The sequence below is a fragment of the Peromyscus leucopus genome, chromosome 7, assembly GCF_004664715.2.
Source record: "Peromyscus leucopus breed LL Stock chromosome 7, UCI_PerLeu_2.1, whole genome shotgun sequence".
Classification (NCBI taxonomy): Eukaryota; Metazoa; Chordata; class Mammalia; order Rodentia; family Cricetidae; genus Peromyscus; species Peromyscus leucopus.
This window is the reverse complement of record NC_051069.1, coordinates 109,100,546-109,243,589: the sequence shown is the minus strand read 5'-3', so window position 1 is coordinate 109,243,589 and position 143,044 is coordinate 109,100,546. Positions and strand designations below refer to the sequence as shown.

General features: G+C 48.2%; 3 protein-coding genes and 1 long non-coding RNA gene across 9 annotated transcripts; 1 reads left to right on the top strand and 3 right to left on the bottom strand.

Moving 5' to 3' along the window:
- Nucleotides 1–73,498: 73,498 nt before the first annotated feature.
- On the bottom strand, nucleotides 73,499–84,253 carry LOC114681284 (zinc finger protein 621-like). Of its 4 annotated transcripts, none has more exons than XM_037208048.1 (6): nucleotides 83,971–83,981; nucleotides 83,569–83,646; nucleotides 81,753–81,902; nucleotides 78,687–78,813; nucleotides 78,034–78,141; nucleotides 73,499–76,858 (listed from the first exon to the last, which is right to left on the bottom strand). In XM_037208048.1, the coding sequence occupies exons 3-6, from the start codon at nucleotides 81,771–81,773 to the stop codon at nucleotides 75,858–75,860; spliced, it is 1,257 nt and encodes a 418-aa protein (XP_037063943.1). In that variant the 5' UTR covers nucleotides 81,774–81,902; nucleotides 83,569–83,646; nucleotides 83,971–83,981; the 3' UTR covers nucleotides 73,499–75,857. The 4 variants fall into 4 exon arrangements, with proteins under 4 accessions (XP_037063943.1, XP_037063942.1, XP_037063941.1 ...); XM_037208047.1 differs by lacking the exon at nucleotides 83,971–83,981 and adding an exon at nucleotides 83,845–83,854; XM_037208046.1 differs by lacking the exon at nucleotides 81,753–81,902 and having other exon boundaries at nucleotides 83,971–84,253.
- Nucleotides 84,254–87,009: 2,756 nt separating this feature from the next.
- Nucleotides 87,010–92,913, bottom strand: Rpl14 (ribosomal protein L14). The gene is made up of 6 exons (XM_028854714.2): nucleotides 92,836–92,913; nucleotides 89,657–89,758; nucleotides 88,981–89,075; nucleotides 87,885–87,984; nucleotides 87,739–87,792; nucleotides 87,010–87,350 (listed from the first exon to the last, which is right to left on the bottom strand). The coding sequence occupies exons 1-6, from the start codon at nucleotides 92,836–92,838 to the stop codon at nucleotides 87,051–87,053; spliced, it is 654 nt and encodes a 217-aa protein (XP_028710547.1). The 5' UTR covers nucleotides 92,839–92,913; the 3' UTR covers nucleotides 87,010–87,050.
- On the top strand, nucleotides 92,850–97,038 carry LOC114681274. 2 transcript variants are annotated; one of them, XR_003732882.2, is made up of 3 exons: nucleotides 92,850–92,968; nucleotides 95,176–95,272; nucleotides 96,304–97,038. It is a non-coding gene; the product is annotated as an uncharacterized LOC114681274 (long non-coding RNA). The 2 variants fall into 2 exon arrangements; XR_005092051.1 differs by lacking the exon at nucleotides 92,850–92,968 and adding an exon at nucleotides 92,973–93,032.
- A 4,783-nt stretch (nucleotides 97,039–101,821) lies between these two features.
- Nucleotides 101,822–130,770, bottom strand: Entpd3 (ectonucleoside triphosphate diphosphohydrolase 3). Of its 2 annotated transcripts, none has more exons than XM_028854712.2 (11): nucleotides 130,592–130,770; nucleotides 129,801–129,852; nucleotides 126,116–126,243; nucleotides 116,610–116,727; nucleotides 115,094–115,244; nucleotides 112,954–113,113; nucleotides 111,953–112,186; nucleotides 110,280–110,552; nucleotides 110,034–110,144; nucleotides 108,022–108,159; nucleotides 101,822–103,315 (listed from the first exon to the last, which is right to left on the bottom strand). In XM_028854712.2, the coding sequence occupies exons 2-11, from the start codon at nucleotides 129,838–129,840 to the stop codon at nucleotides 103,079–103,081; spliced, it is 1,590 nt and encodes a 529-aa protein (XP_028710545.1). In that variant the 5' UTR covers nucleotides 129,841–129,852; nucleotides 130,592–130,770; the 3' UTR covers nucleotides 101,822–103,078. The 2 variants fall into 2 exon arrangements, with proteins under 2 accessions (XP_028710545.1, XP_028710546.1); XM_028854713.2 differs by having other exon boundaries at nucleotides 101,822–103,137.
- Nucleotides 130,771–143,044: the final 12,274 nt, after the last annotated feature.

Genomic DNA, 143,044 nt, shown 5'->3' with positions numbered 1-143,044 from the left:
TGGATGCACAGAGGACCTGCTATGGGCCTGTGCTCCTGGTTGTGGGTCCACATGGCCCCCACTGTGGAGGAGACTGAGCTTCCTGGTGACTCACACACGAGCCTCCAATGGGAGGAAGTGGGTGCAGGCCAGGCTAACTGTGGGTAGAAGATGAGTTACTTCCTAACTTATAGAACAGCCTTAGGATGTCTTAGGATGAAGCTGATGAGGGCGAATCTAGAGACACTGGTAGGCAGTAATAACTGTCCAGATAGCCTTCAGCCTGGGAGTGGGGCGCAGCTCCTCTACCCACAACCACCATGTTCTAGAAGACCAGGCAAGTTTAGATAAGAACATTCTAGATTCCCTCCAGTAAATGTATTCTTCATGAGACATTCATGAAAAAGAACATTTCAAAGTGCTGGAATATTCTGTTTCTACAATTTGAGGCCAGAGGGAAGAGCATGCTTGCATTTTGCCAAGAATCCTTCTGCTCCCTCAGGACCTTCTCTGGCCCTACTCAAGAGCAAAAAAGAAAGGCACCCAAAATACGGTTCCTCCCACTCAGGTCAGTGTCAGACTTCTCTTCAAAGGAGGCCACAGCTCCACCTCAATCACATGATTTAGGCAGTAACAGCATAGCAGAAGAAAGAAAAAGAGAGGCCAGGAGAGACTGGAGGTGGAACGGACCACCCAAAATATATGTGGAAATCAAAACAAACCTTCAGGGGAAAGTGGGCCACCCAGAACCAGGCCAGGATGCAGCTACTAAGAAGGGGTGATGATGGATAACCAAAGTCCTGAACCCCAAACACAGGCAATAATGAACCACCCCAGAAGACAGGAGAGAACTTTCATTTCTGAATATAACCAGGATGCAGGGAGTGACAGTGGACCCTGAACACACGTGGCCCCGTGACGGTGTGTGTGCTCATGCGGAGGATGCTGGCAAAGGCGACCAGAAGACACCTGGGTACGTGTGGATTCCTCTAGCTTCCCTCTGACCTCCAGACAAGCTCTGTGGCGTATGCAGCCTCCCACTACACCCTGCCCCACCACATACACATGCAAAAAATAAATAAATAGTAAAAAAAAAATGAAATTTAATTCATGTTTAAGTCTACAATGTTGTGTTGGGACAAACTCATAGCTGTCCAGGAGTGCACGGGGCTCTCGGAGAGCCAACTGAACACACCCACAGGGTCATGAAAATGTGCAACCGTATCCATTTGTTGGGACTCTATTTTATACCAGGCCCTGAGAAAACACACCCCAAATAGACCCCAGAACTGGGGTCTTTTCTGTCCCAGATGTAGGGCTGCCGACACCATCGTGCTCCTTAGCAGCCCCTCCCAAACATCAGAGTAAAGGTAATTGCGTCCACAGCACTGCTCTCTTGTCCCGTTAGGACCATCATGAGCTGAAACCACTATGAGTGCAGAAGCCGTGACACCTGAGGGCCGATGCTTAAGCCATCAGCCAAATAAGTGCTTTTCCACATGTCCATACCCCGCCCCCAGCCTTCACAACCTTTATGTGACAGTCCCCTTCTACCATCTGTGCTGGGCCGGCGGCAGCAGGGGAGGCTAAATCAACTGTCCTCACACAGCCAGTGGGCAGCGGGGCTGACAGCCACGTGCAAACCCTAATGGAGTCATTTACACTGGTGATCCCAGGGGACTTCACTCTCTGGCAACAGTTTTCGAGAGAGAAACTGAGGTTGAAGATTCCTCCACCTCTCTGATCTACGATTCTCTGGTCCTTGGGAGGCAAACTCTCTGGTTTTAGATTCTATGTCTACTGGGAGGAAGAGATGGGAAACTGAAGAATGCCCTCTGTCTTTCCAGATCTTTCTTGAAGGAGGGTTAATTCTATTCTCGAGCAAGTTCCACACACTTGGGTGTGCACCTTACGACACTGGCCTGGCCAACAGCCTCTCCTTTTCCAAATCAGCAGTTGGCTGTGCTGAGGATGCTTGGGATCCCCCCTCCTTTCCCTGGCTGTGAAGCTCCTGGCTCCCACAACCCGCCTGTACCCAACCTCCTCCGGTTACCTCCTGACCTGGTGCTGGCCAGCAGGAGGCCTGGTAGGATGGTAAAGAAGGAAGCGATTCACTTGGAGCAGTCCTGGGCAGCTGTGCACATGGCCCAGCCCAGCATGGATGCCGGCCCTGCCCTCTCTTCTAAAAGGTAGTAGTTTGCCTTGGAATGAGTAGGCCTCACACCTGCCAAGTTCAACACGAAGCGGACACAAACACCACTCTATTCTCAAGAGGCCCTTCCCGAAGCAAGACATAGACGGAGCGGTTCATCTGGCGAACACCACAGTGGAGGCCAGCTCCAGGGCACCCAGTGGTGGGGGTGGGGCATGAAGGGCTGCAAACTGAGGCTCTTGGGAGGGCGTTTGAATTTCCACTCACCTCTTTTCTCATCCAAGTTATTTCCCTTTTGCCTTAAAATAGCCTCATAAGGCTTGGTTGATCCCTTGTTTTAACTGGTCCTCCTTGGGGAGGCTTTCCAGAGGCTGCCAGGGCCTCCGAGTGAAGCTAGCTCTCCCACACCACTCCCTCTCCCCAAAGCCCAGACAGCAGAGCCAAGAACGTCCTTTCCCTACCCTGGCTTCCTTCGCCTCTCTCCAGAGGGAAAGGCACCAAGCTTAAAAGAGGTCAGCCAGGCCGGGGAGACGGCTCAGTGGGTAAGCTGTGCGAATGGAAGAGGCTGTGTCTCACGCATGCTGGTACTCACACACACAAACAGACACATGAACCTCGTACGCACATATGTGAAGATTTTAAATTCTGGCTTTATGCAGATGGGTCTTGGCCTGCATGAATGTCTGTGTGCCTCTTCTGAGCTTGGTGCCCACAGAGGCCAGAAGAGGGTGTCGGATTCCCAGGAACTGGAGTTACACATGGGTGTGATCCACCACTTAGGAACTGGGTCCTTTGGAAGAGTAGCTCTTAACCACTGAACCATCTCTCCAGCCCCCATACAAAGATTTAAAAAGAGAGACCCACCACCATCTCTGGAACCCAGGAGAAGTCCTCTTAGGTTTCCTAACCTCCAAGCAGGGAGACCTTAGGAGAGGGGAGGCTCAGCTGAGACCCTTCCCAAAGTATCCTCACGACCCTACTTGTGTTTCCACTGCTGCCCTCCGAGGGCAGTGAGCAGAGGACCCCGTGATCCCCTGCCTGCTTCACAGCCACCTGGTAACAGAAGGATGCTGCGGGGCCAATTCTGGATCAGACTGGAACACTGGGTGGCTTCGTATTTGCAGCTAATCTTCATTAATTATCAGAACTCATGAGATAGATGAGTCCTGACACTTCTATTAGCAAGTTAATGGTTGTTTATTAAATTTTCTCCATTGCTTAGCATTTCAGAGGCTGGGATGCCCTACAGATGACCTTGGAGAGGGAGACAGGAGTTGGTGTTCCAGGTGACTTTGCTCAGCTGAACAAAGATCTCATCTTGGGAAGAGCAAAAACTCAAATGGAGGGGGCCATGGTTCAAGAAAAGACTCCACAGACAAAAAAGAAAATGCCACATATACCAGAGAATGGGGACAGTTCAACCCCCCCTTCATGTATGTGTGCATGTACATATGTGTCCCTGAATATGTCCATGTGTGTGTGCAGGTGCACATGCACACTCGTGTAGAAACGAGGACAGCCTTGACTGTCAGTCCTTAGTTGCTGGTTTCTTTGAGTCAGGGTCTCTCACTGACATGGAGCTTGCAGATTGGACTGGGCTCCAGCCAGGGACCCCAGGGACCCACCTGCCTCCTCCTCCCCACCGCAGGGATTACGAACATGCACCACTGCGCCTGGCTTTTCACACGGGTTAGGGGGCTTGAACTCAGGTCCTCAAGCCCTTACACTAGCAGGCTTTCTTTCTGGCCACCAGCCAGCTCCCAAATCATGATGCAGAGACTTATTTTCAGTGTGAATGCTCTGCCTTATCTCATGCTCGTTTCTTGCTAGCTCTTAGAACTTAGCCTGTTTCCCTTCATCTGTGTTTTCCTCGGGGCGTCTTACCTTTCTTTCCTTCTGTCCTACTTTCACTGCCCGGCTTCTGGCCCTGAGCATCTCCCTCTTTTTCTCCCTCATTCTTCTCTTCTCTCAAGCCTAGGTTTCTCCTCCTACTTATTCTGTCTGCCTGCCAGCCCTGCCTGTCCCCCTCTCTCTGCCTAGCTTGGTCATTCAGCTTTTTATTAGACCAATCAGGTGCCTTAGGCAGGCAAGCGGAAACAGCAACACATCTTTACATAATTAAACAAATGCAGCACAAACAAATGTAACCCACCTTTGCACAGTTAAACTAATTTCCACAACACTTTATTGACTGTGACATCTCACCAGTTCAACTCCCTCCCTTTGGAGCAATTTAAAATACTATAATAAATAATATGTTTCGCATCTAACCTCAGTGTCATATAATTGCAGTGGTGAGTAAGCCCTCAGAGTCACACATCACTTACAAGGGCTATGAACCTAGAACTCTGTCTGCCATGCTTTCTGGATGAGGCATTTCAACCTCCACATTCAGAAAGTTTAATTTTCATGCTACAGTTCAAATGGAGAGGAAAGAGCTATATTAGTTTTGTTGTTCTGAGTTCAACCATCAATAATGGCCTCCTCTAATGTATCAGACACTAAAATGGGAATTAAAAGTCAACTAGGAACCAGTCTTGTACTCAGGATACACTCCGAAATTAATGAGGCAACTGAGTAAAACCAATAATGCAGGTCAATGAGTGCCCAGGGAGGCTTTGAAGGTCCCCAGGAAGCCAAGGAAGGACACATGCTACAAGGCAAGTGTCTAGATGAGGAATGTCAGAGAGGTTTGGACTCTGCTTTGAAAGCCACAGAGCCACATTTCAACCATAGTTACAAGCCATAAATTGGCAGGGAGCTCACCAGTGCTCACATGTTAGCCTAAAGCATGACAAAGTTCTAAAGTAAAGTTATAACCATGTGGATTCATACTCACTGGCTGTCAGTATGATGTGCACACACGCCTTTCCCCCATGACAGTGTTGAGCTGTAGAACACTGACTGCTTAGGAGAGGGGGATAAAGGAAAAATTCTAGAAGCTGACACACAAGGTCCTCCTTTATCTTAAGTAAAGCCAACTGTCAACAAACCCCATCCCTGCACCAGGATATTTAACCAACCCGTAAGCTTGTCTTCTCCTGGTTCCTAACGTTAGTCCACCCCCAAGGACACCAAACTTTCTAAAGAAGCCTCACCACATGAAAAAGAACAAAAGCAGAAAACAGGTGCACAGAGGAAGCAGTCTGTGGGAGTGGATAAAACATTAAAACACAGATGTAAACTAAAAGCAGGGTATGGTGGGGCATGCCTGCAATCTCAGTGCTTGGGATGGGGAAGCAGGAAGATCGGGGCTTCCAGGTCAGCCTTGTTAATGTAGCAAATTTGAATCCATCCTTGGCTATATCAGACACTGTCTTAAAAAAAAAAAAAAAAGGAAGAGGATGAGGGGGGAGAGAGAGAGAAAATTGAACAAAAAAATGCAATATTTGATAATAGGAGTCATAGCAAGAAAAAAAAAACAGCCAGGTATTAAAAAACTCACACCTTTAGTCCCAGCACTAGAAGGCAGAGGCAAGTGGATCTCTGTGAGTTCAAGGCCAGCCTGGTCTATATAGCAAATTCAAGGACAGTTTGGACAGCACAGAGATTCTGTCTCAAAAACACAAAAACAGAAAGGAGAGATGCCAGGAGCCGTGGGAGTGGACAGCAGGTGAGAACCAATATTTAACAGGTCGACCCACCAGGCGGGAAGCACCACTTGGCAAAGTCCTTGGGTCACTGATTGTAAATGACCAGTTGCTTCTGTCTGTAATTTCTCTCATGTGCCACTGCATTTCTTTCCTGAAAACAGCTATGAGTATTCTCCCCGGAGCTTGTGTTTATCTTGTGAAAATATTCCCTCTGTTGGGCACACTTATAGCTGTGGATGGTCAGGAAGATGATTTCTGTTTAAGCTATATAATAATACTAGAATGTTTTTCATTACTGACAGAGGAAAGTAACAGTACTCTTAGTCACAAAGACAGCTAATTTTAGATTTCAGAACAAATTCAAAACAGACTAGCTGCCCCTGCAGAGAATACACAAACATAAGTTCCAGGTGTTTATTGCTGAATCAAGGTCAGAACTGAAGCAACTTTGGTAGACATAACCCCCTGCAGTAATTCTCTTTCTGCGCATACCCCAACCACTCAAGGTTCAGCTAACTACTGTTATTGTTAGGTCCTGAATTTCAATGTCATTCTCTGTCTGGGAATGCTAACCACTCAGGCTATGTGCTTGGCCAAGCATTATTCATTGGCTGCTCAATGTGACCTTCCTAGTCAGAGAAGAACCCTGTGATTCCTTACGTGTATCAGTTTGGCTCTGTCTCTGACTGTTTACTCAAGAAATGCTTTGTGACCCTGAAAATGTAACTCCTGTGTGCAGAGTTTGGCTGTGTAGAAACTGTATAAAGAGTTGTGCAGTGTGTGTGTGTGTGTGTGTGTGTGTGTGTGTGTGTGCGCGCGCGCGCGCGTGCTGAAGAAAAGAGATGTAACTGAGTGGGTAGAGAGATATAGAAGATGTTGTATAGAAGAGAAATGTGTATGTAGGAGAAATATAAGTGCAGGAAGAGATGTGGCTGTGTGGTGAGAGAGCTATGTAATGAAACAGCTGTGGCTGTGTGGAGAACTGTAACTGTGGAGACGAGAAAAATGAAGCTGCATAGAAAAGAGATGTAACTGCAAAAGAGGTGTGTGGCTGTGTGGAGAATGTAACAGTGTGGAATGTAACTTGGCTGTGTGGAGAATGTAACAATGTGGAATGTAACTCTGTGGAGACAGATTTTTTTCAGAGAGAGGACTTTTTTTAAGATAAAGTAAAAGAGAAAGTTACCATCAGAAAGTGTGTTTCCTTATTTACCTGTCAGACAGATAGAGTCTTATTTCTGAAGACCCTCAGATAAAAAATGTTCCTAAAGTCCCACTACTCTGAGGTCTTCTATTCATAACCCTGGAGCAGTTCTGGAAGCTGGCTTCTCAGGCTGCATTAGTGGGGGAACCAGGAAAACTTTTCAGAGAAGTAAGTTCTAAAACGTAAGCCACCAGAAACCTAGCACAGTGATGAAGGTCCCATACAAGGGCATTACAGAAGAGCTGGCAGCAGCAGCCAGGACCCCACAGCTTCCAGGGACTCAGTAGACAACTGCACAGAAAGTCGCATAGACGCAGAGCATGCTGCCAACACCTGGGGAGGAATTTCTCCCCACCTGGGATTCTGGCACAAGCAAACTGCCAGTCACACGGGATACAGAGTAGAGGTGTTCCCCAAATACAAGGAACCTAGTTCCTTAGATCCCTGCCTTCTCTAAGAAAGCTGCTGCAGGTGGGCTCAGGGAAATGAGACAGAAAAGCAAAAGGAGAGGGCTGGCAAGATGAAGGCTGCCACAAGCCTGACGACGACCGGAGTTTGATCATCAGAACCCCGTGGAAGGAGAGAGCCGACTCTCACAACGTGTCCTCTGCCTCCACAGAGCCACCGTAGCACACACTGTGCATGCCCACACACAGTACTAACAAACACATTTTAAAAAGAAATAAATAATGCCGGGTAGTGGTGGTGCACGCCTTTAATCCCTCGCGAGGCAGAGTCAGGTGGATCTCTCTGAGTTCAAGGCTAACCTGGTCTACAGAGCATATTCCGGGACAGCCAGAGTTACACAGAGAAACTCTGTCTCAAAGAAAGAAAGATAATAGATAGATAGATAGATAGATAGATAGATAGATAGATAGATAGATAGATAGATAAATGACTAGAAGGGGCTGGAGAGATGGCTCAGTGGTTAAGAGCTCAAAATGCTCCCGCAGAGGACCCAAGTTCAGTTCCCAGCACTTACTTTAGAAGCCTGAGTGGGGTGGTGTGTGCTTGTGATCTCATCACTGTGGAGAAAGGGACAGGGATCCCTAGGACTCACTGTCAGCCAGTATAGCCTAATCATTGACCTCAGGTCCCAGTGAAAGACCTTGTCTCAAAAGCCAGTGTGGACAATGCCTGAGGAATGGCTTCCACACAGATACACACACATGTGCACCTACACAAATACCTGTGTGCATGCACACACAGGCATCAACTGGGAACCTCGTCAAAATACATTCACTGCTTCAGCCCATCTGGAGCAGAACCTGGGACTCTGTATTTCTAACACGCTCCTGGGAGCTCCTAGGGTTGGTCTGCAAATGTGGACACAGAGTAAGGCAAATAAACCCCAAGCCAAGCACACAGCAAAGAAGCCAGAGTGGGGAAGGAGACGTCCCATGGCAGCTGTCCATCATCTCGAAACCAACACTGACATGAGGATGTTGGTCTCTGAGGTCCCACATTCTTCAGGACTCTCTTTTGTCCCCTGGATCTATCCGGAGGCTGCATTATTCTAGAGAAAAGCTCGGAGTCCACAGCACCCCGGAGGAGCTCATATTTTCTCATTTAAAGAAAGGGTTGTGGCAGCCGGCTCATTTTGTTCCTGCCATCCATTAAGCGCCCCACTGCAGCTGCCAGTCCAGTCCTCTGCAGATTAATGCCTCCTAAATTAATTTTGTGTTCAATAAGGCTCCATAAATATGTTTGTTCAGCAGGCCAAATTGGAGCCTTCGATTTTACTCTGGGTGGATGTGGATCAGCACCATCCCCGCTTACATCCACACGAGGTCCGCCAGGCTCCTTCATTAGTCACTGTCACTAGTGGTGGGGACTGGGTCCCTGCAAAGTGGCTCCAGTAAGTCAACTGCTGCTCCTGCTGGGATATAATCTTCCCTGGAGTGTGTGTGTTGCCTTCCAAATTGGCTGCAGAGAAATCCAAGCACTGGAGGAGAAAATCAGGGCCAGTCAGCCTTTGTTTTCCCACGGAATGTTCTAGGTGCATCCCTTGTCCCTCTCCACTCCTATATACAACTCCAGCTCTGCTGTATCCTAACAATACAGAACTCACATCACAGACAAAGATCAAAGCCCACAGAGGCTGAACAGTGATCCCCGACTTCTCCAGGCTGTGTTCGGGACACCAGGAGCCCCCATACCTGAGAGAGCACACTTGGTAGTGTGTGCATCAAGAGTCTTCCTGCATTGTCGGACTCCGTCTAACCGCTGGGAAATGGAGCAGAGTGGCACAGCACTTGACACACTCGCACAAGGTCCTAGGTTCAATTCCCAGTATCAGGGAAAGAAAAAAGAACCAAGTGTAAACTGTTCTTCCATCATTAATAGCAAAGTTGGCAGTTTTATTTTGTCATTCCTGAAAATTTCAAACAAACCAAAAAGAGCTGAGAATAAACTCACTTGCCACGAAGTCTCAGCAGCGTCCACCAGAGCTCTCTTACCTACCACCCCATCTCACCATTATCTGTCTTCTTCAGCGTTCCACCTTGCCAGCCTTCTGGAGCTGCTGGAGTTCACAGTGCTGGGCCTTTCTTGTATTCTGCATGACATAGATGAGGCCAGAAAAATCTGCGCACACACACACACACACACACACACACACACACACACACACATGCACATACACATATAATAAACACACATAGACACATGCATGTATATACATAAACACACACATGCACACACACAAACATACATAAACACACATACACCTTACCACCCCCTTGGTTTCAAGCTTCATTTTCTCAGCAGAGCCCCAAACCCCTTCTACCCGCTCCATCCATCTTGTTTCAGAGCTCCAGATACTTCCTAATTTCTTTTGTCTTGGTCTCACTGTTAACTTGGAGTCATTTTTTGAAAGGAAAAATATCTTTATTATGTCACTTTCCAGAGTGTTCTACAGACCAACATTAGATCCATCTCTGCCAGTTTTAATCATGGCATTTGGGGATAGCAGCTCAATGTTTCTAAATCTGTTACTAACTTCCTTAGCAGCCCTGACTCCCTAGGGTATGTGACTGATTCAGAACCAGACCGGGGTGGGTGGGGGGTGTCTCAGTTGTTGGCAGAGTGCTGCCTGGCTTGCACAAAGTCCCAGGTTTTAGCCCCAGGGACGCATAATAAAACTGGCCATGGTGATCCCAGTACTCAGAAGTGCAGGCAGGAAGATTAGGAACCCAAGGCCAACCTCAGCTACACAGTAAGTCTCAGGCCAGTCAGGGATACATGAGACTGTTGAGAGATAGGGGGGGGAGAAGGAGAGGGAGAGGGAGAGGGAGAGGGAGAGGGAGAGGGAGAGGGAGAGGGAGAGAGAGAGAGAGAGAGAGAGAGAGAGAGAGAGAGAGAGAGAGAGAGAGAGAGAGAGAGACAGAGAAGGGGAGAATATTGGGAGTCTCCAGAAATACTGGAGAGACGAGAAGGCCCCAGAGGTGATGTGGTGTCTTGCTTGTCAGTGAGACATACATTCCCCTGCATTTCTCTTTCAGCTTGTTGCCCAGAGAACATCCTGCATCCAGCAAGGTCAACAGAAGTCTCAGCTTCCAAATCTCCATGGCAACCTTCCTTGTAGTCCTCACCACAGGGGGACTCCACTGCCCTGAACCAAAGGGTTTAATTCATGACCAGCTTCTCATCAAGTTCTACAAAACTTCTCATCAAGTATCTAAAAACCTGTTGTCTGACCCACTTTGAGGACTCTATCCTAAAAGTATGCTTGTAAAAAGATGTATGTAAATAGCTATTTACTGCTGGTGTTGCATCAGTAGAAACAGAGATTGGAGAGATGGATTGGGGTGAGGTTAAGAGCACTGGCTGATCTTTGGTAGGATTTGGGTTTGGTTCCCAGCACCCACATGGTGGCTCATGATTCTGTAATTCCAGAACCAAAGTGACTCTATGTGGTGGTATTGTGTTTCCTAAAATATTGTGTACCTTAATAAACTTATCTGGGGTCAGAGAACAGAAAAGCCACTAGTGATAGCACACGCCTTTAATCCTACATTCCAGAGGCAGAAATCCATCTGGGATCTCTGTGAGTTCAAGGCCACATTGGAAACAGCCAGGCATGGTGACTCATGACTTTAATCCCAGAAAGCAAGCCTTTAATCCTAGGGAGTGATGGTAGAAAGCAGAAAGGTATATAGGGCATGAGGACCAGAAACTAGAAGCATTTGGTTGGTTAAGCATTTGGCTGGTTAAGCATGTGGCTGGTTAAACATTTGGCTGGTTAAGCTTTCAGGCTTTGAAGCAGCACAGTTCAGCTGGGATTCATTCTGGATGAGGACTCAGAGGCTTCCAGTCTGAGGAAACAGGACCAGCTGAGGAACTGGTGAGGTGAGATAGCTGTGGCTTGTTCTGTCTCTCTGACCTTTTAGTATTCACCCCAAAACTGGCCTCGGGTTTGATTTTATTAATAAGAACTTTTAAGATTCCTGCTACAACTCTACATTACTCTCAAGCCAGATACTCCCTAAAGACAGAGAGAACTGTGAAATTGTTCTACAGTTGTTTTTCACGAATCATATTACTGATGGCAGTATTGATATTATTGATTACTGATGGCAGTATTGATATTATTGCTCTGAGTCTGTTGGATGGAGAGAGAGGAAGAAGAGGAGGTGGTGGAGGAGGGCAGGGGAGAAGAGAAGAGAAGACTTATGATGAGGTCACTGAAAATCTCTTCTCAGTGTTCAGTGGAGGGGATGTAGATGGGCATAAGCTCAGTGAAATTTCATCTGTAATCCTAAATTTAAATTGACGGTATCATTGTAAACTTACAAAAAAGTATTTTACCTTTTTTCTTTTTTTTATTCTAAAATATCCACCCAAACCCACCCAGATCATACAGAGAGCCCCCATAAAGGTTTCCCACGTTTTCAGCCAATGTTTATTCTCTGTGTCTTTTTAGTAACATTGAAGTCAGGACTCTGGCCACACTGTGTGTACAATTCTGTGTCATTTAGTCACAAGTGTGAACTTTTGCAGCCACCATCTAAATCAGAGCACAGAATCATCCCTTCTCCACAGAGGCCCTCCCTCCTGATAACCCTCATGATCCACAGCACTCGACAGCCCGCCATGCCTAAGCCCTGGCCAGCACTAACCTCGTCTCCACCTCCGTAATTCGGTCAAGCACGTCATATAAACGGACTTGCTACGTGGCCTTTGAGACTGGCCTTTTTGTCCACTCAATCTAGTGCCCTTGAAATCCAACCCAACTGTGTGTGTGGAGGGGTTGCTTGAGAAACAGGGTTTCATGTATGAGCCCTGACCAGTCTCACATGAGCCCTGACCAGTCTCACATGAGCCCTGACTAGTCTCACACTTGCTTCCTAGCTGAGGATGTCCTTGAACCGTTGGCCCTCCTGCCTCCACCTCCGAGTGCTGAGATGGCAGGTGCCGCCGCCTCCCCTGGTGCTCCTTTGTTCCTGGTGTTCTTATTGATGGGTAATATTCTGTGGTTTAGACACAATCCAATTTTGTCAGCCACTTATTGGAAACTATTCTGGTTATTTATTTTCATTCAAGTATGTATTTATTTTGTTTTATGTATATGAATGTTTTGCCTGCATTATTTTACAGTTGCATTCTTAAAGTTTTTTTACAAAAGTCTTTTGTCATATATGTAGCCTGAAAACATTTTCTCCAAGTGTAGAGCTGCCTTTCATCCTTTTGACACAATCTTTCTCAGAACAGAAGTTTACATTTTGATGATGCCCAATTTATTGGTTTTTTTTTTCTTTTATGAGCATGCTTTATATCTCATCAATAAGAACATTTGATGAGATCATAGGTCCCAAGTAACAGGCAGGGACTATCTTTTAAATTTTTATTACATTTTACTTATTGCTACCTGTGTGTGTGCATGTGTGTATTTGTGTGTGTGTGTGTGTCTGTATGTGTGTGTGTGTCTGCATGTGTGTGTGTGTGTGCATATGTGTGTGTGCATGTGTGTATTTGTGTGTGTGTGTCTGTATGTGTGTGTGTCTGCATGTGTGTCTGTATGTACACATGTGCATGCATGCCATGGCACTCAAGTGAAAGACGCAGAGCAAACTTCAAGACTTGGTTCTCTCCTCCCACCATGCAGGTCCTGGGTCTAACTCAGATGATCAGGTGTGGTGGCAAGTGCCCTAAGCCATCCCAAGGGCCCAGGCCATCTATGCTGTCCTCCATCTGTAAGCAAGGTAAAGGTTGAGGTTTCTGCTTTGGTTTGGTACTGTCATTGATTACCTGTGGCTATCTAATTTTTCTAAAACTGTTTGCTGAAAGGATGATCTGATCCTTTCCTCAATTACCTTTGACCCTTATCCTGAATAAGGATAAGTTCAGGGCTAGAGGGATGACTCAGTTAAGAACATGTACTGCTCTTATAGAGGACCTGAGTTCAATTCCCACCAACCCTGATGGGCAGCTCACAACCACCTATAATTCCAGCACTAGAGCATCACAATTCTGGTCTGGCCTCCGAGGGCAGGCACTGCTCTAGTGTGCATATACACACAATCAGACAGAGGTGCACAGGTACACACAGAATTGAAAAGAAAAGAACATTTCTTAAAATAAAATAAGCCCAGCCCTCCCTGGAGCACAAAGTGATACTATGTATAATTCTTTTAAATATGAAGGTATCTTCTGAGTTTAAATGAAAGATGAAAAGTGTAGCACCAAGTTGCTAAAACCTTGGGCTGCCAGACACTGGGGTCATAGGCAGGGAGAGGCGACTGAGGCCAACTTCAAGAAGTGATCATCTTCTTGCGGCGTCCGCAGCCTTAGAGACTGGTGGCCATGCCTGCCATTGCCATGCTGCATGTCCTTGTGCTGAGCTGGCTTACAGGGCGTGCTTTTCCTCCAGAGCCACTCTGGTCGTTCCTTCTCATTTTCTGTCCCCACACGCCAGCTGTCTGTCGCTCAGGACTCTGGCCTGGAACCTCTCACGACATGTTCTCCTGGGATAGTTGACAGAACCCACAGCTCAAGGACCTTGCTTGTACTGTGGCCCCTCAGTCTTGTGTGGGCACCATCTCCTCTTGCCCACATTTCGCCAGGCTAACTAACATCCCCGCTTCCTTCCAACCCGCGTTCTCAGCCAGCCACCTCCTACTCAAACGTAAAACATCAGATCATTCTCTACATTCCAGCATGTCTCCATTGCCCCTCATGATGAAGTTCAAATTTCTTACCACAGTGTTAGATCAGTTACTTACCGTGGGGCTCAACTCCCAGCAGGCAGCTCCACCCCAGCACTCCAGGCCTGCTCCGGCCAATTCCCACCCCACCTTTTACAATGCAGCCAGAGTGACCTTTTCATTCCCCTATTCTGTCTTCCCTCATCCATCTACTCCATCACCAGACCTTGGCTCACATATCCTGTCCTCCAGGCAGCCTTTCCAGACAGCTAGCCAAGACTCGGAACTCCTACCAAGCGTATACCAGGACCCTTCCTATTCTAATATTTGTTATGCATTCTTGTGAGTGCCAGACCTTTGAACAAGGTCACAGCGCAGGCGCCACCCAGCTGTCCTCTGTGTCCTTGAGCCAGTCGGTCATTGAAGAGGTGAGTCAGCTACGACCTTCTGGAAGTGCCGAGTGCCTCAGTGTCCTAGAACTGCTCCTTGCCAGCTCTATTCTGAGAGATGCTGAAACTACTCATGCCCCTTGGGACCAGAGACATGGTCAGTAAAACTCAAGCAGACTGGGAAGCTTTTCCGTGAATGAAATATGATTTTAATTTGCACAATATGTACATTTATAATAATAATTTCTCCATAGGACATGCAATAATAAGTTCCTAATGTTAACCTGGGGCAAAATATCTAAAACAAATTAAATTGGCTCTGTTCCTTGGAATTTTAGTATATTGCATTCTGAATTTTTAGCCAAAATTGTGCAGCATGTAGCTGATTAATATTCTAATTAAAATCTGAATGAGATCACATCAAGTTGTCAGTTGTCTCCAACATGTAATAAATAAATGCCTTCCCAACAAAAGGCATCAACACATATTGCATGGCCAGGCTGTCTCCTGTGGGACCCACATGACAGACCTATCAGGGGTCACGGGGATGAACGCTGATGCCTCCCATCTCTACCCCCCAACACTCTTTAACCACGGAATGGATGTGCCCTTGGCTTTGAAGAAGTCCTCCACACATATTATTGTTTTTACTCCAACCTGCAGGAACTGATGAACTCATGTTCTCAGAAGACATAATTTTTACCTTTACTCACAGGGGATTGGAGCAGACACAGCTACTCAGGCCAATCTGAAGGGTCCGTGATCATGGAGACCTGAGCCGACAAGCCACAGGTCTGATATCCAAGAGAACCCCACCAAAGGTGGCCATGATGGCTGACTGTGAGCCTCTCTGAGTGAGCAGATGTTCAAGGTCACACAGGAAGGCACAAACCACAGGTTCCAAATGTGCACACATGTGTGTCTATGTGTGTCTGTGTGTCTATGTGCATTCATGTGTGTCTGTATGCAGCTATGTGCATGCATGTCTCTGTGTGTGTGCATTGATGTGTATGTGTATGCAGCTATGTGCATGCATGTCTCTGTGTGTGTGTGCATTCATGTGTGTGTATGCAGCTATGTGCATGTGTGTCTGTGTGTGTGTGCATTCATGTGTGTGTGTGTGTGCAGCTATGTGCATGCATGTCTCTGTGTGTGCGCATTCATGTGTGTGTATGCAGCTATGTGCATGCGTGTCTCTATGTGTGTGTGCATTCATGTGTGTGTGTGTGCAGCTATGTGCATGCATGTCTCTGTGTGTGTGTATGCAGCTATGTGCATGCATGTCTCTGTGTGTGTGTGCATTCATGTGTGTGTGTATGCAGCTATGTGCGCATGTGCAGTGTCCATGGTGGCCAGAAGAGTGTTCATCCCTAGAGATGGAGTTACAGATGATTATTAGCTGCCTGAGTAAGTGTTGGGAACCAGGCTCAGGTCCTCTGCAAGGGAAGTCTATGCTCTTAGCTACTGAACCGTCTCTCCAACTCCATTCCCAGATTTCTCAAAATAAACTTGACCTGGGCAGTTTTCTGTTCTCTCACTTTCCAGCAACACCTAAGATAAAAGGGAGTCCTGGCCTAGGTCATGTGACTTCTCCTGACTGTTTAGGATTCCGTCTGTGTCCTGGGTCAGGGCAGAAAGTGTTGTGTGGGGAAGTGAGTCTGAAGAGAGAAGGGAAAGTGAGGTGGCAGACCAAGGTCCTCAGGAAGTGGGGCGAGAAGAAGGTCCCTTGGAGTGGGCAGGCGAGCGCTCAGGATGGCTGAGAGTGGAGGACTGGCATGGGCCTCCTGTTGGGGTGACTGGGGAAACTTGGGTGAGAAGGGGGCCAGATGTGGGGCTTGCACCCCCAAATTCAACATGTGCAACGTACACCTGCTGTGAACTTTACTAAGGACCATATCTTCAGGGCTAGGAAGCTGGTTCAGGGGTAATGCTTGTCACACAAGTGGGTTTGGATCCCCAGAGCCCGTGGGAACGCCGGACACAGCGGCCTGCATCTATAACCCCACTGTCTTACGTCGATGGAGGCAGAGCCAGGAGACTGAATCCAGAGAAGCTGGCATGTGGTTATTGGTCTACGGCAACACAATCCAAAGACGAGCTCAGCTGTTGAAAGTCTTGCTTTTGCAGGTAAGCCATGGGGTCTTTATAAAGGCAGGAGTACAGTGCTGCACATGTGCATATATGTACACGTGATATACACAGTGAAGTCCGAGGTCTGAGCAGAGGCGTTTGAGTCAGTGTTCCTTCATGCCGGGTGATATGATGGCACACCCACTGAAGAATGTGGGTGCCGTATGCTCACAACCAAGGCTGCAGTGAAGTTGTACGAGGCCATGTAGGCGAGGGATCCAAGAACCACCTCAGTCTCACTACACACTTGATTTTTAATTTTAAGATATTGCACCTTCAAAATTCTTTTACTGTTGCCCAAATATTTTACGACTCCCCTTTGCTATAAAAGACCCTGTCTGGAATCACAGCCCATGGCTGAAGAGCTTTGGTTAAATCTAGTTAACGGATAGAGAGGCTTTCAGGGACCAGGCTTGGGCTTGGTTCCGGACTCACCAACTCCGTCTTCAGTACCCATTTCATCTTCCTAAGCCTGTCTGCTCTGCGTTTACATAGGCTTGCACCCATGTACATTAACACACGTGCATGCATGCCTGTGTGCACACGCATGCATAAACGAGGCTGAGATGTGACTTTCACTGTGTCCAGGGCTCCAGAAGGAACAAGCAGATTATACAAAAGGCAAACATGCTCACAGCTGTGTAGGAAGGAAGAAACACACCATAGGGACCAGAGGGTGACAGGTATGGGTGTGTGTGTGAGGGGAGGGGGGAGAAGAGGTCAGAGGTCAAAAGTCAACCTCAGCTATATTCCTCAGACATCATTCACATTTATTTATTTATTTATTTATTTATTTATTTATTTATTTATTTATATTGTTTTTATTTTTTTGAGAGTCACTCACCAGGAGCTGGGACTTGCCAATTAGACTAGACTGGCTGCCCATCAAACCTCTGGGATCTTCCTGTCTCCAGGAATTACAAATATGCACCAGTTTGGGGTCATTGTTGTTGTTTTAATTTTATCAGAATTTTGTTTATTGTATGCGTGTGCACGTGTGCCCCTGTGTGCACATGTGTCACCTGGTGGAGGTCAGAGGTCAACTTAGGGTGGCTGCTTCTCTTCTGTCATCATTTAGGTCCCAGGAATCAAACTCAGGTCTCCAGGCTTGTCAGCAGGCGCCTTTCACACGCAGCCATCTCACAGGCCCTGGTTTTGTTGGTTTTCACACAGGCCCTAGGGATCCAACTCTGTTCCGTGCTCTCAGGGCAGACACTTTGCCGGCTGGCCCGTCTTCCTGCCGGCGTAGACCAAATGCTGCCAAGACCCTGAGCAGCACAGGCGTGACAGTCTGTGGGGTCTGTGGGTGGAAGCAGCAGGTGCAACCACAGCGAGTTGGCTGCGGAAGCTTCACATTTCGGCACTGAGGCCTGTTCAATTATTGATAAGCATCGCATGGGCTTCTGCTTGCAAAGAACTCTTTCCTCCCAGGAAAATTAAATTTATTGGACAGCAATAGCTTCCTTTTCCCTGTGTCTTATTAAACAAGGATGGTGCTACTACCAAGCAATGTCTCTGCTCACTCACTTGTTCATTCAACAAACATTTAGTGAACCCTTATTGTGCGGCAGACACGGGGATACCACAGGAACGTGGCAGGTGGGGCCTTTGCTCTCCTGTTCTTTTTGCTTCGTGTGTGTTTGTGTGTGTATACATGTTTACATGTGTGTGTGCATGTATGCAAATGTGTGTAGAGAACACAGGTTGATGCTGGTGTCTTCCGCAATTAGTCTCCACCCAATATATTGAGGCAGGGTCTCTCGGGTGAACCCAGAGTTCATCGGCTTCAATACTCTCACTAGCCAGCTCTCTCTGGGGATCCTGTCTCGTGCACACTGAGATTGCAGGTGTGCTTTCCAGTGCCCCTTCGGCACTCGCGCTGGTCCTGGGGATGCAAACGCCAACGTTTTCCCGGCTGAGCCGTCTCCTCAGAGCCGAGTCTCCTCTTCTCACTACAGAGATTGACGCTGACCAAATGACACAGAGAACAGTTGAGAGAGGAAGAGACAACAGCTGCATGGGGTGGAGCTTCAGGGATGACATCCTCATTCAGGGATGAGGAGGCACCTGAGACAGGACCAGATCCCCAAAAATGTAGGACACCCCAGACTCGGAAATTCCCTATAGGAGACCAGAAAGTGATGGCTGCGTGCCTGCTCTGTGTGGACCGCAAGGCTGGAACAGCCCTACCCACCCTCAGCAGCTCCCCTGGTTCACTTCCAGGGAGCGGTGGCATGTCGCTGGGTTCTTTCTCCTTGTTTTGTATATGTGTGTGTTCATATGTATGGGGTTCACATGGGGCAAGATACACATGCATGTGATGGCAGCTGATTGTCACATGTGCACGCACATGTGACAATCAAAAGTCAGCCTCAAGGATCATTACTCAGACACTGTCCACCTTGATTATTATTTGAGACAGGATCTCTCGCTGGCCTGGAGCTAACACATTTGCTAGCCTGACTGGCCAGCAAGCACCATGGAACTGGCTCCACCCGCTCAGTGCTGGGTTTACAAGCATGTGTCACTATGCCTGGCTTTTTATGAGGGTTCTGGGTCTTGAACCCAGGACCTCACGCCCTAGTTCTTGCTCCCCAGGTTTTATAGATTAGAAACCAAGGCCCCAAGACTTTCAGGAGTATGTTCACATCTTGTGGTTAGTAAGCAGTAAATCGGGGCGTCAAACCTGGGCCCAGAGTCCTGAGGAGCTTGTAGCTGCAATGTAATTCAGTGGGAGAGTGCTTGCCTAGCAATTGTGAAGACCTGGGTTCAATTCCCAGCACAGAAAAAGAAAACCCAGACAGAAGGGATGCTTGGGAGATGCCTCTCCAGCAATGGGAGAAGCCTCTCTGAACCCCCCTCACCCCCACATACACACCTGCCCGAACCCCCAGGGCCAGTGGGCAGAGGCCATCCTGACATCCCAAGCCCCAGATGGCAGGAGAATCAACTTCCACAAGATGCCCTCTGACCTCTGCACATTCTCTGTGGCATGAGAACGCACACGTGTAATAAATGAAAATGTAACGCAGTCTTTTAAAAAGAAACCACACCCCAAAGGCTCCTCCAGCAGAGCTCAGCCCACCCCGTGTGTTCCCAGCTCTGCCAGGCACAGCCAGGGAGAGGGCAGTGTCCCTTTACTGGTGGCTGTCTGTGAAGTCTCCAACTTGGCTCTGTCTGACCTCCCTTGCTGAGGCCTGTGCACGCTCCGTCACCGCTGGTAGGACTCTCAATCTCCCATAAAAAGAAAAAGTGACCTATTTTAAAATTCCTCCAGGGAAAGAGTCAGTGTGTTGCCTTGGCAACCGATTTGGGCTCTTACAGGGGTCCTGCTTAGTTCTTCCTTCAGTCTAACCTACTTCCGCCCTGATGTCATTAAGGGCTCTTGTGCCAGGCTGTGGGGAGGCAGCCGGAAAGCCTCCTCACAGCCACACCCTCCGGTCAGGGCTTCCCACCTGGAGACAGAGCTAGGGAAACAGCAGGGTGGGAAGATGGGTGCCGGAGATGGAAGTCCTCTCTCTCCCAGAAATGGGGGTGCTGGGTGGCTGAGCAATCCCTGGGCTTGCTAATTTGTACTGTTCCTGACAGCTGCATCTCTGCAGACGCCATTCCCTTTCATCCCTCAGACTGACCACCCCGAGTCTCTAACCACCAGCTTGACAGGTCTGCCCCCCCTTCAGAAGTCCCCCTCAGCACTCACCTCAGCTTCCCTACACCTTATACCAAAGGCCTCTAATGGAGGCTCCGGGTCAGCTGCGGATAGTGGAATTCAAGCCTCTGGGGTGTTCCCAGACTCTTCTCCTTCTCCAGGAGATTGAACACATGTCCACCCACAGTGTCCCGTCTGCCCCATGGAGATACCATGCCTGATACCAGTGGGTACTGAGATGTTAAGGGGCCCACCACAAAGTGAGGTTCTTCTAGCCTGGCACTATCTCACGGCACCATCTCATAATCACGCAGATCTTCCGTAGACATGACTTCAGTGGAAACAACTTCCCAGGGCTATTTCCCTGGTGAAGGCAGAAGCACCGGCGACTGGCTTAGACACAGTAAAGAGGAGAAAGGAAATGCATGGGTTATTGAACTGGAAAGGCTCCCCCTTGAAATGTCACTTTTCTGTTAGCGCCACTACCTGCAGCCCTTCCTACACGGGCCAGAGACAGCACCAAGGTCTGTTCTGCCGGGCAGCTGTAAACTCCAACAGGAAGAGGGCATCACCCTCCCGGGCCAGGTCTCCTGGAATCAGCCTAGGAGCATGCTCAGATCCCCGGCCAAGCTCGCGCCTTGTGACGGCTCCCTTAAGCCAAGTGGTAGAGCAATCCCTCGGGACACTGTGACCCGCACTGCAGGAGAGGTGCCACCCTCAGTCTGCCACTAAGAGACATGCCTGTGGGTGGGTCTGTGAGGGGAAGGCCCTCCTCCAGGGTGAGTGACATCTTCCTGTGGTGACCCGGATTTAGACCGGTGTGGGGAAAAGCAGTGGTGTTTTGCCTGCTTGCTTCCCGCCTTGCTGGGCAGTGCATCCACCTTGGAACTTCAGACACTTCACGACATCAGACTACAGTTTCTTCTGCCTTCTGGCAGGGACTGAAGACCAGCAGCTCCCAGGAAAAGCTCAGCAAGCCCTCAGCACCAGGCTGGGGCTTCTGAGGTATCTCATCTCACCAGCAAAGCAAGCTACCAGGCCCCCAGCCTCTCCGGTGCACAGCCAGCCATTGATAGTGGACTGAGCTGATGAGAAATGGTGTCCACACGCACATCCTTTCTAGTCGTCTATTCCTTCAATCCAAAGAGCAGGACACAGACCAAAGGACTCCCCTTGAAATGCGTCTCCGAAGGACTAGGCAGGGCCAGCGGAGAACACACACTCAACACAAAAGTAAGTCAACTCAAACAGGCACTGATCCTAAACCTACACAAAGGAGTGAGTGGTGATCTGCTTTCTCCAGAGACCCTTGTCTGTCTTCTTCCCCGAGACGTTTCTCATCAGTGCTCACTGCCAGATGGACTTTGCGGCTGTCAAAACACACTCTTTAATGACAGGTCTGTATTTTAAATAACAAGTAAGGGCTGGTGCCTCTCACTCCACCTTCACGAGGGGACCTGGATGAGCCAGCGGATGGGGAGGGGTTTCCAAGCTGCTTGTGGGCTCTGGGACCTGACAGCTGCAAGTTTGGGGAGAGAATAAAACAAAGCTTACTTGGCTCATGGAGGCTGCACAGGGTCTCTTAGAAGGTTAACTCCACCCTAGGCTGACAGACAGGAGTTTGTATGCTTGATAAGTGGGCTTCTGGAAGGTTCTAATAAGCACTCTGTCCCAGCAGACCTGGCACTGATAACTGGCAGTGGCAGAGATGGTAATGTTCAGACCCAAGAGCAGCTGGGCAAAGCCCTGTCACCTCCTGGTAGAGTTCCCGCCTCCCTGGACCAGGCCTGTCCCTTCCTCACACCCCTCCCCCAATGAAACAAGGTGACCAAAACTTACCTTCTGGTCTTAACTTCTAAGAAGCAGCCAGGCTTGGAGCTACAGGCCTGTAGGTCCGCTACTCAGGGGCTGGGGCAAGAGGATCACAAGTTCAAGACCAGCCCAGGCCACAGACTGAGTCAACGCCAACAAGGCAACTAATGAGACACTGCTTCAAGATAAGATATAAAAACATGGAGGTGTGGCTCAGCGGTGAAAACGTGGAGGTGTGGCTCAGCGGTGAAAACGTGGAGGTGTGGCTCAGTGGTGAAAACGTGGAGGTGTGGCTCAGTGGTGAAAACGTGGAGGTGTGGCTCAGTGGTGAAAACGTGGAGGTGTGGCTCAGTGGTGAAAACGTGGAGGTGTGGCTCAGTGGTGAAAACGTGGAGGTGTGGCTCAGCGGTGAAGTGTTCACCTAGCAAGCATGGGGACCTAAAATCAATCCTGATGATATGAAGGAAAGGAGAGAAAGAGGAAGGAGGAGGAAGAGGAGGGGAAAGGAGGGAAGAGCAGAAAATGAATCCCCTCCTCACACACCTTCCGGGTCTTCAGACGCGGCACTGTATGAAGGACGGTGAAGGGCAGAGGAGAAAGCCTCAGAGGCACGGATTGTTTGCAGAACGCTTGTGTGAGCGGAGCGCTTCTCACTGCAGTGCTGGGGATAGAACTGGGGCCTTGGGCACGTGAGGCCGCCGACCACTGAGCTACAGCTCCAGGAACACCTGTGCTTTCCCATCCATAAACTAGAGTTAAATCGGTTCAGAGCCACAAGCAGGAACAACAGATAGATGGGTTTGAGTTGGGCAGCCAGCCACTGTGGCCTTTCCCCTGGGCCCTCCTGGAACAGGACAGAGGGATGGAGAGCAGTATCACCAGGTGCTCTGCTGGGGGGGTCCGGGTGCCCCGGGGGGGTCGGTGCCAGGAAAGGAAGGGTCCGGGCAGCTGCCAAGGACAGAAACTGCTGGCTCCGCCCTTTGCAGATGGAAGGGCTTTTGTTTGCTGTTTTGTTTTTTCCGACATGGGTCCAGAAAAGGCCAAGCAGGATTTGTAACATCTCCTTTTCTCGATTACTGCCAACGCCCTTCTGTGGCCCATAAAGGGCATTTCACTCCTTTTGTGCAGACGGGGACTTTGGACATAACCTTAGCAAATGGGACCGCTGAGGGGACCTCAGTGGGCTGCCCACACCTCCCCTCAGCTTCCAGACAGTCCCCTCCTCTTGGGCACATCAGCTGTCAGGCAGTGATCTGAGGAGAAAAGGCTTGGGGAGGAAGGGAGGGAGAGACAGACACAGGGAGATTTGTATGTGTGATGGAAAGTAGGCAGGAGGGAGACCAAACCCTGAGAGCCCATCTCCCCCAGCCTGGAGCATCCATCCCTGTGTGCACACACAACCAAAGCTCCCTTTGATCGGGGCCCCCATGCTGGGCCTTGTTCGTGAGATTTTTAAATTCTCTTTCATTTTATCAAGCAGCTTCCCCTTCCTACCTCCATCCCTGAATCAGGTCTGAGAACTCCTAGGTCCTTCTTCTCACTGATTTGTCTTTATGACCTTTGTAGTAGATGCAGAAATACATGGACAGGACAAGAAAGGAGGAAAGGAGGGGAGGAAAGACAGAAGGAGGAAAGGAAGGAAGGAGGGGAGGGAGGGAGGGAAGGAGGGGAGGGAGGGGGGAAGGAGGGAGGGAAGGAAGGAAGGAGGGAGGGAAGGAAGGAAGGAGGGAGGGAAGGAAGGAAGGAGGAAGGAGGGAAGGAAGGAAGGAAAGAGGGAAGGAAGGAAGGAAGAAGGAAGAAGGAAGGAGGGAGGGAAGGAAGGAAGGAAGGAGGGAAGGAAGGAGGGAGGAGGAAGGAAGGAAGGAGGGAAGGAAGGAGGGAGGGAGGAAGGAAGGAAGGAAGGAAGGAAGGAAGGAAGGAAGGAAGGAAGGAAAGACAGAAGGAAGGAAGGCCAGTTGGAGTCTGAGCAGGCCTCCTGGGGAAGGGAGCGTATGTGGGAAAAGTCTTGGGTGGAGCTACATTTCACAGAAAAATGAAGAAATGAAGTGACAGCCAATTGGTGCCCAAGAAAGGAATTCCAGATAGTAAGATATAGTCCCTGGCTTGTAGGGATGATGAACAAGTAAGGCCCCCTCAAGAGCCCTGGGTGGGGGGGGGGCTCTGTTGACCCCATGCCCAGATGCATTTGCTCTCAGTTGGAAATAGTTCTATGTGAGCTCAGTCATTCATCCTTTCTGGGAACCCTTAGCACGCGCTCTAGACTCTGCCCCAGAAGCCAGGAAGGCATGAGTCCCCTCCCTTCCCTCTCCCAGACTTGGTTTCGCATTAAACACTGTGTCTTCCGGCAGCTGCCTCGGCACATCCCCAACTGTTGACATCAAGGATGTGTGTGTTTGTGCTGTAGTCCAGCCCTGTGGGAGGAGTCTATTTGCATTTTAGGGTGCTGAGTGGGTGGGACTTTTCCTGCTGCTACAAAAATGGAAACTGAGGCACCAGTGGGAAGACTGTGCTGGATGTGAGAGAAGACTTCTCCCAACAGGAGCAAATGCTCTTCCCATCTCAAAGCTGAGTGAGAAGGGCCCAAGAGTCGGTGGTTAAGATCCGAGTTTCCAAGCCAGGTGCGGTGGTGTCGCCTGTGGTTCCCGTACCTGAGCCTGAGGCCAGAGGACAGTGAGTTCAAGCCCTGCCAGAACTACATAGTGAGACACTGTGGGATTCCCATAAGACATGTAACATGGGTTCTAGACGCTTCCACCACGGGCATGTCTTGTGTCCTGAGCAGGGACTGTGCCTAGCAAGGAAGCACCTGCCCGAGGAGAGCTCAGCACAGCCTGTGTTTCCAGCGAGGAGCTGGCCACACAGCAAGGGTTTCCTCCCTGACTGGATGAGGATCCACCCAAACACCTGTCTTCACAGAGAGGTCCTTTACTAATAGGGGAAGAAAAGTTAAAGAGGCTGCTTTCTGACTCAGGCAGAAAAACAGCAGCAAATGACGTTGCAGATGTAATTTTTAAGAAGAGAGAAAGGGGAACTCTGTGTTAGAATGAGCTAGGATGCGGTGGTATATTTTGATTGGGCACATTAACTAGGTGAATCAAAGGAGGCTTTTGATTGCTGGACTTCCATACTTCAATAGCTGGACCTTGGTAGTCAGCCTCAGGAGGAGGAAGTGGCCAAATAAGGAATAGACCTTGGTGGCTAGCTTTAGGAAATGTAATCTAATGGTTTTTAGTAAGGCAGAGGGAGTCGGGGAGAAGGGCAAGGCCTGCCAGAGCCATGCTTGCCAGGCTGGGGCTGGCTAGAGTCCCTTCACCTACCAGATGGAGAAACCGGTGATGTGAGTCCTAAGAAGGTCAAGAGGACACAGCCAGAAGTTGTTACACTTGACATGTCTTTCCTGAATGTCACCCCACTAGGCTGCTCACCGGGCAAAAAGGGTTGTGGGAAAGAATTCAAAAGGCGGAATGGAGGTGGAAGATGTCAGCACCCACGGGGACCTTCAAAGGACCTAGACATGGACCCTGTAAGGAAGTTTAACCCACAAACTCACGCCACAGAGTATGAACAAGGATCCAGTTCTCACTACAGACACCCAAGAGGTCCTCTGTCTCCTCCTTCTTCCAGGGACAGCATCCTAGAGGAAGAACCCTGACGATGGGGTAGGGTGCTCCCAGATTGCCTGGGCGAGGGTGACGTGTGAGGTGTAAATGTGATTTCAACTGAGGGGCGGAGTTCTCAGTTCCTGTGGGTATCCCTCCCCTCAGCCCTCAGATGACCTTTTTGGTACACAGAGCCCCTGCATCTCTTTGTCTGAAGGCTTCCCCTGGCCATGGGAGCACTAGATACCTCCAAGGATGGGCTGGGGAATGAATACTCGGCAAACAGCCTTTCTCCACTGACATATGGGTGTTGGTGTACAGATTCCCCAGCTCCTGCATTTGGTTAGAATAAGTTCAGTCTCTTGCTTTACATCACAGTATATTGTTATTTCATAAGTTTACACCTAGAATGTTTTATCTTAATATAGCTGCTGGTGGTGTGTTTTTTGTTTGTTTGTTTGTTTGTTTGTTTTTTTCTTTGGCTCTTTTGGGGAACCCACCACCCAGCTCCCAAATAATAACACAGGGAGGCTAATTATTACAAATGCCCAGCCTTAGCTTGGCTTATTTCTAGCCATCTTTTCTTAACTTAAATTATCCTGTTTATTTTTGTCTCTGGGCTTTTATCTTTCTCTATTTCTGTACACCTTTCTTTCTTACTCCATTGCTGGTTGTGTAGCTGGGTAGCTGGCCCCTGATGTCTCCTCTCCTTCTCCTTTTCTTGCTCCCTGATCTCCTCCTAGATTTCTTCTCCCATTTGTTCTCTCTGTTTGCCAGCCCCACCTATCCTTTCTTCTGCCTTGCTACTGGCCATTCAGCTCTTTATTAGACTATCAGGTGTTTTAGACAGGCAAACTAACACAGCTTCACAGAGTTAAACAAATGCAACATAAAAGGATGCAACACATCTTTGCATCATTAAACAAATATTCTACAGCATAAGTGAATATAACACACCTTAAACTAATATTCTACAACATATATCAGCAGATTTTTAAAAAAGATTTATTTATTTATTGTGTATACAATATTCTGCCTCCGAGTATGCCTGCATGCCAAAGGAGGGCACCAGACCTCATTATAGATGGCTGTGAGCCACCATGTGGTTGTGGGAATTGAAATTGGGACCTCTGGAAGAGCAGCCAGTGCTCTTAACCTCTGAGCCATCTCTCCAGCTCCTAATAACAATAGATATTTCTAACTGTTTGAGTAAAATTCAGGAGCAACTTCACTGCAGAATTCTGGCCCAGGTCACTCAAGGTAGTGAAGGTCTCGTCAGACTATGATCAACCAAAGGCTTGACTAGGACTGAGAAGTCTGTTTTCAAGATGGAGTGCTCACTCGTTTGGTGTTTGCAAGAAGCCCCTGTTCACCCCTGCTGTGGGAAGTCGTTCTGTGTGCTGTGAATATGTGATGCTCTGATTCGTTGATAAATAAAACACTGATTGGCCAGTAGCCAGGCAGGAAGTATAGGTGGGGTAAGCAGATGAGGAGAATTCTGGGAAGAGGAAGAGCAGAGTCAGGAGTCGCCAGCCAGACACAAAGGAAGCAAGATGACAAGGCAGAACTGAGAAAAGGTACGTGGCTAGACATAGATAAGAATTATGGGTTAATTTAAGTGTAAGAGCTAGTCAGTAATAGGCCTGAGCTAATGGCTAAGCAGTTATAATTAATATAAGCTTCTGAGTGATTCTTTTATAAGTGGGCCACAGGACTGCAGGGGCTTGGTGGGACCCGAGAAACACCTGACTACACATCCCCACGTGGGCCTTTTCTAGGACTCTGTAAGTATTCTCATTAGCTGTGAGCTTTTATCTTTCTCATTTCTGTATACCTTTCTGAGCAGATAATCCAAGAGAAGGAGAGGTCAACGAGGGAAAGGGGAGCTTATTATGACCGACCTTCCGAAGTCAAATGCTCTGTCGATGATCTACTGATGCAAAACAAAGTATCCAAGACACGACAGCAAGGCCTGACGTCCTGCCCCAGACCACTCCAGCCAACTCACCACATACAGCCCAGTCTGGTGTGGACCCAATAAAGCAGCCACCACACCACACTGCCTCTCACCAGTTTTCAGCCCCAGGAGCCGTCTCCAGCTGACAGTTAGCTTGACCCAGTGCAGACCTGGCAAGGCAGCCCCTCCCACCCTGACCCACCTCCACTCCTTCCAGTTTCTCCCAAGCCACACAACCATTCACCCCAGGCTCTTGCCCAATGGCTGAGAACACATAGTGAAAGACACAATTGTCAGCCTAACTCCAGATGCTCAAAGAGACAATACGCCCCCATCCTAATCAACAATCCCACAATAATGGTCTGCTAAGGAAAACAACCTAGATGAAATTCAAGATGCAGAATTCAAAAGAACAATTATACCTAGTTAAAAGTGTTCAAAGAATTCAAAGAAGGTACAGAGAAACACTTGAATGAGCTGAAAAAGGACAGGATAGCCTGAATGGAGCTCAAGAAAACACAGACAAACTGATGAATGAAATAGGGAAGTCAGTTCATGATGTGAAAACAGCCTGAGAAGCGACAGGAGCAGTGGAGAGAACCCCATATGAAATAAGCTAGAAATGAGAAAGCTGACTGATAAACCCTTGTCAACAGAGGGCCACATGGAAGAGGTAATATCAGGGTTTGGAGATGAGGCAGAGAAACGTACCATTCACTCCAAGAAAATGGTAACTCTTTTAAATGTATGACTGGAACATGCAGAATCTTTGGGGCATTGTAGAAAAACCAATTTAAAAAAGGAAGGAAGGAAGGAAGGAAGGAAGGAAGGAAGAAAGGAAGAAAGGAAGAAAGGAAGGAAGAAAGAAAAGAACCCAGGTGGTGGTGGTGCACGCCTTTAATCCCAGCAGTGGAGAGGCAGAGGCAAGAAGATCTCTGTAAGTTTGAGACTAGCCTAGTCTATAGAGCAAGTTCCAGGACAGCCAGAGGTACACAGAGAAACCCTGTCAAAAAACAAAACAACCAAACAAACATATGAAAAAGAAAGAAAAGATAAACCTATAAATTATGGGCACAGAGGATAGAGAAGAATCCCTGCTCAAAGGCATAGGAGATATTTTCAAAAAAACCATGGAAGGGAATTTACCAAATCTTGATAAAGAGATGCTCATATAGGTACAGGGGCCCCAGAATAACAGACAAGCAAAGAAACCCCCATGACATATCATAGTCGAAATAGTAAGAACACTAAAGAAAAGATATTGAGAGCTGCAAGAGAGAAGGTCCATGTCACAGAGGAAGGTCCATGTCACAGAGGAAGGGTCATGTCACAGAGGAAGGGTCATGTCACAGAGGAAGGGTCATGTCACAGAGGAAGGGTCATATCACAGAGGAAGGTCCATGTCACAGAGGAAGGTCCATGTCACAGAGGAAGGTCATGTCACAGAGGAAGGTCCATGTCACAGAGGAAGGTCATGTCACAGAGGAAGGTCCATGTCACAGAGGAAGGCAGGCCCGTTAGAATAACAGCCAATTACTTGGTAGAAAATCCAAAGCCAGAAGAGCAGAGAAAGATGCATCTCAAGTTCTAAAGGTCAGAACTTGGCCTCAGCCAAGACTCAAACACCACCAATTTCTCACCCTATCATGGGGAGAACTGCCCTGTGAACAAACTGTACAGATGAAATTCAAAAACAAAATTAAATTCTTAAAAAATCTTCATAGCTGTAGGAAGACAAAGGACTCCTGGGAGTTAGCCAAGTCACTTGAAACAGGGAGACATCTTCCTACATTCTTCAAAAGTCACTTTCGGTAGGCGGGTACCGAATGAGTCTTGACCTCCAAGCACCCAAAAGATGGTCAGGAGAAATGAGGGCTTTCCTCCAGTGCCCACAATCTTGGGTCTACCAGGGGCTGGCAGGTGGAGCTGAAATCCAAATTAGTTACTCAGACATCTCCAACTCAAAAGCTGGGCCACAGACCCACTCATCAGCATGCAAGAGCAGCGCGATCCCCATGGTACGAGAGAAGGGCCCGGAATAATGAGGACAGTCGATAAAAGGGATGCCACAGAGGAGGATCTTAATTGCATCTTAATTGAGTCACATACTTTCTCCTTCACGCAGATTCCATCCTTAAAGTCAAAAAGACAGTGGTGTCTCTACTGGGGCACTTTCTGTGCCCATGACTGGTCTGCAAGGTCACCACTCTGTATAGTCTATGAAAACATATGTATCAGTTAACTGGTATTGCAACAATGCTCTATGACAAAACACCCCAAATCCTAATAATAAGTCATTGTTATTCATGCATCTGCAGGTCAGCTGGGAGACAGCCGACCATGCTGGGCCTGCCTTGGTACACACTGAATCTGGGCTCATATTTGCTCCAAGGTTACTTATTCCAGGGGTCATGCTAAGGAGGATGCAGCTATCAGAAAGGAGAGGTCATTAGTCACTTATCATGTTGCTGTGACAAAATTCCTTAAGGAAGGAAGGGTCTATTTTGGCTCACAGTTTGAGGGTGCAGTTGTTCATCGAGGCAGGAAAGGCATGGTGGGCAGAGCATGAGACAGATGGTCACTTTGTACCCATCGTCAATAAGCACAGAGCAATGGATGTTCTCTGCTTGCTTTCTCTTTTTATTCAGTCTTGAACCCCAGACTGTAGGATGGTGCTGCCCACACAGTGATCTTCCTCCCTCAGTTGGAACTTTCTAGAAACACTCTCACAGCCACACCCAGAAGTGTATTTTGGTATTGATTCTAAATCCAGTCAAGTTGACCAAATTAACCATCACAAGTTCACACCTCACCAAGTTCACACTCAAATACATAAAGTCACAACTTTCCACCCCTGGTCCATAAAGTCTCATTCTCACCATATAATACAGAACACAGTGTGTTGTTATTAGGTTATTGAGAATCCTAACCCTGAACAAAAATCCAAAGTCTCTCCTGAGACTCAAGGCAATTACTTTGCTGTGAGTCTATTAAATAAAAAAATTTAAAGTTACATTATTTCCAATCCAAAATGGCATATAATAAATGCTTCATTCCAAAAAGGACAAAATGGACCTTGGCTAAGAAAACCAAAGCAAAGTAAGACTGAAGCCCCATGGGGCCAGCAGAGCTCAGCAGCTCCACGTTCAGCATGCAGGGCCTGTGAGGGAATAATGTCCATCCATGTCCAACAGCCCTGGGCAGCCCTGCCTCTCCAGCTCTGCCATCAGTAACACATGAGCCTCTCTTTCACATCCATTTCTCCCTGCTTCTTCACTGTATACCCACCATGACCAGCTACCTCACACTCCTAATGCCATGCATTTCCTGCCTAGAATTTCCAATGCCTCTCCTGCCGTGAGCCAAAATGAAACCCTTTTTCCTAATTTTACCCTTGTTGGGTATTTTGCCATATCAGTAAGAAAAGTAACTAAGACAGAAAGTTGGTTCAAAGGAGCAGGGCCATTGGTGTGACATTCCGGAGGAGTGGAGTCATTGGTGTGACATTCCAGAGGAGCAGGGCCATTGGTGTGACATTCCAGAGGAGCGGAGTCATTGGTGTGACATTCCAGAGGAGCAGAGCCATTGGTGTGACATTCCAGAGGAGCGGAGTCATTGGTGTGACATTCCAGAGGAGCGGAGTCATTGGTGTGACATTCCAGAGGAGCAGGGCCATTGGTGTGACATTCCAGAGGAGCAGGGCCATTGGTGTGACATTCCAGAGGAGCAGAGTCATTGGTGTGACATTCCAGAGGAGCAGAGTCATTGGTGTGACATTCTGGAGGAGCAGAGTCATTGGTGTGACATTCTGGAGATTGGTGTGACATTCCAGAGGAGTGGAGTCATTGGTGTGACATTCCAGAGGAGTGGAGTCATTGGTGTGACATTCCAGAGGAGCAGGGTCATTGGTGTGACATTCTGGAGGAGCAGGGCCATTGGTGTGACATTCTGGAGGAGCAGGGCCATTGGTGTGACATTCCAGAGGAGCAGAGTCATTGGTGTGACATTCCAGAGGAGCAGAGCCATTGGTGTGACATTCCAGAGGAGCAGAGTCATTGGTGTGACATTCCAGAGGAGCAGAGTCATTGGTGTGACATTCCGGAGGAGTGGAGTCATTGGTGTGACATTCCGGAGGAGTGGAGTCATTGGTGTGACATTCCAGAGGAGCAGAGTCATTGGTGTGACATTCCAGAGGAGCAGAGCCATTGGTGTGACATTCCAGAGGAGCAGAGTCATTGGTGTGACATTCTGGAGGAGCAGGGCCATTGGTGTGACAATCCCAACCACGCAGTTTTTAGGCCTTTGGTTTTCAGGAGGACTGTGCAAGAGTTCGGAATTTTGGACTTTAAAAGTCCTTAAATCCTATAAGATGAGTTCAATGAGCGAATGTGGTAGGACTTTGGAAGACCAGACAATATGGACAGTGGAGGCCCAGTTGGTGAGGGTGCAAAGGGGAGCAAGGACTGTATCGGGCACCAGGCTAGAGGCCATTCACATTACATCCCCACAGCAAATTTGGCTGCATTCTGCCCTTGTCCTGAGAACTTGCTTGAGGCTGAAATTAAAAGTAACAACTTAATTGTTTCGACAGAGGGAATTTAAAGACAACATAGCATTTGAGCTGTGGCGTGCTACTGCTCACCGCTCTTATCCAGGTTTCTGTGACAGAGACAAGTGACACAGAAAGGCATGAAATGCGTGGTTTGAGGAGGTAAAAAGACATCGGGAAGGTTGAAGTTCCAGACAGGGAGGGTTTGAAGGAAGGCACCATTGTCAAATATCAGCACCATCACAGGGAAGCTTTGCCCTGTGCTTTGAGTCTTGTTCAAAAACCTACAACATGAGCTGAGGAAGTGACTCATCAGTGGGGTATAGACCTGTTCAATCATGTACTAGTTAGGGTTGTTTGCTTGGTTGGTTGGTTTAGTTTGTTTGTTTTTTTCAACTTGACACAGATGGAGTCATCTGGGAAGAAGGATCCACGGTTGAGGAATTTCCTCTATCAGACTGGTCTGAGGACAAATCTGTAGGACATTTTCCTAATTAATGATTGATGTGGGAGGGCATAGCCCACCGTGGGAAGTGTTGTCCCTGGGAAGGTGGTCCTGGGTTGTAAAAGAAAGCAAACTGATCAAGCCATGGGGAGCAAGGCAGTTATCAGCACTCCTCCATGGCCTCTGCATCAGCTCCTGCCCTGAGTTCTTCCCTTGGCTTCCTCTGACATTGGACTGAAATCTGTAAGAGAATAAACCACTTTCTCTACAAGTTGTATTGCGTCCATGCTTTATCACAGCAATAGAAAACAAATTAATATGGACTCCTAGAGCCCACATAAGGTCGGATGTGGTGACACGGGCTTGAAATCCCAGCACTGGAGAGACAGAAACAGATGTATGCGGCTCACTGACCGGCCAGCCTAGCCTGCTTGGTGAGTCCAAGGCCAGTAAGCAAGAGATGCCATCTCAGAACTGTAGATGCTGTCCTCTCACCCCTACACACATGTACACACATGTGAACACACACACACACACATGTGAACACACACACACCTAGACCACACTACGGCACGTGCTCGGCATACTGTTTGGCCATTGCATAAGATGAGGAAGCTTTCAGTGTACTGCTAGGAGAGTGTGAGCACCAGAGGGAAGGAGGCTCCTGGCATTTGCGGACTTTAAAGGAATTTATCATCATATGAGTGAGTATATGGGCAAGCGCATTTCTGGAGAGATACGCACAGACCTGAAGACCACGGCAGCTCCTGAGCCTGGAGATCCGGGACCACCTCCCGGTTCACCAGTCAACCAGCTTGACTGTGACCCGGAGCTGCTTTTGTTAAAGGAAAAGACAGGAAACAGCATTGAACAAACAGAAACACTTGTGAAGAGCCCCGTGTGCCTCATGTGTGGACGAAGAGCAGCCTATCAGGACACACCCAAATCTGCATCTCTAGGCCGGCAGTGGTCCAGTCAGCAGAGGCAAGGTGGTTCCAAGTTTAAGACCTGCCTGGGTCAATGAGAGATCAAGATCCACGTGGATAACAGAGAGAGTGTCTCTATATAAAAAGTCGGGTTGTTCTGTTTTGTTTTTAACGCTCTTGATGTCACAGGCATGGAGCAGAGGGCAGAGGACGCCTGCTGAGAGTTCCAGGTTCCTGCATCCAACAACAAAGAATTGGTAGAGATAGACATAGTCTATTGAGAGACTGGACGTGTGCCAGAGAGCTGGGGGAGGTTAGAAGGTCAAAAGCTTGCCTAGGTCGGGTTCTCTGTGCCCACCTTCCCTCCCACATTTGGAGATTGCTAGAGTTTCTCCTACGTGCTCTGTCCCGACATCCAGCCCTGGGGGTGGGGTTTCTGGCCTTCCTGCCAACTGACTTCTTTCACATGTTAATCTTCATGTCTCCCTCTTCAGGCTAACTCTCTGACCACACTGTGTGCTCTGAAATGTCTCACAACAGCCCCCAACTGTGGGAACCTCCACTAAGAAAGAGTCGGGAGCTCCCTCCAGCCCAGTGCTCCTTTTCTGTTGTTTCCTACAAGCCAGCGACCAGGAGGGTGAGGTTACTATACTACATCAGAGATGGACCCCAAGCCCACCGCAAAAAGCCAAGCAGATGCCAGCTTTGCCTCCCCCGATAATGAGCCAGCCTCATTATCAGATTAGCTTCGGGGTGAACAGTACTCTCAATAATGCACAAATCGCTATGACAACCACCCACTTTGGTACCTAAAGATAACTTCTCCATCAAGCCCCGTGTGTGTATTTGAAAAGAAACACCCTTCCCTGTGAGCCCCAACGTTCTGCATCTCTCTGATGCCTGTGGTTCTGTGCATGATAAGCTCTAGTTTACAGATAGGCCTGTGTACATGCATGTATGGCATAGGTGTGAATGGTGTGAAAGCATGTGGGTGTGTTAGATACCAGCAGCCCAGGGCCCCCATGGCATTCCTAGCCGCAGGGATATTATCCAGTTCTCAAGGTTGGTAAAATTGCTGTTGGGCCCAGGCACCCAAGCGCACAGCCATAATTACTCAGGAAGACAAGCTTGGCCGGGATTAATTCTGTGATTAATTATGGTGGGCGCTTCTACAAGCGGGCACACGCTCGGCAGAGTCAGGAGGGGACATGACAGCCTCTGGCTCGCCGGTAGGACGGTCGACTGAGGATTGTGTTGAGAGGGGAGCCGCGTGGGCCTGACTGTAATGAGAAATGAGGAAAGTGCTGAAAAATTGATGGCGCCTGCAGATTGCACAGGCTGGCGCGCAGCGGGGGGCCTGCAGCCGGCGTGCCCCGCGCGGTATGCTAATGCGGGCGCCTGGGCCCCGGGAAAGGCAGGAAGAAAAAGCCTGCACAAAGGAGGGAAATGCAAATGACAGGCCAGGGGATCAGTGCTGGGAATCCGGATTAAGTGCGGGGAGCTGCGGCTGGACCAAGTTTAACCCTTCCTGCACTGTCTGGCTGCGGTGGGGTGCTGCAAGCTCAAGTTTGGGTGGGGTGCAGGGCAACCGTGGGAGAGCCAAGAAGCTGTAGGGATGAGGCTGGTGCCAATCAGGAGGATCACTTCTTTGGAAGGGACATCAGGGGGGAAGTCTCTTGACAGGAAACGCAATGATCTATCTGGTAAATGGGGATCCAACAAAAAACAGCCAAACGTGCTTAAGTGTGGACATGTGCTACTGAGTCTGTTACACTTCAACCAAAGTGGAACAAGAAATAAGGCCACAGAGAGGGATGGAGAGACTGCTGAGGGGTGCTCACACCCTGTGGGAGAGAACCACCAAGAGGCTTGCTTGTAAGTAGCAGGAATATCAAACACAAATGGACGGCAGGCCAAATATCAGCTAAAATACAGAGGGATCTGGACAGTGTGGGGACAGTCAGCAGCCCTCACAGGAGGGGAGCCAAGGCTCACACGGAGGAAGAAGGTGGGAATATCTCAAAAACAGAAACCTGGGTAGATCACAGGGCAATGCCAATAAGGGATGGATGGGTAGATGGATGGACAGACATACGTACGTATGGACAGATGGATGGATGAATGGACAGATGGATGGATGGACAGATGGAGGACAGACAGAGATAGAGGATAGGTAGGTAGATGGAGAAGTAGAAGATAGATAGATAGATAGATAGATAGATAGATAGATAGATAGATAGATATATCAGCAGTTCTCAACATGTGGGTCATGAGTGATAGGAATTCCAACCACGCCCCCATGGTTACGCTCGCTCTGGCGGGACACTTAGTCATTTCTGCCTAGTCATTCCAGGTCATATGTCCTAAGTAACCCATGCCTGGCATGTAATCACTCAGCGTGACCACGTGATCCATGTGTATGCGTGGAGTAGCCACGTGGGCCTGTGTGCGCAGGTGCGAGCTGGCCCTTAAAAAGGCAGGCCCCATGTCCTCCCGCCCCCTCTCTCACACGAGTCCTTCCAGCAGGCCCTGATCACATCTCTCCCTTTCTCCTTGTCTGAATAAAACTCTTGCTAGAGGATTCTGTTGTGTTTCGTGACTTTTCCTCGCAGGGTAAGAGCGCCGCTAAAAACCATCAGTGCCCCTCTTGGGGGCTGTCTTAGTTAGTGTTTCTGTTGCTTTGAAGAGACACCATGAGCATGGCAAGGCTTATAAAGGAAAGCATTTAATTGGGGCTGGCTCACAGTTCAGAGGTTCAGTCCATTATCGTCCTGGTGAGAAGCATGTGGGAGTCCATGCAGGCAGACAGGGTGCTGGAGAGGGGGTGAGAGTCCCACATCTGGATCTCAGGCGGCAGGAAGAACCAGATGCTGGGCCTGGTTTGAGCATCTGAGACCTCAAAGCCTGCCCCCATTGAAACACTTCCTCCAACATGGACACACCTACCCCAATGAGGCAACACCTCTTAATAGTGGCACTCCCTGTGAACCTATGGGAGACATTTCCATTCCAACTGCCACAGGAATTGAACGCCTTTCCACAGGAATTGCATATCAGATATTTAGATTACAATTCATAAAGTAGCAAAATTACAGTTATGAAGTAGGAACAAAGCAATTTTATGGTTGGGGGTCACCTAGACCTGTCATCCTTTGCAGGCCCTGTGAGCACAGGGCTCAGGGAGCCCAGCAAGGAGTCACTACCTTCGACCTTGAGAGGATCAGAGTTCAGTCCCCAGCACCACGTCAGGCAGCTCACCCCAGCTCCAGGGGATCCAATGCCCTCTTCTGGGCTCCTCAGGCATTGCATTTACACCCAAATGTATCTATATAGAGACACATATGTACACATAATTAAAATAATAACTTTTTGAATTAAAGAGCAGGGATCAGATAACAGAGATGAATCAAGGAATAGTCATTTCATTCTATGAGCCTTTTCTTACAATGAAATGTTTAAAGATTTATTTATTTTATGTGTATGGGTGATTTCCTACATGTATGTCTGTGTACACCATCTGTGCCTGGTGCCCAAGGAGTTCAAAAGAGGGCATCAGCTCTCCTGGAAGTGGAGTTACAGCTAGTTGTGAGCTGCCGTGTGGGTGCTGGGAAACAAACCTGGCTCCTCTGTGGGAGCAGACAGTGCTCTAAACAGCTGAGCATCTCTGCTGTGGATATCACTCTATGTAAATAAAACACTGATGGCCAGTGACCAGACAGGAAGTATAGGCGGGACAAAGAGAGAGGAGAATTGGGGAAACAGGAAGAAGGAGGAGAGAGACTGCAGCCACCGCCAGGAGAAGAGCATGTAGAGACGCCGGTAAGCCACCAGCCACATGGCAAGCTATAGATTTATAAAAATGGGTTAATATAAGATAAAAGAACAGTTAGCAAGAAGCCTGCCACGGCCATACAGTTTATAAGTGATATAAGCGTCTGAGTGATTATTTTATAAGTGGATTGTGGGACTGTGGGGCTTGGGGAACCTGGAGAGAAGCCCTCCAGCAACAAATGGCGCCCAACGGCTCAAGTTTCCACCTTAAACCTGAGAATATTTAATAACCAATTCTAAACAGAGCCAAAACCAGGTTCCTGCTTCTTGTCTCATACGGGCAGCTAGATGCGGCAAAACGCAAGTTTGGACACTGGCAGGTTCCTGGCGGGTGCGTTTGACCGGCAGTATGGCGGAAATGAGGCATCTGCCAGCGGCAAATTAAGCTGTGTGGTAGATTTAGTCTTTACTAGTATTTAAAAAAAAAAAAAAAGAGGTTTCTGGGCTACACGCTGCTTTGATAAAAGCTTAGACCCACTATTTCTGAGACTTGATAACTCCCAGAGCTGGCGGAAAACGTACCACTGCCATGTTGGGAAGCTGAAGTGGGCGGAGCCAGCAGCCACAGCGCCGTTTCAGGCTTACAATGGTGCAGTTTAAAGCAATAGGCTCAAGGCTCAAGGTAATATAAAACATAAGCCACATAAAGATGGCTACCACACAGAGAATCTGGATTATGTTCTCTTTGATATTCATAACTAAAGAAAAACATTTGATTACAAAACCTGTTGAGTTATGCCAAAATGTATATTTTAAAGGTACCTTGACTTCAAAATTTGGATATAAGGATATGTTACTTTGGAAAAGAGGTTCTGCTTTTGTTTCCACAGAAAGCCAGAGGCTGTGGACTTGTTCCAGATTAAGATACATCAGGTTTCACCAGCCAAGACCCCCTGAAAGGACTCCGATGACACCATGGCCCAGATGATCCAACATCCAGATCGGTTTCAAGGCAACTGGTTCACACAATACAGCCTCACGGACTACCCCATAGGTCTAAAATTTTCTTTGCGTCCCCATAAGATACAGCGCCCCCCTCCAGCAGGAAGTAGTAAGAGATGCTACGCCCAAATTCCCAAATATACCAAGCTGGCTTTAGAGGTGGAATTGGCTCACTCCCCGTCTAAACCCAGACATATTGCTTTAAAAAAAAAAAAAAATGGTTAAGGGATTCTTGTGTCCCAAATCAGAAGAGCCCTCTGGTGTGGGACAGAGAAAAACCAATATTTTTATTTTAAAACAGGTTGATTATAAATGTGATCTCTTTCTAAAAAAGAAAAGGGGATATGATATATAGGAGGATATGGAGATGATAAGATAAAAGGGTAGATTAATGAACCTACTTTTAAAGAACAACTTGTTTAAAATGTTTTACATTGGTATAGATTTTAGTTTATGTTTAAAATGTTTTACATTGGTATGAATTTTGGTTCATTGATACAGCTTGAAGTTAATTTTGTTTATACTGTATATATATATATATTTCTATTCTTGTTTGAGGTATTATGTTTATATAACTCATTTAAAATTGTAATGGATAATTAAAAAATAGATTAATAATTAGTCATCTATGATAATCATATCTGTAGCCATGTTAGTTAAGTCTTCTAGGTATACATAGATATATTTCAGATAGATAGGTAATCTTCAAACACTTCATAGACCTGGAAAATATGGCATTTAAATAACTTAGAATTCTGTTGACGTGAGACACAATTGCTCCTGGCTGCACCAATTTGATCCCGAGAGAATGTTGGGCTTCTAAGACATTTCCATTTGGAAGTTTGTCTTTTTGGCACAAAATGGCCTAGTGGGCAAAGAACTGCCCTTGCCTTGATGGCTGACAGTACAAATGCAATGCTGTCCTTTCTGGACAAGCGGGACACAAGGAAAGCGACCACTGTACTCTGCCAAGACAGGGTAAGATGGTCTCTTAAAATTCCTGCTTCTAAAAATGGTCTGTCAGATACTCTAGGCCTGTAGCCAATTTGAATGCACCAACAATGCTGAGAAACATTAGGTGACTGTCCAGGCTGCCAGCTGTCTTGGTCTACTCTTGCAAGATTCCCAAAAGTTGCTTGCATCCATCTACCATTTCTCAGGTACCATTATGTTCCTTCTCAGGTCTTTGATGTGGTTGAAGGCTAGATAGTCGTAATTTCCTCAGTTATGATAAAAGATAAGTTAGCTATAAAACCTTAAACTCACAAATATAAGATAGATAGGACATCTTCTTTAATATTGTAACTATAATTCTTGCTCGGTAATTGTTTTGTTATATGTAATTTTACCATGTTAAAGTTAAAACCTTCCTTTTTAAAAAAAAGAAGAAAGGGAAGTGCTGTGGATATCACTCTATGTAAATAAAACACTGATGGCCAGTGACCAGACAGGAAGTATAGGCGGGACAAAGAGAGAGGAGAATTGGGGAAACAGGAAGAAGGAGGAGAGAGACTGCAGCCACCGCCAGGAGAAGAGCATGTAGAGACACCGGTAAGCCACCAGCCACGTGGCAAGCTATAGATTTATAAAAATGGGTTAATATAAGATAAAAGAACAGTTAGCAAGAAGCCTACCACGGCCATACAGTTTATAAGTGATATAAGCGTCTGAGTGATTATTTTATAAGTGGATTGTGGGACTGCGGGGCTTGGGGAACCTGGAGAGAAGCCCTCCAGCAACACATCTCTCCAGCCCGGACCTTTTTTTTAATAAAAAAAAAAAAAAAAGTGTGTTCTTCTGTTTTTAAAGTGCACATTAAACACACAGTTGAAAAGAAATGCACAAACAGTCTGGGGGTTGCTGTGATCCTGGGCATTTTTTCTGCCCTGACAAAACGATCAACAGAGTTAACAGAGAGACAACCAAGATGAGAATCATCGATACCCAGGATAAGGTTTCTTCAATCTTAAATCATTATTGATCTTAAGCCATTCATGGTTTCTTGTACACCATGCAGTAGCACCCTCGTTTGTTCACATTGTCCCTGAGGTTGCCTGTTGGCTTCTCCCCAAGGCTTGAATTTTTTTCCTTTGAATGGTGTTTAGCTTAATCTTGATTGTCAACTTGATTGGATTTTGGATAAGCTTGGAAGCACACCCTTGGCCTGTCTGTGAGGATGCTTCCAGAGGACTGACTGAGAAGGAAAGGCTCACCCTGGGCACCATCCTGTGGGCTGAAGTCCTGGACTGACTGAAAAGGGGAAAGAGAGCTGAGCACTTCCCTCTCTTCCTAATGGTGGACACCCTGTGACAACTGCCCTGTGCTCCTGTCCCAGGATGATGGGCTGTACCCGTAAACTGTAGCCCCCCCCCAAAAAAAAAATCCTTCCCTTTTCTGGTTCTGTTTTGTTTTGATTTTTATTTTTGAGACAGAGTCTCACTTTGTAGCCTCGGTTAGCCTGGAACTCACTAGGTAGACCAAGCTAGCCTCAAATTCACAAAGATCCACCTGCTTCTGTGCCTGGGCACAAGAATTAAAGGTGAGCTCACAGCAGCCTTCATTTCTTAAATCGCTTCTGTCAGCAACAGAAGAAATGTGACTTATGCAAATGAATTTTTTTGTTTTTTGAGACAGGGTTTCTCTGTGTAGCTTTGTATCTTTCCTGGAACTCACTCTGTAGCCCAGGCAGGCCTCGAACTCACAGAGATCTGCCTGGCTCTGCCTCCCGAGTGCTGGGATTAAAGGCATGCACCACCACCACCTGACTGCAAATTAGATTTTAAAAGCAAAGTTCAGAACACTGTTGATACCTGAGAGAATCTTTGGTTTTGTGGCTTTTAAAGCATACCTTTAAATTATAATTTTATATTATTGAAAACATGGTTGTATGCATGTATGAAATGCTCAAAGAAATAAGAAGAAATTTTGTATTCGAAAGCAGTTTTGAAAGTTGAATGTCTTGTTTGCTTTTGTTAATTTAGTAGATAATGTTATCTATGAGGAATGACCAGCCCAAACCTAACCCTGAATGGCCTTTCAGTGTGTGTGTGCGTGTGCGTGTGTGCGTGTGCGTATGTGTGACATGCACATGTGCGTGTGCGTGCGTGCGTGTGTGTGTGCGTGTGTGACATGCACGTGTGCGTGTGTGTGTGCGTGTGTGTGACATGCACATGTGTGTGTGTGACGTGTGCGTGTGCGTGTGTGTGTGTGTGTGTGTGACATGCACATGTGTGTGTGTGATATGCACATGTGCCTGTGCACATTTGGTGGTCAGAGGAATTTGGCAGGTGTTCTCCTGTCTCAGGGTTTCTATGGCTGTGATGGAACATGACCAAACAACTCGGGGAGGAAAGGGTTTATTTTATCTTACACTTCCAGGTAACAGTCAATTACTGAGGAAGTCAGGGCAGGAACTCAAGCAGAGCAGGAACCTAGAGGCAGGAGCTGATGCAGAGAACATGGAGGAATGCTGCTTACTGGCTTGTTCCCCATTGCTTGCTCAGCTTGATTTCTTATACCATCCAGGGCCACATGCCCAGGAGGGCACCACATACCTGTGGTGGTTTGAATAGGAATGGTCCCCATAGACTCATGTGTTTGAATGCTTGACCCATAGGGAGTGGCACTATCAGGAGATGTGGCCTTGTTGGAGTGGGTGTGGCCTTGTTGGAGTGGGTGTGGCCTTGTTGGAGTGGGTGTGGTTTTGTTGAAATGGGTATGGCTTTGTTAGAGGAAGTGTGTCATTGGAGGCAGTCTTTGAGGTCTCATATGCTCAAGCTATAGCCAGTGCTTCTGCTGCCTGTGGATCAAGATGTAGAACTCTCAGCTCCTTCTCGAGCACCATGTCTGCCTGCACGCTGCCATGAAGATAATGGACTAAATGGCTGAAAATGTAAGCCAGCCTGAAATAAATGTTTTCTTTATAAGAGTTGCTATGGTCATGGTGTCTCTTCACAACAATGGAAACACTAGCTAAGACAGGTGATGTCTCCCACATCAATCATCAGTCAAGAATATTAGTCCCACAGGTTAATCTAGTAGGGACATTTTCTCCACTGAGGTTCCCCTTTGCAAAATGACACTAGCCTATGTCACGTTGACATAAAACCAGGGGCATACCTGCTCTGTCACACCTCATTCCTTTGAGTCAGGGATTCTCACTGAACCTGGGCTGGGGGTCAGAGATCCCCAGTGATCCTCCTGTCTCCACTCCACACAGTGCTAGGTTATGGGTGTGTACAGACAGACATTTCAAAAATGTCCTTATTTCCTCCCGGATGTTGATGGAAACACAACAGCATTCCACACAAGCCAGTCCCGGGCACAGGTGTCAGGAGCTGGGGGTGCACAGTGGTTCCGGGGGGGCTTTCAGGACAGGCTGCCTCGTGATGACCACTGACTCAGCAGCATGTTCTCGGCCAATCACCTGCCTTGTCTGGAAGACGAGATAGCATCAGCCAATCATCTCCCTTGTCTGTAAGATGAGATAGCATCAGCCAATCACCTCCCTTGTCTGTAAGATGAGATAGCATCAGCCAATCACCTCCCTTGTCTGTAAGATGAGCTAGCATCAGCCAATCACCTCCCTTGTCTGTAAGATGAGGTGGCAGGGCCTGCTTCTAAGGACAGGTGTGCTCTTGAAATGAAGATACTTGGACCAACGACCTTCAGCGATGTCTGTGAGCTGGACTTGGTGGCTCATGACTATAGTTCCAGCACTTGGGAGGTTGAAGCAGGATGGCTGTGAGTTTGAGGCCAATCTGGGAGACATAGTGAGTTTCAAGACAAAATGGGCAAAAGAAAGAGAGAGAGAGAGAGAGAGAGAGAGAGAGAGAGAGAGAGAAGAAGAGAAGAGAAGAGAAGAGAAGAGAAGAGAAGAGAAGAGAAGAGAAGAGAAGAGAAGAGAAGAGAAGAGAAGAGAAGAGAAGAGAAAAGAGAGAGGGAGGGAGGGAGGCGGGAGGGAGGGAGGGAGGGCGGGCAGCTTGGAGGTGGGGGGCAGAGACCAGATCCGCCACGGGTTCACAACACCAACGAAGCAAAAGGACATGGTAGGTGGCACACACCTGCGAGTCATTTCTGTTACTGTGAGAAAACAGACGGCAGGGAAACTGAAGGGAGAACGGGTTTATTCAGCCCACAGTCCCGGGTCACAGCCCATCACTGCACTGCGGTGTACAGTGACGGACTGTGACTTGTACAGTCCGAGCCGCTGTGGCAGGAGTGGGAAGCAGCCGGTCACTGCCACAGTCGAGAGCAGAGAGAAGCCCGTGCCTGCTGTGTGTGGCTCGGCCAGCTTTCTCTCTTCTCACACAATCCAGGCCCCCAAATTAGAGGAAGGTGGCTCCCCACTCTCAGGGGGATCTCCCCTCACAGTTAACGAAATGAAGACAACCCCGTACAGATATGCACACAAGCCAACCTGCTCTAGATGATCTCTTACTGAGGCTCTTCCCAGGAGACGGACTGTATCAAGTAGACAGTTAAACTTACCGTCGCACCCAGCACTCACAGAGGCAAGAAAATCTACTAAAGGTGAGTCTAAGTTACACAGCAAGTTGAAGCCAGCCTGGGCTACATGAGACCATGTATTTAGAGAGGAGAAAAAGCTCAATTTCTGGGAAGGCCAAAGCCATCTACAAAGTTTCCACTCAAGAGCTGTGCAGTTGAGCTCCTCCCACAAAAACCACAAAAGCACCTCTTAATGATGCTTTAAGTAGGTTTATGACTGGGCTGGGCCATGTTCCTAGCTATCCTTAGCTGCCAGAGCTGACACCAAGCCATGTTATTTGGAAGGCTCTGAGAATCTGACTAAAGTGGAGCATGCACTCCTGATCTCACCTTTTATCAGCCCCTCGAGCCCACTCTGGGCCCTGACTCTGACCTCACCGTCCTGGTTTTAATTAGCCGAGCAGCGACTTGCTGGATCTGTGGTGCTGGATATAACCTGGAAAGGCTGTGTTCTTTCTCCACGAGAGCCGTAATTGCCACCCTGGTTTCCCAGCAATCTCTTCTCTTTTCTTCATTTCCTATTGAGAAAGGGACTTACACTGAGCGGTTTGGGTTGAAGTCACACGCCCAGCTCTTCTCTAAATAGAAAGCCTACCTCCCTGCAGGCTTGATTCCAGAATTAAAGGGACACATGTACAGCACTTTCTTCTGGTTCTCTCCACCTCTCCACCTGGGGGTCACTGGCCAACCAGGCTAGCGGAAATGGTGAGCTCCAGGCTAAATGAGAGATCCTGTCTCAAAAAAATAAGGTAGAGGGCTACAGGATGGCTCAGCAGTTGACGTCTCTTGTCGCCACTGCAGAGGACCCGAGTTCCGTTCAGTACCCACACTAAGAGGCTCACAGTCGCCTCTAAATCCAGCTCCAGGACCCAATGCCCTCCTTGGACTCCACAGGCACCTTCGCTCACATGCAGACAAACACATATGCCCTCTATTTTAAAAAATAATAAAAATAAGCCGGGTGTTAGTGACATACACCTTTAATCCCAGCACTTGGGAGGCAGAAGCAGGCAGATCTCTGTGAGTTCGAGGCCAGCCTGGTCTACAAAGCGAGTTCCAGGTCAGGATTCAAAGCTACACAGAGAAATCCTGTCTTGAAAAATCTAATAATAATAATAATAATAAATCTTAAAACAAAAATAATGTAGGGTGCACAATATATTGGGAGAAACAATATATCACCACAGTAGAGTAATAGATGATACTCAAAGTCAGCCTCTGACATCCACATGACTGCCATAGTGCATAACCAAGGGCATGTGCACATGAGTGCACACACATGTACTACACACACATACATTACACACACATGCACTACACACACATGCACTACACACACACCGCCCTTAGACCTTTCAAAAGGCACTCACAGCCCCCAGCCACAGGTTCCCATGACACAAGAACACACTGTCAGATCACAGAATGGCCAGAAGGACAGCCCCTCAGAGCACCTGTAGAATCACCAGTGTGACAACAGAGCCTCCTGACTCAAGTGCTGAGCACCAGCACAGAGTGCTAATGTCACAGTGGGACACCACCTCCATCACTCCCAGCCGCTGCCAGCTCTCAGGGTCCTCACTAGGAGTCAGTGCACACCAGCAGCGTCCTGTGCAGAACACTCAGACTTCCCAGAGCCCCCCCCCCCATCCCAAAGATCCAAGTATACATCCTGGTAGGTTAAATGGCAGAAAAAGGCCTATAACATCCTAAGTCATTATTATTATCCTTGCTGGGTTTGCTCTGAACCTGAGCCCAGGGATAAATAGTACTCAGGATGGTCTAAATCTTTGGGGTGCCCCAACCACAAAAATCCTCTGTTTGTGGCAAGCAAACAGACTTCTTACCCCGATCCTTCTCTCTCTCTCTCTCTCTCCTCTCTCTCTCTCTCTCTCCTCACACACACACACACACACACACACACACACACACCTCACAGATTGCTTATCTGGAACCGATACTTTTGGCTGATAGTTAACACAGGGGTCTCTGGAGACAACACAGGACATGGAGTGAATGTACAGAGAGTTTGAACAGACCAGAGACAGTGTCGGTATTCTCTTCCTGTGAGGACAAAGCTGTGGAACAAAGACGATTTTGGAGAAAGCAAGCAACAGGCCCAGGAACCCAGCATCCCCCTGTTAGTCATTTCCTCCGGGAAACAGTCTCCATGTGTCTACAGGTACAGATGGAGCCCAGCACAAATGCCTTCACAGGATTTGACCCAAGAAGGTGATGTCGTTCTACAGTGTACTCACAGGGCACAAGATGGTGTGGGGTCAGAGTTCAGATCTCTTGATTCAATCCAGAGGCAGAGTGACCACAAGATGGATGAGGCTGTTGCCCTCACAACAAGGATTATTGTTTAAAAAACAAAACAACAACAAAAAACGTTTTGAGACAGAGTCTTGTGTGGTCCAGGCTGGCTTCAAATTCTTGGTCATCCTGCCTCAGCCTCCCAGGTGTTGAGATTACAAGCCTGCAGCACCAAGCTAGTTCTCTTTCCTCCTTTTGAAGTTTATTTTACTTTTATTAATTATGTGTTTGGAGGGGGATATGTGCACTCGAGTGCAGGTGCCTACAAAGGCCACAAGATTGGATTCCCGAGAGCTGGATGTGAGCTGCCTGTTGTGGGTACCGGGAACCAAACCTGGATCCTCTGCAAGAGCAGCAAGTGCTCTTAACTGCTGAGCCGTCTCTCCAGCCCCAAATAAGCTTGTATTCATAAGTAAAATACTCTAAAACAAAAGTAACCAATACAGGACAGAAAATACAAAAACCAGTGGCATGGTCTCTTACCATTGTTATAGCATCAGGCACAGAATCACTACAGTGTCCCACATAGAATGAATACAGTGTCATACATGGAATTGATACCATGTCATGTACAGAATCAATACAGTATCAAGAATGGAATTATTAGAGTATCATGCATGGAATGGATATAGTATCATGCATGGAATTATTACAGTGAGTTGAATGGACTTGATACAGTATCACTCACAGAGTAGTTACAGTGTTGTACATGGGATCTACACATTATCATGCACAGAGCTGTTATGGTATCTCCATGGAACTGACACAGCATCACACATTGTCTATAATTGTATGTGTGGGATTTTTATCCACTGGCAGTAGGTTTGTTTAAGTCAGCATCCCCACACGCATGTGACAGGCTATGCAATAACATTAAAGTAGCTATCATGTCAGTAAGCAATGAGAACTTCCAGCTCCACTGTAGTCTGCCATTCCATGTGACATCACGGGCTGAATCACCTTCCTGTAGTGGTGGCTGTGTGTGTGTGTGTGTGTGTGTGTGTGTGTGTGTGTGTGTGTGTGTGTGCGTGCCTATAGAAAGAGATCAAGGTTGTAGAGACTTGCGAATTCAGGCAGTGTAGACCCACAGTCTGGATCCTGGGCAGTCATAATTTGGGTCCAAAGTCATCTGCAGCAGGATTCCAATTCTCCTGGGAAGTCAGTGTTCTCTGAAAGCCAAAGTTACTACTTTCACTTTAGTTCCCCATCACATTCCTCATGGAGAACCAGAGAGCATTTCTATCTTTGAGTCCACCACAGACCCCAGCAGAAGCAGAAATACTCCTGAGAAGGACCTGAGATTGGAATGCTGGGCATGTGTGAGAAGAGGGGCAAGCAGGGATGAAGGAGATGTGGGGAGAGCGATGGGATATAGAAGTCAGAATGGAATATAGGACCCAACCAAAACCCAAGTCCAGTGAAGACTCGCGAGACAAAAAGCATGCTGTTCCATGCACACTATGTTTTATGACCATGATTTCATTCTGTACACATGGCTATGTAACCAGAGCAGTCTAGATTAGTTGATAGCTAGCCGAACGCACCAGTGATGCCCAGGGAGCATCGGCAGAACCACACAGCCAGCACCCCACATGCATCCTTGGTGCTGTGATTGTTACGTAGCATGTTTTAGAGCAATAGGTAACTGATCTACCTACTGCAATCGTTAATGTTGATTGTCAGTATGGCAGGATCCAGAATGACCTTGGAGACAAGGTTTGGGGCATGTCTAAGAAGAAATTTCCAAATTGAATTAACTGGGGAGGAAAGACTCACCTTGAATATGAGCGGCACCACCCCATGGGCTGAGATCCTGGACAGTAAGAAGAAAGCGAGCTGGGCGCCTGTATCCAGCTCTCCGAGTTTCCTGACTGTGGACATATGATGTTCCTGCTGTGCCTTCTCAAACTGTGAGCCACAGAAAGCCTTCTCCCTCCCTCCGAGACAAGGACTGGGATGGCAAATTCAAACACTGACAGGGAGAGGCAGGCAGTGTAGCCCAGCAAAGAGAGGGAGTGAGGTCTGCACTCCCTGGAGAATGTACAACCATTCCAAACACTCAGTCCTTGCAGAAACACTGATTTGCTGCTGCCTGATTATTAAAGAAATACAAGTCACAGTCTTTGTAAGAGACTGTGATATCACTTTGCAGTTCTCCTTGAAAAGTTGTGCACAAACAATAGAATTGCAAACTAAATCTACACTGAGGCAAAACCCACGTGAAAAATCCAGGTGTGATGGTGCACACTTGTAATCCCAGTGCTGGGCAGGTGGAGACAGGCAGGTCCCTGGGCACTCTGGCTGCCAGCCCGGCCTCACCAGGGAGTTCAGGCCAGTGAGACGCCCTGTTTCAAAAACAATAGTTTTTAAACATGATGATGACACCTGAGGAACACCTAAGATTGACCCCTCTGGGCTTCACACGTGCATGCGCACGCACATACACACACACACACACACACACACAATCACACACACAATCACACACACTGAAACTACATGAGGAAGCAGTATGCCCAGTAATCTGGTAACTGGCTAGAACTTGTACCTCCTCAGAAAAGGCAAAAGCAACCCACCAAAGGAGCCTTGGAAATGCAGACAGCACCCACACACCCACGTACCACTGTACAGAGGCCTGAAGCCTAGAGGCCAGGCAGGCATCCACACTGCATCTTCTAGCTACTCTTCCCTCAGGAGGATGCCTGGACAAATGGGGAGACAGTTACACACATCTTCTCCTGGACGTTTGCTTGTGGTGATAAATATCTCCCATTTTTATTGCGAATGAGAGCTTTCTTTTCCATTATTTTTTTTCTAAGTGGTTACTGTTGGACATAGGAAAGGTATTGATTTTTGCACATTTATTTTGTAGCTGGCTGCCTTACTGAACTCTCATTATTTCTAATAGTTTTTCAGTTTGAATTTCCCAAAGGGAGGGGGAGGTTTACATCTACACCAGCATCTCAGCATCCTGCTTGTTCACTGCACCCACGGACATGACTGCTCACTGCACCCAAGGAGATGACTTCTCACTGCATCCCTGGGAGATGCCTCCTCACTGCACCCAAGGAGATGACTGCTCACTGCACCCAAGGAGATGACTGCTCACTGCACCCAAGGAGATGACTGCTCACTGCACCCAAGGAGATGACTGCTCACTGCATTCCTGGGAGATGACTGCTCACTGCACCCAAGGAGATGCCTTCTCACTGCACCCCTGGGAGATGACTGCTCACTGCACCCCTGGGAGATGACTGCTCACTGCACCCCAGGAGATGGCTCCTCACTGCACCCCTGGGAGATGCCTCCTCACTGCACCCCTAGGAGATGACTGCTCACTGCACCCCTGGGAGATGACTGCTCACTGCACCCCTGGGAGATGACTGCTCACTGCACCCCTGGGAGATGACTGCTCACTGAACCCCAGGAGATGACTGCTCACTGAACCCCAGGAGATGGTTCCTCACTGCACCCCTGGGAGATGACTGCTCACTGCACCCCTGGGAGATATGACTGCTTACTGCACCCGTGGGAGATGCCTCCTCACTGTACCCCAGGAGATGGCTCCTCACTGCACCCCTGGGAGATGACTGCTCACTGCACCCCTGGGAGATGACTGCTCACTGCACCCCCAGGAGATGCCTCCTCACTGCAACTCTGGGAGATGCCTCCTCACTGCACCCCTGGGAGATGACTGCTCACTGCGCCCCTGGCAGTGGCAGGGTGTCTATCTGGGAGAGGCCCAGAGCAGAGGCCAGGCACACCTGATTCTACCTATTGCTCTGGCCCCATCTGGGCATCTCGTGGCCTGCTCTCCAAGCAGCCCTCCACTCTGAGCATCTACTGTCTGCTGGTGTAGGGATGGAAGAATACACAGAAGCTACTGGCCTGCCCTCAACTGTGCTCAGAGAAGCTTCCTTTTACAGTGGGCAATGGTCACTGCAGAGGCTCACAACTGGTCAAAGGTTGAGCTAAGTGACTGTGAGTGCTCAGCCCAAATCCAAAGGTTCAGGGAACATCACAGAAGAGGAAGCAAGCCAGAGGATGGGGAGGAAAACGGAAATGCTGTCTTTGCACATCACATGACTGGCACTCAGAACTCATTGCAGCTGTGGTTACCCGCCCATGAGCAAGCCAATCAAAATCCTGGCATGGATGGGGGGAACTCACAAGGACCCACTGTTGGTGACTGATAGCACCCAGGGAGGGAGAGTCAGTCTTTGAGAGGTTGGCTACTGGAAGATTCCCCATGTTGTAGTAGATGGTCCCTCGTCCTCACACACACAGGCAGTACTGACTGCACACAGTGAGGAGGAAGAGGAGGAGGAGGAAATAAAACTGAGAGGTAGATGTGGGAGGGGATTTGGAGGGAGTTGGCAGGGGAAAGTAGGGGTACATACGACCATATTTAATTATATGCACATATGAAATTATCAAAGCACAACCATGACAAAACACAACAAAAGATCCCTTCCTCAGATGACCTCCAAGAGCAGAATATTCTCGCATGTGTGCCTCTCTGTCCGCGCCTTGAGCCTAGGGAGCCTCAGATGTACACTTTGCTACTGGCTCACACTTTAACACTGAAGGCTTCGCCCAGACACCTCTGTGACAGTACCATTGTCGAGTCCACAGGACTCGGAGAGTGCCTGTGCTTTCCAGGTTAGGCTCGTCAAGAAAGTGAGACTCACTCCAAATACCAGCACCACATTCTGTGGACCGGATGAAGCCCTGCACTGAATACAAAAGGGAAAGTGAGCTGAGCCCCAGCAAGCATCTCTCCCTGCTCCCTGGGATGGATGTGACGGTCACCTCTGCTCCTGCCACCATGGTGAGCTGTGTCCCCTCCCCCCACCAGCTGCTTCTTGTCACAGCGACTAGAAAAGGAGGTAATTCTTCCAGGCCCGTGGGCAGGTGCTACACCACCTCCCCTGGCCTCTCGCCTCTGTACCTGCTTCTCCTTTAGGGGAAAGCCCTTGGGCTCCTACGGCAATGCCCACACCTGTGGAGACTGGGGATATGTCCCTCAAGACCACCCTTAGCTAGATGTGGTGCAGGAGCCTTTAAGGGGTCGCTGCACTGCCGGCCCCCGTGAAGAGTCAGGGTGAAGCCTGGAGAACCGTGGCCCAGCTCTCACCCTGGCCTGCCCTATGTCCATGTCAACATTCTAGGGAGTAGCTCTCAACCCCACATTTACACAGAGGTCTCTCACAGGCTGGGGAGATAACTCAGCTAACTCATGAGTGTAATCCCCAGCATACATATTTATAAAAAAGCCAGGCGTGACGGTGCTTGCAATCTCCGTGCTGGGAAGGTGAAACCGGCAAGTCCTGGGCTCCGTGGCCCGCCAGGCTAGCCTAACTATGAACTCCGAGTCCCAGTGAGAGACCCTGTCTTAAATAAACACAGTGGACCATTCTAAGGAAAGACTCTTGGGTTTTTGTCCTCTGATCATGCCGCCCTACGTCATCGTTGCCCGTGTCAGGGAACAACTGGAAAGTCCTCTGAGAAGAGAATGTGGACGATATTACGGACTGAGCTATGTCTCACCAAAGTCCACACACTGGTGTCCTCAACTGAGACAAGGTCTACAGCAGGTAATTAAAACTAAAGGAAGTCAGAAGGGTGGGGCCCTGACTGAGGGTGTTAGTGTCCTATAGGAAAAGACACTGAGAACTTACGTTTCTCTTTCCTCATCCACAAAGACACAGGAAAATGGTGGCTAATCTATAAACTGAAAGAAGATGTTCAGAAAGAGGTGAACAGGTCTGTGCTCACAGGTTCCAGCTTCTGGAACAGTGCAGGAAGGAGCTTCCCTCGAGCACAGGCTTGCATCGGACCACACAGAGTCCTGCTCACAGGCCAGGGTCCGGGAACAACCTCCTTTGCACTTCTGAAAGCCAGTCACCAGGATCTTGTTTCAGAAAACAGAATGTCTGCAGCTCTGGGGAAACTCTGTCTCACTCCACTCCGACAAAGCACAGACCCGAGGTGGCAGTGTGGCCTGCAAAGGGGCAGAGAGGACCGGTAAGCTCTGTCGGCCCTGTGCACGCTGCTGCAACTGCTCGCTCCCCTGAGGTGACAATAGAGAATGAGTGTGCCCGGGGTCCAACAAAATTGTGTTTGGGAAAACAAGCGTGGACTTGGAGGGGTGTGGCTCAGTTGATACAGAGCTCACCTACTGTGAGTAAAGCCCTAATTCACTTTCCAGCACCACATACAACCACATGCTGGCGCACACCTGTAATCCTGCACCACATATAACCACATGCTGGTGCACACCTGTAATCCCAGCACTCAGGAGGCAGAGGCAGGAAGATCAGGAGTTCATTGTCCTCCTCAGCTATATAATAAGTTCAAGGCCAGCCTGAGCTACATGAGACTTGCCTCAAAACAAACAAACGGGGGCAGCAGGATGGCCCAGCAGGTGAAGGCGCCTGCTGCCAAGTCTGATGACCTGAATTTGACCCCCAGAACCTACATGGTGGAAGGAGAGAACCAACCACGGTGAATTGACCTTTGAACTCTACAGGAACACTGTGGCATGTACATCCCCATCTATAATAAAAATACAAATAAGTAAATTTAATGTTTTTCCTTTTAAAAAGCCTCGGTAGCCAGGAGTCTTCTGGCCCTAGAAAAGAGTTCAGCAAATCTCATATCTACTTGCAATCACGCAGGCCGGAACAAGCACACGCGATGGAAGGGACTGGAACTAGAGACCACACTCTGCTCCCAGCTTCTATTCCACTGCCCAGAACTGAAGCCCAAAGGGGATGGGGGTGGGGACGTTGGATCCCAAAGACTGCTATAAATGCCTGGAAAAGGAGAGCAACATGCTACCCCAGGATGGTAGGGAAGGAAAAAACCAGGGGAAAGTCGGGCGTTGAGGCAGCCACCCAAGGCCCAGACTCTGCGGACTGAGCTACCCAGGAGTTCTAAGGACCTGGCTGTTTTCAGGCAAAGCAGGGGGGCCTCAGCTGCTCAAGATCAAGCGAGAGGCCCAGGGAGAAGCACCAGTAGCAGCGGCGCTCCAGGGCATCAGGTGAGCAGACCCTCCCACCCATCCGCACCAGCTACAAGCTCACCTGCACAGGTGCCCTCCCTTAGGAGGCCTTAGGCGGGAAGCTCCCAGTCTATTTCCCGCCTCTGATGCCCAAAGCACTGGTTTTCCATTCACAGACAGGATGGAGCTTCCAGCCTGACTCAGGAGAGGAGAAAGGAGACAGTTAACAGTTGTTGGGACCCTTGACCCAGGCCATGCACACACGCGTGTGAGTGCACACACACACACACCCCATCCATTGCCCCAGGTCACAGGGATCAGTGTCACTTCTCCCAGAAGCAATGGATAGAAGCAGCTGTTACAGGTGAGGCCCCTCCTTAGGGCCTCCCTCCTCCCGGCCCGGGGTCCCTCAGAAGCCTGGGCCCACCCAGCAACAGCGTCCCAAATCACAGCTGCACCTTTCAAAGAGAGATATTTAAAGATGTGGGGAGAGGGGGGCAAGGGGCCGCTTGGGCTTTGGCAGATGGCTGACTTTTTTTGCCGGGGTTGGGGTGGGGTGGGGGTAGTGGGGGGGGGGGGTGGGGGTGGGTGGGGAGTGGGGTGCAGGGATAGGTGAGCAGTGGGGCGGGGCTTCCCCTGTTTCACCACCCAAAGCACACCAGCAACTGGAAACTGGTTTTCGGTTTTGGATTTTTCTAATTTCAGATCAACAAGATTGTGGGTTTGCAGTCATCTCGAATCAAATCAAATCTAAACATTGGGAGTTATTGTAGATTCATGGGGTGAAGAAGAGGGGGATGGGAGCCTTGAGTCACATGACTTTTATGCGGCAGTAACTTAATGAGAAACACACCACATTCCCAGAACCCTCTTTCTAGTCTGGGCTCCCGCAGAGATAAAAGGTCACAAGAAGAGAAGGAGGGAGCAGGCGGGAGCCTGTGGAGCTGGGAGGCGCTGTTTGACTGGAAAGTAGGCCCAAATTTCATCCAAGCTGCTATCTGGCCTGATAGTCTAAACTGATTATTTTCTTTGAATGCCAGATGTGAAGAGCCTTCATAAAGGAACCTCAAACATCACCCGTTAGAAAACAAATCGACCCAAGCCGCATGCATTGCCGCACAAAAGGGAACTTTGCAATTCCAGACTGTAGGAGAAACCAGGCAGTCAGGCTGGAGAGAGACCTGGCTGGGACTGCACATCCCACGGCCTCCCTGCAGGTGAGTTCCACAGGGCCACGAGGGAGAAGGAAGGGAAGGCCGGGTCAGCACTCGGGACCTCTGAAGATGCCTGGAGCCTCTGGTCTGCATCTCAGAAGACCCACGGTATGATCACTAACTTTGTGAGGGTGAGTGAGACCTCAACCGCTTTTACAGAAGAGAAATTGCACAGGCCTGCTGAGGGTCACTCTCTGGATGAAGCTGGCCGATCCAGCCTTCCTCCACACATCACTGTCTCTTCCAAGGGCCTGTGTCCAAGGATCCCCATCTCAAAGCCCTGCTGCCCAGTCTGTGTACACACCTAGACTGAGGCTATTAACCCCTCCCCACACACTGTACTTCTGGGGACAGGCTTCATCCACACATCTTAAACAGCTAGGCCAGAGTTGAAAAAGACTTGCAGAGCTGAGACCATCTGGACCGCCTCTGGCCCCCGGGAGGCCTGCATCCCTCCCCCTGCTCTGGCTGTTCATATCTGTACCCCAGGACTGACTCCTGGGTACACAAGTTACTGGAGTCCAGTGACCCCTAGAAGGACTGGGCCTGGTAAGGCCCTGCCACGTGAAGGACAGTGAAGTCAGTGTGAAGGACCTACCCTCCAGGCCCCTGGCAGCCAGGCCATGCTCTGTGCTCTCAGCTCCTGCTTCTGGACAGTGGAGAGCTTCGAATGCTGTTGGTCTGAGGCTTGTCAAGCTTTTCGAGTGTTTCTTTCCGTGCTGAGTCCCTGTAAGGGGCCTACTCATGTCCCAGCCTCATCTCTCCTCAGGACTCCTGAGCCAGTCTGCTCCCTCCCACCTCAAGGCCTTTGCAGGGGGTTCTCGCCCATGATCTGTGCTTCCTCTGTGGTTGTGTGACGTGTACATCAAGTCCTCCTCCACACAGCTCTCCTCACGTCCTCCATACCCTGCCCCCTGCATTCCTCCGGCGCCCACCTCTCCGACTCACTCACCACTGGCCACCTTCCTGTCCTCAGTGCTCCTGGAAAGCACTCAGCAAATATTTGGCCACTCTGCTAATGCTTGGCACGTACAAATAATTCCCAGTGTTGGGGCCATACTTGAGATCCCACCCATGTGACAGTTTGATTTGGGGATTGTCCCCAGGGCACCTAGAGACGGAAGGCTATTTTACTTCAGGGTTGGTTGGCCATAAAGACCGGTGGCCAATCCAAAGAGGTGTCACCTGGCCACGACTGCAAGTGTGCGAGGCGCTGGACTCCACTAGTTTTCCTGAGTGAAGCCCAACGCTCCTGTTACCTGCCTGTGCCGGCATCTGAGCACCACCTAGTGGCAGGTGTTGGTCATGGCATCCACCTACACAGGCCCTTCACACCCTTTTAGGATAAAATGGACACTTTGGAAAAACCCAGCTCATCTGTGGCCCCGATCCTTTGCAACCTGATCTATAGAACCTTCCCTGAGCAGGTCCCTTGGCTGCATCTACATATCCTTCAGGCACCAACCTTGCTAACTGTAAACCTGGCCAGGCTGATCTGGGGTATCTCTCCCGTTCCTCTTTAAAGCTAGAAGGACTCTATGATGTACCAAAGGCAAAGTGGGAAACAAATGAGCAGGGGTGTCCAAAGACTTGAGTTCTAATACTCTAGCTTTGCCTGAGAGTGAGGTGGGCTTGGGCAAGCCATCAGAGAACCCCACCTGCCCCTGCCTTTGACAGCAGGATGACAGTCTCCATTCCTGATGCTGCACCATGGTGTAGTGGATTTGCTAAGCAAACACGTGACACTTCTCACCAAGAAGCCAGGGGAGAGCCAGGAGGACTGGACCTGCTCAGAGGCCAGGGGAGAGCCAGGAGGACTGGACCTGCTCAGAGGCCAGGGGAGAGCCAGGAAGACTGGACCTGCTCAGAGGCCAGGGGAGAGCCAGGAGGACTGGACCTGCTCAGAGGCCAGGGGAGAGCCAGGAGGACTGGACCTGCTTAGAGGCACGTGCTGCTCTTCCTTGCCTTGGCATAAGCTGAGCGCTCAGCACCCTGCGGTGCCTTACTCCCTACCTCCTGAACTGCCCCTCCTCAGGCAGAAGCCTCCCTCTGTCTGCCATCAAGTTAACAGGGAGCCTGCCTCCTGTGGGGGCTCACAGAGGCTCCCTAATGAGACCTTACTCAAGGTCAGAGAATCTGAACTTGCTTTACCCAGCAGGGCTGCATAATGGGATGATTTAGACACAGGTGTGGTTACCAGGTGTTTTGAAGGGTCTACACTTGACTGTACATTGTACTTTGATCTTGATAGGGGGAGGTCTTTTGCCTCTCCCCTGGGTAGTGTATAAAAAGCCCTTTGGAATAAACCTCGAGGTGAGTGAGTATTGACCCAGGGCCCTCCTGAAGCTATCCTGTGTCTCTATCTATCTATCTATCTATCTATCTATCTATCTATCTATCTATCTTTCTATCTATCATTTCCTCATTCCTCTGTCCTCCCCACAAGAACCCTTCGACAGGTCGGAGTTGGACTCCCACATATGGCACCCAGACGTGGAACTTGGGTACAAAGGATAAAAGAGAAGGAATACTGCAGGTTAAGTGGGCATGCTCAGAGTTAATTGGAGCGCGGTGATATTCTTTTCTTTGGGGTAAAACTGTATGTAAATAAAGAACAGCGTAATAGTAGAAGTTAGGCTGCAGCAAGTATCTCTATATCTATCTACCTACTAAGTTAGGTCTAAAGTTGTATATAAGTAAGTCATAAAAGTCTTGGTGAGGTTTGGGAAATATAGGCTTTAGGTCTAGGGATATGGTGAAGGTTTAGTAGAAAGTAACTTAGGGTAAGATCAGGTTTTCCCTGGCGTGGGACTTGGGACACAGAAGGCAGCATCCAGGACCAAGCAGCCACTGTGGGCTTAGCAGTCTGAGAGTGAGCAGTGGCTTAGAAGCCCCCACCACAAGCAGCAGCACCAGCACCAGCAGCACCAGCAGCAGTAGCACCAATAACAGCAGGAGACCTAGCATCAGCATGGCTGAGATCTGTGGGACATCACTGAGTCACAGGCAGTAGACACCCAGAGAGCCAGTGCCAGCAGCTGGGTTTCCTCTTTTGAACCCCTGTGATGGAGGCGACAGAAAGCCCTCAGTCCCCAGGATACAGGGGTCTCTAGACTGGCAGGCTGGAGACAGGAGGCACAGATGGACCAGGACTGTAAGAGCTGAAATGGGTCAGAGTTAGCAGCCAAAGCCACACAGTTTCTGTTTGCTGACTGCGAATAAACGCATGGCTCCTTTAAGAGATGGCTTCCTGGTTCATGCTGGCTGCATGGAAAACTCTTTCAAAGAGGTCTGCAGTGGCTCAGCTTTGGTAAAGGTGACACAACCTTCACCCTGGAGCAGATTTCCTAAGGGAAAGCTACTGTAAAGTGCCTCTGTAGCCGAGAGCAAAGTTCCAGAGACTCTTGTTTGAACTGGGTTGCTGTAGCCAAGGGAACTGCAAAGTTTTGGTAATGAGACTTTTTGTATTTGGAACTTTTGCTTCAGATTCATTAGGATTTGGACAGCTATACAAAGACTTCAGGGCAGTTGCGAGTCAGGCTGCTGTGGGATGTTCTGTGGGAGTCCGTTCTCGGGTTCCTCGTGGCTTTACCCAGCAGGTCCGCATAGAGGATGATTAGGACCACAGGCCTGAGTGTAGGTGTCTGAGATGGTCTTCACTTGGCTGTGCTGGGGGATGGTCTGTATGTCAAGTTGCTCTGATTGGTCAATAAACAAAACACTGATTGGCCTGTGGCTAGGCAGGAAGTATAGGTGGGACTAACAGAGAGGAGAAATAAAAGAACAGGAAGGCAGAAGGAGTCACTGCCAGCCGCCACCCTGAGAAGCAGCATGAAAAGATGCTGGTAAGCCATGAGCCACACGGCAGGGTATAGATTTGTAGAAATGGATTAATTTAAGAAATAAGAACAGTTAGCAAGAATCCTGCCACAGCCATACAGTTTGTAAGCAAAATAAGTCTCTGTGTTTACTTGGTTGGGTCTGAGCGGCTGTGGGACTGGCGGGTGACAAAGATTTGTCCTGACTGTGGGCCAGGCAGGAAAACTCTAGCTACACCAGGCCCTAATCTTGAGCTTTCAGTGGAACATTAAGACTGGTATTAGAACTGATTTTTTGAACTTTTCAAACTTCAAAAATAAAACTGTTTTGTGTATGCATATATGTTTTATTAACTGAGGTGACTCACAAACTGCTTTGTGTAGAAATGGAGAAATTTGTTTTTCTACCCAGGCTAAAGATGTAGATTAAAAAGTTATAAAGAAAAGGGGGAGTTAATATTCCTCGGTCTAATTTTTTTGGGGAAAAAAAAGCATTTTCTTGTTCTTTGTATGGATAACGTTAGCCTGTATTAATAAACCCTATGTTTTGTTAGTAGAAAATGTAAATAGTTCTATTGAGAAATTGCTTTTGAATGTTTGCTAAAGTTTATGAAGTGTAAATAGCTCTATTAAGAGTTTGCTTTTGGATGTAAGTTTGTGAGAATTGTAATTATAGTACTATTCATGCTAGAATTATGTTAATCTGTTAATGTTAATAGTGATGCTAAGGAGTCCTTAGATTTGATGTAGTTGCATCAGGAGTTTACTGATTTATTTGATGCAATTGCTTCAGGAGATTATTGATTTAAAAAAGGGCTTGGTGCACTAAAGCTGCTGTAGTCATCTTAGACCCATTCAAAAAGGCCATTCCATCGTTATCACCCTCTACTCCTTTACTAGGAGGTACAGCAGCCTTAAGGAGCTGGAGTATTGCTAGAATTATTCCAGCTACTTACAAGCTCTTAATGGAAAGCTGATTCAGAGCTGTATAGAGTTAAGCTCTGTACCTGCACTTGAAACTTTATATTTTTAAGAAGGGGGAATTTGTGGGGCCCCACAGAGGCTCCATTTCAGGCTCCCACAGCCTGACCTGCTTCCACTCTGCCCCCATCCTGTGAGGTAGAAATGGATTGCGCATAGTAAGACCTTACTCAAGGTCAGAGAATCTGAGCTTGCTTTACCCAGCAGGACTGCATAATGGGATGATTTGGCCAGGAGCATAGTTACCAAGTGTTTTGAAGGGTCTACATTTGGCTGTACATTGCGCTTTGATCTTGATGGGGGAGGTCTTTTGCCTCGCCCCTTGGCGTTGTATAAAAAGCCCTTTGGAATAAATCCAGGGCCCTCCTGAAGCTATCCTGTGTCTCTGTCTTTCTTATCCTCTCTGTCTATCTTTCTATCTAATACTTCCTCATTCCTCTCTCCTCCCCACAAGGACCTTGCGACAGGTCGGAGCTGGACTCCAGCTGACTCCCACACCCTCCCCGCGGTCCTGTAGCTTGTCTGTGTGCTCTTGACTCTTGAGTCCAGCACAGGGTCTTGTATGCAGTGGGCAGCCAAGCCCACTCCACGTTGACTCAAACACAAGCTGAGGTAGAAATGGATTGCGCATCTCCAGGCTGCACTGTGCCTGACTCCCAGGCACACTGGCAGCTGACACTCCCTGCCCTGCAGCTCAAAGAGTCTGGCAGCTGGAGCTCAGTGGCAGGGGGTGGGGAGAGGAGGATGATGGGAAATCCCTCTGCTTCTCAGAGCCCCCATGGGAAACTCAGGTGCAACAAAAGACCCTGGCTGGGAACTGTCCTGGTAGTCCAGCTGCCAGAACCTGCCCTGTGCTCTCCTAGAGGGACAGCTGTAGCTCAGTGAAGCTATGCCACATGGGAACCAGACCAGAGCTGTCCAGAGAAGCTGTGAATACAAATGGCTATGCAAGAATTTTAATTATTGACTAACAACCTTTTAAAATTGTGAACAGGGCAGACAAGATGGCTCAGCAGGTAAAGGCACTTGCTGCCAAGCCTGATGATCTGAGTTCAAATCCTGGGAGCCATATAGTGGAAGGAAAGAATTCAGTCTCAAGAGTTGTCCTCTGGCCTCCATAAATGTAATACAACACACACACACACACACACACACACACACACACACACACACACACTACATTTTCCTAAATTAAAAATATAAGTAGATAAACAAAAATTATAAATACTGTGAGAGCCACATAGAACAGCTCCATCACACACCTGTGTCTGATTTCCCTCTGGCATCTTCAAAATCAATACAAGACACAAAGTCTTAAGTCTTGGGTTGGGGGGCTGTTGGAACTGGAGAAGAGGCTGTGGGAAAGACTGAGGAAAGCGGACAGCCCCCACCCCAGCTCTCCCACCCCCAGAATAACTGTTTGAAGGAGCTGGGGCGGAACCCGTGGGCTATAATTGGCTCCCACTTTGGGTTTTGGTTGATTACTTAAGAAAATGTGTTGAGGCTCATTTCGTTTTCCGATCTTGTACTACTTTAATGAAAATTTATTACCAGCAGCTTTCTGAACCGGAAAGGAAGAAATTGAAAATACACATCTGTGTATAAGTAAACAGACGTGTGGAATGAATGCGTTCTTTAGATGAGATGCCTGAGTTATGCTTATGAAAAATGAATAGGGGGCCTTCAGCCTTCCACATGAAAGGAAGCGCTGGTGGAGACAGCGTACAACAGCGTGATTTTAAGGATGTGTTGGGGATAACCTGGGGCAGTGTAGAAAGCATTAGAATTAAAATCAAAAGATCTGGGGCCAAGAGATGGCCCAGCAGGTTAAAGTATCAGATGTGTGAGTCTGAACATCTAAGTTCAATCTTAGGGCCCATATTTAAAAAAAAAAAAAAAAAAAAAAAAAAAGCCAGGTGTGGTATCTCTAATCCAAGCACTCCTCCTCTTGTGAGATAGAGGCAGAGGCAGGAAAATCTCCCCAAAGCTCACAGGACAGCTAACTTACAGTATACTAGTCAGCAGCAGAAACAACTGCCTGTCACTCCAGTCCCAGGGATCAGAGCCCCTGAAGGTCCCTACACACACACACACATACACACACACACACACACACACACACACACACTCACACACACACTCACACACACACACTCACACACTCTCACACACACACACTCACACACACACACACACACACACACACACACACACACACTCACACCCTCAACCCTCAACCCAAAGGTATGACTTAAGTCCAAATGCCATGAAGGTGTGTCCAACCTTTTGACACTGCCGCATGACTCTATCATCTACAAAGTTCATGCTATGTGCAAGGAGCACACCATCCAGTTGCAGGAAAAATTCCATTTTAAATAAGTTTACAGTTTTTCTTGGGTCCACAGCTGTCCTTGGCTCCATGCAGCCCCATGATGATTTATTTCACCCACTGGAGTCATCCTCTCGACCAATGAGAGCGAGCAGAGGGGAGTAAGACACTCATGGGGGAGGCGTCAAGGGCTGATACAGGCTGCCCTGAGCTCTGCCTTCCCCTGTGACCAAGGCCAGAGTTCCATCACAGAACTCAGCGAGTACACAGGACACAGTTCTGACCAACTCACAACACGCATGCAGATGAACTAGAAATAAACACCTGTTACTTTAAGTCATCAGAACACCGACTGTTTGTTAGGCCAGCATTGCCAAAACCACTAACCGTCTGGACGGCTCAGCGGTCCCCAGAACCCACGACTGGCAGCTCACAACCACCTGCAATTCCAGCTCCAGGAGATCTGACGCCCTCTTCTGGCCTCCTTAGGCACCTGCACACCCATGCATAGAGAGCATACACACACACGTAATTAATAAATAAATGTTAAAAGAATGGAATCTCTGCACACCTATCTTACAGCCAGCAGTGAAGGCACCAATCGGTCCCTAGTCACCCTGTCCGCGACCCCTTCTGTACTTCACATGTAACTCTATGTCGACATGTTGTTGATCACTCTCTGGATTTCCCTCAAGACAAGAATCCTGCCTTTTCATCTACAGTTCTCAAATAACAAGGGTAACAAGGACACACAATTAAACCAACAAAAAAGACGTAATTCTCTTGGAAGCAAAACAAAAACCTGAACAGGTTGTACAACTGGTTCAAACAGGTTTATCCCTCATTAGTCATCAAGTGAATGCAAATTAAAAACCGCAGTGAGATACACTTCCAGTAGTCAGAGGAAAAGTCAGAAAGACTGGGAGCAGCGTAGCCAGCCACTCTCTGAGTGGATCTGAGGCTCCACAGGAGGGAGGCCAGGCCTGGTATCGCAGCCTGGTCAACAGCCAGTGACTCCGAGGTCAGGAGCTATGGGGGGGAACTGACTGTGGTTGTTTTACTAAACACCCTGTCAGGTTACCTGCTAAATGTTTTATACCTGGATCCGTGCTTCCCTCAACCTTGGAGAAGCGTCTGTGTGCAGTGGTCACCAGTTAACACAGAGGCTCAAACTGTCAATGTGCCGAGAACAGTGGCCGCTGAGTGCTCAGCCCTAAATGGTGCCCTACAGCAACCCCGGAAGAGGAAGCAGGAAGAACAGAGGAGCCGTCAGGTGTGGTAAATCTCTGTCTCGGGCCAGTCTGGTCTACATAGCAATTTCTGGGCCAGACAGGCCACACAGTAAGACCCTGTCTCAAAATAAAATAAAATTGAAAGTGAGTGAGATAAAATAAAATGGAATGTAAGAGCTGGCGGATGGGGAGGAGGGCTGTCCTCTGGATTTGACATGGCCACTGTCCTCACAGATTCACTCCGACCATGGTCACCCGCATAAGAGCAAGTCGACAAGATCAGTCAGCATTCCACTGGGCAGCACCAATTAGCCTCAGTAGGCTGGGGTCGGGGAGACAGAGAAGGTAGAAAGAGAGAGGGAGGAGGGAGAGCGTTGGGGTACCTGGGGGAGTGGAGGAATGGAAAGGAAAGTTGGGGTGTATATGGTCAAGATACATTGTTTACATGTATAAAATTATTAAAGAATAAATAAAAAATATCCTATTGAAAAAAAAAAAAAGGCCAGGAATGCAGGCCGGTGGAGCGGGGCAAGCCTCTCATCCCCCAAAGGGAGTGTGAACATGTCCAGTCACTGAGCAGCGTGGTAAAGGTATACTCACCATGCCATCCCACCATCCCCCCCTTAGACCTTTATCCAAGAGGGATGAAATCCCGTGCCCCGTGTCCATGCTGGACCACAGGTTCAATCACCACACACTGCACAGCTAAGCTAAGCACCTGCTGTTTCACAGTTCTCCCAGGGCAGAGCCTGAGTGCAGCCCGGCTGGAGCCTCTGCTTCAGAATGTCTCAGAAGACCCCTGTGGTGGCCAGCTTTAGTCACGAGACACAACCTAGAGCCACTTGAGGAGGGTATCAACAGGGACCAAATAGGTTGGTCTGTGAGCATGTCTGTAGGGGATTGTTGTGACTGAGTTAAGTATGTGGAAAGACCCAGCCCTCTGTGGGTGACGTCATTCCCTAGGCAGGTGATCCTGGACTGTTCATTTCTCTCTGCTCTTGGATGTGGATGTTTTGTGACTAGCTGTTTGAAGTTCCTGCCTTGACTTCTCCACAATGATGGACTGTAATCTGGAATTGTAAACAGAAATTAAACCCTTACTTCCCTAAATTGCTTGTTGAGAGGGCACTTTATGACTGAAACAGAAACATTAGAACAATTTCCGTCAGGCACTGAATGAGGTGAGGGGCTCACTGAAGACTGGCTAGGGAAGGAAGCATTTCCAAACCCCCGAGATGTTGCTAGGATTCAGTTTCTCTCTAGTAGTTGACTGAAGGCCACCCAGTTCCATGCCATATGGCCCTCTCCAGAAGGTGGGTTATTCATCAAATACTGTAGGAGTCCACGATGGCTGCTATAGAAGCCAGAGAAACAATACAGCATCCTTGCTCCGTACACTACATGCATGCAGTACCCACAGAGGCCAGAAGAGGGTTTGAATCCCCTGGAACTAGAGTTACAAGTGGTTCCTGAGATGGGTGGGGGTCAGAAATCAAACCTGGGTCTTCTGCAAGGGCAGCCAGTGCTCTTAATCACTCAGACATCTCTCCAGCCCCCACAGAGGACTTAACTGTTTGAGGTTTTGATTGTGTTCCTTTGCTTTGCTTGGGGAATATTTGGTACAGACATCAGACAGAACAATTCTGATTTAAAGTTTCTCACTTCTGTTGAGACAGGGATAGGATGCCACTCACAATTGCACAGGGGGAAATGTCAGGGATGCAGGACATTCAGGGTGACACTGTGCAATGAGATTCACAGCCCTTTCTGAACATCATTCAAAGGTGATGGCCTAGGAGGAAGACTTTGCTCAAAGATGACTTTGAAACTTTTGAGGCGTGGGCCATAGAGATGACTCAGCAGAAAACGGGGCTTGCATCCTAAGCTAACAGCCTGAGTTCAGTCCCTGGCCCACCAGCTGTCCTCTCACCCCGGCATGCGTACTGTAGAATATGTGCAGGGACACACACGAGTAAATAAACCAATAAATGTAACTTGAAAGTATGAGGCTTTCCTGATTATTATTATGATGATGATGATGATTAATAGCAGGTGGGCTGCAGAAATGGAGGCTGGCACTGGGGAGCGCACATGGGCATGCGCGCACACACACATGTGCACACACATACACACACACACACACACACAACATATACACACACACAACACACACACAGAGCCAGGAAACGTGCTGCGGCCAATTTGCTTGCCGGGTTCTGTCTATACACTGTTGGAAAGGAAATTTAAAAAGGGAAAGTTTTTTAATGAACAAGGTTGTCTTCTAGGGAGAATTAACTTCCGAGAACAGGAAGGTAGAGGTGTGTGAGGAAAGATTCAGGTTTTATCTTAGTGCCCAAAACAGAGCTCATAATGACAGCTTCATGGCGTCCACTGTGGTACTTGTGTGGTATTTGGTCCTCCCCAGCTCTCTCTTTTCCCCTGCTGAGTCCTGTCATTCGTGTTCCTCCCCACAGAGTACCTCTTCCTTCTGCTTTCCAGACACACACACACACACACACACACACACACACACACACACACACGGAAAAAATATTTTTGTTTCCCTCTATACATAGGTAAATTGTTTTTAGTGTATGTATATATGTTGTGTGTACGGTGTGGTGTGTAGACACATGTGCATGTGGAAGCCAGAGGTCAGCCTTGGGTGTCTTCCTCTGTCTCTCCACTTTATTTTATTTTATTTTTAATGTGCATTGGTGATTTGCCTGCATGAGGGTGTTGGGTTCCCTGGAACTGGAGTTACAGACAACTGTGAGCTGCCATGTGGTTGCTGGGAATTGAACTCTGGTCTTCAGGAAGAATGGCCAGTGCTCTTAAATGCTGAGCTGTCTCTCCAGCCCCTCCACATTTTTATTGTTTTTAATTCTGTGTCTGCACATGTGGGTATTCACGTGTGAATGCAGATGCCCATGGAAATCAGAGACATTAAATGCCCTGAGGCCAGACTTCGAGGCAGTTATCAGCTGCCCAATGTAGGTGCTGGAAACCAAACTTAGGTCTTCTCAAGAGCAGTAATGCTCTTCTCTTAAGCACTGAGTCGTCTCTCCAGACCTTCCAGCTTCATTTTTGGTAGGCTCTCTCATTGACCCTGGAGGTTATGCATTCAGCTGCGCAGTAAGTTTTCAGAGACCAGGCCCTGTCCCTGCCCTTCCCCGACCCAGCACTGGGGTTACAGTCCTGAGGTTAAAAGCCACTACAACTGGCTTTTTACATGGGCGATGGGGATCTGAACTCAGGTCCTCATGTTTGGTACAGCAGGCATTTTACCAAGTGAGCCATTTCCCCAGGCTCATATATTAGTTCCGGGTTCCTCATATGCTGGTAAACACAGAGTATCCACCTCCCCGAGTCTGGCTTGTTGCACTTAACATGATGAACTCTGATTCTATGCACTTTCCTGCAAATGATTTCATTCACCTTTATGACTCAATAGCATTCCATTGTGCAGCCTGGTAGATATTCAGTGGGCAAAAAACACCTGCCATGCCAGCCTGAAGACTGCCTCTGCCCTCAGAACCCATTTGAGACGTCACTGGCTACAAAGTGAGACCTGGTGGCATCTGAAAAGTCAGCACTCCTATTGTGAGATGGAGACCAGCGAGGAGAGTCAGCTGGAAGCTCAAGGACCAGCTAACTTAGAGTACAGGGCACAGCAGCCAAAACAAGAGCCGTCCTGTCTACACATGGCAGGAAATAAGAGCTGCCTCCCACACTGTCCTCTGAACACCACAGGTGCCCACATCTAGTGCACACACACACACACACACACACACACACACAACACATAATAAATAAGGAAACATTTAAAAATCATTACACGCCGGGCATGGAGGTGCACGCCTTTAATCCCAGCACTTGGGAGGCAGAGGCAGGCAGATCTGTGAGTTCGAGGCCAGCCTGGGCTAGAGTGAGTTCCAGGAAAGGCGCAAAGCTACACAGAGAAACCCTGACTCAAAAAACCAAAAAAAAAAAAAAAAAAAAAAAAAAAAAAAAAGAAGAAGAAGAAGAAGAAAAATCATTACACTGTGTATACTGACCACATGTTGTAACCATCCATCCTGATGGGCACTGTGAACAGCACAGTGGTAAACACAGCTGTGCAGGCAGGCACCTCTGGGTGACCCTGATGTAGAGTCCTCCAGGAGTGGCACAGATCAGGCTTCTTCAACACTTCTCATTAATGACCAGGTACATAGGCTTATAAAATGATACACAAATAACACACCGGCAGATGACAAATTTAAATCATAAATAAATTTATCTTAAAACAATTCTGTAGTGTACATACATTTTACCACTTATTAAAGAGAAAGGAGTTTGCATATTAATAAGAGAGATTCGGACTTGTTTCTTCTTTTTGTTTCCTAGGTCATGTAGCTTTTTTTCCTTCAAGACAGGATTTCTCTGTATAACAGCCCTAGCTATCCTGGAACTTGCTTTGTAGACTAGGCTGGCCTCAAACTCACAGAGATCCACCACCTCTGCCTCCCAAGTGCTGGGAATAAAGGCATATCCCACCATGCCTGACAGCCATGTTCCATGCAGAAGCTTTTTGATTTCATAATTCTCATCTGTCAACCCTTGTGATTGTTTCCTGAGCTAATGGAGTCCTTTTCAGAAAGCCCTTGCCTCTGTCTGTACAAAATTGTTTCTAGACAAAAAGAACGAATTATTTGGAGTTGAGCAATACTGTGTGTCTTAAAGATGGCTGGGCGAATCTTTAATCATAATAAATTCACTTGAGGAGAACAAACAGTTATTATGGTATATGGTTCAGAGACACGAGTCCCCAAATCAAAATGCCAGGAGGGATGCGAGCCACTGGTTTTCCATCTGTGGTTCCAGATGCCGTCCTCTATCCCACATGCATTATCAATCCCCGGCTGAGGGCTGTGTGGTTCAGCCCTCCATGGTTCTGGCAACTCTGCTTCCCAGCTGCCCTCCCAGCACCCCGAATTCCAGTGACCCTGATTCACCCCGAGCTTCAGCCCTCTACCCCACCACACCAATCATCGGACTTCAGAACAGACTGCAGTGGTCTGTTCTGTATGTGATAATTGAAGGCTCTTGTGCTGGAAGGTTTTGTTTGTTGTTTTGATTTGGGGTTGGTAGATCTTTGCTTTTGTCTTAATTTTGGTTTGTTGGTACTAGGTAACGCAGAACAGCCTGGAACTCATTCTGCAGCCCAGTTTTGCCTCAAAGTTATGATCCCCCTGTCTCAGTCTCCAGAGTGCTGATATTACAGGTGTGTGTCACCATAACCAGTTTAAGGTTTCACTGGCTGGGGGACCAGCCTCCAGCAGCAAAGTGCTCAAAGGGAATCCACCGAGTCCACGTACTCTGACTGTTTGATCTGAGGGGGTTAGGGGGAAAGACACACTCTCTCGATGGTTTCCTTCTTTATTCTTCTGTGTTCTATAGTCTCTTTTCTTGTCTCTGTCCAGAAATGTCCCTCCTGTCTCTCCTGATGCTGTCTTCTAACTCTATTGTTATTCTTCCTTAGTCTCTCATTCTTGATGTTTTCCTTCTAACTCATTTTAACTCTATCTTTATTCTTTCCCTCACAGCTTATACACCTCAGCAAAATCTTTCAGGCAATATAAAAATCACAATGTGGTTACATTCTGGTTTTCAAGTGAATGATTACAATGAATACAAGACAAACAGCAAAAAGAACCAGCATGTTTTCCATATCCCTTACATGATTAAACATTTTATGCATTACAGGTGAAAAACAAAATATCCCAAGAACTCATATATATTCATACCCAAGCAACTTGTAGCTGGAGAGTTTTCTCTCCGGGTCCTGCCAAGTCCCGGCAGTCCAACAGCCCACTTATAAAATAAACACACAGACGCTTATATTATTTAAACTGTTTGGCCTAATGGCTCAGGCTTCTAGCTATCTAGTTCTTACATCTTAAATTAATCCATTTCTATAAATCTATACCTTGCCATGTGGCTCGTGGCTTACCAGCGTCTTCACATGCTGCTTGTTGTGGCGGTAGCTAGCAGTGTCTCCCTCTGCCTTCCTGTTCTCTCAATTCTCCTATTAGTCCCGCCTATACTTCCTGCCTGGCTACTGGCCAGTCAGTGTTTTATTTATTTACCAATCAGAGCAACACATTTGACATACAGACAACCCCACAGCAACTTGTTACAGATTAACAGTGTGTAAGCAAGCAAGGTATTTTTTTTTTACTGGCAGGCTGTGTTTTGCAGTTATAAAGAAAGGACCAATCACTCACTTTATTACGTATCTTGAAAGGTAATCTTATAAGGAATCTTAAAGGAATCACAAATCTAAACTTTTATACATGAAAACAATCAATCAGTTCTACTTTAAATCTTTAGGATACATACCCACTCATCAATAGTTTTTTTTATATCAGCAGATTGAAGACAGAAATGGGTATAAAGAATTAATCATCATCTTTGATCACCAACCAATCCTTGCAAGGAAAATACATCAGCTAATGATAATCGGGCTGCTTTGTTCTTGTTCCCTGACCTTAATGAGTCCCACACTCAACTATGTGCCTTTCTAAAACTTTAGATTGTCTTCTTGGGTTTTTCACCTCAGGACTATTTAACAAAAACATCTTAGTTTAACTTTAAGTTAAACTTTTCAAAGCTTTGTTTCAGCTATGATGCACTCTGAAACCTGTAAACACATCTCCCAACATTAAGATAAAAGAATTTAAGCTAGCTGGGCCATTGGGACTCAATTGTTTTTCTTAATCACTAACCTAAGCCACAGTCTATATGGCTCCTCAATAGAAACTCATGTGTTCTCGCTGTGTGACACTTGTTTTATTTTTAATCCTCTGCAGCCTCTACATTATCAGAGGCAGGGGCAACATTTTAACCTACCTTTACCTATGTTAATTTTCCATTAAATTAACCTCTATCATAATCCCTTACTATATTTATTAAAAATCTTCAATCATCAAAATTTTATTTAAACTAATACTAAGTCATTGTTTCAGTTAAACAGTACAGCTTAGGAGGAAATCATCTTCATAATAATCCACAGGTAAAAATGTCCAGTTGAGGGGCTGGAGAGATGGCTCAGAGGTTAAGAGCACTGACTGCTCTTCTGGAGGTCCTGAGTTCAATTCCCAGCAACCACATGGTGGCTCACAACCATCTGTAATGAGATCTGACGCCCTCTTCTGGCCTGTAGACATACATGCAGGCAGAACATTGTATGCATAATAAATAAATAAATAAATATTTAAAAAAATGTCCAGTTGAGCAGGATGTTTCCATGAGATGATCATATTGCATTAAGGGCAGTGGGGTCCCCCCCACACCATTCACATCGTGCCAGATACCGGAGGAAAACAGCAGCGGCAAAGAAATGAAGACCCAGCAGAAGCAAGAGACACTAAGGAGTCCGGGGTCTGCGGGCCTTGCCTGTCTGAGATTCACCCATCAGGGTTTTGTTTCCTGGTGGCTGAGCCCCTGAAGTCAATTGCCATCTGCTGCTCCTCTGACATGGCCACAAGCATTAATGTAAAGATCTATTTAGACTCCTTATCCTAGAGTTACCTATTTATTTAGGACAGGGTTTCACTATGTAGCTAGCCCTGGCTGTCCTGGAACTCACTATGTAGACTAGGCTGGCCTTAAACTCACAGTGATCCTACTTCTGCCTCTCAAGTGCTGAGATTAAAGGTGTGCTTAACACCATGTCTGGCCTATAGACATATTAATAAATGAAATTATATACTTTCTGAGAATTGCATCAAAATAACATCCAGGATTACTACACAGCAATAAAAACATACATGTTCCTTGGACGAACATTATCTATAAAACTGACTAAGGAAACCAGACTGGACATGTGGCTCAGTCAGTACAGAGCTCACCTAGGAGTTATGAAGCCCTGAGTTCAATCCTTAGCACCACAGAAACACACCTGTAACTCCAGCACCTGAGGTAGAGGCAGGAAGATCAGGAATTCAAGCTCATCTTCTGCTACATGGTGAGTTTGAGGGTAGCCTGGGCTATGTGAGACTTTGTGTCAAAACAAAATAAAACCAAAAAGTTAATTGGCATTTGTAAGTAGCTAGATGTAGACCTGCCATGCCAGCACCTGAGAGACTGAGACAGGAAGATCACCCTAAGTTTGAGATCAACATGGCAAGATCCTGTCTCAAAAGAAACAAGCAGTCAGACAGACAAAGAAGCTGACGATAACTGGGTGGTGGCACAAGTCTGTCATCTCAGCACTGGGTGGTGGAGGCAGGAGGATCAGGAATTGGAGGCCATGGAGCTAGTTCAAGGGCAGCCTGAACCACAGGAGACCCTGTCCCAAGGGAGATAGGAAGGCTCAGCGCAAACAAACCAGCCTTTTGAGATACTCTTTAGCAGAGTGCCCACTACCCACCTCACAGGGAAGGACGAGAGCGCGGGAATTGCCCTCCCTAGGTCTTGTTACAAGGGGCCGGCCATGTGCGAACTGCCTGGGCTGAGGGAAATGATGCCCACCTCATCTTCATAGCAACCTCTCCTGTTAAAACTCTTCAAAAGTTCCCTAGGCAGGGGCTGGAGAGAAGGCTCAGAGGTTAAGAACACTGGCTGTTCCAGACAGCAGCTCATGACTACTGTAACTCCAGCTGCAGGGGATCTGACATCCTCTTCTGGTCTCCAGTGGGCACTGCATGAACGTGAGCATACATGCACTCAAGTGTGTACGCACACACACCAATAAAAAATTTTTTTCACTTAAAATGGGCTTTCAGCAACTCACCAGAGAAAGGGAGGGCTTCCAGATCCTGAGGCAAATAGAGGAAAGCTGGAGGATGACGGCAGCCAAGGTCACCGGAGTCTCAGCAGGACATGGTGACCAAGCACTTGCCAGGCTCCAGACTGTCTTTCTTGGCGTTGTTTGTAGCTCAGCTTATAAACACGGGGCAGTGTCCGCCTGGCGGCTTGTCAGTCCGTCTACTGGATAAATAGTGTGAAGTTGGCTGGCACTCTGCAGCTATTTGCTGTCAAGAATAATTCAGTAGAACTATAAAACTCGACGCAGCTTCTATCTCATGCTTCAACTAACATACAGATAGCTATGAATCATCTTTATTCACACATTAGGGTGGGGATCCAGGGAAGAACTGGAGAAAACTTGGTGAAGAACAGGATATTACCAGGCCATCTCCTGTAAGATGACTTGTTGGCCCCAGCACACTGGCTCAGCATAGAAAAGCACCAGGCACTCAAGCTGAACGACTGGAATTCAGTCCCCAGCAGCCACGTGAAAAGCCAAGAGAGCAACGCACATCTGGAGCCCTACATTCCTACTGCGAGACGTGAGGCAAGAGAACCACGCACCTCATGTAAACAGCGCAGGCGCAGAAACGACACGAGAGACCCCAGGTCAAAAAAGGAGTAAGGAGAGAACTGACCCCCAAAGCTGTCCTCTGACCTCCACATATGCACCACGGCATATGTGTGTCACACACACACACACACACACACACAGGTATTAATTACAAAACGAAACATAATTGAGACAGAGAAACTTGGAGAACACATTAACCAAATGGTCCCTATCCATCTCATCACTGATGGAATAAACCCACAATATATGCCTTAAGATAAGACAGATGCTGTATCCATCAATGTTTCTGGAGCTATAATAAAAGGAGTATTTGACTCATAGTTCTGGAGGCCGCTGGTCTGGCCTGTGGTGGAGGCCACCTTGGTCACACAGAACAGGGCGTCAGGCAGGAAGCCACAGGAAAGAGAGGAACTTACTCTCACAAGAACTCGCTCCTTGCACAGTAACCCCTCCAGAAGGCAGTGGCCCTACCTAACACACACTGGAAACAAGCTCTGGGGACACAGGCAAACCAAACATAACCCACAGTGGACATGTACCACTTCTGCAATATACATATGAAACATCAATTCAATGATGAGAAGAAAACCTAAGTTCGATAACAGTAGTGGAAAAGTCAAAGACCACAGGTTACATTGTCCTGTGTAGAGGTTTAAAAAAACCAACCAAACAAACAAAAAACAGTGCCAGTGGATCAAGGTTGGACCTCCTGAGCTGATGCATTGAAGCTGCATTAAGAAAATCTTCCTGGCTCAGCCCACGTTGGTGTCTGGGGCACAGAGAGAAGGAACATCAAACTGTCCTGGAGTCTGTGTCCAGCCGAACAAATCATGACTCACATCATCTTGTTTCCACGGGACATCTGTCAATTCAGAATGAAAGACACCCTGCTTCGTCTACTCTTCTTAGAAATGTAACTTCCTCAAGATCTGGGCAAAGGTAAAACAGAGCTGTAAATGACGCCAGATTCTGCCCTTCTCTAAGCTGGCTGACTCCCACACTCTGCGCCCCTCCCACCCCATACAGAGCATCTCCATACATTCGTTTAAAAAATGCTATTGTTATTAAATTTCAGTCATTTCCCCTATTCTTTTTTTTTTTTTTTTTAAGATTTATTATGTATACAGTGTTCTATCTGCATGTATTCCTGCAGGCCAGAAGAGGGCACCAGATCTCATTACAGATGGTTGTGAGCCACCATGTGGTTGCTGGGAATTGAACTCAGGACCTCTGGAAGAGCAGTCAGTGCTCTTAACCTCTGAGCCATCTCTCCAGCCCTCATTTCCCCTATTCTTTAAAGAAGTTTTATTACATTTTATTTATTTAGATTTATTTATTATCAGACATCTGCCTCTGCCTCATGAGTACTGAGACTAAAGGCATGCGCCACCACATCCCAGCCATTTTAGTGTGCAGTGTGTGTGAGTGTGTGTGTGTGTGTGTGTGTGTGTGTGTGTGTGTGTGTGTGTGTGTGTGTGGCTGGGGTTCCCTTTCCCCACGGGGATCCCGGGGTGAACTTGGTCCGGCAGAATGACGGCAGGCTCCTTTACCCACTGAGTCGTCTCACCGGCCCCACAGCACCAGCGGGCTTGTGTTACATCTCGGAAAATCCCCATTCTGGGGACATTGTCCATCTAGTTCCACAGGGGAGCGTTGGCAAAAGTCAGTAACAAACTTCAACCCCAGAGCTGCCCTGGGCTACAGCACCAGCAGAGAGGAGGCCAGCCAAGGACGTACAGGAAGATGAGCACAACAGACACCAGAGAAAGCTCCGAGGTTTCTGGTGGCCCGTAAGGCTGCATGCACACTGCGCATGCCCAGAAAAGGTCTGAAGCACTCCAAGCAGGTCTGGGATCGCTACAGGCTCCACAGGCTCCGATACAAGCCAAGACAGACTTAGAAACTACAAGTGGTCATGCCCATGTCCCTTACCAAAACGGCTTCCCAGGAGCCCACAGGCACATCTCACCAAGCGGGTACCTGGGAGCATCAGACACCCTAAACCAGGAATTTATGGAATTGAGTCAGAAAACTACTTTTTTTCTCCTTTTTTTGCAAGCACACCAGAGACTTGGAAGTTTAAATACGGATATAAAAGTTTCTTTACCCACTGCTTCTGACAAGTGTCTAGATATGAATGACCATAAAGAACAAAGGGGCAGGTCCACCAATGTCCAGGAAGGTCATGAAAGGGAGTAAACATATAGCCATTCTTTACCAGTCCCCTTTCCTGGGCCCTGTTCACGGTAGTACAGGTTTCTCTTAAAGGCCAACACACAGAACTCAAGGCACACTTCACTGAGATTCCACACAAGCAGCCGGATTTATTCCAGCGTGGCTTTGTATTGTTGGGCGCACTCCCCAGTTCTCCACCGAACTCCTGCTCCCTGGAGGGTCCACACAGTGGAAGCTGGTACCGGGGGTGGGGAGGCGGCTCTGTTGGTAAAGTGCCTGCCTTACAGGAGGATCATGGGAGATTGATCCCCAGGGCCCGCCAAAATAAATACGTGATAAACAAACAAAGCGAGCCAGGTGTGGCGGCCTGTGCTTGTAGTTCCAGGGCTGAGAAGGCAGAAGCAAGAACCTGGGGCTTCATAGCCATCCAGTCAAGTGGTGAGCACCAGGCCAGAGACCCTGGCTCCAAAGAAGTGGGCAAGGGCACTCGAGGTTGGCAGTTCTCTGGCCTCTAACACACGTGCAACATATCCACGCACATCTACACAGGTGCATGTATATGAACATGCACAAACACTTATGTAATTTTTACAAACCAATTTTTCTCTAGGAAAAGTTAGTACAACAGATACAATAGACACTAAGACATTTCTGCATATTTATTTATGAAAACAAAAGCTGGAGAGAAACAGCTAGACATAAGGCACAAAACCAAAGGAAGAGCCTTTCTATGTAAAGACAGGACTGCACACAATGGTATCGCAGGCGTTACTGCACCCCTGAATTCTCACCGTCATTGCAGGGGGTCCTCAAAACCTCTGAGAGGCAGCACATGGCCAGTGGTGCCCGCACCCCCACATTATCGCCACTGCAGCACTGAAGACTGCAGTCGGGCTGGAGAGACAGCCCAGCAGTTAAAGGCACCTGCTGTTCTTCCTGGATCCCCAAGTTCAGTCGCCAGCACCCATATCAGGCTGTTTACAGCTACCTGTAAATGGGGGCTTGACCCCTACTTCTGGCCTCTGAGGACACCTGCGTGCACACGCACGTGCACACATAAAAACAAAACTGAGAAAAACTTGAAAAAAATAATCTGTATTAAATTCTAAAATGCATTATCAGAAGCTCATTCCAATTCTCTACTCCTGCATGTGTTACATGTCTCCTAGCATGCTTCTTCCTCGTGTGTGTGTGTGTGTGTGTGTGTGTGTGTGTGTGTGTGTGTGTGTAAGGTGGCACTTGTGCCAGGGTGCCCATGTGGAGGCTTAGAGGAAAACTTGAGAAGTCCATTCTCTCCTTCTGCTGTGTGGATCCCAAGGAATGGAACTCAGGCCGTATGGCCTGGTGACAAGCCATCTCACAGGTCCCCAGGCAGGTTGCTTCTATCACAACAGGCCAGTCAGGGTTCCCAATCAACCTGCCAGCTCTCTAAGTGCAGCAGACCACAGTGCAGACCCAGCCATTGCTGTGAGTCCGCAGGGTCAGTGCTCTGGTCTCTACCCACGCAGTCCTCAAGTGGATTCATCAAGAAGAGTTTACGTGGCACCAGCTGCTGGTGGAAGGACCCAGGAAAGTGCTAAGATGAAGCTGCAGAGGGCCGAGAAGGAATTCAACCCGGGGAAGTCTTCACTGCAGGAGGAAGGCCCTGGAAGACGAGCGTTATCTGGGCAGATGAGGAGGGTCCTCCAGATGCGGGCAGCAGCATGAGCAAAGGGCTGGAAGTCTGAACCAGCACAGCTGGAGGAAAGGCCAGGGGCGGCACAGCTGCAGGAGAAGCACCTGGCCCCTGCAAAGGAGCCCGAGCTAAGGCTGGATCACCCCGAGTCGGCTTCGTCTCCACGGAGTGCAGTTTCCGATGCTGAGCGAAACTCCTGTACCACTTGAAAGCCTTCCCACACACCTTGCACGCGTACGGCTTCTCCCCAGTGTGCACTATCTGGTGCTGAAGGGAAGCCACTTTGTGCGAGAAGGCCTTGCCACACTGCAGGCACTGGTAAGGCTTCTCGCCTGTGTGGACTCGCCGGTGGATGAGTAACTGGGACCTGTAGCCAAACACTTTGCAGCACTCCTGGCACTGGAAGAGGCTCTCCCCCGTGTGCAGCCTCCGGTGCTGGAAGAAGGACGAGCTCCTCCCGAAGGCCCTGCCGCACTCCTGGCAGACATAGGGCTTCTCTCTGCTGTGGACCATCTGGTGCTGGGTTAAGGATCTGTTGGAACTCAGACATTTGCCACACTGCTTGCATTCGTAGGGCCCCTCGCCAAGGTGATTCTTCTCGTGGATGACGCATTCATAGCTGAACTTGAATGCTTTGCCACACTCTTTACATTTGAAGGGCTTTTCCCCAGTGTGACTCAGCTGGTGGCGAAGCAGCTTGGAGTTGAACCTGAAGATCTTGCCACATTCTTTGCATTCATAGCACTTCATGCCTCCTCGATGGACCAGCTTTGGTTTGGAACTGAACATCTGCCTCACTGTCCTGCTGTCCTCACTGGCACAGTGCTGTGCATCCGTTCTGAGCACCCTCCCCCTGGGCACCCTGCAGGCTGCTCTCTCTCCAGAGATCTCCTGCTTCAAAGAGGGCTCTTCATCCTTGGTCCAAGACTCAGCATCTAACCAATTCAAGCACAAGAATGGCAGTCCTTAGCCAGTGTCCAGGGGGAAAGCGGGACGCGTAAATAATCTCCCTGGCAGGGTGATTTTGAGAGACACCCCTTTGAAATGGCTACGAGATCCGACAGGAGAGATGGGAGGGGCTGGGGAGATGGATCCGCGGTTAAAAGCACCTGCGGTTCCTCCAGAGAACCCAAGTTCAGTTCCCAGCACCCACGTCAGGTAGCTCATAACTGGACCCTGCCATCACCCAGCATGTGGCATGTGCTTAAAACACACACACATACACACAACAAAATGAAAATAAATGTTTAGAAATTAAAAGAGAAAGAGAGGATGAGAGACAGTAAACCCTACTGATAAACAATGGAGAAAACACTAGAAGCAGCCAGGACAGGGTGGCCAGGATCTGCCCCCACAGAAGGGACGGAAAGTGAGCTATGGCAAGGAAAATGGGAAGGAAGCAGGCAACGGGGAAAGGGGGCAGGGGAGGAGGGGGGAGGAGCGGAAGAGGGGTCACCATAAGCACACAAACCACCTGAATAGACAGAAAAGCTGGATGGAGACCAAGGCCCAGAAGAGCAGGAAGAAATAAGAGACTGGGAAAAGCAGGGGCAGGTCATCGTTCTAGGAGGCCTCAGGTGGAGAAATACAACTCCCAGCACCAACAGACCAGATACTCTCCAAATGAAGGAAAGCACCCCAAATTCTAAGTGACACCAAATAATCTTGTCTTCAAAAGCCTGCATACTGCTTTGGGAGAAAAGCGATTTCTCTTGGAAAGGCAGCTGAACACATGCTGGCCCGCCAGTTGTGAGTCTGTGGAATCCCTGACAAGGGGCCTGGGCGTACAAAATCCCAGCATGCACCAGGGGCAAAGCTGGAACTCCAGTCTTCAGGCAGGGAAATCCAGGCTGGGAGAGGTCTAGGGGAGCCGGGAAGTAAGGTGCTGTGTGGGCGGCTATGGAGGGAGGACACCCGCAGCCTGTCCGCTATTGCCCCATCTGTGATGAATACAACGCAAAAGAGCACAGCCAGCGGAAGTTTAAAAACAAAGCCCCTCTTTCCACCGCTGACGGCTTAACCCTCACCAGTGGCAAAAATCGGTTTGGCTCACCAGGCCCCCCCCTCACTAGAGCAACGAAACCCTTTCCATAGAGCATCGAGGACTTACCAGGACTGCAGGCTCTTAGGCACTCTGAGGCCCAGGGATCTGTGGCCCAGGGCGCTTCTCCTCTCTCCAGCTGGGAGACGAGAATGGGTTTGGGAGGTGGGCATTCAACTACAGAAGCAAAGGAGGAAAGATAGGTTGAGGACAGACTGCCTGTCTCAATGGGTTCCTGAGACCTCTATCAGCCCACCTCCGTTCGGGCTTGATCAGGAGAGAAGTGATTCCAGATGACAGAGCAGCACACGGGGGTCTAACCTGGGCTCTATAATACAGCCAGAGGAATATGACTTGTCTCAGAAAGGGACAATGAACTGGGCCTGGGCCTCAAGAGAGGAAGCACCCTCAGCAAGATGCTGGTGCTGCTTCCCTGGGAGGGCCCCTCCACAGTAGGGGGTACCAGTCCTCTACCCCAGGTGGAAAGCTAGACACAGGACTCCTTGGGGTGCCAAGAAGGCTGCCAGCCCTCAAGTAACTGAGACACACCCTCACCTGGGGTAAGAGGGTGTCCAGGTAGAAAACCAGGGTTACCAGAGATGCCCATCAACCTAACTACCTCACCAGGCTGGGGTCTAAGTCCTGACGACAGTCGTCCAACCTCAGGACTTGAGACTTCCCAGACTCCCTGAGGAGGCACCTGGGCTCTGACAAGGTCTTACCCAGAGAAGCCACATGGGCATAGTTCTCCAGCATCACATCCCTGTACAAGGCCCTCTGCGCAGGCTGCAGGCTGTCCCACTGACTCTGTGTGAAGTCCACAGCCACATCCTCAAAGGTCACCAACTCCTGAAACAGCAAACTCCTGGTCAAGCTGGAGTGAGGACAAGGGGGCTCTGAGGAGGCCTCAGGGAAGAGCAGCCAGCACCTCAGCCAGGAGCCAATGCACCAATGTTCCCGCTTTCAAATGGGGAGCCCAGCACTGCGCCAATCTGGGGTCTTCACTGCTATCCCAACCCACGGTCTAATACCCAGGGGGCGCTCTCTTCCTGGTGACCACAGCAACCAGAAGGAATCTATTTCTGGATTTACAGATGGACCCCCAGGGAACTGCCATCCTTGTGTACTCTTGTCTGTTACCTGGGCTTCTTTCTTTCTTTCTTTCTTTCTTTCTTTCTTCTTTCTTTCTTTCCTTCTTTCTTTCTTTCTTTCTTTCTTTCTTTCTTTCTTTCTTTCTTCCTTCCTTCCTTCCTTCCTTCCTTCCTTCCTTCTTTCTTTCTTTCTTTCTTTGCTTCTTTGTTTATTTTGTTTTGTTTTGGGTTTTTTGTTTGTTTTTTGGTTTTTCAAGACAGGGTTTCTCTGTGTAGTTTTGGTGCCTGTCCTGTATCTATCTCCCTCTGTAGACCAGGCTGGCCACGAACTCACAGAGATCCGCCTGGCTCTGCCTCCCGAGTGCGGGGATGAAAGTTGTGCGCCACCACCGCCTAGCTACCTGGTGTTTCTTATGTAAAATAAATTTCTTATTAATACTTTGAGAATTTCATACATGCATTTTTGATGCCTAGAGGACCGGCCTCCAGCAGCTCAGGGCTCAAAGGGAATCCACAGAGTAGGCATGTACTATGACTTTTTTATCTGAGGGGGTTAGGGAAAAAGACACTCACACACTCTCTTGATGGTTTCCTTCAGACCTTTGCTTTATTCTTCTTTTGCATTCTCTATTCTTTATTTTCCTGGTGATTTCCTTCTTTCATTCTTGATGTTTTCCTTCTAACTCTATCTTTATTCTTCCTTATTCTCTCATTCTTTTTTTTTTTTTTTTTTTTTTTTTTTTTGGTTTTTCGAGACAGGGCTTCTCTGTGTAGCCCTTGCTGTCCTGGAACTCACAATGTAGACCAGGCTGGCCTTGAACTCACAGAGATCCACCTGCCTCTGCTTAGAGTGCTGGGATTAAAGGCGTGTGCCACCACCACCCAGCTAGTCTCTTATTCTTGATGTTTTCCTTCTCTCGTTATTGATGCTTTTCTTTAACTCTTTCTAACTCTATCTTTACGACACCTTATACACCTCAGCAAAATCTTTCAGGCAATATAGAAATTTCAAGTGAATGATTACAATAAATACAAGTAAAAAATATCATGTTTTCCATATCCCTTACATGATTAAACATTTTATGCATTACAGGTGAAAAACAAATTATCCCAAGAACTCATGTACATTCATACCCAAGCAACTTGTTACAGATTAACAGTGTGTAAGCAAGCAAGATATTCTTTTACTGGCACACTGTGTTTTGCGGTTATAAAGAAAGGACCAATCACTTTATTATGTGTCTTGAAAGGTAATCTTATAAGGAATATTAAAGGAATCACAAACCTAAATTTTTATACATGAAAAACAATCAATCAGCTCTACTTTAAATCTTTAGGGTGCATACCACTCATCAATAGTTTTTTAAATCAGGAAATTGAGGGCAGAAATGGGTATAAGGAATTAATCATCTTTGATCACCAACAAATCCTAGCAAGAAAGGCATATCAGCTAATGATAATCGGACTGCTTTGTTCTTGTTCCCTTATCTTAATGAGTTCCTCACTGGCAGGGCGGTGGTGGCACACGCCTTTAATCCCAGCACTCGGGAGGCAGAGCCAGGTGGATCTTTGTAAGTTCAAGGCCAGCCTGGTCTACAGAGCAAGATCCAGGACAGGCTCCAAAACTACACAGAGAAACCCTGTCTCGGAAAAAAAGAGTCCCACAGTCAACTACGCACCTTTCTAAAACTTTAGATTGTCTTCTTGGGTTTTTCACCTCACAGTTATTTAACAAAAACATCTTAGTTTAACTTTAAGTTATTTTCAAAGCTTTGTTTCAGCTATGGTGCACTCTGAAACCTGTGAACACCCAATATTAAGATTAAGAGAATTTAAACTAGCTGGACTACTGGAACTCAACTGTTTTTCTTAATCATTAACCTAAGCCACAGTCTATATGGCTCCTCAGTAGAAACTCATATGTCCTAGCTGTGTGACTTCCTTGTTTTATTTTTAATTATCAAAACTCTACTTAAACTAACATTATTATTAATTAGACAGTATAGCTTAGGAAGAAATAATCTTCATAATAATCCACAGGTAAAAAGTCCCAGTAGAATGGGATGTTTCCATGAGATAAACACATTCTATTAAAGGCAGTGGGGACCTCCCCACACCCATTCACACCATACCAGATACCAGAGAAAAGGCACAGCAGAGGCAAAAGGCATCTGGAGTCTGTGGTCTCGGGGCCTTGCCTATCTGAGATTCACCCATCAGGGATTCACCCCCTAGTGGGTTGGCACCCTGAAGCCAGCTGCCACCTGCTGCTCCTGACATGGCCACCAGCAATGCATACCATGTATTTTGATCATATTCACTCCTCAGTCCTCCCCTGACGCCTCCTAGACCCACTCCTCACCCCTACCTCAACCCACGTCTTATCATGTACGTGTATTTCCCTCCAAGTCTATTCTGTGTTGCTCGTGTGTTCTCGGTGTGGTTGATTATCAGGGGCCACGCCCTTGAAGAAACGGATACTCCCTCCCCCAGAAAGCACCATCTGTTCACAGGTCCTCAGCTAGGGGTCGGGGAGCTCATGAGCGTCTCCCTCCTCCATGCTAAATGGCTGACTGGCTTGAGATCTTGTGCAGGTCTCATGTGGGTCACTAAAGCTGTCACGGGTTCACCACTACAGTGGCTCTGTCATATCCAAAAGAGTGTTTCACCCTGGTTCCCCCGACCTCTGGTTCTTACAATCTTTCCACACTCTTCCATGATGGTCCCTGAATCCTGAATGTGAGCTGGATGTCCCAAAGCTGAGCTTGGACCGGTCGTGAACTCCTGCACTCACCGCCACTGCCTCACAAAGCACTTCCTCAGATACAGTCCGAGTGCTGCACTAATCTGTGGGCAGAGATATATACATTTAGAGGGCAGTTTCACTCTGGTGAGGCTCATCCCCTGGGTCTGTGGCCAGGTATGTGGTACTAGGCATGTGTTTCCTCCTGTGGAGCAACCCTTAGAGCCAATCAGAAAGCAGTTGGTTGCCCCCGCCGCCGCCGCCCCCCCCATCCCATCACTCCACTGCTGCAGCCATGGCATATCTTGCCATGCTGATCATTACTGTAGCTCACAACTGGGTAAGACTGTTGATGACCACACCCCCTACCCCAAGCATCCTGCATAGTACCTTCTGGTACCCAGGAAACCAGCCAGCAGGAAGTAAGCTTCCTGATCAGTACCACCTTGATCTGTTCATGCCCTGTGACCGAAGGTGCCGCTGTTCTTCTATAGGATTAATTACAGTTGGCTATCACTACCCTGACTCCGCCCACTACCCTTAGGAACTCAGCCTCACTTGTTTCTCCCCAGCTTCTTTTCAGATTCCCCAGACCCACCACTGTGGAGCAAAATGACATCAGAAAAGCCACTGCTTTGCAAACGGCATTTTCGGGCCTTGAGAGAAAACCGGCTCTCTTCAAAAAAGTGTGTGTGTTCTGCTTCCTTGGGACAACAGCTGTATAAGTGTGGGTCTGACCCCAATGGTGTCACACAACTAAATCTGAGTCACAAAACAGCAACAGCAAACATTTCCTGAATTCGGTGACCAAAACATTAATATTAAATCAAACACGTAACGAGCCCAAGGTTTTCCCACACGTTGTAATGCATGACTTCATTGCAGCCTCAGCTGTGAACACGGTGAGTGCACTCGGCATGACAAAAACCCAAAAGCAGACTCAACATTCAAAGTATAGAGAGCACCCACAGGGCACAGCAAACCTCGCTCCCAGCCAATTCCACCTTCCTGAGCCCCTCTCCTCCCCCAGAGCGCTCAGTGGGTAAAGGTACTTGCTGCCAAGCTTGACCACCTGGGTTCCATCCCTTGAACCCACATGGTAGAATTGACTCCTGGAGGTTGTCACCTGACCTCCACACACCCTCTGTGGCACACACACCTGTATACACACACAAATAGGTGTGGGGGGGGAGTTCAAAGAAAACGCACACACACAGAACATTGGTCTCTTGAGGACACATCCACAGTGGATGAAGCAAACTCTTCAATAAGGTTTTGTGGTTTTTATAGATGGATGTGTGATGGGATGCCATACACGTGCAGTACTCCCACACACCAGAAGAGGGCAGCAACTCGCCTGGAAAGGCTGGAGTTACAGGTGACTGAACCAAACTTGTTCCTCTGAAAAGCAGCAAGTACTCTTAAACATCTCTCCAACACAAAGTGCAACTCAGGCTGGCTCCCAACTTCTGACATTCCTGTCTCTGCCTCTTCAGCATACCCTCCTGGCGACGGACACCATAACCAGCTCAGTGAAGAACTTCCAACTCCAGCAAGTGACTCGTTTGCAGACACGATCTGAGCTTCCACACTCGGGGATGTATAGGCGTGGGTATCCTTTTTTCCACTAGTGTCTGCAACGTGAGCCTTATCACTCCCGATACGTATTTCCTCCATCACATATTTACACAGGCTACATACAGCCCGGTCAAAGGAACCCTTCAGGCTTTCGGATAACTGACAGCTAGTCTGAGGAGGAAGCTAACTCACCTGAGGCCAAGCGGTTTGAAGCATGCCTGGTGTCCCTGGCTTCTTGCTCTCTGTCTTCCGGCTTTGGATAAGCGAGACCTTAGAAGCCAAGAGAACAGCAGGAGTGCTAGGGACAATTCCCACCGTGACACCCCCACCCAGGAGCCCTCCTGTCTCCCACGCAGGGCTACCGGGTCTCCACTCTGCAGTTTGCAGTGCGCTCACAGGGCACGTGGGTCTGAGCAAAGGGAGACTGTAAGGACACTGGAATGGCGCCCCGGGGCGCGGGGAACTCACTAAGACGGTCCGCTTGTGGCAGGCTGGGAGCACAGAAGGTCCCGCCGTGACCGGGAACCTCCAGCAGTAAACTGACGATCAACTCGCCGGAACCCTCTACACCCCAGAGCCCGCCACACCACCAACCCGGAAGCACGAGCGCACGCAGGCCCCTCTAGGCCGCCCGGAGGCCTCATCTCGGTGGTACCGCGGCCCCACCACCGGACGTTCTGGCGGAGTAGATGGGTTGCTGTGTGCCTGAGCGCTTGCGCACTTGAGAGGAGCAAACACACCCCTTGGGCTCCGAAGCGTGTGCACTGGGAAGGCCTGAGGGGTAGGTGTTGAGACTCTGGGCGCATGCGCACTGGGACAGCAAGTGGCACACCTTTGCCGGAGGCTCTGCACATAAATTACACAAATTCGCTCTAGCTATTTCTCTGGCACCAATTTTAAATAGCAACATTGGGGGGGGGGACCCACACTTCTACAAATAAAAATTGGACCATCAGTGCAGTTTCTTAGTTCATGTGGCAGGAAAGGATCCCAGCACCTGAGTCCAGAAGGCTCAATTCAGCCCGCGCAAATCTGACGCCCTCTTCTGGGCGACCTGGCACTGCACTCATGAGCACACACCCACACAGACACCTAAGTAACTTTAAAAAGTAGGTTAATGATGGGGTTGGAGAAATGGCTCAGCAGTTAGTAGCACCTGCTCCTGCAAAGGACCAGCGTCCAATTCCAGCACCCACAAGGTGGCTCACAACCATCTGTGACGCCTGTTCCAGGAAACCCAGCGCCCTTTTCTGGCTTCCAGGGACACCAGGAAGGCATGAGGTACACACACTCACACACACACCATTCATATGCATAAAAAATAAACCTTTCTGGGGTTGGGAATTTGGCTCAGTGGTAGAGTGCTTGTCTAGCAAGCACAAGGCCCTGGGTTCGATCCTCAGCTCCAAAAAAACCTTTCTTTAAAATGGTAAAGCAGTAGAAATTATAAGGCAGAAAATTAAAGTTTATTTCTCACTGGGCATGGTGGTATACAGCTGTAATGCCAGAACTTCAAAGGCCTAGGTAGGAATGAGGAGTTCATGGCTAGGCTACACAAAACCCTTCCTCAAGCAAACCATTTTATGTTCAAGAAGAAAAAAGCAGGTGTGGTGGTTGAGAGCCTATGCTGAAGACTAAGGCAGGATGTCTGCTAGAGCTCAAGTTGGAAGTCAGAAAAGCAAGCAAAGTGTGAGCCCATTTTCTGAAAGTTAGATGGTCCCCTGCAGTCCCAAGGTTAAGGAATCCTTAATACTCAACCCAGTCTTCATGCCCCTGACAACAAATCACTAAAGATCTGCTCTTGAAACTGCTTGCTCCCAGGCATCTCTTCTCCATGACCACTTATCCCACCTGCCTTGACCTGGGGTTATTCTAAACCCAGTCTGAGGTGCTAATTCCTAGCCACCAGGATCAGTGCAGTAAAGAACTGGCCCCTCCTGCAAACAGGCAGAGAAGCCAGCCTGAGTATTCGTAGGTATCTGCTCTGGTGCAGGAATCAACCTGCTCCTTCGTAACAAATCATTTGGTAGTTGAAAGCAATACACACCCCTTCCCTGCCCTCAGTGTGTACATCAGGAATCCTGTAATGGCACGGCTGGAGATTCCGGTTCCATGTTGTCCACTTTCCCACAACCCTTCACAGCGGACCCCTGCCCTACTGTTTAAGGCAACTCCGTGGAGTTAGTTATCCACTATACTTCCCTGCCTGCAATGCTCTGAAGAGGATACCATTTCACAGCCAGATCTGTTTTTCTACTCAATTCCGTGGGGTGTGCTCAGAGCAATCATGATGGCTGAGACTGGAGAATCATAGTACTAACCTCAATTCTACTTTCTATCCATGTTCTAACTCTTCTCCCCATAATCTTCAACCCTAGACACATACACTCCAATAGGATCCTATGAATTGAGCTGGTCTTTTCTCTAGGCCATCAACCGTCCTGATTAGCAGCTAGCCCTAATGTGCACTCCAAAGTGCCTAGACAGGAGCATCTTCACGGTCTTCCCCATCTGAAAGCCAATCAGAGCTGGCTAACCCCAACTGCCACTTTTATAACATGGCCTACCTCATAGTTCCACTTGTCACTTTTTGGGATGCTAAGTCTCAGTGTGTAGCCCTGGCTGGCCCATGAGAGGGCTTCCTGCCTCTGTCTAGCTTATACTCTTTTCTTTCCTTTGCCTTTTCAAGATGGGGTTTCAGCTGGGCAGTGGTGATGCACACCTTTAATCCCTGCAGAGGCAGGTGGATCTCTGAGTTGAGGCCAGCCTAGTATACAGGGCAAGTTCCAGACATCCATGGCTCCACAGAGAAACCCTGACTTGAAAACAAACTGTCCTGAAACTCACTCTGTAGACCAGGCTGGCCTCAAACACAAGAGATCTGCCTGCCTGAGCACTGGGAATTAAAGGTGTGCACCACCACCAAGCTCATGCCCCTTTCTTAAAAGGCTACTCAAACTGCACCAAATTGCACCATTTCCTAGGTGCACCCTGGGATCTGCCACCTCATGCAGTGGAACCAGAGCCCTCAAAAGCTGCTTAAAATGGCACAACTACCCTCTTACCCCAAGTCATTTACAACTTGTATTCCAGTACCCCACTCTGCCTAGGTGTAAACACTGGAGAACAGACTGAAAAGCCCCCAGCCTGCTATAAATAATCCTACAAATGACCTACCCACTTCTCCTACAAATGACTTTCTGCGGATGCTTTTCTGGATTCCATGTCCTGCTTTTACAATGATCAAGCTTCCCTAGCAACTTTCCTAGAAATATGCAACTTTCCTAGAAATATCCAAAATTATCAAAATCCCGCAATGAGAAGGGAAGAACCCTCCCACCCCCAAATAGGCAGGAACAAACTCTACCACTAAGCTATGACCCAGCCCCACTAGCTCTAGAGAATCTTACTAGACTGACTCAAAGTGATGGAAGTCCACCTGTTGGTGAGAAATAATTTTTATGTACAAGGGACAGCCACAGTTCTGTCATAGTACCTGTGTATTCAGGTTCAGTGTGACTGTGGCTGTATGCTCTTAAGGCCTGGGTGGAGTGAGTTTAACTGATCCTATTTACAACCCCAACCTGTCTTCCAATACCCACTCAGCGACAAGCTTTGAGTCCACACGAGATCTGCCAACATGTCAAAAAGAACCTTTATTCCTTTGCACAGTTTCATGCTTTCTTGCCAGCTGCCTTTGAAGCAGGTGCTTTCTGGGCTGGGGTCTTCTGAGCCTTCTGACCTTTAGCAGGAGGAGCTGCCTTCTGGCCTGCAGCCTTCTGGCCGGCAGCCTTCTGGGCTGCAGCCTTCTTGCCTGGTCCTGTGGCCTTCTTGGCTGGAACTTTAGCTGCAGCTGCCGCTGCCGCCGCAGCTGCAGCAATGGCAGCCTTAGCAACAGGTGCTTTTTTGGGAGAAGCTTTCAGGAGAGCAGCTCTTTGAAGTTTCTTCACTTCAGTCTTGATTATTCTGTTCCTCTGGGGGGGGGGCACAAACGAGAGCATTCAGGGCAGGCATGCACACAACTTGCTCTATGCCCACTGTTTAGAAAAGAATTAAAATGCTTCTTCCACATGACTAAATTTAAATAAGGGTACTATTTTACAGTCTTTATTGTGTGTGCATGATGTAAGCACAATTCTGTGGATCAGTTCTCTCCTTCCACCATGTAGTCCCCACACTCAAAGTCAGGTCATAGGCCAGCGCCCTTACCTGAACAGTTTTACCCACTGAGCTCTCTCACTGGCCCCAACTAACAATTTCAGGAACTATGAAATTCAACTGCACAAAGCACCATCAAACAGGGACTGGCCACTGTCTCCTTTCACCCTACACAGAACACAATATGTACGTCTAAAAACTCACCATTTTCTTTGCCTTCATGACTTTGAAACGATCAAAATCTGTCATCTTGGCTTTCTGTTAAAAAATAAATAAAGATGATCTCTCCTGTCATTCATCAGCATTCACCCGACCCCCCCCCCCAGAACTCAAAAGCTTTATGCTATTACCCTTTCTCTGGCATCAATCTTCTTGGCCCATCTTGTGGCTGCCCACTTTGCATTGATATCTGCCTTCTCCCAAGCCTTTCGTACATACTTCTGGCGGGCACTATGAAGAGCAAGACCACGTACGTATTAATGAATGAAATCAGCTCCGTAGCCACACCCCCAAGGACAGCACCACCCTGTCACACCCAACTGTAGCTGTCTTCATAACACACAGGCACACTAGACAACGTCCAAAAAAGTGAATTTCAAAGATAGGGAAAATCGCCTCTGAACACATTTACTACTTACATAGTACACGTGCATAAAACCATGTCTTTTGTAATGAACAAAAGCTGCTCCTTACACCTGTTTATAGTGTGTATATATTACACAATTAACTTGGCCAAGTTCTTACTCACCAAACTCTATCACTGCTGTTACCCTTAGCCTCCCCTGTAACCACTCCAGTGTCTGGTGACTCTAACTACCCACCCTGAACTGCACTTGTCTCCCAAACCACACTGCTGATCTACTGTGGTGGTACACTACAGAGGATGCTTCCGTGCACCAACCACACAGCGAGGCAGGACAGGGTTCTAATTTACATTCCTCCACCCTCCCCAAACACCCCGTTCTGTTGCCTTCATTTCTTATGTTAAATACCTAGTAACCGGCACACCACAAGTCCATCAAATCACTGGCAAGATTTCTGCACTGTCAGGCAGGGCATTGTAGCACACACTACCTCCGTCACCAAGGGAGGCCAAGGCAGGAAGACTGCCAAGTCTGGGCTACACAGCAGAAAGCTACCTCAACACCAAAGCATACACATTAACAACACCACAGGCCGATGTGGTGCTTGCCCAGCACGAATGAAGCAACAGGTACGATTCTGTTCTGCCAACAGCAGCAATAACACAGCAAAGTGACTCTGGGAACAAGAGTAGGCATTCTCATTGAGCTTTGTGAAAACAGAGGAAAGGAAAAGAAAGCAAATATGGACAACTCCCATGATGGTAAAATGACTGGGTGATTTTAAGTAATTAAGGTCTGTTTGCGAACCTTCTGCATTGTCTGTATATTCTCAAGGGGAAAGGGGGACAGAGCAGGGTGTTACCTGTGTGGGAACTTGAGGATGAAGTCAGTGAGCTGCATGCACTTGAAAGGCATGGCCTGCCTCCTCACACGAGTGCAAGGTCCATCCACTAAAGCCTAGAATACAAAACCAAGGATCTCAGGTGGGCACCTCAAAGTCAAGTTGGCTCCAAACTATAAAACTTGCGGGTCCTTTTCAGAACTAAATGTACACTGCTTTTCAAACAAAGCCAACACACTTCCTGTGAGCTCAATGCTCAGTGTCCCCCTTGGTTGTGTTTTGTTCAGACAGGCAGCCCAAGCTGAGGGCCAACTCTTGGTTCCCCTATCTCCACCTCCAGAGGCTAAGACTACAGAAGCCACCACACCTAACAACTTCAGGGCTGGGAATCAACTCCAGGGTCTCAAGCAAGCACTCTACCTACAGAGATTCAGCTCCAGCCCCTCTGAACTCTTTCACCGTTACCTCATTTAAGCTCGCCTGCACTTTGGTCGTGACTAAAACATCTTCCTAGGTGATCTGGTGAGGGGTCATCTAAGATGAGCTAACGCTAATCTGTGCTTTCAGACCCCTGTGTCCAGTGTTTCCTCAAAGGTAAAGCTTTAGCCTAAGGAACCCCACCCGAGGACGCTCTACCATGCCGTCCAACTTACTGCCACGTTAACTAAAAGGTCGTGAAACACTTTCTCACACCTACCCTGTTCTGGTCAATAACATCTACAATCGCCACCAGCTTTCCGGCATGAGGCCCAAAGGAGACGTAGGCCACACGGCCAACCTCCACGAAGCGCCTGAACACCTAAAACAGGAAGAATAGAGGTTGGTTTTAAAAGATTCCAAGTCCGCTGCTTACCGGCATAAGGCTCAGAGCCACCCAGAGGCCGGATCTGCACTTAATATCCAGCCTTTCTTTTCGGCCTAAAATACCCTGTAGCCACTTTCCCACCGTAGCAGTTCCCGGATTTCCTCTTACCCATCCTCGAAACTCCCCCGCCTTCTACGCCCCCTTTAATGTCCGTGTGATAAACTCATTGATCGAGTTTGACCGCCCTCCGGATCACTTTTTCCTGAGTTTTAAAAAGGCCGAGGCCGCAGCCGCGCCGCCGCCGCGGAGCCTCGGGGCCGGCAACTGCCCGCCACTGCGCACGCGTGGCCCAGGCGCCCGGCGGGCCCCCACCGCCGCCCCCCCCCCCGGCGGGGCCCTCCACGCGACCGCGAGCCGCGCTCCCCCAGGGCCGGATTCCACGCCCCGCCGCCCTCCCGCGCGCGGCCTGGGTCACACGGAGCGGTGTAACGATGGTGGGTGCGTGGATTGCGAGGTGTTGGTGGGAGTGCAGTCCGCAATCGGGTTTGGAGTGGTTGTGTGGGGGTGAGCTGGTGATGTGCTGACGGGCGAGAGAACGCTGTGGTCTCTAATGAGAGGAGGCTGTACTGGGTGTGATAAGGGGGACGTATCAGGCGTGGACGACTCTTATGAAGGACGTTGGGCACAGGGAGTATGAGTGTATACTCGCCTTCGCTGAAGTGAGAGATGACTGACTGAAAGAAGTGCAGGGATGTATATACGGGAGTCGCAGAGTTCGCCGAGTAGATGGCCCCAGTGTCACGGCAGTGGTTAGTTGGTACTCTTGGAGCTCCGTTGATGGTCTGCAACAGTATTAGAAAGGCTGATGGCGTTGAGTGCTGGTCGTGTTAGAGGCAGAAGGGATCTCATGGATGTGAAGGTAGAGGGAGTACGTGAGTGGGATATGCTCTGCACTAGGTCCGATACTATATCGGGGCGAGGGAACTGGGCGGTTAGGCGAGCATTTATTACGGAATGGGTGAAATCGCCGAGAATTCTGAGTTGAGGGCTGACATAGGTGGGTGTAGAGGAGATGAATTCTTATCTGAGTAGAGACCCCGCGCTAGTTCTGTCTGCGGGATGGACAGTGGGGTGGTGAGTCGCTGTGGGTATGTGGGCAGTGTAGGGGGTTAGAAGACGGTGCTGTGGGGACGAGACAATGGATTTAGTCAGTGCAGGTTATGTGTAAGGACGAGCCAGGTGATTCCTCTGGCCGAAGGGGCACGGTCCTTGACTAGCCATGGTGACGGAGGGAGCGCCTGCGATGAGCGTCGTATGAGCGGTTGTTATGATCGGTGGTGGTCTCGGGTTTGGGCTCTTCGGTGAACAGGAAGTGCGAGTGGGCTAGAATTGGGGTGTACCGGTAACGATTGTCCAGCAGATGGTGGAGAGGTGCAAGGATGGGGCGGTAGATGGACCTGGCGAGTGTGTTGCTATGCTCTGATGCGGGGCTAGAGGTTGGCTGGTGCGCTGTGTACGATTACCAGGGGTCGGCGATCGGAGATGGTGTGGTACGTGTTGTAGTGTGGCGCGATGCGTAGTGATGGCCTGGGACGGGAATGGCGGGTGAGGACGGGCGGAAGATATGCAGTTCTAGTATGAGGGCAAGTTTTAGGATCGGCTGAACGCGTTGTAAGATCGCAAACTAGTATATGCGCTGACTATCGGTTGGGGGCAGAACAGATGCGATCGTAGCCCGGAGCTGTGGCGTTACTGAGAACCTATGACCTCCGGTGGAGTTAAAAAACAGTAGCTCTCGGAGGAGGCAGTTCGTAAAGTGGTGTCGTTTGCCGTCGTGACCGTCAGCGAGGTGTCGTTTCTCGGGGTTGAAGGGAGTGGCGTTGCTCATATGAAGGACTTGAATCAGCGCCTATAGGTGTTAAGAGCGCGAGCTGAAACTGCTCACTAGTCGAGTGCGGAGTGACAGGAGCGTGGATCAGGAGGTGCGATGTGGGTTCCGTGTGTGCGCGGATGGTCGGAGGGTTGGCGGACACGAAAGGAGCGTGCACGCGGGGAGTGCTAGTGAGCAATCAGCGAAGGTATCATTGATCTTCGAGAGAGCGACCCAAAGTGATGTGTGTCGGAGCCGTGAGGCGGCTGAATAAGCTGACGGGGAGAGGCGAGTTTGCGTGTGTGCGGCCGGGGTTCTCCGTAGAGGGGGGAGGTGATGCATATCGAGTCTACCAGTACGGTGGAGCTGATAGGGTCGATCAATGATCCGGAGTCGCGGCGGGGATGTGGGACGTGAAGTGCTCCGATCCGAGAGGCGAAGAATCGACGGGTTACGTGGAGCTGTCATACGTGTAACGCAGTAAGGGTCGATGTGTCATAGGCGGAAACGGAAGATAGTTACAGATGGGGTTAAGGACTTGGTCGTGGCCCAGCGATATCGAGATCAGTGGGGTGTGAGAGAGGGCGGCTTGGCGAGCAGGACGCTGTGGGAGTTGTGTATGCGGAGAATTGAGCCTTGTCAGATCAGCCTGCTCAGTGACGGATTAAGTCTAGCCTAGGGGTGCTAGGTATCTTCCGCAGAAGAGTGAATTTGAGGTGAGAGGCTGCATCGTGTGGCGTGTGGCCGTCAGGTGTGGTGTCCCGCGATGCGACTGTGCAGACGCGCCTACTAACGGAGCAGCTAGATGGAACGCGGAAGCGTCTGAGTCATTGGTGGCGTTGCGCTGAAAGTGGGCAGTGATTGTGTCGGGCAAAACGATAGGTGAGTTGAGTTCTTTAGATTAGTTTAAGCGTTTGGATGGATGGCCGATCCTGTTGAAGGACTTAAGTGGCCGTGGGAACTGGCGGAGCGAATAGAGGATATTGATGTGGATAGAAGATCTGAGGAGGCGTCGGAGATTAGCGGTGTGGAGGCGAGTGGTCACATCCGTGGCAAGAAGCTAAGCGGGCATGATGTGACTCGGTAGATTAGAGTGGGACGCTCCTAAGATCCGGACCACCCCACGCCGCGGCTCGCCCGCCCGGAGCGGAGGACGAGCGCCAGGACAGCCGCGCTCGGAGCGCCCGGCAGACACACTCACCATGTCGGCGGCGTTCAGCGAGAAGGAAGAGGCCCCGCCCGGCCGTGCGCATGTGTCGGCGGAAGCTCCGCCCCGACGTCCAACGTAGCCACCGATTGGTCGAGGGAGACGTGCGTGCGTTTGCGCATGCTCGGTGGGTAAAAGCATGGCGGTGGCGTCTCCGTTCAGCTTGCATCTTCTCAGACACGTGCAGTGAAGTTGGCATTCTAGTTTTCCTTTTTTGTGTGTCTGGTTTTGTCTGAGACAAGGTCTCTCAGTGTTGGCCTTCCACTCTATATAGTCTAGGCAGGCCCAAATGCTGGCATGACAGGACAGTCACCCCTGAGAACTTTAGGGACAGGAAGGACATAGGGCCTGTGCTTTCTATTCAGACTGTTCGCACCCTACTTGGCCTTTCTTCCTTCCTTTTCTTTTTCTTTCTTTCTTTCTTTTTTTTTTTTTTTTTTTTTTTTTTTTTCGAGACAGGGTTTCTCTGTGTAGCTTTGCGCCTTTCCTGGAATTCACTTGGTAGCCCAGGCTGGCCTCGAACTCACAGAGATCCGCCTGGCTCTGCCTCCCGAGTGCTGGGATTACAGGCGTGTGCCGCCGCCGCCCGGCCACTTTTCTTATGTAAGATCAGCCGAGTGTGGTGGCGCACGCCCTTAATGCCAGCACTCGGAAGGCAGAAGAGAAACAAGAATCCCAGGCCAGTTTCCTCTGCAAACTGAGTTCTGTGACAACCAGGGCTTTATAGTGAGACCCTTGTTTTAAAAAACAAAGATACGGACGCTGGGAACACAAGAAGGCCGTGGTTGGGTCCAGATCCCCAGATCTTAGCATGTCATAATTCCTTCACAAATCTTAGGTTGGGTCATTTGGGAAGAAATCTTCCCCCTCCACCCTTTCGTGTTGTTCCTTTTGCATTTATTTATGTATGCTTGTGTGAGGGTGCGCGTGCCACTGGGCATTCGTATGTGGAGGTCAGTACTTGTGGGAATTGCTTGTCTGCTTCCGCAATGTAGGTCCCTGGGACTGAACTCAGGTTATCAGACCTGGCAGCAAGCCTCTTTACCCACTGGGTCATATCACTGGCCCGAATATATAATTTTCTAAGACATGACAAGAATGGCCATATCACTACTTTTTCTTTCTTTTCTTTTGTTGGTTTGTTTAGATTTTTGTTCGTTTCTTTTGAGACAAGGTCTCTCTATGTAACCCTGGCTATCCTGGAACTAGGTAGACCAGGCTGGTCATGAACTCACAGAAATCCATCTGCCTCTGCCTCCCAAGTGCTATGATTAAAGGCATGGGCCATCACGCCTGACCCTTTTTATTTTTCTAATAGTGCAAACTGGGAACTATAGAAACCTATAAACAAGAAAATGGATAGCTTTTTGGTAGCCTATAACAACAAAGTCTCCGAGACTTTGGAACAATGAGGGTGAAATTCACACAGAGCTCTAAGTGAAGTAAACAGATATGAAAAATATATACTGTATTGTTTTATTTTACATAAAATTCACAACTGGCAAAACCTTGAATGTCAGAAGTGTGGATTGTGGCTCTGGGAGGTAAGAAAAGCCTATAACCACAGGTCAGGAGTTCGAATCTAACACCCCATAAATACGCTGAGTGCGGTGGCTTCCCTATAGTCCTCAGGAGGCCGAGGCAGTCGGATCCCAGAGGTCACTGGCCAAAGAACCTAGCCTACTTGGTAAGATCCAAGTCCCACAACAGACCTTGTCTCAAAAACTAAGTGGAAAGCAATGAGGAAGATGCCTGATGGCAACTGCTGGCTTTCACAGCGATGCACGCACGCACGCACGCGCGCACACACGCAACTGAACACGCAGGTGCACACACGCGGGACACGCGAGGAAAATAACAAAACAAACTAGGGTCAGCCTTGTTTCTCCGAGGTGCAGGCCAGGGTTGCTGGAGGTAGCAGGCGTCTGAGTTTCTGGTCGTGCTGCCCCTCATCCCGCCAGCGCAACACAGGAGGGTTTACTTTGTGCAGACAAGATCTTCCCGTGGTAGCTGTGCCCTTTCTTCTCCAAGCGTGAGAGTTCCTGGCCCTACTGTAACCAGAGAATTATACGCAGGAGGGGAGGGCCGAGATGGTTTGACATCCAGTGGTATAGTGAACGCACTTTGGGAAACACGGTGGAAATCCTTCGGTTTACAGGACTTTTCCTTGACTATGTATGCAGTTGGGTTTTGTCACACCGTTCCCATCCGTTCAGTGTCCTCTCCTACCCACTAGCCTACAGCCGGGACAGCAGAGCCTGGAGTCCAAGGTCCTCCATCATCTCACCCGGACACCCTCCGCTGTTTTAATATTTTGGTTTTTTTTCCTTCCAGTAAGACCAGAGCACATCCTTGAAGGGACGTCTCAAGACCTTTGCCAAGAAGCGTCAGGCTGCTTCAGATTTCTTCCCAGCTCAGTTTCATTGACAAGGTAACTTTTTCCCAGCAAGTGTCACCTTTGCTCTAGTGCAGCAGTTCTGAACCTGTGGGTCGGGACCTCATTGGGATTGAAAGACTCTTTCACAAGGGTCACCATCGGAAAACACAGATATTTACATTACGATTCAGAACAGTAGCAAAATTACACTTATGAAGTAGCAACAAAAATAATGCTATGGTTGGGGTCACCACAACATGAGGAACTACAGCATTAAGAAGGTTGAGAACCTTATGAATCATAATGTAAATATCTGATATGCAAGGTATCTGATATTCAACCCAGACCCCACGACCTACAGGTTGAAAACAGCTGCCCTACAGTGAGACAGTAATCAAGATACCAGCTAGCCCTCTGGAACCAGCTAGCCAGACAGAGCATGCGCAGTCACTGTAAGGAAGAGCATATGAAGTTTACACTGGGAGTCAAGATGGTGGCCGCTGGCTGGGCGGTGGTGCACACCTTTAATCCCAGCACTCGGGAGGCAGAGGCAGGCGGATTTCTGTGAGGTCAAGGCCAGCCTGGGCTACCAAGTGAGTTCCAGGAAAGGTGCAAAGCTACACAGAGAAACCCTGTCTTGAAAAACCAAAAAAAAAAAAAAAAAAAAAAAAAAAAAAAAGATGGTGGCCGCCAAGCTCTGGTTCCTTGGACCTCTGCCCATCAAAAGGCAGGCGAGGGGCTGGAGAGATGGCTTAGTGGAATTCCGTTCCCAGTATCCACATCAGGTAGCCCACAACCACCTGTAACTCCAACCCCAGAGGATCTGATGCTTCTGGCCTCCAGCCACACATACATAAATAAAAATTTAAAAAAAAAAAGGAAGGAAAGGAAGGAAGAAAGAAAGAAAGAAGGAAGGAAAGAAAGAAAGGAAGGAAGGAAGGAAGGAAAAAAAGAAAGAAAGGAAGGAAGAAAGAAAGAGAAAGAGGCTGGCGGGGCTGGCACCAACTACAAGGGAAGCCCCGGGAGCGCTCAGGAGATCTCAGCAGCTGTCCTTGTTATCTGGCCCCATCCCTTGCTTGTTGCAGGTCCAGGTAGAAGACAGCAGGCACCCTGCCCAGCTTATCACAGTCCTGATGCCCAAAGCTTCTGCCAACGGCTGCTCTGGGGGTGTACCCCGGATTTCCTACTCACTGGGGATGGAGGAAATATTTGAAGCCTCAAAGAGAAAAAAAGTCTGTGCCAGAAGTGAGCCCAAAGCTAGCCCGCCCCTGATATGTACTTATTATGAACAGCTGTGCCCACCCATCTGCGCACCGGAAGGTAGAGGCCAGTGCAGACTGCCCAGTTTGCTTTCCAGTGTGGGGAGAAAACACGTGACCAACAGCAACTGTAAGAGCCAAAGTTACATTTTACGTTTTAATTACTGTACCTAAGAGCTCCATACAGAAAAATGCCTCTAACCTGTAAGTCCCTTGTCCAAGGACAGACACTTCCCGAAATGCTAGAGGCTATTGTTTATGGGAGGTAACAAACCACATGTTTTCACTCCCCTAAACAGGTTTGTTTGACTCAACTGCCGCAGATGTGCTTGATCACATGTGTGCGTAGGCAGATTTGTCAGGATATGTGCTTGCCCCTGACTGGACCTGATGGGAAATACAGTGGCCTTTTTTAAGCCTCTGCAAGGCATGACTCTTGGCCATTTTCTGGGAAGCCAGAGATGAACCTGGCTAGAGACTCCATCAACCTGGCCAGTATTGAATTAAAGCTTGCTTCAGATTTGGCTTTAAAATGTGGTAGTGGGGCTGGAGAGATGGCTCAGAGGTTAAGAGCACTGCTTGCTCTTCCAAAGGTCCTGAGTTCAATTCCCAGCAACCACATGGTGGCTCACAACCATCTGTAATGAGATCTGGCGCCCTCTTCTGGCCTGCAGCCATATATGCAGGCAAAACACTGTATACATAATAAATAAATCTTTAAAAAAAAAAAAAATGTGGTAGCGGTCTTTTTCTCGGCCGGTGGGATTAACACAGCTAGAGGAGGAAAGGGTTTATTTGGCTGATACCTTACAGTCCACCTTGAAGGGAAGCAGGGCAGGAACCTGGAGGCTGGAACTGAATCAGATGTTGTAGAGGAATACAACATCATCTTGGCTTGCTCAGTTTGCTTTCTCACACACCCCAGGACCACCTGTCCAGGGGTGAAGCAGTCCCAGTGAGCTGGGCCCTCCTGAATTAACACCGATTAAGAAAATGTTCCACAGACTTGGCTCTTACAGAGCGAGGGTCCCTTTTCCGATGGCCCTAGCTTGTGTCAAGTGGTCAAAAGCAAAACGGTACACTGGGTACCTCCCTCAGTCGTTCTTCACTCCATTTTCTGAGACAGAGTGTCTCACTGAACCCAGTTTGCCAGTTCTGTTAGCTGGCCTCTGAGCCCCAGAAATGCACTTATCTCCACCTCCCTGGCATGAGCATGGCCACTCAGTCCACCAATAGTAACTCTTCATGTGTGTGATGGGGATTCAAATTCAGGCCTTTATGGACATCAAGCACTTTACCCACTTTGTACTAACATGGGGGCAGGGAGGTCACCTTGGAGGCCCGAGATACACCTTGGAGTATCCAATCCCCTAAGGCTAGAGGTATAAGTAGTTGAACCTGAAAAGTGAGCTAATTCTCATCAAGAAAGCATCAAGAAAGCACTCAGCTTCGGAGTCATCCAACAAGCCCCGTTTCAGACAATTCCTTAATTGTTGTTTTATTTTATGTATATGATTGTTTGCATGTATTTCTGAGCACCAAGTGCAAACAAATGTAGTACCCTCAGAGGCCAGAAGGGGGCATCACATCCCTTGGACTGGAGTTTCATAAAAGGTTATGAGCTGCTATGTAGGTCCTCTGAAAGAGCAGAAAGAACTAGTAACCACTGAGCCATCTCTCCATCTCCAGCCCCTCTGAAGAAACCTCATCTTGAGAACAAGAATGGAGAGTGAAGTGGTACTGTGTGAGAAATCCCAGGGAAAGCTTTCTGTGAGGACAGGGCAGAGAGCTGAGGGAAAGGATATCACAGGCAAGAGTGACTGAGAATCCTCGCCACCCTGCAACGCATGCACAAGGCCCTCTCCATCCTGGGCCTGGCCTGTGTGTCATACCCAGAGGGCAGGGAGAGGGTGGGGGTCAGAGAGGTGCTCCGGAAGACTGACGGGGCTTGACTGGGCTAGCTCCAATGAGTGTTCCTCCGAAGCCTGTTTTGAGTTCTGTTATCTGCTCACAGTGGCTGTTGTGACCCTGTAGTCTGGTGTAGACAGAGCATACGGAACCTGGGTTGTTAGGAGAACTGGGTCCTGGGAAGCTTTCCTGCAGGAGGGTTGAGGGATGAAGCTGGAAACAAGCAGTAGGCAGATTAGGAATGTGACTCAGTGGTAAGAGAGATACGTGAGAACCTGGGTTCAAACCTCAAACACTGCCAAAATTAACGAATTTAAAGCCAGTCACAGTCGATCAGTAAGAAAACATGAGTGTGTGGTTTTTTTTTGTTTGTTTGTTTGTTTGTCTGTTTTGTTTTTCCAGACAGGGTTTCTCTGTGTAGTTCCGGTGCCTGTCCTGGATCTTGCTCTGTAGACCAGGCTGGCCTCAAACTCACAGAGTTCTGCCTGGGATTAAAATCGTGTGCCGCCGCTGCTGCCGCCACCACCACCACCACCACCACCACCACCACCTGGCTCTCATGTGTTGTTCTTTTTTATTTATTTATTTATTTTTTAAGATTTATTTATTTATGGGGCTGGAGAGATGGCTCAGTGGTTAAGAGCACCAACTGCTCTTCCAAAGGTCTTGAGTTCAAGTCTCAGCAACTACATGGTGGCTCACAACCACCTGTAATGAGATCTGGTGCCCTCTTCTGGCCTGCAGGGACACATGCAGACAGAACACTGTATACATAATAAATAAATTAAAAAAAAAAAAAAAAGACTTCATATTTATTAAAAAAAAAAAAAAACAAAAAAACACAAGTGGCCCTTTATAGTTCCTTGATTTTTATTATTAGAGCATAAAAATTTTGGAAGAAAGCTTTAAGTGAAATCTCAAGTTCTCTTTTTACAAAGCAAACATATTGTGTATGAGCTGTGTGTGGCGGTGGGTGCACGCTGTCATCCCAGCGTGCAGAGGCTGGGGTAGACAGTGCCACGAGTTTGAGACTGGGCTGGATGTACAGCAAGTACCAGCAGGGCTGCATGGCAACTTTCTCAAAACCAGAACACGGGCTGGGGAGGTGACTTAGTTGGGAATGTGCTTGCCACATGAGCATGAGGACCTGAGTTCAACTCCTGGAACCCGAGAGAGAGAGAGAGAGAGAGAGAGAGAGAGAGAGAGAGAGAGAGAGAGAGAGAGAGAGAGAGAGAGAAAGAGAGCGAGCCAGGCATGATAGACTTGTGATCCCAGTGCTGGGGGTTGGGTGTGAGACTGATAAATCCCTGGGCTCCAAGGCCCAGCCAGCTACACACACCGCAGGCTGGCTCAGTCAGTTCTGCCCCTCTCTGGCTGTGTGGTGTTGGCTAGATCAGCCTCTAACCTCTTTTCCACTGTGAAGTTTCAAAGCTGTTTACACGCTGAGTGTGGTGGTGCACACTTGCAATCCCAGCTACTCCAGAGGCTGAGGCGGGAGCAACAGGCTGGCCTGTACTAATGTGCACAGGTCTCAGTTGGAGATCAGGTGTGAATGTGTGAAAAACTGTACCTCAGTGTGGTGGTATTCTAATTGTACTGAAATGTGATTTTGATTGTATATTAATAAATAAAGTTGCCCGGGGGTCAGAGTTATTAGAGCCATAGCAAGTGTGGCGGTGGTGGCACACACCTTTAATCCCAGCACTTGGTAGAAGAGCTAGGTAGATCTCTGTGTGTTCAAGGATACAGCCAGCATTGGAGACACACGCCTTTAAGACCTGGGGGGCTGTATATACAGGCAGTGATGAGGCAGTCACGTGTTTGGGTTTACAGCCAATGAGAAGGCAGAGAAAGACTATATAAAGACACACACAGGAAGTAGCTCTCTTTCGGAGAGCTAGGAGCACCGCAGGAGGAAGGGTGAGATTTTAGCTCTGAGCTCTGACCTCTTGGCTTTCTCTTTTACATTGGTTCTGTGTTTCTTATTTAATAAGACGGTTGGTTACATCTACACTTCAGTGTGAGCAATGGTGGTAGAGTATGTGTGTGTGTGTGTGTGTGTATGTGTGTGTGTGTGTGTGTGTGTGTGTGTGTGTGTTAGACATTTGGGGCTATGGCATAGGGTCTGGGTATCTGTATGAGGAGCACAGATGTAGGGGCCATGAGAGTTGGGAGAGCTGGGACAGTGTATGCGTATGGGACAGGTGTGGCTTTATCAGTGCATAGACACAGCAGGGTTGAGATATCTGTGGTGTATATAACGAGTGTGGAACACAGCTGAGTGAGGTTTATCCGAAAGAGCTCACTCACAGGTGTAAGAAACAGACATATTGTCTTTGGCAAGAGGAGAGACACTCAGCTGGCTTTCTTACCTACACAACTAAGAACTTGCTGTTTAACCATGATCCTGAACACTCAGTGCTTTTTGAAGTAAGCACAGAGAATGTTCTTGTTTTATTAGACACGTATTTGTTTTTAAATTAATAAGCTGGGAGGCTTCTAGAAGTCAGAGATTGGCAAGTAAAATCAAAATATTTGACATTCTTTTTTCAAAAGATTTATTATGCAGTGTTCTGCCTGCATGTATGCCTACATGTCAGAAGAGGGCACCAGATCTCATTACAGATGGTTGTGAGCAGCCATATGGTTGCTGGGCATTGAACTCAGGACCTCTGGGAGAACAGCCAGTGCTCTTAACCTCTGAGACATCTCTTCAGCCTGACATTTCTTTTTTAAGATTTATTTTACTTTTATTTAAAAGTTGTTTTTTTTTTTAATGGGCTGGAGGGATGGCTCAGAGGTTAAGAGCACTGACTGCTCTTCCAGAGGTCCTGAGTTCAATTCCCAGTAACCACATGATGGGTCACAACCATCTATAATGGGATCTGGTGCCCTCTTCTGGCCTTCAGGCAGAACACTATTTACATAATAAATCTTCTAAAAAAAGTTTTTTTTATTTATTAACTTCTATGTATATGGCATTTGGTTTGCATGTCTGGCTGTGTGCCACATGCATTCAGTGCAGGAGGAGCTAGAAGAGGGAACCAGACCCTGTGGGACTAGAGACATAGACAGTTGTGAGCTGCCATATTGGTGTGGGGAACTGAACCCAGGTCCACTAGAAGAGCAGCCAGTGCTCTTAACCAATGAGCCATCTCTCCAGCCCCTATTTTTATTTCTCATTTATGCATCAAGACCCTGTCTCAAAACCAAAACAAGGGCTGGGGAGACGGCCAGTCAGTCAGTAAAAGACATGCAAGCTTGAAGAGCTGTGTTCAGTACCCAGAACTCAAGTTAGTCAATAAAAAAATAAAACCTAGAGTCCCAGCACCGAGGAGGCAGAGACAGAGCTACACAGTGAGACTCTTTCTTCTTTTTAAAAATACCACCCTATCTCCTTAGAGAAAGGGCATCTATATTTAACAAATACACATTGTAAAATAAAAATAAGAGTTTATTCCATATGGTGTCCACAGCCAGCCATACGAAACAGCATTGATTTGTAGCGTGTAGCAACTGGACTTGCTCAAAGCCCTTTCTTATCCCACTTTGGAGGTGAATATTCCCAAGACTGCCTTTTCCTTCCCCCCAAATCAAGATGTGTAGTGGCTGCTCAGGGAGAACTGTAACTGGGGTAAGTAATTGGTCAGAAATTCCAGACTGGGATGTCTTAGGACAGGATTGAGTATACATGTGAGGGTGGTGGGGAAACACACGCCATGATGATAGTGGACAGGCAGCCCTGGACAAGGGCCTGCCCGGTCAGTGAGATCCGCCCCAGTGCAGTCGACTGGGTGTGATTTAGAAGAGGGCACAGCGGTGTGACAATTACATGAGGAGGAGGATGCACACCAAGTAGCAGTCTCATGACCAGAGTCCCAAGTGGGAATTCCACGAGGAGAACAGCTACCATGGTAGGGACTTCCATGTGTCCTGAGCTCCAGAGTCTTCTGAGGCTGGGGATCCAGCTCAGTTAGTAGAACACTTGCCTAGCATGTATGGAGCCCTGGGTTCTAGCCCCAGCACCCCATAAACTGAGTGTAGTGACTCATATCCATAACTGCAGCGTTCAGGAGGAGATCAGAAGTTCAAGGTCATCCTTGGCTACATAGTGAGTTGGAGGCTAGCTTGGGCTACATGAGACTCTACACTATCATCTTCCCCACCAAATGATACATCCTACCAGTTAGGGAGCTTAATGCTTATGAGATTGCTAAAAGAAAGTATCAGTGGCTTGAGCTGGGGCTGGACTCGAAACTAACGGACAAGAAGGTCTTAGAAAGGATCTATAGGACAGCATGGGTGAGATGTCCCAGTCAGAGCCTTCATGGGTGCCTTGCTAGGAAGAATAGTGAGGGAGAGAAACTGGAAACTGAGCCCTGTGGTCAGTTCGTCCACATTAAATTATTATATTTTCAACTTCCTCTGGAGTGAGGACCCTGAACTTGACTGCTTGTGTCTCCTTGATTCCCAGTGGACCAACAGTCAGGTGGGAGGGGTTGCCAGGGCAACTCTCACTGAGTAGTTGAGGGGCTCCTAGGAGGTGCTCTGGCAGGAACCAGTAGCTGAGAGGCACATGACCTTGGCATTTAACCATGGAGCAGGTCCAGGTGGCAGCCACTTTGCTTACACTGCCTGGTGTCACTCTGGTGGGTTACAGGCAGCCTCAGGCTCCAGTTGCTGCTTGGAAGGCTCAATCAGAATCCACTGCTTGGTCGAAGGCATTCTCAGAGCGGCCCTTTGTCCTGAATGCTGAACACAGATACAAAAGAAATGCCAGGCAGAGCAAGGCGATGGCCGTGAAGAAGGCCAGGACTCCCATAAAAACCGGTGGCTGTATGGGTAGGCGGATCAGCGTACTTCCAGCTGGGATCTGGTTGGTCAAGCTGAGCATGTAGCCTAGGGACCAGGCAATGCTGCTGTTCCCCACCTGTTGAGGAGAGCAATGGCTCAGTTCTCAGGCAGAGCTGCAGGCTGGTTCCAGCCCACACTGCTGTCAGCCCCATGGGACACTCTGAAGAGAACTATGGTCTAAGAAGGTCAAGGGTTTGCCCATGTTCTGATACTGCACCACAGCCACAAGGAATTTGGGTTCCCCCTTCAGTACTGCAGACAATCAGAAAACTGAGTTCCCTACAAGCCCAGAGCATGCCCGTCCCGAAGGGAGACAGGCCTGTTTGTGGTTGAGGACGGAAAGGGTTAGAAGGTCTTTACTCAACCCAAGATTGATTCCTAGGAACAGCATGTCCCCCAAATGAGAAGCCCACTGTGTTCATTTCTTCTGGTAGGTACATTTTCTCTTCCTTCCCCTCCCCTCCCCTCCGCTTCCTCTGCCTGCCTCTTTTTAAAAACAGGGTCTCATTAGGTGACTCCTTCCAGCCTGGAACTCACTCTGTAGACCAGGCTGGCCTTGAACTCACAGAGACCCACCTGTCTGCCTCCCAAGTGCTGGGATTAAGGTAAACACCACCACATCTGGTCTTCTACCTGCTTTTTGACTGTCACATTTTGAGGCTGTTTTTTTAGGCATCTCCATATTTTGAGTTTACAATCTTTATAGTGAACCAAATTTATCATCTGTACTCTTAATCTCAAATGATGCTCTTCTTCAAAATTGTTTAGCTAGATATTAAATGACAGCACTGGTCTCTTCTGTGGATAGTATTTGCTTGTTATTTATTCATATTATACTTTTACTTTGTGTGTGTGTGTGTCATCATGTGGATGTATGCATGCCACAGCATGCATGTAAAGATCATGGATTCTTTCTTCCTGCCATGTGTATCCTAGAATGGGATCAACTTAGTTAGGCCTGGAGGCAAGTGCCTCTATCCACCGAGCCATTTCACTGGCCCTTTGCTTGATATTAAAAAATTTTTTAAACTTGCAATTTGTATATTATTTTTTAACAACTTTATTTATTTTTATTTTATGTGCATTGGTGTTTTGCTTGCATGTGTGTCTGTGTGAGGGTGTCAGATCTTGGAGTTACAGACAGCTGTGAGCTGCCATGTGGGTGCTGGGAAATTGAACCTGGGCCCTCTGGAAGAGCAGTCAGTGCTCTTAACCACTGGGCCATCTCTCCAGCCCTATTTTTTAAACTTTTAATTTGTATATTAGCATGCGATACAGGCTGTTCCTGAAGTTACTGTGTAGCAGAGATGACCTTGAACTCCCACTCCCCATGCTCCCACCTCCCCAGTACTGGGCTGTAGGTGTTTGACACCAGGCCTGGCTAGCACAGGATGTTACAGACCTTCAGCACACGTCAGAACCCTTTCCAAACCACCCCCTTTGCTCTTGCTACAGTGACCCCAAGCAATAGCCAGAGAAGCAGCCTGGATTGTTGAGTTTTAAATATCTGACCATGTTTGTCTTCATAACTGAACTGGTAATTTTAGCTTCCCAGGCTGACCTCAAACACACTTTGTAGCTGGGATGACCTTGAACGCCTCATCTGGCACCCGCGTGCTGGGGCTATAGGGGTGTACAACCAAGCCTGGTTTTGTGGGGTACTGAGGAAGCTAGGGTTCTACCCAGGTACAATGTATGTTAGATAACATTCTACCGACTGAGCCATACCCCAGGCTAAGCCTTGTGACATGTTGATGATTTGGCCTTCTAATGTCCTGCTTTAACGACCTCCATTAGTGCTATTTCCCTGAATTCATTTTTCTCCTTTCTTGCCTCAGATGGTATATGGGGAGGGGCGGTGGAGAAGTGGGTAAGCGGTAGAGTGCAGACTGCTATTGCAGGGGACGCAAGTTCAGTTCCAGGACCCGCATCCGGGGACTCCAACAGCCTGTGACTTCGTGCTCCAGCACCTGCACTCAGGTAAACACACACACACACACACACACACACACACACACACACACACACGCACGCACACACACATACACTTTTAAACATGGCTCTGTGTTTTATGACAAGATGAGACTCCCTGTCTGTGCTAAATACTGTATCCTACCAGCTCCGTCCCCAGCCGCTGTCAGGTTGTGTTCCTATCCTGGGGCTGGATGGATAGATTGTTCTTATTTTTTTTTAATTAATTTTTGGAGAGACAGGTATGCATGTGCACAGCTGTGTGTGTGTATAGAGGCCAGAGGTCAACCTCTGGTGTTCCTGAGGAGCTGTCTACCTTACTTTTTATAAGACAGGGTTCTCACAATGGGCCCCTGGGACTACAATGGGCTCGATTTGGGCCTGGCCATTACTGCCAGCAAGCCAAGGGACCCTTCTGGCCCTGCTTCCCCAGAACTGGGGTCACAGGCACACTGCCATGCCTGACTTTTTCTAACATGGATTCTGGGGATCAAATTCAGGTCCTCGTGTGTGTGTGTGTGTGTGTGTGTGTGTGTGTGTGTGTGTGTGTGTGTGTGACAAGCACTTAACAAAGACTGAGACATCTCCTAAAAACTACTACTACTACTTCTTCTTCTCCTCCTCTCCTCCTCTTCTTCTTTTTTCTGATACAGCGTCTCATGTAGTTCAGGCTGGCCTTGAACTCTAGATCTTCCTTCCTCCACTTTCCAAGTCCCAGGCTCACAGGCTCACAGGCTCATAGACTCACAGGCTCACAGGCTCATAGACTCACAGGCTCACAGTTTCACAGGCTCACAGGCTCACAGGCATTAATACCTGGCTCTTCTTTTTTCTTGAGTGTTACTTTTTTTTCCTAAAAATTGTTCATTCTTGCTTTCTATATTTTTGTAGTATCTCCTGGGTCTATTTCTATTCTTATTTGACTGTTGTCTTTAAAATGTATTCAGTGCTGTGTAGAAAATCCGGTATGTTCCTCTTTCTTTCTTTCTTTCTTTCTTTCTTTCTTTCTTTCTTTCTTTCTTTCTTTCTTTCTTTCTTTCTTTCTTTCTCTTCTCTTCTTCTCTCTCTCTCTTTTTTTTTATCAAGACAGGATTTCTCTGTGTAGTCACAGCTGTCCTGGAACTCACTTTGTAGAACTCACAGAGATCTGCCTCTGCCTCCCTGAGTGCTAGGATTAAAGGCTGTGCCCACACTACCTGGCTGTTTACATTCTTATATGTAACATTCTTATCACCCATCTCTCTCTCTTTCTCTTTCTCTCTCTCTCTCTCTCTCTCTCTCTCTCTCTCTCTCTCTCTCTCTCTCTCATCTCTCATACACACACACACACACCATGCCCTGTGTGGCAGCATCCCAGCACTCAGGGGGCAGAGACTGGCTGATCTCTAGGAGTTCAAGGCCAGCCTGGTCTATATGAGTTCCAGGCTAGCCAAGGTTACATAGGGAGATCCTGTCTCAAAAAACTAAACTGTAAATAGATAACCACTTGGCCAAGAGTGAATTTTTTTATTAAAGAAAAGTAAAATTTTAAAAATTTACTCTGTGTGTGTGTGTGTGTGTGTGTGTGTGTGTGTGAACATACGTGAAACAATGAAACAGCACCTGTGTGGAGGTCAGACAATAACCTGCAGGAGTCAGTTGTTTTCCCCAATATGTGTTTGAGGACTGACTCAGGTCATAGAGCTCACTGGCAAGTGCCTTTAGCAACTGAGCCATCTGGCCAGTCCCCGGAAGGAAATTTAAACCGGAATGTCTCCTCAGTGCAGAGATCTCCGTTCTAGAATGTGCTTGGCAGATGGTTGCACTTGCTGGGAAAGGACTCAGCACACAGGCCTCCAACAGTCCATACCTCCAGACATCCTCGTACTTTTTTTTTTTTTTTAGATGACTCAATTTAACTTACATGAAAATAGACAGTCCCAGGCTTAATTCGGGATATTGATTGGATTAATCCAATTTTGCAAAGCTGGAGCTGGACAGAATGGCTGCAGACATCCTGCAGGCTTTACTCTATTACTGAACTGAGAACATCCTATTGGAACTGGGGAACACAGTTGTGGCCAGACAGATTCACACGGCAAGTCCTGCCTGAAACAGCTGTCCTTCCACTTCCTAAACATCTTAGTCACTAGGCAACATCTGTCCAGCTATCTCGCTATTATCATCTATGTACCATGTGTCTAATGTATTTGTCCACCTCTGTCCCGTTACCTTTCATCTATCTGTATCATCTATCACCTACCATTTTACTATCCATCCACCCATCCAATCTATCATCCATCTAATCTACCTATCATCCATATAATCTACCTATCATCTATCATCTGCCAATTACCATCATTCTATTACTGAGACAAGAAGGCCCTCCCCAAACCTAAGTTTTGTCTGTAAACACAGTGACCTCAGGTTCCTTTAAAGAGAAAATTCTTATTTAATGAGAAGGCGCTAATGTGAGCCCCTCATGCCCTCAATGCTGTATTTTACATTGTCTTTTGTATAACAGAGAGCACTTAAATATTCTGTTATAAAACAAATTATAAGCCAGGAGTGGAGATGTACATCTTTAATCCTGGTACTTACATAGTAAGCTCCAGGCCAGCCAGGGCTACATAAGTTCCAGGCCAGCCAGGGCTACATAGTTTCCAGACCAGCCAGGGCTACATATTAAGTTCTTTCACTTCTTTTCCTGGGGTGTTCACAGGTGACCAGCAAGATTAGGTCATCCTTTAACCTTTGACCTCTCTTCTACATCCAGGCATATAAACCTTTCTGTGACAAGGGAAAAGGGAAAGTGTTTGTGCTTTGACTTACTTCCTTCTCAAAGTGTATCTGAGGCCAAGTCTCCTCCGTGAATTTGTATCCGTTCACCAACAGGTGGTAGATGTAGTGGGCTGAGAAGCAGTAGGACCGGGCATACACCTCGTCAAACCTGGGAAGCAGGGACGGGAGCTGGAAAGAGGTAGAGACACCTGAGAGGGCAGCAGGCAGGTGAATCCCAAAGTGTGCATGTGGGAGCACCGGAGGGTGACAGCAGTGTTTCGGAACCCGTCGCTGGGAATTCCATGGGAATGACAAATAACAGGATTGCACAAGAACTGAAATATGGACCCAGTGTTGCCCATAATCCAAAGGTCACGGAGATTATTTACACCACGTGCAGCTTCAACCTACCGCGCTGTTCTCTTCCATTTTTTATTTTCAGATAGGGTCTCATATATAGCCCATGCTAACCTTGACACACAATATGCACATATACACACATACATGCATATGTACACACATGCTCACCTATGTAACACATCTACACACATACACACATATGTACACACATGCTCACCTATGTAACACATCTACACACATACATGCATATGTACACACATGCTCACCTATGTATCACACATACACACATACACGCATATGTACACACATGCTCACCTATGTATCACATCTACACACATGCATATGTACACACATGCTCACCTATATCACATCTACACACATACACGCATATGTACACATGTTCACCTATGTATCACATCTACACACATACACACATATGTACAAACGTGCTCACCTATGTATCACACATACACACATACATGCATATGTACACACATGTTCACCTATGTATCACATCTACACACATACACGTATATGTACACACATGCTCACCTATGTATCACACATACACACATACATGCATATGTACACACATGCTCACCTATGTATCACATCTATACACATACACGCATATGTACACACATGTTCACTTATGTATCACACATACACGCATATGTACACACGTGCTCACCTATGTATCACACATACATTCATAGATGCATTTCAGAACACGGTCCAAGAATGGAGTCGTGTGGAGGGAATTCTGAGTGCTTGTAAGGAGACTCCGAGAAAACCAGACAAGAGTCTTATGGCCTCAGTGTCTTCAGAACACAGAATTGTTCTTGGCACGTGTTTTCGTGCTCCCCGCCAGGTGTAGGGGATAGGAGTGAGTTCACTTCATGTTATTCATCACAACTGGCTGCTGTTATTTATTTACATGCCTCTATGGAAAAACATGTTTTTGCCACACGTGGCTTGTCTTTGTGATTGTACACTACTCAGGTGACTCTTCCTAAGCCTCGGAGTACAAATTATTCTGATGCTCTGAATAAAGTTGGCTAGTCCACCTGATTAATCAGCTCCATCCTCTCAGGTCCCACCACCTCTAGAGGAGTAATCACATGCATATACATAAAGAAAAAAAACACAAACACACATCCATAAAACATATGCAGCAACCCATACATGTTACACACACACACCACACACACACGCACACACACGCACACACCACGCACCACCCCACACACACGCCACACACACACACCACACACACACACACACGCACACACACACACACACACGCACACACACACACGCACACACACGCACACAGCACACACGCACACACACGGTACACACACACACGCACACACGCACTCACGCACACACACGCACAGCACACACGCACACACACTGCACACACACACACGCACACGCGCGCACACACACGCACACACATACGCACACACCACACACTCACGCACGCACACACACACGCACGCACACACACGCACACACGCACACACACTCACGCACACACGCACCACACACGCACACACACACTCACGCACACACGCACACACGCACTCACGCACACACACACGCACACACACACACGCACACACGCACACACACACGCCACACGTTCTGCTGCACTGTTTGCCCTGATGCTCACTCACTCTCTCTTTTCTGATACTGACCTCCATCCAAGTGCGTCTGCAGAACTCCCAGCTGCTGCTGTTGAAGGAGGGAAGGGAGAAGCTTCCAGAGAGGTTCAGTGCACTGGCCGTGTAGTAGAACCCTGCGAACGCCTGGGAGAGGACAGAGTGTGCTAGGGAGCTATCGGGGAGGGAACAAAGACGGCAGGGCAGAGGAAGGAAGGGGAGGGAGGGGGACTCCCCGTGGGTGCAGAGGCCCCCCACATGACAACTGGCCTTTGGTCTCACCACAAATGGTCCTTGAACCTTGGGCTGGTAAACGCCATCAAAGGAACAAGCATCTTGCTCCTGGCAAGCTTTGAAGTCAAACACAGAAGCCACTCTCTCCCTGCACAGCCATGGGTCTCCAGTTCCCGTGAAGGTGACCCTGTCACTGGGGCTGTAGCTCTTGGGCCTCTGCTTCTCAGTGCACAGGCTGCCGAACACGTGGCCCAAGTCGAAGGTGGTGCTGTAACCCCGAGGGTAGCAGGGGTTGCTGATATTGGTTCCAGTGGGTGAGCTCTGGAGGGACGACAGGGAAGTGTGAGACAGAACAGTTTCCTTCTGGAAGATTCTCCCCACCACTACCCTGCAATGCCAAAAGAGAGGCTGAGAGCCACCATCACACAGTGCACACTGCTGCCAGAGAGTGGGAATCCTAAGAACCTTCTCAGATTACCTGGTATATACACGTATAACACAGGCAGGTGAATCAAACATTGACTGATAATAAAAATCATAAAGATTTATTTTAAAACAATTTGGGAGGGCAGGGAGATGGATGGCTCAGTCACTAAAGTGTTTGCTGCTCAAGCATAAGGACCTGGTGTGTGTGTGTGTGTGTGTGTGTGTGTGTGTGTGTGTGTGTGTGTGTGCAGTCTCACAGGTGCATATGTGCACACACCTGTGGAGGCCAGAGGTCAATGTTAGGTGTTATTCCTCCAGTGCCATCCACTTGGTTTTCATTTCTTTTAGTAAGTTGTTTATTATTATTATTATTATTATTGTTTATTATTTTGAGAAAGGATCTCACTATGTGACCCTGATTTACTTGGAGTCACTCTGTAGACCAGGCTGGCCTCAAATTCACAGAGATCCACCTGCCTCTGCCTCATGAATGCTCGGATCAAAAGTATGTGCCTCTCCACCTAGCCTTTTTAAGTATTTATTTTGTGTGTGTATGTTTGTATGCATATGTACACATGCACATGTGAGCATCTGGGTGCCCACAGAAGCCAGAAGAGTGTCAGACCCCTTGGAACTGGAACTGTGGGTTGTTGTGACCACCGTGTGGGTGGTAGGAGCCGAACTCCTGTCTTCTGGCAGAGCAGCCGATCCTCCTAACTGTGGAGCCACCTTTCCACCCCACACCTTGCTTTTTGAAACAGGTTCTCTCACGGGTCTGGAACTGGCCCAGTAGGACAGACTGGCTGGGCAGCAAGACCCAGGGATCTGCCTGCCTCTGCCTGAGAGCACCCACATTACAGTACACATCACCATGCTGGCCTTTTCTCATTATGTAGCCTTGGCTGGCCTGGAGCTCACTATGTAGATTGGACTAGCCTTGAACTCACAGAGATTCTCCTGCCTCTACTTCATAAGCGCTGGGATTAAAGATGTGCACCAGCACACCCGGCCATGCCTGTCCAGGGAATCCAACGCCTGTCCTTACGATTTCACACCAGGCATTTCCCCAACCGAGCTATCACTGACGTCCACTCCTCCCTAGTTTTTCTCACTCACATTTGCTGGAAGTGGTTAATCCAACAGAGGAGGAAAGGGAGACAGGAAGAGAGGGAGGGAGAAGAGACCCAGGATCACATGAGACTATGAAGTTATTTCTATCCACTCTGCAGACTGGAGTGAGGATGGACACTCCAGGCAGACCCTCCTTCCCTGGCTCGGACCCTCCCACTCAGTACCTGCAGAAGAATCGCCAGGAACTTCTTCTCTGCTTCGTTCCGGCCATAACACTGGAAACTGTGTGTGTAGAGTGTGTACGTGTAGCCATATAAGGACACCTGCACCGTGTCACTGGCATTCGGCTCCATCTTTTCTTCTGACACAAAGGATATCTGGGTGGAGGCGCCTCCCAAATCCAAGGCTCCTGTGGTGTCTACTCCATGTGGGTGAACCCACATGTGCCACAGGTTCCTCTGCATGGTGGGAAAGAAGTGAGAAGAAAAGGCGAAGACACCATCTCCACTCGCCGGGGCTCTCCACCCAAGTTCCAAGTCCTGCTGCTAGGAAGGGTGGCGGCACTCAGGGCTGGTGCTCTCCTCATATGTGAGGATCATAAGCTAAATCAGTAACACAAATGCATGCAGCTCACGAGCTGTGTGTCACATGGAGGGCCTGGTTGTGTGCTGCCCCACACACCTGCAGGGAAATGTGTTCCCTGTTACTGCATCTATGGCCTTTCAGGGTGGAGTCTCATGAGATTTCCCAAAGATTAATCTTGCCAATTAATTTGAAAATTCAAAATATACTTGTGGGGGAATCAAAAGTCTAGTCTGGGATGTGGTCTCTATGTCCTCTGCAGGGAGGGGACAGTAAGGAGGCCAGGGACACAATGAAGACTCCTCCCTGGGGATTCTAGACAAAGATTGAGGACTCTAATCTCCAGGTGATTATGAGGCTCCTAGAAGGGTCATCCTCAAGCTACCCTTCTAAACATCCAAAGCCCAGGGTTCAATGTAGATCCCTCCCAAATTTCTTATGAACCAGCAAAGTGATGCGACTTCTCGCCTCGTCCACACATTTGGTCCAGTATGTAAATGCCTTCCTGAGCTGTTGTCCCTGAGTGCTTCCCCATTGCATTACATGAAAGGAATGCCCCTGAGCAAGGACCTCCACCTCCGCTATCACCCACAGGGATGGGATAAATGGTGAGATAAGAAACCATGCATTTCTTTCCACACACCTCCAGGAAATTTCCCATTATATAGTTGGCTGTAATCCATCCATACACCCCTTCCTCTTGCCCAGAAATGATTTGAGCACCCCTAAAATCAAAAGGCTGGGACTTGAAGTAGCTTTGGATGCTCTCAAGGACTTCATGAGCTGCTGTCTCATTCTGCAACCTATGCAAGGCACAGAACACAAGAGACTGAGCACCGAGGCAGGGTGGGTTTCCCGTCAACTCCCAGCCCATTCGGTAGATAGCTCTCCCAGGGTGGCTGGGAGGTGGGGTGCACTTGGCTACCTGCAGGACTGCCAGGTAGGAGAATAGCTTCTGGTGGAAGCCCTGTTTGTCATTGCCCTCCCCCGCCCCTAGCTGGTCCTTCCGCCAGGAGGTAGGCAACTAGAAAGACTTCTTATCTGTTTTGCTCTGGCTCAGGTCAGTGGAGGACGTAAGACCGGAGAGGGCACAGCAGTGACCTACAGTCTCTGGGAGCACCATAGAAAGGAGCCTCATTTATCCAAAAAACAAAACAAAACAAAAACCATGAGCTTAGGATGGAAGGGGAAGGGAAAGGCTCAGCCTTTGGATTCCTTGAAAGAGTTTCACCAGGAAGGGACATGAGTTCTTCATGTCCCTGGACAGAAAAACACCAGCATGTGACCCTCAGAGGCCTGACAGCAGAGTACCACCAGGTTACCCAGGCACAATGTCATCATAGTTCCTTTCTGCCATGTTACCCTACAGAGCAGTGGTTTTCAACCTGTGGGTCGTGACCCTGTGGGGGTCAAATAACCCTTTCACATGGGTCACATATCAGATATTTACATTACAATTCATAACAGTAGAAAATTACAGTTAGGAAGTAGCAACGAAAATAACTTTATGGTTGGGGTCACCACAACATGAAGAACTGTATCGCAGCTTTAGGAAGGTTGAGAACCGCTGCTCTAGAGAAAGTTCACATGGAGGCAACTCTCCCTTTGTTAGTGGGAAAGGAAGCTGGGTGCTTGGTTGCTCAGTGAGGGAAGGAGGAAAAGGCCTGGTTGCTTTAGGCAATGGTAAGGATAAAGAAACATCCAGAAGGTCCTACCCAGCAGCAGATGCTCTGGGGTTCTTTACGTGTTGGTGTTAAAGTGCCAGGCTTGCCTGGTCCTTTCTCCTGCTGGGATCATGAGCAGGGGACCTTACTTCCAACACCCTGAGCAGCTTGTACCCTGGACAGATTACATTTCCATTTTTTTTCTGGAGTTATTTTAAAAATTCGATTTCTATTTCAAGGTCAAAGTACTACTACAATGAAGAAATGGAGACAGCTGGAGATGTAGCTCACTGGTAGAGCACTTGCCTAGCATGTGCGAGGTCCTGGGTTCAATGCCCACCACAAGAAAACAAAACAAAACAAAAACAAAAAAGACATTAAACTTGGCATGGTGACTCATGGTGACCTATAATTTGCAGAGGCAGGAGGATGGCTATAAGTTCAAGGACAGCCTAGGCTACATAGTAAGTTGCAGACTAACATGGACAACAGTGTGAAACTCTATCTTAACAAAACAAAGACACTGTGTGTGTGTGTGTATGTATGTATATATATATACATATATATATACATATATATATATACATATATATATATATTCACACACACAAATATTATATGTCCCTAGGATCAATGTCATGTTCTACAGGCTCAGCAGGAACAGAGTGGATGGAATGAGATGTTTGTTCCATAAAAACTCCAAAGGCTTTGCCCTGGGTGAGGAGTAGACATTGCATTATCTTACAAAGGTCTCTGGAACATTCTGCACAGGGCAGAGCCTACGTGGCTAAGGGCTGAGCTTACCACAGAATTTAACTGACTGTTTACCCATGCCAAAAACAATAACTATTCTCCAAGGAAGTACAGGATACCCAGTGATCCGATGTCATGCCAATCTGACCTTTTCTAGACTTCTTGGTAAAATCCCCACGGAGAAGGAACCCAATTTTAGAAGTGTTTCTTTCTTGCTGTGAAAATAATGGCTCAAAGTTTCCCAGCCATCAAAGCCTAAACTTACAGCAGAATATGGGCTTTTTTCTCTTGGACTTGCTCCCAGAAACAGAGTGACATGCTTGGCTCTTTTGGTCACATGGGCTGCTTTGTGCCTTTAGTCCTTACCTCAGCAAGCGCATCCCAGCTGTGGCTCCCAGGTAAATGCGGGTGGATCCATGGAGGTGCTCCGGGACCTGTTCCTTGACCTTTAACATGCATTCCTCAAAGGCCTTGGGGGCATCTTGGGGATTCTTCTCATAGCTGGAGATTCCAGATCCTGAAGAGCAAGCAGTCAGAACTCACTAGCTTTCCTTAGAACAAACAACAGTAAAAAAGACTTTTAAATAAAAAGTCAGGGGATGGGGAGATGGTTTGTGATAAAGTACTTGCAATGTAAACACAAGCACCTGAGTTCTGTCCTCCAGAACTCAAGTAAAAAGCTGAGTGTGATGGTATGTGCTTGTAATCCCAGCGTGGGGGGGGGACGACTTAGGAGAGTGGCCCCTGGCAGGATGCTTGTGGTGCAGTAGATGGCCCTATACCTACACACAAGGATGACACTGGACTCCATGAGAGATCCTACCTCAAAAAAAAAAAAGAAAGAAAGAAAGACTGGAAAGAGAGGGAGGGAGGGAGGAAGGAAGGAAGAGAAAGGAAGGAAGGGAAAGAAAGATAGAGGAAGAGAAGAAAAGAAAAAAAGAAAAATTAAAAACCCTAGGTGGATGGTAGCAGAGGAGTCCTCCGGCCGCCATAGTCATGTATGCGTGCACGCCTCTGCACTCGCACACTAGCTGCCCCTTGGTGGAAGGAGCTCTTGGCAGTCTGGATGCTGTCTGTGACTAAGGCCCAAGATGGATTCACAGAACCCTCAGAACACCCAGAAATGAACCATCCTTCTTTTGATTGACGTTGCCTCAGGAATCCATATATACTCTTGAGGGATCAGAGGCCGCAAACTCCAGCTGAAATGACATCCTAGAAGTTTGGCAGCTGTCACACCCTCGAGGACACGTGGCTTCTCCAGCACTAATGTGGGTTTCTATTTTCTCAGAGTGGTGGCCAGCCACAGGGATGGTGAACCCAAGCACATCCCAGAGGACTAGACCCTCAGGGCAGCCTCAGTGGGTATCAACCCCTGCCTCTGTTGGTGGTCTCCACTTAAGTGTCTGTAGCTCTGGCTGCTATGGGAAAGCCACCCTGAATGGCCTGGTTCCCAGCAATCTTGTGTGTGTGTGTGTGTGTGTGTGTGTGTGTGTGTTGTCTGTCTGTCTTGGTATATGTGCTGTGTGTATTCCTCTCCCACAGCACTGCCTACTCTACAAGCACGTACCACCTGGCTTTCTCACATCATCCTGTGCAAACTGGGAGCTGGGAAATTTGCACAAGAAAATGCTGAACCCTTGCTTGCTGCTCTCACCGCATGGAGCAGGCCCTTCATTTCTCACACACAAGTTTCATGATTCCCATCATCACCTAGGAGAATGCTGCAGCGGGGAAATCTCAGCCCATTCACTGCCCCTCACATCCCCCCAAGGTGGAGGGCTGGGATGGAAGGGACTAAACCAAGCTGGCTCCACAGATGGGCAGCACACGGTACTTCAGGCTCTCCTGACCCCAGCCCAGGCCTCCCTGCCCCCCTTACCTTTCACATTGCATTTGAAGGTTTGGCTGACCACTCCAGTGTTATTCTCCTTTTCTGCTGGCCACTGATACACGTAGACAGTGGTTCTGGAAGAACCAGCATCCAGCACAATTCCATACTGAAGGGAAGAGGAAAAGAGTTGGAAACAGGCTGGGCCCTTCCAAGTGCTCATCTCACTGTGGACCACTGAGATGAGCACTCAGATGTCAATTAACTTATTCTTGGAGAATTTCATACACACATGAAATTATTTTGGTCATATCAACTCCCAATTCCCTCTCCAGCTCTTTCCCATTATGCCCCCGCCCCGTAATTCTGTCTTTTCATAGCCCACCGAGTCCAGTGTCAACCTTGTGTGTAGGTATAAGGCCAGCTACTGCACCACAGGCTTCCTGCCAGGGGCCACTCACCTAAGAAAACTGACCCTCTCTTCCCTGCAGTGGTCACCTGCCCATAGCTCCTCAGCTAGGGTGGAGCCCCTGGAGCCTTCTTTTCATCTATGGTGGATGCTGACCGGCTTGTACGTGGCATGTGCTGGCAGCCGCAGCCGCAGCCACAGTGAGCTCGTGAGTGCAATGCTCTGATGTGCCCAGACGACAGACACCATTTCTCTGCAGCACTCCGCCCGGCTCTGGCTCTTACAGTCTTCCACCCCCTCTTCTGCAATGTTTCCCGAGCTATGTTGGGAATGGGTTTGATACAGATGTCTCATTTAGGGCTGAGTACTCTGTGGTTACTCATCCTCTGCACTCTGACCAGCTGTGGACCTCTGTATTAATAGCTGTCCACCACAGAAAGAAGCTTCCCAGAGAAGGACTGAGAGCTGTGCTCACCTATGAGCACAGATGTATGTTGAAGGCAGCTTGGCACTATGTCCATTTAGCAAAATAACAGAAAGGGGAGCTGCTGTGGAATGACTCTCCTGTACACTGTAAAGATTTGTCACTAGACTTGGTTTAATAAAATGCTGATTGGCCAGTAGCCAGGCAGGAAGTATAGGTGGGATGAGCAGACTAGGAGAATTCTGGGAAGAGGAAGGGTGGCGTCAGGAGTCACCAGCCAGACACAGAGGAAGCAAGATGAGAATGCTGCACTGAGAAAAGTTACCAAGCCACATGGCTAAACATAGATAAGAATTATGTGTTAATTTAAGCATAAGCGCTAGATAGTAACAAGCCTGAGCATTTATAAGTAATATTAAGACTCGGAGCCAAGTACTTGGGAAGCAGCTGCCAGGATGGGGAGCAGGTGGTTGGGACAGGAAACTTCCACCTACAGAGAACCCTGGCCATATTAATGCACATCTTCATTTAGGTAGGGGCAGATCAAGATGAGAGAACTATTTGTCTCCAAATCAGCTGCAGCTCCCTGGACTCTGGGGAAGGGGTGAGATGAGGTAGGTAGGCTCTCAGTCTTGGTCATGCTTGGGACTCCCCTGGGGAGGGGGGAGCTTAAAATGCCCAGTGCTGAGGCTCCACACCAGACCAATTAAGTTCGTATTTCTAAGAATAGGCACAGTAACTCCTCCCCAGGTAATTCTAATATGTAGATGATTGAGAAGCAAATGTGAAGGAGCTGGTAAACAGTAAGTGAGCACCCAGATCCCGGCTCCATCCAGACCCAGGGATAACACTGGGTCTCAGTGAATGTCCAGGCTTACTGTGGAGATAAACAACCAAAAAAAAAAAAAAAAAAAAAAAAAAAGAAAAAATAAACAAAAAGCAATAATGTTCAGCTCTGTGTAACAAGTGAAAATGCTGCCAGAGTATACTGAAGCAATCAACAACCAAAGAATCAATGCATGTTAGGTGTGGAACTAGGGATGCTGGCCCAAGGCCAGAGTCAGCTGGGGGCACCCAGGGGGCTTCAGGGGGCACCCTTCCTCCTATTCCTTGACTTTTAGTCTAGCTTTTCTTGACCTATGGGAGAAGATGAAGCTGGGTCCCAGACAGGATGCTCTAACCGGGTTCTCCAGTCTCACAAGGCTGGGAGGTAGTTAACCTCCTGGGGTTCCCTCATCTCAGGTGACTTACTGCAGAGGTAAACAGGAAACCATATGCCCAGTGTTAAGTGGCTGCTTGTTTTAAAAGGACATAATTGCTGAGTATGGTAGTATTGTCCGTAATCTCATCAGCTAGGAAAGCTGAGACAGGAAGGTCAGGAGTTCAAGGTTATCCTTGGCTACACAGCAAGTATGAGGCCAGTCTGGGCTACATGAGACCCTGTGTCTGAAGAATAAACACATAAAAAATGAAAAGATTACTCTCAGCTAAGTGTAGTGGCCAATGCTTGTAATCTCAATATCTGGGAGGCTGAGATAAGATTGTTGCACATCCCCGGGAGCTGGTGGCACACACCTTTGATCCCAGAACTCAGGAGGCAGAGGCAGGTGGATCTCTGTGAGTTCAAGCCCAGCCCAGGCTACAGAGTGAGTTCCAGGACAGGCTCCAAAGCTACACAGAGAAACCCTGTCTCAAAAAATCAAAAGAGAAAAAAAGAAAAGCTCTTAACTCTCTTGCCTCAGCCTTCTCTGTGCCAGGACTGCACGGGGGTGCCACCTAGCAACAGTTATTTATATGTGTGTGTGTGTGTGTGTGTGTGTGTGTGTGTGTGTATGTATATATATATATGTGTGTGTGTGTGTGTGTATGTGTGTATATATATATATGTGTGTGTGTGTGTATATGTGTGTATATATATATATATATATATAAGTGTGTGTGTGTGTGTATATATATATAAAGATTATTTTTATCTTCTATATGAGTATTTGCCTGCATGTATGTGTACCACATGCACTCCTAGTGCCCATGGAGACCAAAAAAGGGTGTCAGGTCCCCTGAAGGTGGAGTTACAGATAGTGTGAGCCACCATGTGGATGCTAGGAACTGAACCAAAGTCCTCTGCAAGAGCAGCCAGTGCTCTTAACCAGTCCATCTCTCCACCCCAGTTACATTTCTAAATCAGCGTGGGATTATACTGTACATTTGTACACAGGATTTATGTGTTTAATGGTCTTCCTTAACAAGTCTCCATGGAATCCTCCCTTCAGTAAACCACTTTGAATAGTTCCATCATGTCTTTGTGAACTACAGAATGATTGACATAAGCACCTCTCTGGTCTAGGCCTGCAGGAGCGTTCCAGTTCTCTTCTATCATGAGCAACTGCCCCAGCTCCTGGGTCACACCTCTCTATTCTACTGAACTAGAAAATCAGTGGTGTTGGCTCTCGGACAACTCCTTAATCTCAGCCCTTCAGCCTGATGAATCTGATAGGGATCCTGACAGGACATTCCCGTGGCAAACAAGGCAGGCTTTGTTCAGATCTGTCCCAGGCAGAGACTCCCAGTGAGATTAAAGGGCAGGTAGAAACTGAAGCCAGGCACTGAAGAGGCCAAGGCCTCTGGAGGATCAGCCCGATTTCTCCCCCTCCCCCTGCAGAGGAACTGATCACCACCCCTGTCATTGGCCCTGCCATGCCTGGTGCCAACCCACGGGGGGGCGGGGAAGAGTAGAAACTGAGAGGAATCTGCCATCTGCCATTCCCCGAGTCCGTTTTCAAACCTTCCCAGAGTGTGACGCCTCAGGACTGATCCTAGGATGAGATTGGAAGGAAGGTAGAGTATCCACTCTTTGTAACTCCAACTGGTACTGGGCTTCTAACAGTGCCTGGACTCCCCAGCACCTGCTGGTGGGGGAACAGGACCCAGCTCCACGTCTAACACCGACACCTCATTGGCATACGTGGTGTCTGTGCATATGTGGATGGTGAACATATGTGGTAGCCAGAGGCTGACATTGGGGGTCTACTCTAATACTCTTCACCTTATTTTTTTAAGATCTACTTACTTTTATTTTATGTGTATGGGTGTTTTGCCTGTATGTCTATGTGTACCATGTGCATGCCTGGTACATGGTTCACACAGGAAGTCAAAAGAGGGCATCAGATTCCCTGAGTCACAGATGGCTGTGAGCTGCCATGTGGGTGCTGGGACTGAACAGAACCCTTTGGAAGAAGAACAGCCAGTGCTCTGAAGTGCTGAGCCCTCTCTCCAGCAGCTCCGCCTTGGCTTTTGGGCTAAGGTTTCTCATTGTACCTGATACTCACCAACTGCCAAGACTAGCTGGCCATCTCCACCTCCCAGGGCCAGAACTGGGGCAGATGCCACCCCACCTAGTCTTCACTCTTGTGCAAGCAATGCCCCCCACCCCCACCCCCCAGCCATCTCCCCAGGTGCCCACATTTGCAAAGTGAAAAAATATTTTAACCCATATTTAGGGATTATTTGCTTAAATCACTGGACCCACTGTGGATGCTCTGATGATAAGGGGGTGGGAGGGAAATATTTTCTCAACTCAACTAGGAGGTGATGGGTTATTTATGGGCAGTGTGCTGTCAAAAAAGAAGCATGGCTTGAATGTGGTTCTGATGACACATCCAGTGTGTTTCTCAAGGCATGGCAATATATGCCCTCCACTCCAGCACTCAGGAGACAGGAGGCAGGCCGATCATTGTGAGTTTGAAGGCAGCCTGGTCTACAGAGTGAGTTCCAGACCAGCCAAGACTACACAGAGAAACCCTATCTCACAAACAAACAAACAAAGAACAGAGAACTTTCTTCCTTTGTTTTGTTTTTCTGTTTGTTTTTTTTTCAAGACAGTTTCTCTGTGTAGCCCTGGCTATCCTGTAACTTGCTCTGTAGACCAGGCTAGGCTAGTCTCAACTCAGAGATCTGCCTCTGCCTGCTAAGTGCTAGGATGAAAGGCGTGGACTACCACAGCCTAGCTGGAACAGTCTTCCACACTGAAGCCCGTGGTCAGCATTTGAATACTGCTTGATCTTCTGCTGAAAGCAGAAGCAGAGGTGATAGGTCACAGGTCGTGAGGTCAGCCATCTTAGATTTGTTACTAGCACTCTCAGAGGAGGGCACAGTAACAGACTTCTGAGCAGAGAACTAACTTTACCTGGCGTATCAGTAAGCCTTATTGCCTTCGTACGGCTAGTATTAATCATCTTCTCTGACATGAGAACAGACTGGGGATTAAGCCGCAGCAACTCTCAGACCCGTCGGTACTGAGTCCCCAGGCTTTTAGAGTCCCAGGAAATCAAGTTTGATGAGACAACCGTGGAATAACAACAGGCCTAATGTGCTGTGATCGATATACTGCCTTTGTTGGACAGAAGATCCTTCAGCCTACACCCCAGGAGCAAAGCTGGCTCCAGGCAAGGTAAACCAGCATGTGTCGGGAGGATCCACTTAGACACTTCCTGCTGCCTCAAAACCAGAATAGCATGGGCCACAAGGTACCAGAAATCTAGGGGACTGAGCAAGGCTCCCTGAGGGCTAGTGGGGAGACTTTCACCCAGCCTGCTCAGTGACTGTACTTCAGAGAACATCAGTAGAACATGGGCATGGGAACCAAGAAGCTGTGATCTCCTCCTCAGCTAACTAATGAGGCTGTGGCCCAAGCAGCTCTGAGGGAAAGTCAATCCCTGAACCCTTAAGACTCTTCAGGACCCTCTTCAACGGTGACAACCAGTGGCTAAAACAGGGAGTGGCACTGGGAACAGACAGAGAAACCTCAAACATGGATGGCCATAATGGGAGAGAGGGAGGGTGAGAAAACCCTCAAAGGGAAGATTTGGGACTTTGTGGTGATAAGGCAGGTGGGGGCCCGGGTGAAAAATGAGAGTGAGGACATCATGTTTACTCCTCAAGCTTGCCAAGCAGGTCAGACCAGCCACACAAGGACCTGGGGACATTTCTGACCCTTGATTGAGTTTTTCTTTAATGCTTCTGCTCTTAAACTTGCATCAGTCAAGGTCAGGCAAGTCAAGGCTGGATTTAAGAGCAGGTGTCATTCATACCCTTTCCTGGGGGCAGCAAACACTTGGGGCACAGGCGAAGCTGGTGCCTCAGCCCACAGCCAGCTGCACAGACGCAAAACACCAGCAAAGCTATAGGGCCCTCACAGTCATTCAGCTACACCCCTGCAGCACTCTGCCCTACCCTGCCATACCACGGAAAACACAGAGGTCACGGAGAACACAGAGGTCTCGCAAACCTAAGCAAAGCTGCAGGTGGGACTCTCTCTGCCAGCTGTCAGTTATCTGCCCTGCTTCTGCCCAGAGCATCTGTCTCTTCTCACATTTCATCCGCCCACTCAAGCAAAATGGACCATCCAAACCGGGCAACTTCCTGTGCCCTGCGACTGTGGCCAGGGCCAGCAGCCATTCCAAAAGAATTGAAAGGCTCTCTCTGTCTCTCTCTGTCTCTCTGTCTCTCTCTCTCTCTCTCTCCACCCCCCCAGGCCAGCTGATAGTAATGACACGCTTCATAAGGATATAAAGTACAGTGTGACACTACGCAAGCCAGCCACAGTCCCTCTGTTAGTGCCAGCATGCATCACGCTGTCCTTTTTCTCAGCTGGCAGCACTGTGGGTTTGCTGGCACCGGCATCACCACAAACACATGCGTAATGAGTACAGTAATGAACACTGTACCACGACGTCTGTCTCAGTTAGGGTTTCTATCGCTGTAGAGACACCATGACCACGACAACTCTTATAGAGAAACTATAACTGGGGTGGCTTCTATTTTCAGAGGCTTAGTCTATTATCACCATAGTGTGACATGGTGGCATGTGGTCTTATATCTTGGCTTGCAAGCAACAGGAAGTGATCTGTCTCACTGGGCGTGGTTTGAGCATGTACGAGACCTCAAAGCCCACCTCCACAGTGACGCACTTCCTCCAGCAAGGCCGCAGCTCCTAAGAGTGTCACACCCTCTGGGGGCCATTTTCTGTCAAACCACCCGACAATGTCACAAGAGCGCCCTGTCACTAGCTGACAGGAAGTTTAGCTCTAACTCCTACAAGCAGCTACCTAGAGGCCACCTCCCAGACCAGCAGTTAAGAGACCCTGACTTAAGGATCCAGTCTCCACAGCACATTCTAGAAGAGGGAGCAAGGGCTCAGGGCAGGCATGTCCTGTGGAGAGATCCTAACACGAAGTCCAGTTAGAGCTGGTCCTTTTGAAATGTGGGCCCAGGTATGTGGCCACAGTTACAGCATTCTAAGGTGGTCCCGGTCTTCCCTCGCATCCCCACATCCCCCATATCGACAGGGCTTCCTGCATCAGGGTGCCCCCCCCCCCCCCCCCCCGTGCTCCTGTACTGGTTGGATTGGTTGTCAACTTGACTCAAGCTGGCGCCATCTGAGAAGAAGGAACCGACTAGTCTGTGGGCACGTCTGTCGAGCGTTTTCTTGATTCTTGGTTGTTTTCTTGATGTCCGAGGGCCCAGCCCACTGTGGAAGGTGCTAAGCCTATGCAGATGGTCCTGGGGTGTAAGGAAACAAACTGAGCAAACCCCGGGGAGCATGTCAGTCAGTGGGCAGCACTCCTCCACGGCTTCTGCTTCAATTCCTGCCTCCAGGGTCCCGCCTTGAGCTCCTCCCTGATTTCCCTTTAGGATAGACTGTAAGCTGAAATACCACTCCTCCCCGCATGCACGCTGCTCTTGGTTATGGTTTCGTTATCATGGCAACAGAAAGCAAACCAGGACAGCTCCCACAGAGATTCTCCTCCTGGACTCCATTCAGGGCAGGGGAAGCAGGAAGAGAGCCTAGCCGTGGGAAGCGAGGGCTGATTTCAGTTACGGTCTTGCGACTCACTAGACAAATGTCTGCCCCTTTGCAAAATGGTGGTCAGCCAGTGTTGGCACTGCCACCTCCGCGGTTGGCACGAGGTTAAGAAAGACAAATTGCCCTGTGTGAGGTGGTGCTCACTCGAACAAGCAGCAGTATAAGAAGTGTGAAGACAAGGTATAATCTTTGTTGCAGTCCTGATTTTTCATCGTTTGTAGAAAAAGGCAGAACCCAAACCATGGAAAAACAGCTTCTCTTGCCTCAGCTGATGCCTTGGGCAGTACCATTTGCTTTTCTCTCATCACAGGTTAAACATCTTTTCCCCTTTACATTCTTCATAAGGACTGAGGTTTCCTTTAAACACTTTATTTTATTTTTAATTACATGTATATGTGTATATCTGTGTGTGGGTATGTGCGTGTAAGTACAGGTACCCCTGCAGGCCAGAAGAGGACATCAGATCTCCCGAAGGTACAGGAGGTTGTAGGTGGCTCAACATGGGCTCTGGGAACTGAGCTCAGGTCCTCTGCAAGAGCAGCAAAGCCCTTTTTATCACTGAACTATCTCTTCGGCCACCGAGATTTTTGTTGTTGTTGTTGTTGTTTTGTTTTTCAAAACATGGTTTCTCTGTGTTAACAACTCTGACTGTCCTGGAACTCACTTTGTAGACCAGATTGTCCTTGAACCCACAGATATTTGCCTGCCTTTGCCTCCCGAGTGCTGGGATTAAAGGTATGCGCCACCACCACCTGGCAACCACTGAGATTCTTAAGTAAAATATTCCATACCTTTAATTCCAGCACTAGGGAGGCAGAGACAGGTGGAACTCTGTGAGTTCTAGGCCAGCCTGGTCTACATAGTGAGTTCTAGGACAGCCAGGGCTATGTAAGAGACCCTGTCTCAACAAACAAACCAACAAAAAACCACCACAATGAAAAGATCTTACTCCAACCCACCCAAATACCAGGCAAGGCTGCTCATGGAACCCCAGGTAATATTACTTCTTTATGTTCTGAATCTGTCTGCTCCAAATACAACCTTCGAGCAGTTGCTGGTGGCAAAAGATGGAGAAAACAATGAGAGCAAGTGTAACTACTAAAGGAGAGTCAGATAACGCGGCTGAGTGACTTGGCTCCCTGATGGAGCCTCTTCCAGCTAAGAAGACGTCATACATTTTTAATGATCCCCAAACCTAACAGCAGCATGCAGCAGAGACACTAAGTGGCCTTCAGAGCCTAAAATATTACTGTTTGGGGTATTACATAAAATGTTTGCTGACGGATTCCCAAAATGACTGCAGGGCTCCCTGAATCATCACTCTTCATTTCAAGGCCCACCCCTACCCTACCTACCATCCATCTCCCCAGAGTGAAGGCCAGCAATCAAGCACCAGGCCATTTGGGGATGAACTCAGAGAGGTCACTGGACCTACATACAGTCCTGATGGGACTGGAGGAGCCATACACATGTCTTAGACCTAAGAGAAATGGCACAAATACGGCTCAAAGAGATTTCTCAACACCCTTAAAACCAGGAGCCTGTGTCTCTCCTGCTGTTCACTCATGATCAGACTGCATGCTTCCCAGAAACTGATTGACTGGTAAGAGCAGGCACTGTACACCTGCAATTCTTGGGTACACATTCTATCTTTTTATCCTGTAGTAGAAATCAAAGCAAGGCCACCCGGTCCCTGGAAAAAGTGTCACTCCTCAGTCTGCACCCTGAACATCACAAGCCTAGTACCCTCAGACCTTCTCCGTGGGTCTCATGTTGCTTTCTCCAGCTGGAGGCAGGGAAAGAGAGTTTCCCTTTAAGTTATGGTTTTAGGATGACTGATGCTGTGGCCCACTCTGGCTTACCTTCAGCCCCGGAGGGAGGACCTGAGGGTGATGGATCTGGATGAGTGTGAGTGTCACAAGCACCACGACGCTCACAAGCAAGACCACCAAGGTGACGATGGCTGGAGTCCGGGAGAGGGCCCTGAAGCCTGCAGTGGGAAGCCAAGCATGGCGACCTGAGTTCCAACACTCAGAGGCTGTTCTCTGACCTCTATATACAGGACACGGACACACACACACACACACACACACACACACACACACACACACACACACTCTTACAGGTAAATAAATATGTAAATGTAAAATGAAAATTTTAAATGCAGATTGAAAATCTGGGTTTTCGATTGGGCAGTGGTGGCGCACGCCTTTAATCCCAGCACTCAGGAGGCAGAGGCAGGCGGATCTCTGTGAGTTCGAGACCAGCCTTGTCTAATGAGCTAGTTCCAGGACACCTGGGGCTACACAGAGAAACTCTGTCTCGGAAAAAAAAAAAATCTGGATTTTCTACTAAAACATGATATGATCCTTTGCTTAATCTCAGTGAAAGGAATTAGAACTGTGGATCTTAGCAAATGGAAATGATTTCATTTATACAAAGCTTTAAAGCGAGCCAGGAACACACAGGGAAGAGTGGTCTCCTGAAGGTTTGGGGCAGGGGGCTCATGGGAGGGAAACGTGGGCACTTCTGCAGTGGTGAACCTGCTCTCCATGTGCATAGGACTATGGGGTGTGGGGTGCCTGTATTTGTCAAAACTCACCAAGCCCTTCAAAATCCTTTGGGGGCAAACTTGAAAATCAATCAAACTAGCTTCTTCTGTACAATTCACCTTTTGAATTCTGTTATTCTCTCTCTCTCTCTCTCTCTCTCTCTCTCTCTCTCTCTCTCTCTCTCGTTTTGTTTTGTTTTGAGACAGGGTTTCTCTATGTAGCTTTGTGCCTTTCCTGGAACTCACTTTGGAGACCAGGCAGGCCTTGAACTCACAGAGATCCGCCTGCCTCTGCCTCCCGAGTGCTGGGTTTAAAGGTGTGTGCCACCACCGCCCAGCTTGTTTTGTTTTTTTGAGACAGGGTTTCTCCATGTAGTTTTGGTGCCTGTCCTGGATCTCGCCCTGTAGACCAGGCTGGCCTCACAGAGATCCACTTGGCTCTGCCTCCCGAGTTCTGGGATGAAAGGCATGTACCACTGCCTCCTAGAGAATTCTGTAATTCTTAATAATTGCATACATGCCAGGCCTGGTAGCACCCAGCATTCAATAGGCAGAGGCGAGATCTCTGTGAGTTCAAGGCCTGCTTGGTCAACATAGAGAGTTCCAGGGCAGCCAGGGCTACACAGGGAGGTACTGCCTCAAACAAAGATGAAAGAATTGCATGCACAACCCTAAAACATGTGCGTTCAGAAGGCGAGACTACCCAACTTGGGAGTATAATGAAAATCTAACCATTTCTCTCTATACCAACTATATGTAGTTTAAAAAAAAATAACAGCTAGTTAATTAAAACGTTGAAGTTGGCTGGGCTTGAAACTACAGGCCTATAATCACAGTACTCCAAAAGCAGAGGGCTCAGCGTCAGAAGAATCAGTAGTTCAAGTCCAGCCTTAGCTATGTAGAAAGTTCAAAGTCAGCCTGGGCTGCATGAGACCCTGCATTTTAGGAAAACAAACAAACCAAACCTTGACTAAATAATAGGGCAGTGGTGGTGCACACCTTTAGTCCTAGTACTTGGGAAGCAGAGGCAGGTGAATCTCTGAGTTCAAGGCCAACCTGGTTTGCAAAGCAAGTTGCAGGGCCAAAAAAAAAAAAGTCTTGGTAGAATACTAAGGCATAAATACAAATAGTGCCCAATGCCTGAAATATGATATAATTATAGAAGATGAAGATGAGACAATATCAATATTTCTCTTGAAATTGGCTGCTTAAGTGCAAATTAATTAAAATAAATAATTCCTCAGTCATATTTCAAGTGTTTGGTCCCTCAGGTGGCCCCGTGGTTGCTGTGCAGGATGAGGATGCTACAATTCAATTCCACCACCCCACCCCACCCCTCAACAGCCATGAGTGTATTCTGCCCTATTCCAGAACATTCCCAGACTATGATTTACTTCCTCTTTATTTCTAGAGTTTTCCTGGAAGAAAACAAAGGCTGCATGCACCACCTTAATCAAATTAGTTGCAGCCCATATCCAATTGCATTACCTTGCTTGCGGCTTGGAGATCAGGGGTGGGGGTGGGGAACTCCTGCTTGTCAATATAGACAAGTCATAGACACTTCCTGATGTCAAAGGTGGCCACCTAATCCCTTCCTCCTCTCCCTTGTCGGGAGTGTAGCTGGTATGGTATCCATGGAAGACAATTTGTCGGTATTTACCAAAGCTCAAACATGCCCACCACCTGACCAAACTGCACTTCTGGAAACCCACCCCACTTAATCCACAAATGTGAGGTGACTTATGGGTAAGTTACTCATTATGGAGGCACCCATCATAGACCTGGAGGAGAGCCTTGCTCTGCGGCGTTGAACCTCAGAGCATCAGAAGGGGTCCTGAATCACTCCTCTGTGCTCTGGATAAAACCTAGCCAGTCAGAAACCAGTGAATCCACAGAGATGAACTCACTCCTACTTTCAAACCTCATCAGTGTCAGTAACGGGTTTAAGGGATTTTTTTTCCCCAACAAGACCTAGTAGAGTTAATCTGCCAAGTTTAATCTTCCGTAGGAAAGAATGTAACCAATTAGCTTGTATGTGGACTGTTACAGTATGTGTGTTAAAATTCCAATGTATTTGGGGAGAAATGTTCGATGCAATAAAAACCATCTCCTGTAGCACAACTGCTCTTTCCAAAATATTTCATATAAATTAGTCTTTATGTCCTCAAGTCATGCCCTTTTGGAAGTCGAGAATCAGCAGTTTAGGGCATAGCTAAGGGAACCTCTTCCAGGGGAGGGGTGTGTGGAATGTAAGCATTCTCCTGACCACAACCATGGGCTGGCCTCCAGAATCCTTGGGGCTTCAGCACTTTCCAAGTGAAAAGCTATGATTACCTTCAGCAAACACTTACCCAGCAAAAAAGCTTATTACAAAGTGAGCAGACGAGGCTGGGTCTCATTCATGAAGAAACACAGCCCAGAGCTGTGCAGTAGTTAGGGCTGGGCAAACATTGTTAATTGCAGGTGCCTACCTGAGCCTGGAGAGGAGGTACTGGGGAGCCAAGGAGCCAGGCTGGGCAGGCTTGGGAGTGTGTGGGAGGGGGAAGGAGAGGGAGGGGGGACAGACAGACAGACCGGGAGGGGGAGGGATTTCTGTGCAGCCTATCATAACACTGACCCCAAAGAATGGAGGGTGTAGCAAGCCCCTGTGCCAGAACAGAGGCAACTCGATCAGTTTTCATCCCCAAGTCAACAATACATAGCACACACCTTACACACAGCTAGGTAAGGAAACCACAAGAGCCAAAATAATGGATTATACAAACAGGAAAAACCATTTAAGCCAACATTTGTGTTAGCCCTTGTTTCGTGTGGCTTTGTGGAAAGCATGACTTTATCTGAAGAATGCCAAGGGTGAAACCTAGGTGAGCCACGGCGTCTAGGAACAATGATTAACAGCCATTCACAGGAGGCATGGATGAAGAGCTGCAAACCAAAGCTGGGATTCTCCCGGGATCTGACAGAGTCACGCTGGCCATCCAGTGAGCGACACTTACCTGCTTGTTCACAAGGCTGGCGGGTCATCACGGTAAACATCTTCTCTCCCGGCTGAGGGGGAAAGAATACAGAAGAGTGTGGTCAGCCCCTGACTTCGGAAGTTCAAAAACTAACTTGCAGGCATTAATATCAAACGCACGGCAGCTCCTCTAAATCGAGCCTCTTTGGGAACAGTGCACTCAAACCCAGAGCTCCAGGGACCAATGGAAACTGGACCCTCAACCCCAGCGTCATCCTCTCCCCAAATGTAAAGCTGGAAGAGTGGATATGCTAAAACTTTAACTAGAGAGCAATTTTGAAAATAAAACCACAAAGGAGCTGTGTGTGTTTTTTCCTTTTTCTTTTCTCCTGTAGGTCGCTCCACCTGTGAACAGCACAGGGGCACCACAAACCCTCCTCCTAGGAACATTCACCAGACTCGCTGGGCTGTACCTCAAAGCACACCAGCAAAGCCGGTTCGCATTGGGGTGTGCTGGTGACTGCCAGCATGCAGTCACCCCTTAAAGACCTGCGCGGTGTCTCCAGCTCCCGGAGCGGAACACCGGCAGACAGCTGTCAGGTCCTGGGAATCAGTGTGGGGACCCGGGAGTTGGCCGGTCCCCCGCATCTGTAGGTCTTGGGGTGCTCCGTGACGCGGTGTCCCCTCCCAGCCAGATGACAGTGCCTAGCCCCCGTGTTTGTCTCCTTGCCTGTGGTCCTCTGCGGGAAGCGATGGCCAGTCCTTCCCTCCCTGCTCCCTGCCGTCCGCAGCCTGCTCCATCCCACCCCTACGCGCGGGTCCAGACCTTACCTGCGCGCTGCGCTCGCTCGCTGCGGGTCGCTGAAAGGCGGCGGCGCCTCCAGGGTGCGGGAATTACGGGGAGTCCGGGAGGCGGGGCGAGGCGGCGTGGGTGGCGCAGTCTGCGGGGACCGCCTCTGCGCTGAGGCCAGGACCTCTTCACCTTCCCTGGCTCCTCCCTCTCACTTCACCCCAGCTTGTCCTGGAAGAGGATGGAGGGGGTCAGCGCCACGTGGGGGACAACCAATCCTTGCCAGCCCCTGTATTAGTTACTGCCCGCGTTGCTAAGACAGAATACCTGACAAGCAACTTGAAGAAAAGGTGACTCACGGCTGTAGGGTACCATCCATTACCGCGGGGAAGGCGCGTCGGCAGGAGCTTGGGCAGCTGGTCACATGGCATCTGCAGTCAGATTCCAGAGAGATGAATGCTGGTGCCCAGCTCACTTCCCCCTTTTTATTTAGATCAGGACCCCAGCCTAAGGCATTGGTGCCACCCTCTTTCAGGGTGGGTCTTCCCACACCAGTTAGCCCAGTCTGGAAAACCAGTCTCAGACATGCTCGGTTTGTCTCCTAGGTGATGCTAGATGCTATTAAGCTGACAGTGTTAATTATCACAGTGTCCCCCCAGGACCCAGCCAGATACCTCTCCACATCTTTAGCTTCTAACTCTCCGAGCAGTCCCCTGAGCCCAAGACAGAAGAGGGGGTGATGTGACCTTGCCCCCAGTCCCAAGGGACCCTGAGAGGGAGTGAAGTACTCTGCCAGTCCTCCAACTGTCAAGACAAATAACCTTTTTAAAGAAGAGGTTTTTATTATGCTTATTCGTGTGGGTGCCTGCATGAGTTTATGGGTACCGTGTGTGCGGGTACTCATGGGATTTCAGATCCTCTCAAACAGGAGTCACAGGCAGTTGTGAGCTACCATGTGGGTGCTGAGAATTGAACCCAGGTCTTCTGGAAGAGTAACCAGTGCTCTTAATTGATGATCATCTCTCCAGCCCCGTTTTTTTTTTTTTTTTTCCATTTTTCTTTATTAAGAAAATTTCTACTCACTCCACATACCATCCACAGGTCCCCCCTCCTCCCTCTTCCTACCCCCCAGCCCTCTCTCCCAAGCCACCCCATAACCCCACATTCCCCAAATCAAGATCTCCCATGGGGAGTCAGCAGAGCCCAGCACATTGAGCCTAGGCAGGTCCAAGCCCCTTCCCACTGACCAACAGCCCCATTTTTGTATGTTGTTTTGAGACAAGACTTCCCTATGTAGCCAAGGCTGGTATTCTATTTATTCTTGCCTTCTAGTGCTAGGTCCCTCTTGGGGCCATACTTGCTACAAGGTAACTCTGTTTTCTAGTTTTCCTGTCAAACCTTTTTGGAGGGAAAAATAGGACCAAGGGCCAAGTAGGGCAGGGCAAGCCATTCTGAGAGCACACGTGATTTCTTGCAGCCCTGTCCAATCTTTCTGCATATGGGGGGGGGGGGTTGTGGATTAGAGCAGAGCACCTAGAATAGTGAGCAGGCAGATGGGTTCCTGGGTCACCTGGGCACACATTGGGGAGCACAGATCGATGCAGACACCCTCTCACATGGTAGCTCATAGGTGGTGTTGATACCCAAGGACTTCCTCAGTGGTGACAGAGAGATGTTCTTCCCCATCCGGAGGGTCACTGAGCCAACACTCAGGACAAGAACAGCTTGGAAAAAGTCAAATAGGACACAGAGGGCAGAACGGTGCAGCTCAGGGACCGCAGAGATCCAAAGGACCTCAGCGTCCATTTCCGGTGCAGCCCTGGGTGCCCCCGAGAGCCCCTTATTAGTCTGAGTGGGAGGTTGTCTATTGCCCTTTCTGTCTCCGTGATAAAACACAAAACCAACTTAAGGGAGGAAAGGATTTATGTGGTTTGTACTTCCAGGTCACAGGCCATCAGTGAGGGAAGCCAGGGCAGGAACTCAAGTAGAATCTTGCAGTAGAAATCATGAAGGAACATTGTTGACTGTCTGTCTCTCAGGCTCATGCTCAGCTAGCTTTCTTATACAATCCAGGACAACCTGCCCAGGGAATGATGCCACCCACAGTGGCCCGGCCCTCCTACATCAAGACAATCCCCAATAACCATGCCCACAGGTCAATCTGACCTTAGCAATTCCTCGATTGAGGCTTTCTTCTCAAATGACTCTAGGTTATATCAAAGTGACAGTCAGAGATAACTGGGACAGAGGTCTTGGACCATCTCTCCTTATTGCTCAGTATGTCTGGAAGGAAGAGCCCAGGGCAAGGTCCTTGGCCTCCCTGCCTTCTAAAGATCTACCAGTTTGCTCCTGTGCAAGTGGGGTTGAAGTCCCTGTGCGACAAGAGAGCCTTAAGACAGGAGTTCCCTGCTTTAAGACCTCTGAGCCTAGAGGGAAGAGCCCAAGCCACAGCCCTGTGGTGAGTGTGTGTGTGTGTGTGTGTGTGTGTGTGTGTGTGTGTGTGTGTTCACAAGAGGCAGTGTTGGGTGGCACTGGGTCCCCGCTGTGGGACTGATGCAGGATCAGCACCAGGCAGGAGTGCTTGGCTACATTATGAGACTTATTTTCTTTGAACACTATGGGGCACTGGAACATACCACCTATGGTAGAACCTCAAGTCCCTATGCATCCAGGGGGACAGGAGTCCACTCACCCCAGCTGGCACTGTACCCAGATCTGAGTGACTTGCTGGAGGCTGTGAAAGCTTCTTGGGCCCAGGGACCTTGCAATGCATCTAAAAATAACTGGATCAACGTTGTTTTTTGCTTGCCTCAGTCTGCGAGCCTTTTGAGTGTCAACCTCTGTGAGCCCAAGTGTCTTCAGCTCTTCTTTTATTTTCCCAGGATGATCTGCTCCAGGTTCAGACTGAACAAACATCTCTGTAGCTCAAAGACTAGCCCAGTCATTCAAAGGTGCTTCCCCATCCTCTGAAAGCACGCACACTGGAACGTACATGTGCACTCTGCCTTCACTCACCCTCCATGAATACGAGCACACACACACACACACACCTTCAAAGTTCTGATCACAAAATATCAAGGCATGTTAGAAAGCTACGGTGATTAGACAGGATTGGATACAGGAATCTATTAAACTGTCTGAAGAGAAAGAGAGACAGCCATGGCAGACTAATGGGTGTGGAGTTCAGACTGTCCTAAAGGAGAAGCTGAACAATGTGCTATCCAAGGACTAACACTGAAACTCCTGGCTCATTAGGAAAGGATCTTAGCACTCACTGTGTCCAAAAATAGATTCTTAAATGGATTAAAGGTTGAAACATAAATGAAGAATGCAATGTACTAAGAAAATACAGAACATTTTTATCATTGAGGAACCACCTCTTCCAGCATATGATCAAAGCAAGAACATAAAGCCAATCAAATTGGCAGGAAAACTGATGCACTGAGAGGCAGCTGGGGAAAGACGGTGTTTGGAGGTGCAAGAATGTGAGAGCAGAGAAGATGGCTCACAGGGTAAAGGTGATGCTACGTCTCTCGACCTGAATTCCATCCCCAGGACCCACATGGTGGATGGAGAGAACAAATCTTGCAAGTTGTCCTCTGCCCTCCACATATATGTTATGTCATGAGCAATCGCCATCCCCCAGACAAAATAAATAAATAAATAAATCTGAAAAAATAATGTCATAGCAAAGAGCTCCCACTACAGTATAGAGTGAAGTCATGTTAAGCTGTAGAAAAATGGGAATATCTAAAATAGAAAAGTAAATGACATACAACAGTCAATTAAAAAAATATAAATGGCCAGTAAGCTTGGAAAGAGGCTTGTTTCCACTAGTTTCCAATGAAAATGTGATCACATATGCATATGCCAAGTGTCTTAGTTAGGGTTTCTGTCGCTGTGAAGAGACACCATGACCACAGCAACTGTTATAAAGGAAAACATTTAATCAGGTGGCTTACAGTTTCAGAGGTTTAGTCCATCATTATCGTGGCGGGACATGGTGGTGTGTAGGTAGACATGGTGCTGGAGAAGGAGCTGAGAGTCCTACATCTTGATCTGCAAGAAGCAACCGGCAAGACTGACTACTGCACATAGCCTGAGCATGAGACCTCAAAGCCCACCTCCACAATGACACACTTCCTCCAACAAGGCCACACCCATCCCAACAAGGCCACACCTCCTAATAGTGTCACTCCCTATGGGCCGCACATTCAAACATACTAGTCTATGGAAGCCATACCTACTAAGGAAATTCACACTAAGTAAATGTACAAATGTGTATGAGTGTGAATTTGTGTGTGAGCCACCCTATCCAGTTTAAAATCTTAACATCTTCACACAAGATTTCTTTTGTTTGTTTTGATTTTTATTTTGCTTGTTTGTTGAGACAGGGTCTCTACATAGCCCTGCCTGTCCTGGAACTCATTATGTAGACGAGGCTGGCCTTGAACTCACAGAGATCTGCCTGCCTCTGCCTCCCCAGTGCTGGGATTAAAGGCGTGCACCACCACCGCCCGGCTCCAGGTTTTTGTTTTTTTTAAGCTAAGAGCTCTATGTGATGCTGGCTGCCTGGGACTTGCTGTATAAGTCAGGATAGGCTTGAACTCAGAAGAATTGCAAATGGCCAATAAATACTCGAAATAGTGTCCAACTTCCTTAGCCACCAAGAAAATGCAGAGTAAGGAGGCCTTGATTCCATCTCACCCCAGTCACAAGGACTATTATTAAGAAATAGAACCCTGAGTGAAGAGCTCTTGCTGCTCTTGCAGAGGACCCAAGTTCAGTTCCCAGCACCAGATCGGGCGGCTCACAACTGGATCTAACCCCAGTTCCAGTGACACACACCCACACACATAAATAAAGCTTAAAAACAATCAGAAAATAAAAATGACAACACACACTAGTGAGGAAACAGGAATTCTGCTACACCATTGGTGGGAATGTAAATTTGTCCAGTTACCATGGAAATCAGTGTGGTGGTTCCTCAAAAATTTAACAATTGAAGAGCCCTGTGACTCAGCCAGGGCACTCTTGGGTGCCTGTCTGAAGGCTTCTCAGTCAACACAACAGAGATACTTCCATGTTTATGCTCCTAGCTACACACTCACTAGCCAGGAAACAGAACCAGGCTAGGCGTCCATCAAAAGCTAAATGGTTAAAGGGAATATGGTAAATGTACTACAGAATGGAATTATGTCATCTTCAAGAAATTATGTTAATGGAAACAAGCCAGGCTCAGAAAGACCAATATTGCATATATTCTTCCAAATCAGAACCTAGATTTAAAATTATATGTGTATATGTATGTGTGTGTCAATCTCAAAGCTAGAAGGGGAACCAGGAGAGGAGGAAGAGACCCTAAGGAAAGTGGTAAGTAGGTTAATAGAATATTTGTTATAAGGAAGTGCCAGGTGTGGTGGTGGACGCCTTTGATTCCAGCACTCAGGAGGCACAGGCAGGCAGATCTCTGAGTTCCAGGCCAGCCTAGTCTACAGAGTGAGTTCCAGGATAGCCAGGGCTCCACAGAGAAACCTTGTCTCAAAAAGAAAGAGAAAGTAAGCAGAAGTGGGGGACTAGAAGGAGGAAGAAAGGAAGTCAGCTGGGGGGTGGCGGGGGTTGGGGGAGGATGCTGGGAAGCAGTGAGTGAAAACAAGGGATCATGACACGACCCTGTCATAAAACCTGTGACTGTGTGCCAGCCTGAGACAATGAATGACCAGAAGCTGAGCAAAGCATTGCTTTGGAGCAGGCGTAGGGAGAGCGTCAGGCCTGCTGTGATCCTCCGGGGGAGTGTCTGTCCACACCCTCCAGAAGCTGTGAGCTGCCCGCATTCCCCTCCTGGGAATTGGGAATGTTCCAAGGCTCCATCCTGACACTTGGGCACTTTGGTCCTCATTCTGTCCCTAGAGAACCTCCCCTCCCCCACTTCAGTTCTATTCACATGGACCCCTCTCAGGCTTCCCCTTGTCCTTGCAGATGTGGCTTCCTTTGGGTGCCCACAGGCATCTCACATCTATGGAGTCCCAAACTGAGCACTTCCTCTGCCTCACAGAGCCATCAACTCCACCGGCTTTCCTGCACCCAGTGGGCAGACCCACACACAGCTGGGAGAGCAAGCCTGAAACGTGAGGAAGGTGTCAGATAATCTTCCTCGTTGCCTAAGGCCAACCACTCACAGTTGCTGACCTCTGACCCCTGCCTCTCTCCACCTTGGTGGGGTTACAGATGGTTGTGAGCCTTCACGAGAGTCTGGGAACCCAACCAGCAAGTGTTCTTCACCACTGAACCATCTCTCCAGCCCCACGTTACTATTTTCAAATAGTTTTTGTTTTCCACTTTTAAATTCGAATAGGAGTTCTTGGGGTTGTAGGACCCTCTGGCTAAACAAGGTCTACCAAAGTCACAGATGAGCGCACGTGAAGCCCTTTTATAAAATGTGGGTCAGGGAGGCACATACAGCCCAGTGAAGCCTTCTGGTGCCTTCCCCTGACTTTGTACACAGTGGTTCCCGTGGTTCTGAACGCCTGTGTTAATTGTCCTCTCTCTGTTTTTAGTCACCTGAATTGGGACCTGAACCCCTGAAGTGCTGGTTGGACTTCTAGGCTTACTGGCCTAGACTTAACCTCTCCCAGCAGGCTGAGTTCTGCACTCTTTTCACAGTTTTCTTGTCTGGCTTCCAACCACCACCCTGACATCACTTTGCTAATGGTCCTCTCTGCCTGGGCCCTTTATGATCACAGCCAGTTTTGTTCTGTTCATATTGGTTCTTTCTTTCCACTTTAAAAATGTTGTCGTCTAACCCTTGTTTACGAGGTAAAGAAATATTTGGTTTCTAACATGAGTGAAATGGTTAGTGTCTTAGTTTTTCAGAGAGATTTCCATCTTATAGATGTCTGTCTAAGACAGCAAAATTTCTCCAGATGCCCCTTTGGACACATCGATTTTCATAATCAATGAGCATCCAACATGCTGTAGGCAGCCATTATGACTGTGTTTATCATCATCTCCCTGTAACCTCAGGGTGATTTCTTTATAGGCCGAAGCTCTTTACACACACACACACACACACACACACACACACACACACACACACACACACACACACGATTTCCAGCTAAATTTATTATCACTAAGCAATGCTCCTGCTGATTGCAAAGAATGTTTTTCATTTTATTCTTTGTGGGTTTATTTTTGGGATTTTTGTTTTATGCTTTCCATCTGAAGTGTATGGTATCTTCAGCAATTGGGTGTTACCTTCATTTTATAGAGGGTACCAAGGGCCAAGAAGGAAACATCCTGTTTTGTTTGGGGTCTCTTGGACTCCCCTGGCCAACAACTCAAAAGAAAGACTTCATGCTTGGCAGAGGGCTTGGTGAGGGGACCATTACCTCCCAAATGGCATAATTTCATATATGTGTGTATAACACCTATTCCATGTTCATTTTAAGTAAACATACAAGGATTCCCTGTGGCTTTTTCAAACATCCCGTGTCCTCTGTCCTCCGCTCCCTCCCTAGCCACCTTCCCCGTTCCCTGTGGCTTTTTCAAACATCCCGTGTCCTCTGTCCTCCGCTCCCTCCCTGGCCACCTTCCCCGTTCCCCCTCAGCACCTGTGTCCTCCTGGTGCCCACGCCATGTTAAAGCCTGTCCTAGTCTGGTGTCTGTGTCTGTGATAAAAACCATGACGAAAGCGACTTGGAGGGAGGAGAGGATTATTTCATCTTACAGCTCAGCAGGAACTGACGCCAGGGAGGATGCTGCTGGCTGGCTTGGTCCCTTTGGCTGGCCGGCCTTCACAGCTCTCCTGTACAGCCCAGAGGCTACCTGTCCAGGGGTGGCTCCGCCCACAGTGGGCGGGCCCTTACACATCAATTAGCATCAAGAAAACGCCCCACAGCCGTGCCCACAGGCCAATCTGCTCTAGCTAATCCCCCTGCTGACACTTCCTCAAACAACTCTGGGCGGAGTCAAGTCACCATCTAAAGCCAAGTAGGAGGTCTCTCGATTGTACATAAACTCCGCTATTGACTCTGCTCCCACATTCTCCACCCTTCTCTTCCCGCTCCGACCACAAAAGTGTCAACCCAAGCTCCCTGGCCAGCCGCTTTGTGGTTAGATTGCTAATGGGTGTCTGGAGGAAGGAGGGTGGAGAAGAGAGAGCTGAAATACTTCTTGTCCTCTCTTGCTCACATTGAGTTGCATAATCCAGCATAGAGCTTCTCAAACTGTGGGCCATGACCCTATGTGGGGTCACATTACTGAATGTAGAGGTCATGAAAAATTCATGTGAAAGCTCTCTGAAGGTACAAACAAATATGAATTCAATACGAAGTAAATAAGGAATCCGAAGTGCTACCAACAGCACCTGCCTGTGCCGTGCCACACGGCATCACTGCGCACATGACTCGCACATTCTGTGTGCACCCCGTCATACCATGCACTGTTAGGGGAAACACCTCAGTTCAGATTACATGTGCATGCTGTCATGTGTGGCTCCACTCTGCCTTGGCCTGCTCAGCCAAATCCCAGGAAGCATTATGCTAAATCATCACCATTTTTAAATTAATTTATTGTTTCATATGTATGAGTCTTTTGTTTGTGCCTGGTGCCCACGGAGGCCAGAAAAGGGCATCAGATTTCCTAGAATTAGAGTCATGGACAATTGTGAGCTGCCATGTGGGTGCTGAAAATTGAATCCGGGTTCTCCAGTTCATATTTGTGATCATCGTGTGTTGTGAGCCGTGGTGTTTTTATTGCACACACAAAGTTTTCCTCTCTTAGAGAAACATGATGGTTTTTATTATGGAAAACAATGACTTTAACTTTTTTCTACCATCATTCCTTAGCATGTAAGTATCACATCAGTTTTTCTTCAGACTGTATTATATTCCACAAACAAGCAAGTCCATCTTACTGCTTTACAAATGCTCTTCTGTCACTAATAAATGACAAAATGTGTTCATCTTTTCCCTGGAAACTTGCTATACTAAAGGGAGGCAAGGATTCAAAGTGGGAGATGATGAATTGCATCCGATATCAAGAGTTGGGGCTGGAGGCCTGGAACAATGGCTCAGTGGTTAAGAGCACTGGCTGCTCTTTCAGAGGACCCAGGTTCAATTCCCAGCACCCACACGGCAGCTCACAAAACTCTGTATCTCTAGTCCAGGGGACCTGATGCCCTCCTCTGGCCTCCTCGGGCACCAGGCACGAACAAAATACTCATGTATGTAAAATAAATAATTGAAGGGACTCTGGCTGGCCCGAGCATGGCAAACATGGCTCTGGCAGGCCTTGCCCTTCCCCCATCCCCTCTGCCTTACTAAAAACCATTAGATTACATTTCCTAAAGCTAGCCTCCAAGGTCCATTCCCTTATTTGGCCACTTCCTCCTCCTAAGGCTGACTACCAAGGTCCAGCTATCAAAATATTGAAGTCCAACAATCAAAAGCTCCCTTTGGCTCACCTAATTAACATGCACAATTAAAATTACTCACCTCATCCTAACACCACTGTCTCCTCTCTATCCAGAGGCGGTCCTTTGCTCCTCTCCAGGACAAACACTCCTGCCCCCTTCCCCTTCTCTCCCATCCTGTCTCCTGTCTTTGTCTCTTATTTCCACCCTCAGTCCCTCTGGGGCAAATAAATCTCTTTTGTGCTGAGAACTTGATCTTGAAGGTCCTGAACCAATAATGATCCATTCAATAACAGTAATAAAGTTGGTGATGATTTAGCAGAATACTTTCTAGGGTCTAGCTGGGCAGGCCAAGACAGAGCAAGGCTACTACACTGGGACCCTAGTTTTATAGAAGTGGCACCTTGAGTGGGAAGTTCTTGGAGGGGGCTGACTGTACTTAGATTAAGATAGTCTTTACCATCAACTTTCTCCTCTCAATCTTCCAGTTCAATGACTTTTTTCTTGGGTCTATTCAGCTACATCTTGACAGTCTAATCCTATTATCTGCTTAGTGACTTCTAAGACAGGGAGAGGAGTAGAGTAAGCCTGTTGAACTGTATTTTATATACAGAAAAATAGCATCCTTTGTAAGGCTCAGTATGATCACTTTGTAATGTGAAACACGACCTGGCTCATGAGATACATTCACATCACTCCGGCACATCCTCTCATAGCTCCTCAATGGGTATCTGTGCCCACCAGTAAGCTGTGCCCACTCTAAACTTCACAAGAGTGTGATGGCACAGTGTGTATGCTTGAGTGTGGCTGTGCACTCCAGGGAAGGGGCATGCACACGTTGGTGCATGCTTGGCTGCTTGTTTTGGCCTTCTGCATGACATACTGCACACAAAGCAACAAGTAAGCACTAGGAGCTGTGAATGGATGTGTTGAGTCACGGGAACCCTGCAGAACTCCAGTCTCCAGGTTTGGGGTCAGGCAATATTTTGAGCCAATTGGCTACATCTCTGTTTCAGGCACAAAAACATAACAATGTCTGGGTGACTTTAATAACTTCTGTTCTTCAGTCGCTTAAGATGTTTGTTTGGACAGCACTGGCCAGGTGACAGCTGGCAGCCTCTTTCTGAGGGCAGGAACTGCTGATGGGTGGCATTGCGTCTCACACTATGGAAGGGGAGGCAGCCTCCTGCCTCACCTGCCTCTTGGCGCTACTCTGGGTGGGAACAGCAGAAGGGAATGAGAACTGGTCTTGACTTGGGCAGGAGACGCCTGGCTTTCCCTTTTTCTTTTCTCTCCCCTCTCATTATGGTTTCCAAAAGTGCTGGTGTGGGCAAAGAGAGGAATGCTGACATTCCCAGGCTCCCTTCCCTGTGCCTCTTGCAGTGGAGCCAGGCGGCACATGTAAGACATTGCTGTTGTTGTGTGTGTGTGTCTGTGCGCGCGCGCACCCACACGCATGCTCATTTACACAGGTTACTTTTTGTCAATTTGACACAAATTAGAATGACCTAGGAAGACAAAACCTCAACTGTGGAATTGCTTTCATTAGATTGGCCTGAGGACCTACATGCTGGAAAGAGAAAACCAAGTCCCAAAGGTTGTCCTCTGACTTCCATATGCATGCTATGGTACCTGGCCCTGCCTCACACATACACACATTTTAAAAAAAATTTTAAATTTATTTTCATCTTGCATTATTATGGTTTGTTTGTTTGTTTAGTTTTTGCTGTTTTGAGACAGGGTTTCTCTGTATAGCTTTGGCGACTTTCCTAGAACTCACTCTGTAACCCAGGCTGGCCTCGAACTCACAGAGATCCACCTGCCTCTGCCTCCCGAGTGCTGGAATCAAAGGTGTGATTTAAAAAAAATGCTTGTGCAGGATATGGGGCAGATGCCTTTAATTGCAGCACTTGGGAGGAAAGGTAGGTGGATCCAGTGCATCTCTCTGAGTTCAAGCAAGGCCAGCCAGGGCTGCACAGTGAGACTTTGTCTCAAAAAAACCAATGAAGTTGGGCAGTGGTGACACACACCTTTAATCCCAGTACTTGGGAGGCAGAGGCAGGAGGATGCCTGTGAGTTGGAGGCCAGCTAGGTCTACATAGTGAGTTTCAGGACACCAGAGCTACACAGTGAGACCCTGGCTCAAAAAACAATAATAAACAAGCAACAATCCAAGGAATACTCAGCAGCCACAAAGACCCTGTTTCTCTGCTTCCTGAGACAGGGTCTTGATATGTACCCTCAAAATCTCGACTCTGCAGGGCTGGCATGACAGATGTGTGTCACTGTGCCCACCCACCTCAGATGGGGTCGGTTATAACAAGCAACGCTGGCGATGCATGCCTGCGTGAGGGAAATTCAGTTCTCTGAGGTCCACGTTAAAGGCCAATGGATTAACTGAGGGAGAGAGTGTGAGCCACAGATCACCTCCTGCTTTGCATGCATTCTTCCACCCAGAAGTCCCTTTGTCTCCTAATAATTTTTATAGAGAACAAGACAGGGCAGAGTGCATCACACTGGATAAAGTAATTTAAAATTTTCTTTAAAGTTAAGAAGATGTGATCGGTAGCCTACTAACTTACACTTTTAACTTAAATTTTAGGGTTTTTTTTTTTTGTGAGAGATTATGGCTGTTTTTAAATATAGAAACATCAAGTTCTAGAACCATCAGAGTAAGATGACATTGGTAATTATACTGACAGCTGCAGATATTAGCATGAACCCAATACCAAAAATAAATCAGACCGTGGAGAATGGGAATTTGAAGAAGCAGGCAGAGGCAGCAGTGAAGTTAATGTAACCTGACTTTTCTTTCTCTGAGCTGATTTTACTTTGAAATTCGAAACTTACCTTGCTTTGCTAAGTTAAGATGATGGAAGGGAAAGGCATCCACCGACTCTGGAAAAAAGCAACGGAAACTTGGAATCTCGATACAATTTTAATTATTGTTTTAATTTTACAGTTGGATGGGGTGTGCTGTCACAGTGAGAGCTGATCAAGTCAGGACGCTGCATCCCTCCATCTCTCCTCATCACTAATGCTTGGAGCCTCTTCTCCTTCCCAGTCACTCATGGGTAGT

What these genes read in the sequence shown, in the direction of transcription:
- LOC114681284 (XM_037208046.1), bottom strand. Translation starts at nt 83,592, where the DNA reads ATGCTTCAAACCGCTTGGCCTCAG. An exon ending in TTCAAACCGCTTGGCCTCAG is followed by an intron (nt 78,814 to 83,568) that starts GTGAGTTAGCTT and finishes TTGCTGTTTCAG; the next exon opens with GAGTTGGTGACCTTTGAGGA. An exon ending in TGCCCATGTGGCTTCTCTGG is followed by an intron (nt 78,142 to 78,686) that starts GTAAGACCTTGT and finishes TTGCTTCTGTAG; the next exon opens with TTGAATGCCCACCTCCCAAA.
- Rpl14 (XM_028854714.2), bottom strand. An exon ending in ATGTTATTGACCAGAACAGG is followed by an intron (nt 89,076 to 89,656) that starts GTAGGTGTGAGA and finishes TTTGTATTCTAG; the next exon opens with GCTTTAGTGGATGGACCTTG. An exon ending in AGATTGATGCCAGAGAAAGG is followed by an intron (nt 87,793 to 87,884) that starts GTAATAGCATAA and finishes ATTTTTTAACAG; the next exon opens with AAAGCCAAGATGACAGATTT.
- Entpd3 (XM_028854712.2), bottom strand. Translation starts at nt 129,840, where the DNA reads ATGTTTACCGTGATGACCCGCCAGCCTTGTGAACAAGCAG. An exon ending in CTTCAAATGCAATGTGAAAG is followed by an intron (nt 115,245 to 116,609) that starts GTAAGGGGGGCA and finishes CTTGCTCTTCAG; the next exon opens with GATCTGGAATCTCCAGCTAT. An exon ending in GCTGGGATGCGCTTGCTGAG is followed by an intron (nt 113,114 to 115,093) that starts GTAAGGACTAAA and finishes TGCCTTGCATAG; the next exon opens with GTTGCAGAATGAGACAGCAG.